Here is a 144,179-nt window from a genome sequence, read left to right as displayed (position 1 = left end):
GTTCCTCCCTCTGTCTTTTTCAAATGTCCCTGACATACATCAGTTTAATATCCGATTTTCTAACAGGACCCATCAAAACACAACTCATGGAGCAATTGGCTGGACAGTTTGTTTGAAACTAAGCAGTGATGATTGTTTCTGCCTTCTCCCTGTGACTGCTAGCATCAGAATACTGTAGATTCTGAGTTCACCAGAACCTCAAGCAACCAGAACTCTCAAACAACTGGCCAAAAAAAAAATTAAAATTCCATATTGCATTCAGAAAGCTGTTTTTATTCCCCCAAAAAACACTCAATAAAAATTATTTTAAAAAAAAGAAAGCTGTTTTTATAATACTGTGTTAAAGTTTGTCTTAAAGGTAAAGGTTTCTCCTGACATTAAGTCTAGTCGACTCTGAGGGGTGGTGCTCATCTCCATTTCTAAGCCAAAAGCCAATGTTGTCCATAGACACGTCCTAGGTCATGTGGTTGACATGACTGCATGAAGCACCATTACCTTTCTGCCAAAACAGTACCTATTGATCCACTCACATTTCCATGTTTTCAAGCTGCTAGGTTGGCAGAAGAAGCTGGGGCTAACAACAGGAGCTCACCCCATCCATAGTTTCGAACTGCCGACCTTCTGATCAGCAACTTCTGCAGCTTAGGAGTTTAACCCACTGCATCACCGCACATTAAGTTTGCCTTAATTTCCTTTAAATTAGTATTTGTTAGGTCATTTTAACAGTAATTCTCGATCAACCAGAAATGACATTTATCCCCAAAGATGCCAGTTAACTGAGATTCTACTGCCCCATGATTTCATAACCCAAATAATGTGTTTGCAATCATATGTGTATCTTGTTATTGCTGCGGTTGTGTGCCATTAAGTTGTTTCTGAATTAAGAAAAAGCTAAAATGAGATTTTCTTGCCAAGATTTGGGGTGGGGGGTCATTGCCTTTCTTTCAAGGCTGAGAGAGTGTGGCCCAGTGAGTTTCTGTGGCCAAGGGGGAATTCAAACTCTGTTCTCCCAGAATCCTTGTTCAACACACACTATAATGGCTCTTTCATATTCAAACATTTTATATGTCCTGACTTGATTTTGTTCACATGTGAAACTCTGGGCAGAGCACAGGGTGGGTTTTTATGTTTGTTTTGTTACTGTCTATTGACACAAATAAATGCAAGTACACATTGTCTAACACATAGAATAGCAACTGGATTTCTTGTGTCACAGTTTTATCAAAGCACGTAGGGGAAACAGAAAGAGCTTCCTTGAAGACTGAGTAAATACAAATTGGCGTCCCCAGGCAATGTTTCATGTAAACGGCTAATCTTTCCAATGCTTTACAACATTCTATGCAATGCTTTTGACACAAAATAAAAAAATCAAAGCACTTCTGTGGATACACACCAAAATGCATTGTTTAACGTATTATGTACAACACAATCCTGATGGCATCAGGAAGGTTCTTCAGCAGAAGCTGGTGGAAAAAAGTGAAAACAGAAAAAAAGTGGAAATGTTAAGAAATATAAAGCGGACGAGTATGGATGAATGTATTGATGACATTCTGGAAATTCAAGCAAATAAAAATCCATGGACAGAATTGAACTGAAAATATGTTGTAAGTATATTTATCAACCAGTCTCCCTTTCCTAAAATGAGAAGTATGGCAGGGTTCATTACCTTTTTCTAGAATTCTTACTTCAATCCCAACTTCCTCCTTCCCTTCTACTGTGTGGAGTCTCTTTGTTCATGCTCAGATACTCATTCATCGTTTTTTCTCATGTTCTAGGGCTGACCAATGGACACACACATTGGTTCCTGTCATCTTATGAGTCAAATTAATGCAATTTAAATACTTAATAAAGACTCCATGCTCCCACATTTTAAGCATGCTGTGTTATGACTAATCAATAACTTCCGGTAACTAATAAGGAAATTTCACACAAATGATATTGCTTTCAGTTAACTTCATGATAGTACTCAAGCTGTGTCAGGCAGGAACTCTATTAGCAGAATCACAGGCAGATTTGTCCACAGGGTTTCAGACAAATACTAATGTTTTATATTCATATTAAATATGTGTACGTGTGATCGCTATATTGATTTGGAAGAGTGCACAATGTCCATAAGAAGTGCTGAATACTCAGGATTAGTGGAGATTTCAAATCCTTGACACAGCTGTTTGTGCTTCACTTGCATTTCGTTTGAAAGGATGAAAAAGTCAGCTGTCCTGCTGTCCTTCTTGCCAATTATATTTGAAGAGGACACAGAACCAAATCCTGCTCTTGCTCGTCCAGGTGCATCTTGTCCAATGAAGGCAAAGAGAAAGGAACTTGGCCTTGCGCCTGTAGAAGCTTCTCCTTTTTAAAAATGACACAATTCAAACTTCCTGTATACTATTCACAGAATGGCCTGACCTAGCCTGACCTGAACCAAATATCCTATAAACTTGTGTGGGATTCAGATGGTAGAAACACCACATTCCCACTTGCTTGGGTCCTGGGTGTTATTGTTTAAGTGCTAACATTGCCTTCTTTGTGGCAGTGCATTGCCATGCTATGTGATGTGGGTCATCCACTGTGCCGCTAGCAGACTGTAAATTTCTCCCCATCCATTTGGAAAACCTCAGGGCATTTCCATTGTGTGGTATTTTCTAAGCCTTCCACATCTGATCAAACTCAAGGACAAGGCAACCTTCCACTGAGAGTGTGCCATCTAAACTACTAGTGGTGATCAATCTCAAGAGTGCCACAAGTCAAGTCCAAAATAAGAGAAACTATCTAAATGAAGAAATGATGCCATGACAGTATATTTGAGTACAAAAAGAAAGAAGGCATTTTGCATGCAACATCTCACAAGTGAAAACCAGAATACAGGTAGCCAAGGGCCCATCCAGATAGTACCTTTATCCCAGGAGCTCCTGCAGCAGTGAGAAGGTAACCAGATGCTGTTCTCAGTAAACCTGGAAGTAATTGGAACAAAAGGCAAAAAATGCAAGATTTCCAGGTTCTTAGCCGAATATCCGGATATTCACATGTCTATATGTCCCTGCAATCAGATATCACAGGATTTTTTTGATCTTGGTTTGTTCCTGGATTTTTGATGTTTGTTCCTGATTGGTCGGTTCCTAAAAAGAAGGTGACACTTGAGTAGAAGGCAAAAACTTTGTCCTGGGAAGAGGAACTTCATCCTTCACCTGTTTAATGAAGTTTGTGGCAGAAAAATGAAGTTCTGACTTTATTTAATTCCTGACTTTATTTAATGTAAGACTAAATCACATTAAGCAGGTTTACCCTGCATTGGGGGCGGGAAGGCACTGTGCATCCTGGGGATACCCAGGACTGGCCCAGGACTGACCTCCTACCCACTTTGGGTTACTTGGCCTGTGTAGACATGCTTTTAGTCTTCATGGCTCAGTTTCCAGTTCCATTTCCTATCTTTCTCCAAATAGGAGGAACTTCATCCTTCACCTGTTTAATGAAGTTTGTGGCAGAAAAATGAAGTTCCTCCTCCCTTCTTTTCACACTAAGAAGAAAGGAATCATAAGCGAGCTCATGAGGAACAGCACAATTCTTGGCATTTTCTCATATTCAGCCTTTATTTAGCATCTAGAGACAAAAGGAAGGCAATACAACAGCATCCAATAATCCTTAGGGGTCATCTACATAGTCCATTTAATGTTGGGATTGGTCCGGGTGTGCCCATCTTCATCCCACTGCAATGATGGGACAGAGTCTAGACTGGAACCCAGTTCAGCCCAGCTAGATAGCCATGTGTACCAGTGTCATATTTTTGTCATTGTAACAGCAGCCACAGAGCTCCAGAGAGCTCCATGGCTTCAACTACAGCATCAAAAATGACACAGATAAATACCATGCCCTTTTCTCTGCACCACAGAGTGGCAGCCCTGGTCTGTGTGAACAGTGGAGTCAGTTCCTCATGGTAAACAGCCCAAATATTCACACCACCCTGAAGTGTGGAACTACTTCAGAGTTTCAGGAATGCACTGGAACATTCCTGACTTTATTTAATGTAAGACAAAATCACATTAAGCAGTTTTACCCTGCATTGGGGGCAGGAAGGCACTGTGCATCATGGGGATACCCAGGGCTGACCTCCTTTGCACTTTGGGTTACTTGTCCTGTGTAGACACGCTTTTAGTCTTCATGGTTCAGTTTCCAGTTCCATTTCCTGACTTTCAGAAAATAGCATCTCCTTCCTTAAATCCTTCACAAAAACAAATACTGTGTTTTGTAGGACTAAAAATACATCTTCCTCACCTGGCAACATTTCCTTAATGTCATTCCTTGTAACAGAAGGATCCATGCCTTCATTGCTGTGCTTATTTTAACCAGGACTTTTTTTTTACATTTTAAAAGCCATAAAGCCATATTTGTATTGTCTGAAAATGCCAGCCACAGATGCAGGTGAAGCGTCAGGAGAAAATGCTGCTAGAATACAGCCCAGAAATCACACAACACCCCAAAAGTCATATGCTTCATTAGGCACTGGGGGAACCCTTGGTTTCAAATCTTTAATTCCAAGCACTTTAACTGGGTGAGAAGAGTGTTCTTGTTCTTCCAGTCTGTTTGCTTTCTTTCAAAAATGTATGTGATTCAAATCAATATTTCCAGAGAGAACAAGAAGAAATATTATTTTCCACAAGATGACAGCATGCTCAAACTTGCACACCCCACAAATCTTTCACATATCTCACTTTTGAAGAGTGTTTGTTTAAGCTGTACTAGAGGGGATATGAATTGTAGTGTTCAACTTACTAATAGTGGAGGAAAGTAATACAGAGCCATCAAGACCAGAGGCTGTTGAAATCCTTATCATCTATGGATTTGCCTGTTCCCCTTTAAAAGTATTCTAAGGTGGCAGCCAGCACTACGAATTGTGGAAGTACTTCCTTTTGCCTGCATCCAATCTCCGACTATTCCGTTCTAGTATGAAAGAAGGAGAAATGTTTCTTCTGACCCATTTTCTCTGACCATTGCATAATGTTATGTGGGTCAGCGAATCCTGGAGGGTATCGCTACCACTAGTCGTATGCAAAGACTAAAGAGGATGGAGGAAACAGGACACTAGAGACAGATAGGGATCATACAGATCTTGCCAATAACACTGGAAAAGAAGAATGAATTGAAAGAAGGGAAAAGATATGCATATGACAGAGAGAGAAAGAGAGAGAGAGAAGGGGGAGAAAGGAAGGAAGAGTTAAAATGTAGCTCAAAAAATACCCCCAACAGGATTCATTAAATTAGGTATTATTTTATATATAATAAATGCCATTTTAGCCAGCAGAGTTTTGGGTTAGAAACAGAAAACAGAATTTTAATTTGTATACTGGATACATTTTAAGTGCTGCTCAGAAACCTCCTTTAAATTGTTCCTTGCTACATGATAACTTACTGTTTCATACATTTTAATACTAATTTATTCAATTAAGTTAGTGTTACTGTGAGAATTAAGGTGGATTTCAGTGCAATTTTAATTATTACAAATTTCACCCACTGTGTCCAAACAGAGATTAAAAATAGTATAGATCCACTTAACAAAATAATATATAACTGCATGTACACTCTTAATTAGTAGTTTCAACATCAATAAGTACACAAGCATATAATAATAATAATAATAATAATAATAATAATAATAATACTTTATTTGTACCCCGCTCGGTGCCCCCGGTGGTGCAGTGGGTGAAAGCACTGAGCTGCTGAGCTTGTTAATCGAAAGGTCACAGGTTCGATTCCGGGGAGCAGCATGAGCTTCCGCTGTCAGCCCTAGCTTCTGCCAACCTAGCAGTTCGAAAACATGCAAATGTGAGTAGATCAATAGGTACCGCTCCGGCGGGAAGGTAACGGCGCTCCATGCAGTCATGCCGGCCACATGACCTTGGAGTTGTCTACGGACAACGCTGGCTCTTCGGCTTAGAAATGGAGATGAGCACCACACCCCAGAGTCAGACATGACTGGACTTAGTGTCAGGGGACTACCTTTACCTTTACCATCGCCCCAAGGGACTTGGTGCGGCTTACATGAGGCCAAGCCCAAGATATATGAATTTTTGTTCTATTTAAATACTTGATTAGATTATGATATTTTTATGATTCTTGAATATAAATTGATTTAAATGACAAATGACAGATCTGTCTTCTTCAAGGTATGATTGCTACAGAAGCTGCTGCTGCTTTAGAAATCTAATAAGAGCTCTAATCCTTCCAGTTAAGAAAGGTGTTGTTGCTGCATACTACAAGATAGGCCATAAACATCAAATAAACTCTTCATCCAATGTTGAGTAACATTTTGAGGTAAACTTTGCTCACACTGGCAGTTTTCCGAGGCTGCTGAACAGGTTTGGCATATAAAAAGACTGTGTTAAATGTTCTCAATCTGTTGGGAATCTGAATGGCCTTTCTCTAGGAGCGTTTCCTTTCATTTGTGCTCCATGTATCATGAAAAAAGAAAAGGAATGATCTTGGCCATTTAGCAAAAGGGAAAAGATACAAGAACCTAAATAGCAGTAAACCCCATAACTACAAAAAATCAGTTGATTTATTGAAATGTGTCTTTCTCCACAATATATCTGACAAAGTAAAGAGAAATGTTCATATCCATTAAGCGCATAGAGATGACTTTGTTGTTTCTATTGCCGAACATGGACCACCCACCCACCCACCATCACAATATATTAATTCTCCAGCTGGAGTTGCGACAGGGACAAGCCGCGGCTGGTGGGAACCCTTTTGATTTTAAAAATCCATTTTTGCGGATGATCAGAAGTCTGGAGGAGCCCAGCAGCGGTTACCAACACCCTGGAGACTTTTTAATGCTTTTTTTGCAACAATATTCCCCTTACTACTAGTTATATGGTTTCTAACCCCTAAATAAATCCTCAACTTTTGCTTCTTTGTATCTCTCTTTTTTTTTTTTTTTTTTTGTCTTTTCCTCTTGCTTCCACCCTCCTGGTGGCTGCCTGGGCCACTTCGCCCTCATGGCCCCCACGGCCCTCCTCAGCCCTAGAGTGAAGCTTATTCTCTCCCTCTCTCCCTCACTAACTACCCTTCAGTCTCCCTGAACCCCTTTGTCAACCTTCCACCCCCATGGGTGCCCCCAGTATTCACCTTTTGCCAGTACTCCATGCCCAGGGAAATTCATCTAGCTGTCTTCCTGGGCATCATCAACATAAGAAGGACTCAATCACCCATCACCTTTGGGCCAGTCCATCTCTACTTGCCCCATAAACCCTCAACTGTGCAGAGGACAACAGGATCCATTCACAGGGCCACCCGTCCTTTGTTTCAGTAACCTGGACAATAATACTATTCATCACCTGGTATGACTACCAGAATGCCAGGAGGTCATGTCCAATTCTCCAACAATGACATTTCCCCTTTTCCAGGAACTGACCACTTAATCCTATCAACATGGACAATATTTCTGTTCAAAGGATTGAACTGTATAAAAATGTCTGTTTCGCAATGCTACAGTATCGCAGCTTACTTTGGCAGATTGCTGCAGTCTGGCATCACTTCAGCTGATTTAATAAACAACCTTGGTGGTTTCTTCTTCAACTTGGTGAGATTTATTTGGCAATATTGGTCTTCTTCGTCCTCCCAGGCACTTTTTTTTTTTTGTCGTGTCAGAAGCGACTTGAGATATTGCAAGTTGCTTCTGGTGTGAGAGAATTGGCTGTCTGCAAGGGCGTTGCCCAGGGGATGCCTGAATGTTTTGATGTTTGTACCATCCTTGTGGAAGGCTTCTCTCGTGTACCCGCATGAGGAGCTGGAGCAGATAGAGAAAGCTCATCCGTACTCTCTCTGCATTCAAACCTGCAACCTGTCGATCTTCAGTCCTGCCAGCACAGGGGTTTAACTCACTGTGCCACCGCCAGTCCCATGGACCTATAGGACGCCTGTCGTCGGTATCGGTAACCCCGTATTGGGACTCAGTATCCGTACTTCAGGTTTTGCTCTCTGCAACTTGAATCTCACTATCTGCAGCCATTTTACATTGCTCAATTTCATTTCTTAATGCAATATATAAACTATGCATTTTTTTTTTTTACTTGGAGATGGGGGCTGGGATGATTCTGCCTTAGAGGTTTTAGATCAAAGTATGTGTTTCCTGTACCTTTGATTTATGTATAATAAAAACTAACTTTTCAATGTAGATACAATGGATGTAACATTTTAAGGTAAATGTAACAGGATTTTCCCATGTCTAAAAGAGATGCAACTACCTCAAATGCTACAACATACTTACTCCAATCTAGATTTTGGCTACCTTACAGAGAATTATGTCATGAACCCTCAAACTTTGCCATCTAACAAGGGTTGGATCTAGGAGAAAAATCCAATTTATATGTATGGAAAATCAACCTTTAGCATTTCCGTGAACAAGTTCCCAGCCTCATTGGGCAGACACTCCAAAAGAGCTCGAGGTTTTGTCAGCTTCCAGACACACACACACACCCTTGCCTAGTGTGAATGACCATTTTTATGAAGGAAGCCAAATTAGCTAAATAAGACTTCAAAAACTGGGAAAGCAGTAGTCTCTCGTTCTATCTTTGCAGATGTGGGTTTATTTTTGTTTCTTTGGCTGGCTTCATCAACTCACTAAAATCCCAATCGCTAGTCTGCATCAAGTCTGCACCAAGTCTATAGTTGCTAGCTGGGCTGCCAAGAAATTGCACTGCGCAAATAACTGTGTATTCTTGGCAGCCTTAAGAAAAGGACTTGAAAAATACCAGCAGTTAGGAATGGAGGTTTCAAAGGAGTCTAACTGAAGCAAGTGATGGAAGGCATTAACACTGCTGATCCCTTGCCAGCTGTGGTTTTGGAACTGCAGCTGTGTAACAATTCACAGTTGATTGCTTCCTGATGTATCCAAGTCTGCAAGTCAGCAGCAGGAAAACCTAAGCTGCTAAATTCCTCAGGGGTGTGATGTAGCATGAAAAGGGATTATTAGGCATAGCCACTGTCAATATGAACATGGATGGAACAGTACATAGGAAATGGCATTGTTTGGAGTTGGATCATTTTTAATTATGTGTACTTTATACACAAAAGTCACATTTCTTGCTCTAGCTTCCATAGTATGTTGGCTAGATGAGAGGGCTGGAACTGAAGAGTGAGTAGTCACCTAAAATGGGCAGGAGCAGCAGCTTGGACTATGTTTGCATACTGAGCAGAACCACAAGGGTAAAGTTGTAATCCAGTCGATCTCAACCTTTGGTCCTCCAGGTGTTCTGGACATCGGCTCCCACAATTCCTAACAACTCGTAAACTGAACGGTATTTCAGGGAGTTGGAGTTCAAAAAACCTGGAGAAACAAAGGTTGAGAATCACTTATAATAATTCCTTGGAGCAGATTTTACAAACCACCTCATCAGACTGAGTGATTTTACAAACCTACCAGGAATTTAAGATCGTCTGGGGAGGCCCTGCTCTCGATCCCGCCTGCCTCACAGGCGCATTTGGAGGGAAAAGAGACAGGGGCTTCTCAGTGGTGGCCCCTTGGCTGTAGAACTCCCTTCTCAGGGATATTAGATTGGCCCCCGCCCTCTTGACCTTTTGGAAAAGAGTGAAAACTTGGCTCTTCAAGCAAGCTTTTGGAACCTCAGTGTAACCAGATAAACACAATATTATGAAATAATACTGTGTTTATCTGAAATAACGAACACGGAATGGCCTAAACGATGCAAAAGGATAAGGAGTTGAACTGGAAGACACTAATTATTATAGTTTAATTGATTTTATATGGTTTTATTATGTGTTTTAACTGTTTTTAATTTATGTATGTGTGTTGTGAGATCTAATTGTTGCCAGTCTGTACACTGCCCTGAGTCGCCTTTGAGCTGAAAAGGGCAGGGTAGAAGTGCTCCAAATAAATAAATAAATAAATAGATTTTAGCATCCTAGGATGTGTCCACCTTGTCTGGAGGACAAATGGGCTCACTGCCCATCATACGATGCAAGGGAGCTTCCAATGGAAGCTCCTCCAACTGGAGGGAAAGTGTCACTGGATGCCTCCCTCTCAAAATGGGAAGCTTCCCCACAATGGCATTGCTATCCCTATGTGACAGGGAAAGCATTGCTGAGAGGGAGATGTGCACAGTGCAACAGATTTGCCCCACTGCTCCCTCTTTCCTACCCAGAAGCCCAGCAAAGCAGGACACTTTGCCAGGACTTTATCATGAGGTCCTGAGTGTTTTGGGATTTATTTCTGAGTAGACATTTTTGGGTTTTCATGAGAAAGAAATATTCCTTTCTCATTGAGATCAGGAATGTTTGAAACCTAAGGCCTAGACTTAGTTTAGGAAAGGAAGAGGTAGTAGGGATTATATGGCAAACATGTTAGATAATGGAACAGGCCAAAAAATGTTAAAATAAAATCAGCCTGTACTTTATAAATTATAGCAAACCCTCTGATTGTATCACTTATGAAAAGCCTACAGATCACTCCTAAAGAAATGGGTGTGCAATAACATTTTGTTGTTGCGATACATAAACTGCAGTCAATACAACAGGCTACAGTCAAGACAAAATGCAAAGAAATTGTTTTCAATTGGGAAGGGAGGTCAAGCAAGGTTGCATTCTCTCACTTTATCTGTTTAATTTTTCTGCTGAATATATCATACATATTTATTTATTTATTTATTTACTCTATTTGTATCCTGACTTTTTCTACCCCGAAAGTGATTCAAGGTGGCTTTACATATGGCAACTATTCAACGCCTTTGGACAACAAACAGAATAAACTTAAGTTAAAATTAAAATTAAATGCACATTAAAACATATAAAACATTGCATTCACTATTAAAATCACGCCATCCTCAATCATAATTGGGGCAGTTTCCAAGATCAATTGCACATATTTTGAGGCTATTATTGCACTATAGATTAACCTCCAAAGACATGACCCGAGACCCAGTTTTTCACTTTCCTTCTGAAGGACAAGAGGGAGGGAACTACTCTAATATCACTGGGGAGGGAGTTCCACAGCTGATATAAAGCAGATTTGGACTTGTAGGAAGAAGGTGTGGAAAATTGTGGAAGACATTTGTGCAGGCGCTCGTTTTTGGGGTTCCCCCGCCTCACCTGTTGCTTCTGACCACGTAGTCCATCAGCCCACTTTGGTTGGGATTGAATGTTTCCTTTTAAGCTTTTTTATTGTATTTATATTTGAGTTGTTCAGTCATTATGTCATGTTTATTAATGTATGTTTAAATTGATATTTTAATTGTTTAATTTGGTATGTTATGTTTATTACTATATGTGTAATGCAGCATTGCATGCCATGGATTGTAAGCCACCCTGAGTCCCCCACTGGGGTGAGAAGGGCAGGGTATAAATGTAGTATAATAATAATAATAATAATAATAATAATAATAATAATTTCTTGTGAGTTTTTTCGGGCTATAGGGCCTCTGAGGATGCTTGCCATAGATGCAGGCGAAACGTCAGGAGAAATGCCTCTAGAACATGGCCCTATAGCCCGAAAAAACCCACAAGAACCTAGTGATTCCAGCCTTCGACAATACAATAATAATAATAATAATAATAATAATTTAAGAATTTGTTTGCAGAAAACTGCAAAGCCCTTGCTCTACCTTGATATATCTTAACTATCACCTAATGATAAGGGAAACAGAGGGAAAGCATTCAACATGGGACTTCCCCAATGGGACAAAAATACATCACCTAGCTAGCCCATACTTTGGTAGGGTCTGGAACAAAACATCTTAATCATCATATGTTCCAGCCACAACAAATCTCTTATGCTTTCCTGCTTGCCATAGAATCATTCATTTTACTCAAGTCAGCTACAAGGCATGTTATGAAGAATTCATTTGCATAGAACCATGCAGAAAACAAAAGTGGAACAGAGCAACTGGGAATATTTGTTTCTGGTCTTTGTATGACAATTCATATACAGGTAGCTTTCATTAATTTCCATGGGCATGACCCTATGGATTTTCCAGGTGGTGTTCATGTTGACCCTCATAAGTGTAGCTGACGTAAACCCACCCACCCCATCCTCAAAAAATAAAGGAGTAACCATTTTAACAAAATATCATGTGTCACACTTATAATATGAGCTTTCATTGACTATAGCTAATGCCATCAGATGAATGATGTATTTGACAGACATTCACATATGAAATACACATGATGGTTGAATAGTAGAAAATGAGACCAGAGTGAAATTAAGTGCAGTGAAGTACTGACAGTAAGTACTGCTACATTATTAACTGTGGTCATTCAGACGACCATTACAGCTAATTCAAATACCCTGGCTCTAGGTAAGTGCTGCCACATAATCTCTCTGGTGAGAGACTCAAATCCCTTTAATGAATTGTAACTCAGCAGCTCTAATCCCTCTTTGAAGTTTCCTTCCTCTGCCACAACTGCTTTAAGGTCAATGAAAGAATGTCACTCTTGTCAGAGTGGAAGGTTGAAGTGTTCTGTCATGGGTTGTTAAGTACGGCCATCTCTGAGATATGTGTCCATTTATTCCCTTGGGCCAAAATATAGCACACAGAAAGACAGCATATATAACACTGGGGAGTAAGAAAGTAAATGAGCCCTAGATGCCACATAACACCAATCTTACTACAGCTGCATTGGTTACCAATTGAGCACCAGATCACTTTCAAAGTGATGGTACTCACCTTTAAGGCCTTGCATGGTCTGGGGCCGATGTATCTGAGGGACCGCCTCACCCCCTACCAACCCCAGAGATCCCTCCGTCTGAGGACCAAGATCTATTGGAAGTCCCCATTGTCAAGACCTTGCATCTAACAGCAACCAGATGCAGAGCCTTCACAGCAGTGGCACCATCACTCTGGAATACTCTGCCACCTGAAGTCCGTGCCTTGCGAGACTTACCAGCTTTCCACAGGGCATGTAAGGCATACCTGTTTCGACAATCTTTTAATGTTTGATAGTGTTGTTTTTAAATTGTTTTAAACTGTTTTTAAATTTTGTTAGATTTTAGCTAGTCTTGTAAGCCGCTCCGAGCCCCAGGGGAGTGGCGGCATATAAGTTTAAATAATAAATAAATAAATGTCCAAGGATGGTGTTAGCAGGTAAAGAGCTGCCAGAGTAGATGGGTGAACAGAATTAGCTTGTAGTTGTGCATGTTTTCGATAAGTGTGTTTTCATCTTTTGATCTTAGTTGTAATCTGTTTTTAGAAACCGAGAATAACAGTGTAAGCCTATGTGTATTGATGCAGAAGCAGTCCTGTTGTGTCCAAAGGGGTCTACATCAAGATGATATTGCATAAGCCCACAGTCTGCTTTATTAAGAAAGAAACATTCAATTATTAGGGTTGTAGGTTTTTTCAGGCTATATGGCCATGTTCTAGAAGCATCCTCTCCTGACGTTTTGCCTGCATCTATGGCAAGCATCCTCAGAGGTTGTGAGTACCTCACTACCTCTAAGGATGATTGCCATAGATGCAGGCAAAACGTCAGGAGAGAATGCCTCTAGAACATGGCCATATAGCCCGAAAAAACCTACAACAACCCAGTGATTCTGGCCATGAAAGCCTTTGACAATACATTCAATTATTATTTAACATTCTAACCAAAAAGAGATCCACCCCACCTTCATTTATCTGAAATTGATGTGTTGCAATCACTTGTTAAAATGATCCACGAAGCAACTATAGTTATTTCTCCATGTTTGCATATTTGACTTTTGCATATTTAATGAAAAAATGTTCTCTAGGAATCTCTAGGTTCTCCAGTGTGACTCTATGATCAACTTCCAACAGTAGCTGATCAAAGTTATGCTGGAGGATCTAGAGATCCTAGAGAGACCCTCAGATCCTGGGATATAGGGCCTGTCTGGAAGGGCCCATTATTATCTGGAGCAGATTTTACATACCACCTCATCAGACAGAGTGATTTTAGCATCCTAGAATGCTTCCACCCTGTCTGGAGGACGAATGGGTTGCTGCCCATCAGAAAATGCTTTCTATGGAAGCTCCTCCTTCAACTGGAGGGAAAGCATCACTGGATGCCTCCCTCCCAACACGGGAATCTTACCCACAATGGCAACACTTTTGTGATGGGGAAAGCGTTGTTGAGAGGGAGCTACATGTAGTGTGACAGATTTGCCCCACTGCTCCCTCTTTCCTACTCAGAAGCTTGGCAAAGTAGGGTGCTTTGGCAGGGCTTTATGATGAGGTCCTGAGTGTTACAGGATGTACTTCTGAGTAGATATTTTTAGGTTTTCACTATAAGTCACTGGGCTTTCTCATTGAGATCAGGATAATCTGAAATCTAAGGCCTAGGCTTGGTTTAGTAAAGGAAGAGGCAGTAGGGATTAAATTGCAAACATGTTAGATAATGGAACAGGCCAAAAAATGTCAAAAGAAAATCAGCCTAGAGAACTTTTCTCTATGAATCCCCAAATCTAGTGTATTTCTATGATCAAAACATAGCAAATTTTAATTCATGGTTTTTCAGTTGTGTGAGAGCCCAGTGCGTTGTGTGAGAGCCCAGTGCATAACAAACGTGGAGATTTGGCTGAACTCCCACTAAACATAGAAATAGCAGCAAACTATTTATATATTTATATTTTGGTCTGGGTTAATCAGTGTGGAAGTTGAAGATATTGAAAGGGAGGATTTGTAGTGTATATTGCTGATTTGAAACCGTAAGTTCATATCTGAAGCCACTTCAGGTTGTGCAACTTTGCTGTGAAAACATTATTTCAGGAACAGATCCAGCAAAAGGGACAACAGCACTTCTGCTTCAGCCTCTAATTCCTACCAGACACATTCAGTTCTTCCTCTTTCTAGCCAGACAATAATTGAAATCACAAATCTTAACACTGAAGCAACATAGAGAAGGATCTTCAGGGCAAACGGGGGCACTTAATTTTGGGAGGCACTCTGTTTTATGGTTAGTGTGGTCTTTTAATATTGTAATATTTAATATTTTAATATTATAAATTGTTTAATTGGTTTTAAAATCACATTTATGTTTATGTTTTTATTTTTTAAAATGCATTATTTTTTAATTTGTTTTGTTTTGTTGTTATCCACCTTGTGTCCCATTACTGAGAGAAATCTGAAATACTCCAAGATTTGAAATTGCCCACATGAGTGGCTTAAGATAGCGACACCTTTGCTTTTTGATGGTTCAATATGCATTTTATGTTCACGCATAAAATTATTTCAAATGTTGTATTCTAAAATCTGAAAAGAAAAATCCTAAATACTTCTGATCTCAAGTATTTTGGATAAGGGATACTCAATCTGTGAATGAAACAACAACAGTAACATTCATCAATATCAGAGGAGACAGCCCCTCTGCACCCCGTCCAAACTTTGAGGCAGTAATACTCAAAACCATTCAACATCCATATCTGCCATATGGAAAGCAACCACCAGTATTTACAATGACGTTTCTGAAATCATGTGTGTGAGATCAGTAACATACAAACCCAAATGTGGTAGACAGCTACAACCCCCATCCTTGACAAAGAAAGGTCTTCTCGGTGGATAAAACAGTCCAAGAACAATCCATATTAGTTGAGACAATCCTGATCTGGGGCATCTATGTGGAGAAATGGAGCCTGGGGCAGGAAAAGCCAATGAAAGGAGTTTTACATCGGCAAGATAGCAAGGACAGTGTTTGGGGTACATCAGATTACAAGCCCAGAGCTAGCATGATCTTAGTTGCTCCTTAAACACAAACTATTGAGACATAAAGAACTTAAGGTCAAAGGTAAAGAACCAGAGATCTGTCTTTGGGGAGCACCCAAAAACAGTTTTTAGTGAATACCAAAACTGCACGCAAAGAAACACCACAGAATATCTAACATTCACTTGAAAAGTCCCTTTTGAGATTAAGGTCTCTTGCTGGAATTCAATCGCCTTGTTCAGCCAACACTTTACAAGTATGTGACAAGTAGTATCTGTTTCACCAGTGAGGAAGCCACTTTGCACAGAGAATCCACAGCAAAGTGTGGCTGCTTTCTCTCTTCTCACCCTCTAAGGTCAAATAAGGTTAAATCTGATAAAGATTAGTAAACAGAAATCCATTTTATCATAATTGTTGTTTTATGACATTCTTTATTATTCTAATTTATTATTCTCATTGCTTACGATATTGTTATTTTAGTTATTATTACCTCACGTGATTAGCAAGTTATAGGAAACCAGAAGCCCATGTGAGGATGTCTAGACGGATTATAATAAAACAATTAAAATGATGCAGTTAAAGAATGGGGGGTGCTACTTTCCTGCCCTTTGGCCTCCCATCCTCTTGACACGTCTTTGGGAACAAATGCTGCCTGACCCATCCTTGCAGTATTTAGTCTGCAAAGAGTCTTGTGGAGGAGAGCCAGAAATGTGGATGTGATGTAGCTCAGGATGGAAGCTGGCATATTCACAAACTGTCCTGATTTGACAGGAACAGTTCCAATTACTCTTCTGCTGTTCCACTTTTTCGGTTGAGTTTAAAATGTTACATTTTCCTCCTCTCAATTTCCTCCTTTATCCTCAACTTCTTTCAATTGCTGCAAACTAGTTCAAAGTGCAGAATAGTTTTCCCTCAATTTAATCATTGGTGGGAGAAGGCAGGAGGGGATGGGGGGTTGCGGTCTTGCCTTTCTTGTAGGCTCAAGTGAAAGCAAATTCCTGATATCTCTCCTATGACTTCATCACATTTATGAGGTTGTACAGGGCAATTCTCCAGACTTTGTGGCAAATTGGCAGGGCAGCAGAGCAATCTCAGCTTCCCATGTCCCTCCCCACCCACAGTGATGCTTCCCCATCACACACAGGGAAGCATTGCTGTGCTGTTTCCCCCCACACTGGCCCTGTTGTTTCTTACGAACACGGGAAGCCTCCCATGTTCTGGGTGCAGTGTTGTAGGACAGTTGCATGCCAGTTGATCCATGGGGCTCCACCGGAATTCAGAATGCATCATGTGTGGGTTCTGTGGATCATCTGGTACGCAAGCATCCGACAATGCTTGCAGACCTCCCCCCCCCATGTGATGAAGTCCCCAGTTTGTCTCTTCTTCCTCATTAATAACTTTTACCATCATGACCACACTCTAATGTTGCCTGGCTCCCTGTACCCTGGTTTTCGTTGAGAGTGTATGGCCTAGTACTGGTCAGAGAAGCCAAAGGCATAATTAGCTCTGACCAAAGTCATGGTAAATTTTATTATTGTAAAATCACCTACAGACAACAGAGGTGAGCAACCTCTGTCTCCCCTCCTGGCAACATGTACCTGCTATCCTACTGCCTACAGCTGCACTGCATTTTTTTTATAAAGGAAAGGGGGAGGGTAGCCCTTCCTTGGCTTTTGGAGCAAATTTGTCAGGATGGTGACAAAGGCTGTCCAAACAAGCGTAGTCTGCTTTGAACCCAAGGGCTACATGTTGTCTACTCCGGGTGAGAACTGGATTCATTGGATGTATACCCCTTCTTTCTCTTCAAAGTCAAACTTAGGGCAGCTCTAGGAAAAGGTGGGTGGGATGTGCACAACAGATTGTTTGTGCTAAGGAACTAAGCCTGAAGCAGCCCTCCAGCCCCTTATTGGTTCTCCAGGTGATCCGTTAGCCTGGCCTGGAAGGTGAGCGGCACTCCTCTCTCTGTCTCTTGCCTCAAGCCTGCCTAAGGCAAAAGAGAAAACAATGCTACGTAGAAAAATTGCCTGGACTGACAGCTGAATATTTCAATACTGGCAAAAGCCAGGATTTTTCATTACAATGGAAGGAAGCAGACTATTTTAGGGGGTTCACCAGGGAACTCTGATATGTCACTTAATCAGGCTAAGGACCTTGGGCTGGATGCATCCCTCCAAGATCATTTAACTGGCCCTCACCCTAAACCTTGGATTTAGGATTGCCCTAAGTCTGAAACTACTAGAATGCGCATAACAACAACAATTCTAAGAATGCCTGCCATAGATGTGGATGAAATGTCAGGACAGAATGTTTTTTGGAATATGGCCACACAGCCCAGAAAACTCATAGCAACCCAGTGATTCTGGCCATGAAAGCCTTCAACAACACAATCCTAAGTAACTTGACTATCTCTCCAGCCAAAAACAGGTCCACACTTCCCACTGAAACACTGGTAAGTTTATGCTGGTTAAAACTGTTCTTCATTGGTGGTAGCCCCCCACCTGTGGAATACGCTTCCCAAGGCAATTAGATCATCGTCATCCCTCCTCATATTCAGAAAGAAGGTAAAATCATGGTTGTGGGACCAGGCCTTCGGGCAGTCAGGTTAAAGGACAATGGATAATATTTGACTATGGCTTGGAATGGATTTGGATAAGTGACGCAGAGTAATCATTAGTATATGGCTAGATAAATAGCCACCAGACTGGCAATAGCTAAATGGATCGTAAGTATACTGTTTAATGTTTATTTTAATGTTCATGGTTTTAATTGTTATTTTTGCTATTGTATTTTATGAAGCGACTTTGAATTGTTGCCAATTGTAAGTCGCCCTGAGTCCCCCTAGGGGTTGAGAAGGGCGGGGTAAAAATGTTCTAAATAAATAACTAAAATTTTGAATATTGTATTGTTCCTTCATGGGTTTTTTGCACTACAAATAAGGTACGTGCAGTGTGCATAGGAATTCGTACACTTTTTTTTCAAACTATAGTCCAGATCCCCAACAGTCTGAGGAACTGTGAATCAGCCCTCTGCTTAAAAAGTTTGAGGACCTCTGCTCTACGCTGTATAATTGACACCACTGTAGTTGGGTGAGGACCATCACTCTTTGGCAAAGAAGGCTACAGACCTTGCACAACTCACATGATTCCATAGCCCTGACCCATGGCTATTACAGTGGTGTCAAACTGTATTAATTCAACCATGTTGATGCACCCTAACAATGAGGAATGCCAGAACCCCTCCTCTTTCTTCCTTATATCAGATATCTATAGCCATGTCAACTATCCTGGTTTCTGATACTTTATCTGTCATGGCAAAACTCACCAGCTTCACTGTTGATGATGATGATGATGATTTCCCTCATCTACATTCCAATGAGTCATATTCCAGATTTCGGTGTTATCTTCAACTTGATCCCTTTTTCCTTTGCACCACAACTTTGCTGTTTCCTGATCCTGATTACCCCCACACATTGCTCATTTTCCGCTAATCTCTACCACAATGTTAACTAAAGCCATCGATGGCCAACAAGCCTGTGCTGCTAAATTATAATTTTTCGCAACCCATTGAGATCTTTTCCTGCTACATCAAAAAGGCTGATTGGTCAGAGAATAATGAGGATAGTAGGGCTGTAATTATGCTGCAGGGCATCACGGCTGGATAATCTCAATTATTCTGCTTAAATCAAAGCGTGCTCTCGGGGACCCCAATACATGGAGATGAGATTGGGTGTGACAGAACTGACAGTCTTATCCAGAGTACATCAATGCTATTTATTTGCTACCACAGAAAGGATCCATTACAAGCTGGTTATTAACCTTTTTTTCAATCATAAGTACTCCAGGCAGAACAAGTATACATTTTTAATTAGAGAAAGCAATACTAGTAATTCTGTTAGCCTTGCCAATGCATGTGAATATTCATCAAGGATATTGTGCTACCCAGAGTTAATTTCCAGATTCACAAATGTAATCATTATTTTCGTAGCTAATTAATTGGTAAGAATGACCGATGAAAGCAATATTCTGCAATCAAATCAGTGTGACTTTTGTTTGTAAAAGAAATGTGCTAAGAATAGCTAGATTTTCCATTGGAAATGGGGCATCGACCATTGGTCTACTTCTGCATCCAGGTACCCCAGGTACCCGAAACTATCTGCTTTTCTGAGAAGTGCAGCCTAATATGCAGACTTCTGTAACTTCCTCCCATTTCTTATTTTAGGATTTTTAATATTACTTCTCCCTCACGGTTTTATTTAATACCGTGTCAGATGGTATGTTCTGGAGATCTTGGAAGCTTGCCAAATGTTTTTTGACTTTTGAGTTGGCTTAATCACAGCTGATAAGAAATCTCATTCCTTGTGGGATTTTTCTTTTGAGTAGCATTGGCTACTTTGGTTTTTGCTTTCTGTTAGTCCACATTCTGTATAGAGTTTTGTGGGGGAGTTTGGTTAATTCATATTGCATTTTTAGGGCCTGGATGTGACATCATTTAAAAATAAGGTCAGAGTTCTAGAGGAAGGATTTAAGATCCTTGGGTTTAAGTATATAATATAATTTAGAACTTTTCTATTCCAAAATCTGGAATTGTGGTACCTTAGCAAAATGGAAATAAAAAAGATATTCTTGCATCTAAACATAAAAATATATCTCATTCTTGTTTTAAAGGTAAAGGTAAAGGTTTCCCCTGACATTAAGTCTAGCCATGTCTGATTCAGGGGGGGGGATGGTCATCTCCATTTCTAAGCCAAAGAGCCAGCACTGTCCGTAGACTCCTCCAAAGTCATGTGGCCAGCAGTTACCTTCCCACAGAAGCGGTACCTATTGATCTTCTCACATTTGCATGTTTTCAAACTGCTAGGTTGGCAGAAGCTGAGGCTAAAAGTGGCAGCTCACCCCTCTCCCTGGATTCGAACCACAACCTTTTGGTCAGCAAGTTCAGTGCTGTGCCACCAGGGGCCCTCATTCTTGTTTTACCATGAATGTAAAGCTTCATGGTGCATATGCATTACTTTATTTACATCTTTACAACTATCTTGTATTATTGCACTATCAGCTTATCCAGTGACATCACTATGGGAGTACTGGAGCACCAGGTGATAACCATCAAGGGATATGACACCAAAATGCCTGTCTTTAAACTGTTTGTGCAGCAGTGTTTCAGCAGAAATGTATTTTTGTAAAAAAATAAATATATCCCTGTAGGAGATATTTCTCATAGCCCAAGGTTACATGTACAGTATCAATATATCTATAAGCTAAATCTTTATGCTGATTTGCTTTTTGGACCTTTTGGTGCACCTGCTCTCTGGCCAAAGCTATCACTATCACCCATTAAAAGTGACACTTCAAAGACATATTTTTTCTTGCACATGCTGTTGTTTTAGCTGCTGCTTTATATATATACTAGCTGTACCTGCCACACGTTGCTGTGGCCAACCTTCCCTCCCTCTTTCTCTCCTTCTTTCCCTCCTTCCTTTGCTCCCCCTTTTCTTCCTTCCTTCTGTTTTTTCTTTCCTTCCTTCCTTCCTTCCTTCCTTCCTTCCTTCCTTCCCTCCTTCCTTCCTTCTCCACCTCTTTCCTTCCTCCCCGTTTTCTTTCCTTCCCTCTTTCTTTTCTTTCTTCCTTCTCTATCTCTTTCCTTCCTTCCTTCTCTCTTTCCTTCTTTCTTTCTTCCCCTCCCTTTCTCTCCTTCTTTCTTTATTCCTTTCTTTCTTGCTCTCCTTCCTTCCCTCCCTTCCTCTTTACTTCCTTCCCTTTTTTCTGTATCGTCATTTAGCTTTCCCTCATTTAGCTTTTGTGGGTTTTAAGTCCTTTCCGTTCTTTTGGGGGGGGGGGGGTTATGAGTGATGGTCACTTGTTGGTCTGTTAGGGGTGTAGTGGCCAAATTTCATATCAATTTCATCCAGTGGGAGGAGGATAGGAGCAGGAGGGGGAGGGAAGGATCAGGGCAGTCGCCATGTATCTTGCCTTCCTCCTGGCATAGGGATAGGGCAAGCAGCCATGTCCTTATACTGGGAGGACAACCTGAGGATGACCTGAGCCCTGCCCTGTTCGCTCTTGGCCCCGTTCTCTCCCGGACCGTACCCCTCCCAGGCCTGCCCCGCCCAGCATGTGCCTGGCCCCCCTTCCTCTTGGCTGGGCCCATAACGCAGCCCCAAGACCACATTGTTTGCCCATGCCTGATCTAGAGAGTTACAAGTGGCCCGCCTCTGAGCTAAACCTTTCCATTCCAGAATTCTAGGGACAAGCAGTATGACTGAGGTTTCTGTCACTAAACTTGAAATACCAAGATTATTCACATGCCCAGCCATTAGATACAAAGTCACCACCTCTGTAGCAACACCAAACCAATGTTGCTGAAGATGAGATCAGCTCTATGATGCAATCATTCTTTCATTTTGTCTCTGGACATGTTCTAGCCTTTGGGAAAACATACTTCTGACACGTTGGTTGCTCAATTTGGCTAGATTACTCATAATCAACATTTGACTTAAAGCAGAAGTTATCAGTCATCGAGGCGTGTTGCTTTGGAAACAGTCCACATTTGAAGAAAACAAAAAAAAACTTCCCTTGTTTCTCATTGAGGGCTTTTATTTGTATCCATCTAGTTAATTAGATCGCCATCTCCTTGGCAACCAAAAGACAAATAATAAATCTTACCTGACTTATCTATCTTTTTTAGATCTCATGTCTGTGATTCATTTTAGTCTCACAAAGCAAAACAGAAATAGCAACATTGCTTGCTGTACAGAGTTCATGTTATTTGTCAGCCTACAAGACATGTGTGTGCGTATACATACAATCTTTGATGTTTTGAGAACCTGTTAGAACCATATTGGTGAACATACAGTAAAGCTCACGGTCTGATCTATGGTATTTTATAGATGTCATTTATTATTATTTTTTCATCCCCTGAAGTTACATATAAACTCTGCCTTTCCTCCAAAGAGCACATATGGTTGTCTTGGGACTTCATCACACACAATAAAATTAGGGTTTCTACACATTTAAGAAATGGCTGCTGGCGGAGCCCTTCATACAATGCAACCTTGTACTGTAGGTTTCAGGTAGTTCGCCATTTCTAAAGTGTGTTTTTTTCCAGATGATTCCTAAGTCAATTGGCAATCGACCTCATTTTAAATTCCCCATTTAGAGACGGATAAAAATGTCAAATTTAACATTTAATGGGCCTCATGTAAGCCGCCCCGAGTTCCCATCAGGGAGATGGTGGTGGGGTATAAATAACATTTATTATTATTTATTATTATTATTAATTCTGCATTGCCCACATGTAAAAATAACGACGACATCATTCTTTAGGGAGGAGCTGAGATGAGCAGTATGGATTCCTTTATTCCGCCATAATATTTTTTGGGACTGAGGAGGAAGGACCAATAATTTATATCTTTTTGTTATCAATGTAAGTTCAATAGTTACCTTTTGAATTGAGACATCTGTACTTATAAAGATAAATTATAATATAGAATAGAAAAAATGCCATTTAATGATCTTGTGTTAAAAAGTACTTCCACAAGAACAAACACAGATGATTTTTTTTCAAGTAAAAGTAAATGGGGAGGAGACAATGGGAGGAGAAATATGTCGAATGAAGGAAAAGATGTGATGGGGGTAGGAAAATCAGTCATTTAATTTCCAAACTGGGTGTTGCTAAACCTAAGGGAAAAACAGTGATCCTGAATGTTTTACTTATTGCATAGGATGAAGTCCTTGCTCCTTTCCTATTCATCTTAACAAAGGTAAAATTTATTAGGGACGAGAGACAGGGCCTTCTCAGTGGTGGCCCCTTGGCTGTGGAACTCCCTGCCTAAGGATATTAGATGGGCCCCCTCTCTCCTGACCTTTCGGAAAAGATTGAAGACCTGGCTTTTGAGCAAGCGTTTGGAACTTCAGTGTGACCAGATAAACTCAAATAGGTATATGAACACGGAACGGCTAAGACAATGTAAAAGGATGAGGAATTGAACTGGAAGACATTGGTTTTACAGATTTATATAGTTTTTATTGCTTTTATGGTTTTATATGTATTTATGATGTAATTTAATTGCTTTTAACTGAGATACGTACATGTGTGTGTGTGTGTGTGTACACACACACACACACACGGCATCTAATTGTGCCATTTCTGTATGCCGCCCTGAGTCTCCTTCGAGTTGAAATGGGTGGGACAAAAATCACGTAAATAAATAAATAATAAAATGGGCGGGGGAGACATTGACTAGTCCAAGGACACCAAGTCAGTTTCATGACTCTGGGAAAATGGAATCTCTCAAGTGCCACTCCAAAACTCTGAGCAATGTTTCATTATATGATGGAAACTAAACACCTTCATCTTTTTTATCGACCCTGTACTATTGAGAGATATCTGATACATATATTTATCCTGGTTTTTTTTAAAAAATAAAACAATTTCTAACATAACATTTTATATCAGGAAAAGTGTCATATACATGTATTTGCGGCTGTCATTCAGAGAGAGTTAATGTGTAGTGGTTTGAGTGCTAGACTTGGACTCTGGGAGACCTGGCTGTCGTTTGAGAATTCGCACTCTCTCGGCATCAAAGGAAGTAAGTGGTATGAACACGCTCCATGAAAATCTTCCAAAACAATCCCATAACAGGGTTGCAGGCTATAATGCACACAACAACAACTGCAATCAGGAATATTACATGAATCCCCACCCCCACCCCAGGAATATAGTTTCCAGTTTTGCATTAAACAAAGCAGGATGCAAATTATATATCTCAAAGTGCTAGTAACTGCAATGTTTGTTAATATCCAATTGTGACTGCTTCTTGGAGATCCCTAGATGTTTCTTATAGGTCTTTTTCATATATACCTTCTACTACTCTCAATACTTATATACATGAAAATCCCATTCAGGCATTTCAGTGAATGTCTGTAGATTAGAATTGAAACATACATTCTGAAAAAAACACCCTAAATATGAATATATGAAATGCATAAGAGAGATTGCAGCAGATTTGAGGACACCATATGTCTTCAAAGTGAGATAGGATGGGTGACAGGACATGAACAGCTATTGACCAATCAACTTGAAGATGATGTTTGAAAAGGCTTCATAGTAAAACATTACACATTCAGTCTTAGAAATGTTACATTTATTTAAAACCATCATAGGCTTCTCAAAAATAAATCAATCTAGACTGATATATCTTTTTTAATGGAGCTGCAAACTTCATAGATCAGGAAGGTGCTGTGGATGTGGCATAGCTTTATTTCAGTTAGGCTTTTAACAACCTTCCTGTGATATTCTTGCAGACAAGCTGGCACAATGTGGGTCGGCCAATGCAATTGCAAAGCAGATTTGACAAACCAAATGCAAGTGTGCTCATCAATGAGCATCCTGGAGAGAAGTGTCTGGATCTGGTGGTGTTCAACATCTTTATAAATGACTTAGATGATGGAATAGAGAACATGCTTATCCAATTTTCAGATTACACCAAATTAGGAAGGCTAGCAAATACCCCAGAGGACAGGATCAGAATTCAAAAGAGATTGAAGGGACTGAGCCAACACTGATAAAATTAATGTCAAGAGGGATAAATGTAAAGTAGGAAAATGTTGACAGAAAAATGAAATATGTACATACAGGATTGGTGACACCTAGTTTAATAGCATTCATGTGAAGATGATCATGTGAAGAGTATCAGTAGACTGCTTGCCAAATATGAATCAACTGTGTGATGTGTTGACTAAAAAGCCAATGCAGTTCTAGGAGAATAATGTTTTTACTGAATGAAGAAATAGTCATGTGATGATTCCAAAAAGATAAGGTCAAGCTGAAAGATAGAGGAAGATGACCAAGAGTCAGAAATATGGCATGAGGACTTAGGAAACTGGATATGTTTAGCTTGGAGAAGATAAGACCGAGAGGTGATGCTATCTTTAAATATCTAAGGCAAGTCATGTAGAAGGTGGAACAACCTTGTGTTCTGCTGTTCTAGAAAATATTCAGATTATAAGACAAGAGATTTCATCTTAGTATGAGGAAGAATTTATGCTGTTCAACAGTAGCATAGATTCCCTCAGGTGGTGATATATTCTCCTTCTTTGGCGACTATTAAAAAACTATTGCATGGCCATCTTTTGGAAATGCTTTATGGATTCCTACAAAGCAAGAGGTTGGAATGTATAGTAGTTGTGGTCCCTTCCAGTTCTGTGATTCTGTAGAGGGAGTGATTTGGACACATATTTTCCTGGTAGGTATCTATTGCAAAGTAAAAAAAAAAGCCCCTCTTGTTATTATTAATACTTGAATTATACAAGGATAGAAATGAAGCAGCTTCAGCCTCTTTCCATCATTCCCAATGCTCAGCCATGAAAATCCACTGGAATCTTGGGCAAGACTCAAAGACCAGGGACCTTATCACATTGGCATATGGATTCACCACATACCATAGCTAACCCGTGAGGTCCCGGTGGGAGGCATGGAGAACCCATCGCCCCATGCTGCCTTCATCCCATAAGGGGAAGCAATAACAACACATAGTTTGGGCCTGTATTCACATTATTATACTTCAGAAAATATATAGCAGGTTTGGCATTTGGGGATTTGATTATTCACAGGTTTGATTAAAGAGTTATCTCTAAAAATCTCTAGCTTCTTTAGTGTGACTCCTTGAACAACTTCTGACAATAATTGACCATAGAGACATGATAGAAGACCTAAAGAGAGCATGATGGAAAACCTAAAGAGAACATCTTCCTAGGAATCTCTATGTCTTCTGTTGCATTTCTATAGTTGACTTCTGGTGAGCTGGTAAGGTCACCTTAATGTTCCCATAAGTCAGAAATGACTTGAAGGCACAATAACAACACATAGTTTGGGCCTGCATTGACATTATTATGCTTTGGAAAATATATAGCAGGTTTGACATTTGGGGATTTGATTGTTCACAGGTTTGATTAAAAAGTTATCTCTAAAAATCTCTAGCTTCTTTAATGTGACTCCATGCATAACTTCTGACAATAATTGACCATAGAGACATGATGGACAACCTGAAGGGAACATCTTCCTAGGGATCTCTATGTCTTCTGTTGCATTTCTATTGTTGACTTCAGATGAACTGAAGGACCAGAAGATTCCTAGAGAAATGCTGTCAGATTTTTTTTAAATTGATATTTTATTTGTGTGTTTTTTTTCTTGCTTTTATGAAGGCTTCTTTGCCCCTTATCCCAGCAGATGTGGAAGACCGACTATATATCTCTTGGGGTGACTGGATGTTTCATGTTGAAATGTGAATGAGCTTGCATTACTAAATATAACACTATCCAATATTTTGCCTAATCCATTAAAAAATAAGTCGTAGAAAGAAATTACCTGCAAGTCTTTAAAATACATTTGCAGTGTAATGTTCCTTGCATAGGACTGTAGCTGGACCGTAATGGCCATAAAGTTAGCCAGCTGAGCCAATTATGAGGGATGAAAAAATTGCAATCCTTTGATATCAGTGGAACCAGAAAATGCTCCATTCACACTTTGCATATCTTATTTTAACTGAGGCACTTTTAGACGTTCCTTGGACAAGCAGACCTTTTCCTTGGGTTTTACTTTCACCAAATACACAGATAAGGTTTTATCAGATTTTCTTTTGTTGTTGTTTCACAAATAGACCCAGGTTTGTCACAAGATTAAACTAGTTTCTCCCACTGAAACAGATTGTGCTGTAGAAGATAACTTTACAACAGCCCATTTAAAATAGCATATCATTTAAACCAGTGGTTTCCACCATTGTTCTCTCAGGAAACCCTTTCCAATGCAGATTGGCACAGAAAACCCGACACATCATCTCATTCACCTACAACTCACCTTTCAGCCATGCCATGATTTCCCACCATTCATTAGGCAGACTGCTCATAATAATGACAATAACAATAAGCCATCCATTGCACTTTCATCAAATTTCAAGATACTATATCACCATCTTAGAACACTTATAAAGCATGAAAGCATTGGGTCAAACATACTGGTGAGAACAGAAATATTGAGAAGTACTGTTTGTATGAATAGTTAGATCAGTGGTTCTCAACCTTCCTAATGCCGTGACCCCTTAATACAGTTCCTCATGTTGTGGTGACCCCCAACCGTAACATTATTTTCATTGCTACTTCACAACTGTAATTTTGCTTCTGTTATGAATCATCTTGTAAATATCTGATATGCAGGATGTATTCTCATCCACTAAATACTCGATACACCCAAATTTGAATACTGGTGGGGTTGTGAGGAGGATTGATTTTGTCCTTTGGGGGTTGTAGTTGCTGGGATTTATAGTTCACCTACAATATCAAAAAGCATTCTGAACTCCACCAATGATGGAATTGAACCAAACTTTGGGACATAGAGCTCCCATGACCAACAGAAAATACTAGAAGGGTTTGGTGGGCATTGACCTTGGGTTTTGGAGTTGTAGTTCACCTACATCCAGAGAGCATCGATACATCTGGATCAAACTTGGCACGAATACTCAATATGCACAAATGTGGACACTGGTGGGTTTGGAGAAGATAGACCTTGACATTTGGGAGTTGTAGTTGCTGGGATTTATAGTAAAGGTTGTCCCCTGACATTAAGTCCAGTCATGTCTGACTCTGGGGTGTGGTGCTCATCTCCATTTCTAAGCTGAAGAGCCAGCGTTGTCCAAAGACACCTCCACGGTCATGTGACCAGCATGACTGCATGGAGCGCCGTTACCTTCCCGCCAGAGCAGTACCTATTGATCTACTCACATTTGCATGTTTTTGAACTGCTAGGTTGGCAGAAGCTAGGGCTGACGGCGGAAGCTCATGCCACTCCCCGGAATCGAACCTGCGACCTTTCGGTCAACAAGCTCAGCAGCTCAGCACTTTAACCCACTGCGCCACCAGGGGCTCCGCTGGGATTTATAGTTCACCTATAATGTTCTTTGATTATAGGGGGGTGGGATTTATAGTTAACCTATAATCAAAGAACATTCTGAACTCCACCAATGATAGAACTGAGTCAAACTTCCCACACAGAACCCCACGACCAACAGAAAAAAACGTGTTTTCTAATTGTCTTTGGCGACCCCTCTGACACCCCTTCACGACCCCCCCCCAGGGGTCCCAACCCCTAGGTTGAGAAACAATGACTTAGGTGAACACAAAAAAAATCTGCATTTAGTGTCCTAGAGAGAAGAACTGTAAAAGCTTCAGCTTTAATCATGAATGTTTCCACAGTGCAAACTGTTTTAAGTCTCCAAGGATGTTTAGAAGGAAAGGAGATGGCTTTCCATTAATATTACTTTCTCCTTAATTGAAATCACCGTATGTCCTGATCATAACAGCTGACACAACCTGGACTAGTAACAAATAGAAGCTTTTAGCTATGGAACTATTTGTCTTCTCTGGGGATTTGTGCTGCTGCTGTCGTAATTCTTTCCTGCGACAAAGAAATGAAAAGACCAAATTTAGAAACGCAGGGTGGGACTTGAGCCAATATCCTTCCAAGAAGTGCAATGAAACCTTCAGCTTTATTCAAAAATCAGCCTTCACAAACATAATTTTATTTCTCCCTGGGTGTCTTCCCCGATTATAGTTTTAGCTTTTGGGGGGGGGGGGTGTAGAAATAATGAAACAATGAGGTGACGCAGAAGGGAAAGCAGAAAAGGCGGGGTTTAATCTGTTATTTACAATGAAATAATAACATCCTTGCTATTAATAAATGCAAAGGTCCATCTATTTATATATTTTTCCAGCTAAAGTGAGAAGGAGGAAAGAGAAACATTCTTGCAAATTCATGCAGGGTATTCTCTGTAGAGCTTCTGTGAGTATGGCAAAAAATCTGTGTCTCTTACATAAAAGGATTGTCCTAAAATGACACCTGGTAATTCAGACTGTATTCATATAATCTAGTTTTCTAGTATCGGAAGATGACATGCACTGCTTTTTGATTATATGGAGGCAGAGAAAGGCCACAGGATTGTACCTGATTATGTTAATAGGATATACACATAGAATTGCATTAATGGACCCAAGACTAATCAAGCAGCATTATGTAAACTTGGTATCTCTGTATTCAGATGCTTTTGATAATCACTCAGAGGCGGCCCTAGGTAATTTTCAACTGTAAGCAAACAGTATTTTGGTGCCCCACCCACCCCAACCAATCACTGATATATATACAGTATTTTCTGTTCGTCGTGGAAGTTCTGTGTACCATATTTGGTTCAATTCCATCATTGGTGGAGTTCAGAATGCTCTTTGATTGTAGGTGAACTATACATCCCAGTAACTACAACTTGCATATGTCAAGGTCTATTTTCCCCCAAGAACGCCTCAAGAGTGCCCCTGGGCAAATTCAACTATACTGCAAATGCTTACTTTGCGTAATGGGTTGAGCCGCCCCTGTAATCACTGCCTCCCAGTCCTCCCAGTTAGCAATGCCAGCATGCAACCATACCCCAGATAATGCAAAAAAAAAGAACCATTTGGAAACTAGAACTCAATTACTGGGGGCTTTTAGGTTTGCCAGGATGAAAACTGGAGAAGCTTGATGTAATGGCAGTGTAGAAGAAGGAATTTCAACAGGAGTTGCTTGTTACCTGATTGCACTACAAGCAACAACCTGCTGAAATTTCCTCCCCTACACAACCATTAAAAGTAGAGGAGCTCTCTCTAGTTTTCAAATTGAAAAGGCGATGTCTCGTTTTTATGGATCAGTCTTTTATTCATCATTCTGGCCAATATGGATCAAGAGGCTTATAAACTGTGGATTGGGAGAATCGAGTTGGGAGTCTCTATGCTGCTATTCAATAAAGATGGTTACATAATTAAGTAGTGCATGTAGCATTCCAGCCTCTATCTTTGCATACCTTGGGAGCACACTGAATGTGAAGAACCACATACCTTATCTTTGGGTGGCCCTGTTTTGCTCCCTAATGGGAAGTATTTAATAGGCACTCAACTACCCAAGTTATTTTTAGGGCTAATGCGTAAATCTTTTTTAACCTTTAACTCTTATTTTTAAAATATTAAATGTAATTATTAATTAAACATTTAGGAATATCAAATGGAAAATAGAAGTATTTAGGAAAGACCACTCTTTGACAGATATATAAAAATGTATTTAAACCGCAAAACTGCAGAACTTACTGACCAAAAGGTTGGCAGTTCAAATCCACAGAGTGGGGTGAGCTCCCGTTGTTAGGCCCAGCTTCTGCCAACCTAGCAGTTCCAAAACATGCAAATGTGAGTAGATCAATATGTACTACTCCGACAGGAAGGTAACAGCATTCCGTGCAGTCATATCAGCCACATGACCTTGGAGACGTCTACGGACAACGCTGGCTCTTTGTGTTAGAAATGGAGATAATAATAATTATTATTATTATTATTATTATTATTATTATTTATACACCACCACCATCTCCCCAAGGGGACTTGGGGCGGCTAACATGAGGGCAAGCCCAAAAATAATACAGCAAAATAGAAATAAAACAAAACAACAAAATACATAAAATAACAGAATAACATAAACAGTGCAAGATAACATAATAAAAATCAAACACAAAGGGCGGGCCAAATGCATGAACTAAAATGTTAAAAGCCTGGATGAGATGGGAATAAAAGAGTGTATAAAAAGTGTATTTATTTGGGAGGAGCCCAAGAAGGGGGGGCAGTGGGGATTGACCTTTATTAAGGACAGGGGAAAGAGCAACATGAGGACCACTATAAAAGCAAACAAAATGGGTTAAATGGTCACTCTCCGAAGGCACAGCGGAAAAGCAAAGTTTTTAGATTTTTCTTAAAGGCTGCTAGGGTGGGGGCTTGCCTAATCTCACCAGGTAATGAGTCCCAGAGCCGGGAGGCCACAGCGAAGAAGGCTCTTTCCCTCGTTCCCACAAGTTGTGCCTGTGATAGAGGAAGGGGCAGAAGGAGAGCCTCTCCAGAAGATCGAAGAGATCATGCACGTTTATGGTAGTATATACGGTCACAATGGTAGGCGGGTCCCAAACTGTTCAGGGCTTTATAGATGAGTATCACCCCCCCCCCCACCTGCCCCCCCAGAGTCAGACTCAACTAGGCTTAATGTCAAGGGGAAACCCTTACCTTTTATTTACAGAAGAAAACAACGTGATTGTATTGATTCAATCTAAAAAAAATCAATACGGTTTTTCATTGTGCCACATTGTTAAATGCTACATTTCATGTCTGCATATGGGATTTAATATATGCATAGAAGTATGAAAGCAAGTCAAGATACAAAGGGGTACTTCAAGTATTGAGTATCCAGAATTCAATTCATATTGATTTTCTGTAAGTTTTAACAATAGTCATGCATACTCTGAATATGCTGCATGGGCATACTATAAATTGAGCATGGTGGAGCAAAGTTAAACCTGATGGTCCTTCATAATAATAATAATAATTATTATTATTATTATTATTATTATTATTATTATTATTTCAAACCCTAGAACCTTAGAGTTGGGAGGAACTACAAGGGCCCAGTTCATAGAGATACACAAGTCAGTCTACATCTCTGAATAAATCATCACTTGTGAAAAGCTTCCATAGCTTGGAAATAAGGTACCCGGATGTCTATCATAGCACCATTTCAAATGAAACTGAATTGCTATATCTATTTACTAAGGCGTCAACCCTAAGGAATTCTGAGATCTGCTTGTAAATAAACCTGTTTAGAGTTGGAGTGCCTGAGAAGTTCTTTGGATTGTGACAGCTCTTGAGTAAGAGTGACCATAAATGGTCAATTCAAGCCAGGGTGTTCGCTCTTGTGACTTTTATATACAGAGGCAGAAAAAGAGCCAAGAAATAAGCTTATTGTCTGGAGGTCCTTAGGCCAGACTGCTGCTACTATTTTTGAAACTGGCCTCGCTAATCCACTTAGCCAAGAAAAACCTTCACCCTCTTTTGTTCAGACGGATTAAAAGCTCTCTTGTTTATATCTGTATATCCTCCCATTGCTTTCAGGAATAAAAAGGAGGGGGAAAACATTGTAAAGTGAAATATTAAATGGAAATAGTTCCTTCAAAGCTGAACATGCTCAGGTTCTTAAAGCAAGCTGGACCTCTGTATCTTCCAGCTTGAATGAAGCAGGTTCCTCTCCTGGCTTTCTGTCTGTAATATAACCAAGTAGATTCACAATGTTTGTAGAAAACAACAAAATGGTAATCGGTTTCCAAGAAAGTCATATCATTGCCTTAATGTGAAAAAAAAATCCTAGCAAAGTGTTGTGTAAAACCAAATTAACCAAAATAACAATCCATGAGTCAACAAGTTCCCTTGAACTTCTTTTTGAAAGCATGCATCCACTTATTTATGTATTGCATTATAAAGTGCCCACCCTGTCACCAAACCCAGATTTACATGCAAAATCAAGACAATTGCATTTTTTTTGGTCGTGTCAGGAGTGACTTGAGAAACTGCAAGTCGCTTCTGGTGTGAGAGAATTGGCCGTCTACAAGGACGTTGCCCAGGGGATGCCTGGATGTTTTGATGTTTTATCATCCTTGTGAGAGGCTTCTCTCATGTCCCTGCATGAGGAGCTGGAGCTGATAGAGGGAGCTCATCCGCACTCTCCCTGGATTCAAACTTGCGACCTGTCAGTCTTCAGTCCTGCCTGCACAGGGGTTTAACCCACTGCGCCACCAGGGTCTCCTGGCAATTACATGAACCAATTCAACTCAAAGAAGTAGGTTCTGGACTGGTGCCAGGCCCTGAGCCTTTGACTGTTGGTATCTGATGACTTTCTAAAATAGAAAAAAATGTAATTAATTGACACATATATATCATCACAGTACATTGGACAAAAATTGCTGGTTCACACATCAACTTGTCTAAGAAGCAATGCACTACACCAAAGATACCTCTGTCATTGAAAGCCCCTAGTGATATGTGAGTTCAGCTCCAAAAAATGCAGATTCAGGGTCCTGGTGAGCCTAAGCTCCAAAGTACCGAAACAGATGCAAATAGGATGAAGGCAAGGCTCAGAGGCTTATTCACTTCAGCCAAAAGTGAATATCAGAGAGAAAGCACTCTCCAATCAGACATAAAACAATGGATGCATACAGAGGCATTTAGAGAGATTTGACATCAATTCAAAGAATGGACATTTTCTGCTCCAGGCACTTATTGATGCAAGCTACAATCCGTGCACTAATTGTTGTAGGTGCGCCATCCACTGCTGCTTTTGATTGGTTCCCTGGAAATGTAATAAACTGTCATTGCCTGGTTTAAAGCTTGTGTTTTCCTGAGTCTGCCTTCTTTGGATGTGTGCAGGAAGGAACGTGGGTAGGGTTTGGGGCTGATGGGTTTTGATGGCTTTAATCCTGCCAGCCAGGATTTGACAATGGGTCTGGCCAGGCATGTAGCCGGGGGGGGGGGGGGGTGGTCCACAAGAAGGCCTTACTGGTGCATTATTTAAACTGTTATGTTTATTCATATCATGATCTGATCACCATACTCAATATATCCTATATGTATGGGGGTATTGGAGTAACGATGCAAAAGCTTCGCTAGGGTAGACCCTCTTTCACTCAGACTCAGTCCCCCCCAAATCAAACTCAGCCCCCCCCCCCCCCCCCCCCCCCCCGAATCAAAATCCTGGCTATGGGCCTGGGTCTGGCTGAGGAAACAATGGGTACCAAAACACCTTGATGGGTAACCAAGGAGAGACAAAGGATTGGGTGACTCTGTAACATTGGGATTAATCCATTATTGGGCAGAAGAGTTCCTTATTGGCCAAGAAGGATGGGCACCAGATGATTATGTCAACTGCCCAGAGGAGTAATGTGATTAGCCCTGTGTTCCCTTCGGGGTGTTTGAGCAACTGTGTATATGGGGGGAAGGTGCTCAGTTGATGGGGCCCACCATGGCCATCCAATCAGACCCCTCAGGATTGTGGATTTTGGAGTCCCAGTTTTCATAACTTTATTGACTCAGTTGTGTGAGCTTAACGATATGTTTGGGAGACATTCTGTTATTCCCAGCTTTGACTGTTATCTCAGCCTTATTGTTTTAAGATGCTGTCTTATGATTGTGTTATGTTCTTATTTAATTGATTTTTAATGCTGTTTTTATTTGTAACGTCGGCTTGTCCCCTTGTAAGCCACCCCGAGTCCCTTCAGGGAGATGGTGGTGGGGGTATTAAAATAAAGTTGTTGTTGTTGTTGTTGTTGTTGTTGTTGTGTTGTTGTTGTTGTTGTTGTTTGAAACACAACAAGAGGAGTCCACAGCAAACAAGATCACTCTGCTGGCTGTTGTATTGGATCACATGTTGGGCACTTCCCAAGTGTCTAGGACTGTGTGGTGTAAAGATATATTAGCATTCATTGAATCTATACCTCAGCTATGTTTTTTCAGCCATATTGTTTGTATATTGCTTTCAATTGTGCTATCATTTGTTTTTATCTGATGTTTTAATTGGTTAAGTGTTTTACATGTGTGTTTTCATTGTAATTTTGGGCGTGTCCCTTGTAAGCCGGCCGAGTCCCCTAGGGGAGATGGTTGGCGGGGTATAAAAATAAAGTTATTATTATTATGTAGCTGCAAATGCGTGCAGATCCCAGTAAGGTGGCCTTTTGCAGCTGGCAGATGGTAATCTTGTCAGCGCCGATTGTGTTTAAGTGCAGGCCAAGGTCTTTAGGCACTGCACCCAGTGTACCGATCACCACTGGGACCACCTTGACTGGCTTGTGCCAGAGTCTTTGCAGTTCGATCTTTAAATCCTCATATCATGTCAGCTTTATTATTATTATTATTATTATTATTATTATTCAGGTTGCAGAAACACCATTTGCCAAACGAATGTATATATTGACTGATATATAAAAATACAAATGTAGATATTATCTCAGATAACCCAGTGTCTATAACAAAGAAATTGGTTTATCACACATTATGGTAGTTCTAATTTTAAATCAGATAAAGGCGTAATAATATTTTGCAGACATACCGTAGTAGTTATGCTCAGCTGAGATAACAGACAGAGGTGGTACTAAATGCTATTGCTTTGGGGAATACCTATCAGGGGCCCAAAGCAAAGATTATGGGGTGGAGATGGATAATAAATATAATGGCTACCTATCTGCATGCAGTGGATGAAATTGAAAGCAAGTCCTATCTATCATGGTCCCACTGAAATTAATAGAATTCATTTCAATGGGCCTACCACTAGTAGAATTTAATCCTAAAGAAGCTAGGTGTAGAATAATTTCTGAACCAATTATGTTTCACTAATCTGTTTTTCTAAGTTATGAAATGTATCTGTAATCAAAAATATAATTAGGCTAGCGATATAAAAATCTGTCAGTCCTGTTCTTGTCAAAGTATCTTAACATTTCCATAGGTATTCTTTTCTCGTTCTCATTTCTGTGCCAGGTCTCAAAGCCCTTTGCAATAAAATAGAGATTTGTCCATGTAATTTCTTATTTTGGACTACAAACCCCAGAATCCCCAAGTTGGTTTTCAATACAAAACAAGTTGTTTGCTAATTTTTATATTTTTTCTGCACTTTTAAAATTACACACATATAAACATATCCATGAAAGTGAGTGCTTTTTCCTAAATGTATGAATATTTAGTTGCCCACCCCCCACCCCCGCCCAAAAAGCACATATGGTCTTGCACATGTTTCTTCCCTGTAAAATGTGTCACACTTGGCAAACGTGCAAATTTCCACTACAAGGTGTGTTCCTTTCTGATTGGCAGGAGTGAAAGGTGCAACGTGAGTATTCATATGAAAATGCCAATCTGGTTAATTTCTTACTACCCAAGCTTCTATTTTCTAATATCATATTACATATTTAATAAATTTAGTGTTATTTAAGAACATTGCTTCTAGAGACACTTGAAACTATCATATACAAGAAAAACAATAAAAAGCTAGCTAAGAAAATAGTTCTTAAAGGACAGTAGAGATGCCATAGATAGAGGAAGAAGGGGAAAAAAACAAAAGTTCTTTCCAGCATAAAATCCACCAGAAAAGGATTTCAACTCAAACTGAAGCTTAAATTACTGCCTATCCCATAGTGAATTATTGAGGGAGTTAATTCCTTTTATCCCTTCATCATACTGGAAAACTCCTTCACCTAAATTATAATTATAATGACAGCCACTTTGAAGATTACATCAACAGTACAAATGTATTGCAAACAAATACCAATATCATTAGAGATGAATTTCTTCCAGCAAAAAAGTGACTCATCATTCAATAGAAGAAATGCCTTGGGTGGTTTATATAGGGAGATATGCCCTTGAGGGAGCTGTTTTCCAATGAGGAGAATCTCATAGATGCTGGACACAAGAGAGAGAGCATGTGTTGAAATTTCTGCAGCTTTCACTCTCTGTGTTTGCATGGCTTCAAATGAAGGCAAATCCCATCATATTTGTGTGCTTCTCAGTTACCAGTCCCACAATGAATCTCAGTCAAATTAGTTGGGCATGAGCTACAGTTCCTGCTATTTCCTCTTCAAAATATAGTTGAGAATTTTAAATACCTTTAGGAATGGACATGTAGACATAATACCACCAAAAGCAGAAAACAACAAAGAATCTTCAGTTACCTTAAGGCAGGGGTGTCAAAGCCATTTTCATGGAGGACCACATCAGCTTCATGGTTGTCATCAAAGGACCATTGAATTCATGGATGGAGAATCTGTGGGTTGTTGGTTGTTTATTCGTTCAGTCGCTTCGGGATCTCATGGATCAGTCCATGTCAGATCTCCCTGTCGATAGTCACTATCCCTAGATCCTTCAAGGTCAAGCCAGTCACTTGAAAGATGACATCCATCCATCTTACCCTTAGACAGCCCCTCTTCCTTTTTCCTTCCTTTTTCCCCAGCATCATTGTCTTCTCTAAGCTTTCCTTTCTTCTCATGATGTGGCCAAAGTACTTCATCTTTGCCTCTAATATCCTTCCCTCCAGTGAGCAGTTGCACTTTATTTCCTGGAGTATGGACTAGTTTGATTTTCTTGCGGTCCAAGGCACTCTCAGAATTTTCCTCCAACATCAAAATTCAAAAGCATCTATCTTCTTTCGCTCAGCCTTCCTTATGGTCCAGCTCTCACATCCATAGGTTACTACAGGGAATACCATTGCTTTGACTATGCAGATCTTTGTTGCCAGTGTGATGTCTCTACTCTTCACTATTTTATCGAGATTGGTCATTGCTCTCCTCCCAAGAAGTAAACATCTTCTGATTTCCTGGCTGCAGTCTGCGTCTGCAGTAATCTTTGTGCCTAGAAATACAAAGTCTGCCACTGCCTCCACGTTTTCTCCCTCTATTTGCCAGTTATCAATCAGTTTGGTTGCCATCGTCTTGGCTTTTTTTAATGTTTAACTGCAACCCAGCTTTTGGACTTTCTTCTTTCACCTTGGTTATAATCTGTGGGTACACAGAGTCAACTATAATTTTTTCACATAGTGCCGGTGCTCTTTAGTTTTTACCCAGTTTGGAATCCCAAATGTTATTGAACAACATTTTTAATTATCTACCATGCGGACTGGGGAGAATGGGTATTGCAACTCAATTGCATTTGTGGCTCTGAAGTTGGGGAAAGGTTAAAGTACATTTTAAAGTCAGACATCATATTCTTGTATCTAAATCCAAACCCCCTCCTGACTAAACAGAACAAACTGCAGCCCTCCAAGTGTTACTTTATCACAACTCTCATCAGGTCTCATCATAATATTTAATGAGGAGTACAGGTGTTGTAGTCCGCACTCGGAGGGCCACATAAAAGGACATGGTGGCCCTTATTCAGCCTGTGGGCCTTGAATCATATAATCATAGAGTTGGAAGAGACCTCATGGGCCATCCAGTCCCACCCCCTGCCAAGAAGCAGGAAAATTGCATTCAAAACACTCCCGACAGATGGGTTTGATGCATGCACCTTAAGGAATAACCATTTTATTATGGTAGACCCTTCTGTATCTCTACAGATACTTGCCAACTCTGCATCTTAGGAAATGCTACCAGAGAGGAAATGTAGTTATGTTTCAAGTTGTTTCTGACTTATGGTAACCCTGACACACCTGACGGGGTTTTTTTGGTAATATCTGTTCAGAGTTCTTTTTGCCTTCCTCTGAATTGAGACTGTGCCTCCTCAATGGTAACTCAGTGGGCTTCCATGACTGAGTGGGGATTCGAGGTTAGAGGACCACAGTTTGATTGAGTCTGAGTTAATGTTTTTATAAGTGCATGTGTTTTCTTTTATTGTATTTTATATTGTGTTCACTCTTATGTTTTATTTTTAGGCACTTTGTGCCATCTGTAAGCTGGCCCAAGTCCCTTCGGGGAGATAGTGGTGGGATATAATAATAAAGTAGTAGTAGTAGTAGGGATGACCAAATGGGCTTAATCTCCAACCAAAACCAGTCTTTGAGACTGAGCAGATCCTCGCATATACTATTTCAGCTACCATAAAAATGTAGGTAAAGAACAGTAGGGGCATAGCATAAAGAAACAAGAAACCCAACAGGCTATTTTTACACTCTGGTGAAATTTGTTTACATGAAGTTATACCTTTATATATGTATGTGTGTGTGTGTACACACACACACATATGAAAAAAAAGATTTACGATATTATAGTTATATATTTTATGTTTTCACGAGACGTAGTTTGATGACTATGTTTATTTTTTGATGGTTTTAATGTTTTGTTTACATGTTTGAGTCCCAATCTGGGAGAAAAGTGGATTAGAAATAAATAAAATAAAATAAAATGAATGCATTGTTTGGGTTTTTGTTGTTGTTGCTGTTTGTTATGGCTTTATATAAAACAATTATATCACCTTAGTATTTTAATGATGCTGTTTTGAATTATATACTTTATGCCAATTGCAAACATTTGTACCAATGAGACTTGAGGCCAAACCATGAAAATGAGGAAAACATTATTATGTGTTTGGGGGAAGTTTTCAGAAAACTTCTTCCAGAGACACCCAGATCTTCAGAGGCCCACGAGAGCCATGGGATATTGAATGCCAATGGAAAATTCAGGGACAATGTGGCTCATTTGTACCCCGTGATGGTTTACTGGAAGGCATGTTTGGCTTACTGTAACCTGAACAGTAGGCGCATGTTCTTATGGAGTAAAAATACACTGCAGGCCACACAAGTCCACAGGAATGTTTTATTTTCTAACTAGTGTCAGAGCCATAGATTAGCTATAGAATCATCTTACGGTGATGCCCAGTACATTTCTGATAAGGAAAGAAAGAACACCTGAGCAGTACTGATGTGCCTCTGGAGTTGTATTCCATTTTTTTAATACAGGAAACAGATTAAATTGTTGAAACACAATTATGCACAGCATGATGTGTAATTAGCTATGCATATGGATATGTAATCATCACACGTAGTGGAAACATTTTGAAAAGCAATTTTAAAACATGCTTTAGTACTTGCACTGTGGACTGCCTCCTATTTATAGGGTCCCAGGGAAGCCGCCAAGTCGTCTTGCATGATACTATATTCCATTCCCCTTTCCAACCATCTTTTCATTTTCCCAGATGGTAAGCTGCTGTTTTGTGGCTCACTCCATCTTCACTGACATGTTTCCTTCCTCCCACCTCACCTTTGTTCAGACTCTTTTGTCTCCGCTGAATTTTCAGCAGAGCCAATATTATATTATACTGTAAAAACTACTATTAAATCGCCTGCTTGTTCTCCGTGTCTCTTTTTTAAGTATGTCAGTGCTTCAACTGTGGATGTTATTTGTGCTGAATCAGCTGAAAATTCAGCCAGGACAAAAAGGCCTGAAAGGAGATGTGGGGCTGGCAGGAAGGGGGGATTTCAATGAAGATGAAGTGTGCCCACTGGAAGAGAAAACGAATTGGGGAGAGTAGTACTATTTGTAGAGCCAGTGTGGTGTAGTGGTTTGTCCATTGGGCTATGATACTGGAATCAGAGTTTGAATCCCTGCTCAATCATAGAAAACCCCTGAGTAACTTATACTCTCTCAGCCTCAAAGGAAGGCAAAGGAAAAAAAACCTTTAAACAAATCTTGCAAAGATAATCCCAGAACAGATTTGTGTTAAGGTTGCCCTACGTCAGAAATTACTCAGAAGGCAGACAAGTTTATTTGATCCCTGTATCTTCTTAAGAGTTTCTTTCATTTATTATTAAGATAAGGATGTGGAAATTCTATCAATGTAGACATAGGTAAAGGTTTCCCCTTGACATTAATTCTAGTCATGTCTGACTCTGCGGGGTGGTGCTCATCTCAATTTCTAAGCCAAAGAGCTGCCGTTGTCTGTAGATGCTTCCGAAGTCATGTGGCCGGCATGATTGCTTCGGCGTTACCTTGTCGCCGAAGCAGTTCGCAGCTTGGGAGTGATCCTGGATTCATCGCTGAGTCAGGAACCCCAGGTCTCGGCGGTGGCCGGGAGAACTTTTGCACAATTAAAACTTGTGCACCAGCTGCGCCCGTACTTTGAGAAGTCTGACTTGGCAACGCACTCTACGTGGGGCTGCCTTTGAAGACCGCTAAGAAGCTTCAACTAGTCTAACGGTCGGCAGCCAGGTTACTCACCGGAGCGGCGTATAGGAAGTACACAATCCCTCTGTTATGTCAGCTCCACTGGCTGCCAATCAGCTTCCGAGCACAATTCAAAGTGCTGGTTTTAACCTTTAAAACTCTAAACGGTTCTGGCCCAAATTACCTGTCAAAACGTGTCTCCAGTTACGAACCATCACGAAGTTCAGGATCATCTGGAGAGGCCCTGCTCTCGATCCCACCCCCATCGCAAACGCGATTGGTGGGGACGAGGGACAGGGTCTTCTCAGCAGTGCTCCCCATCTGTGAAACTCCCTCCCCAGGGACATCATACTGGCCTCCCTCCTGTCTTTCAGAAGGAATCTTAAGAAATGGTTATGTGACCAGGCGTTCGACTAGTGACTGGCAGCAAGTGGAAAGAAGACTCAGGTAACCTGGGATAATAAATTGACCCAGACTTGGATTTGGTTTTTAACTGGCATGTTTAATCAATTGTTTTTAATTAACTGTTTTAATATTCTAATGTATTTATTGAAATGTTTTATGATGGTGATTACACTGTATAGTGGTTGTTGTGAGGCCACCCTAAGTCTGCCCTTGGGGGTGAGAAGGGCAGGGTATAAATATAGGAAATAAATAAATAAATAAATAAATAAATAAATACCTATTGATCTACTCATATTTGCATGTTTTTGAACTGCTAGGTTGGCAGAAGCTGGGGCTAACAATGGGAGCAAACCCCATGCCACAGATGCAAACCACTGACCTTCTGGTCAGCAAGTTCTGCAGCTTAGAAATGTAACCCACCGCACCACCGCGGCCCCCTAACAATGTAGACATAGAGAGGTATAATTGTTTTTAAAAGGGATATGTAGATTAAAAATAACTCCTTAAAACGTTTTTCTTTCTTTTCAAGAACATCTGAACTGCTTTGTTAGATCACAAACAGCAAATCTAAATATATAATTTGATCAGATGGTTCAAGATCTAACTGTGCTAAAGAGAATAAGTGAATTTGGGGGTGATGAATCAGATTATAATTAGGTGTAGATTCAGAACAAATATGAACACACATATTTGTGAAGGGACAGCTGCTTCCTTTAAAGCCTTTTAGAAAATAATTATACACGTTATTTGTGTATAATTACACAAAGGAGAGTTTATTAGTGATGATATCTAAATGGAGTTTCTTTCCTGTGGGGCACGAACAAGACCGAGGAAAGATAAAGACAGGCAGACCACTGAACTCTGCTTGCCAACTCCAAGGATTCTATGTGATGGGATATTGGAAGGAGAACACTTGGCATTTGGATGTTTTCTAACTAGCAGCAGGGGCTGTTCTCCCAATGGAGAAACTCAGCTACTTTCCCAATGAGAGTTGGAAAAAACACAGCCTTGGAAGAGATTGTGGATGCTGTTGCGGCCAGCTTGTCTCTCTTGCCAATCGTACAACTAACTGTTGGACTGGACAGTCCTTTCCAAAAGACTGCTATAGTTTGCAAGAATTCTTCTCCATTTGCATATGGTAATACTATTAACGGTTGCGCTACTGAGCTCTCTATGCCAACATAAATATCCTTCTCTGAAGAGGGCACACCATCTGCCACAGGAGATTTTATTTCAGGACTGGAGAATACTTGCAATCAATTCTCTGTTGCCCTCCATTTGCTTTGCACGTTGGTACCCTTAACATTTTCACCCATGACTATCAAAAACACTTGAAATGTTGACTGCTCTTGAATTGGCAATGCAATTTAAGACAGTGGGTTGTTGTAGGTTTTTCGGGTTATATGGCCATGTTCTAGAAGCATTCTCTCCTGATGTTTCGCCTGCATCTGTGGCAAGCATCCTCAGAGGTTGTGAGGATGCTTGCCATAGATGCAGGCGAAACGTCAGGAGAGAATGCTTCTAGAACATGGCCGTATAGCCCAAAAAACTTACAACAACCCAGTGATTCCAGCCATGAAAGCCTTCGACAACACATCAATTTGAGACAGTTCAGTTCCATTGCTTCTTAGCATCCTTTTCTAGATTTCTTCTCTTTGTTGTTCATTCGTTCAGTCGTCTCCGACTCTTCGTGACCTCATGGACCAGCCCACGCCAGAGCTCCCTGTCGGCCGTCACCACCCCCAGCTCCTTCAAGGTCAGTCCAGTCACTTCAAGGATACCATCCATCCATCTTGCCCTTGGTCGGCCCCTTTTCCTTTTACCTTCCACTTTCCCCAGCATCATTGTCTTCTCTTAGGAAATGGCAATTATTACATCTACTGGATATTTTTCCTCCTAGGACTGAGAAATGCCCATCGCCATTTCTGTAAGCGAATGGTTTGCTGCAGCCTGTTCCACGAAAGGCTGGCAGGGCGAATCAGAGAAAGAGGGCATTAATTTTTATGCTTATATTGTTTTGTTAATCTTATGCTTATGTTGCTTTACTTTGTATGTTTTGTGATGTTATCTGGGAACCGCTCTGAGTCCCCTCTGGGAGATAGGGTGGTATATAAATAAAGTTATTATTATTATTATTATTATTATTATTATTATTATTATTATTGAGCACTCCAGCTGGAGGTCAGCTGTGACCAGCAGTGCTACAGAATTTGAAGAGGCACAAATGGAGGGCAAAAGAGAGAAACATGCCAAGAGGAAGGCGCGTCAAGCCAACCCCGACCGGGACCACCTTCCACCTGGAAACCGATGCCCTCACTGTGGAAGAAGATGGAGATCAAGAATAGGGCTCCACAGCCACCTATGGACTCACAAGAATTCTGATCCTGGAAGACTATCCTACTCGGCCAACGAGGGATCGCCTAAATAAGTAAGTAAGTAAGTATAGTGATGAAATAAATAAAATCCTTCAATGCGGCTCAGTTACGTCTTTGAGAACTTGTTCCTAGCGGTAGATCAGTGAACGCCTCCCATTTGACTGCAACATACTCCTTAGGTGGTCTTTGGCAAACCGCTCCACTTAGCCTCATCTCCTGTTCTGTAATATGGAGATAATAATAAGCCACCTCATATTCCTAATGTAAGGCTTCCAAGGAATAATATGCACTTCAAATACTTCAAAGCCCAGTTGAAATTGCAGTGTATGTTAAAATTTATCTAATCCAACCCATCTGAATGACCCATTCAGAAGGCTGCATCAGAAGGCATCTTTTTCCATGAACAAGGGCTTCAGGCGCAAACGTGCCTTCCGTCACATGAGGAAGCACAAATTAGTTTGTTGCCAAGGTACAGGTGCAGCAGCCACTTCAGAGCCACCGAATGGCCTGTTGATCATTCACCACCAACCCCAGGCTCCTGTGCTTATAGGAAACAGCAGAGGGCAGCTAATTTCCTCAGAAAATTATGTGGTCTTTGATGTGACTGTGTCCAAAGACATAATATATTGTATGTACATATAATATTGATCATAATATTATAATACAATTTAATACTAATACAATATGATAATTATATATTATATATTACATTTAATATTACCAATAATATTGCAGTATAGTGGTATAATACAATATAATAATATATAATACTAATATTGTGCTAACCTAATTATTTTTATTAATTTATATATACATAATATATATATATATATTCATATAAATACTAGCCATCCCCTGCCACGCGTTGCTGTGGCCCAGTCTATGTATATGTGTTTTGTGTGTGTATATTTTTGTGTGCTTGCGTATATATATGTGGTTTTGCACATGTGTTGTAATGTATTTTTGGTTTTTGGTTTTTAAGTCCCTTCTGCTGAGTTTTTCAGTGTTTTTATGAGCAATGGTCATTTGATAGCCCGATATGTGTATTGTGTCCAAATTTCGCGTTAATTCGTCCAGTGCTTTTTGAGTTACGTTAATCCCACAAACTAACATTACATTTTTATTTATATAGATTATACACACACACAATGATGCTGGGGGAAATGGAAGGAAAAAGGATGAGGGGCCAACCAAGAGCAAGACAGATGGATGGTATCCTTGAAGTGACTGGCTTGACTCTGAAGGAGCTGGGGGTGGTGATGGCTGACAGGGAGCTCTGGCATGAGCCAGTCTATGAGATCATGAAGAGTTGGAAGCAACTGAACTAATAAACAACATACATACATACATACATACATATATATTCATGTCAGGAGTGACTTGAAAAACTGCAAGTTGCTTCTGGTGTGAGAGAATTGGCCATCTGCAAGGACGTTGACCAGGGGATGCCTGGATGTTTTGATGTTTTACCATCCTTGTGAGAGGCTTCCCTCATGTCCCCATATAGGGAGCTAGAGCTGACAGAGGGAGCTCATCCACTCTTCCCAGATTCGAACCTCCGACCTGTCAGTCTTCAGTCCTGCTAGCACAATGGTTTAACCCACTGTGCTATCGGGGGCTCCAATATATTGTATATATATATAACTTTTAAGGCACTTTGAGTCCCCTTTGGGGTGAGAAGGACAGGATATAGATGTCGTAAATAAATAAATAAGAAACATTATTCACAACATCCTGACTTCCACTGAAATGCTTGTTTTTTAGTCTGGCTGCATCCTTTTTATTCAAACACTAGCCGTACCCTGCCATGCATTGCTGTGGCCCGGTCTGTGTATATGTGTTTTGTGTGGGTATATATGCATATATATGTGTGTGTGTATATTTGTGTATATGTGTATATATGCAGTTTTGCACATGCATTTTAATGTATTTTTTTTTTGGCTTTTTAAGTCTCTTCTGCTGTGTTTTTCAGTGTTTTTATGAGTGATGGTCCCTTGTTGGGTTAGTAGGCGACTTGCGTCCAAATTTGGTGTCAATTCTTCCAGTGGTTTTTGAGTTATGTTAATCCCACAAACTAACATAACATTTTTATTTATATAGATTTTTCTTATAAAAAGGCAACTTCTTAAACCGCTCATTGTTGAAAAACACCACTGCTACCCTTTGCAAAACTTTTGCAAAACTCCAAGTCTTCATCATGTTAAATTTTGGTGGGCGGCAGATGTGGAAAGGAATAACGCTCTTCAAACTGCAACTTCTAAATCAAGGTTTTATGCTTTATTGGAAGTTGAGAAGTGCAATAGTTAAATAGGCTGACATTTTACAGTTTTCCTCCCCGCCTCCCAAGAACATGCACAGGAACATATGCATACTACTATACAGGTCATATGCAAAAGAGAGAAAGTGAGAAGTTGTTTTGTCAACTTCGCTCTCACGGATTGATCACAGCTGCATGAAACTGAATGACAAGTGAACAGCATTTGACTTCAAGGTATTCAGCTCCAAGGCAATATTTAGAGCTTACATAAACAGCCTCAATCAGCCAGTTTCTGAAGAGCTGTGTAGGTGCAAATCTTACTTATGTAGCATCAAAAATAAAATAAAAAAAACCTATCCAAACTTGAGTTCAGTTCATCCTTTAAATTCACTCTGTACAACTTAATGAGTAGTTACAGTTCCTATTTTACAAAGTAATTACACTAAATACATAAATATACAATAAGCAAATAAACCTTCATTGTTATGAACCTATGTCACAGCAATATGTCACCTACCTGCTCTCTTCCTAGAAACACATTTTTGCACCCGTCCTTGGCAACAAAAAGCAACAAGTGCACTGTAAGATTGCAGCAGGTCTCGAAGGCCAATGGGTCCCGCCATCTTTGCCCAAGGTCCCTTTCCCCTCAAGTCCCTTCACTTTGGCTTCTTGGTGGAATGCTGGAGGGAAGGGGTCTTCATCCCCGCTGCCCCAGACAATTTCTTCATACTTCCATGCTCAACAGCACTTGCATTCGTCATGGCACTCTATGGGAGGAAGACCTTAAGGGGGGGAAGCTTCAGGCACACCAGTCCATTGCGTCTTCGCAGCCAGCCACCTGCCCAAGCTGCTCATGTCCTCAGAGCATTTAGACCTGTGAGACAACCCCCGCCCCGCAACTTAAAGAATATCAAACAGAAATCGCAACTCCCCCATTCCCAAGGAGTAGTGGAATGCTGGGAAATGAAACGGCTTGGGGGCCATTGTGGATGCAGGGCGCGTAAAAGTCTTCGCGGCCGGGTGGCAGCATGCAGTGTGGCGTGGGCGATGGTGGGTTCCTGGGCAAGTCCTGCCTCTCTGCAGAGTCCAGGGCTCCTCTTGCCTCGGCGCCAGAGGGCCCTACGCGGAAGGTCCCGAGCCCTGTGGCGCCGGCTGGGAGGGGGCCGGCTGTGGCTGGGAGGGGGCCGTCGTCCCTTGCGGCTGCGAAGAGGGAGGCGGCGGACTCGTCTGCAGCTGCGCCTGGAACTGGGCCATCTGCTCGGGACTGGCCAGCGTCTTCAGAAGGCTGTTCTCCTGCTCTAGTTGGTTGTTCTTCTCAATTAACTCTTTGATCTGCTCCTTGAGAACCTCCACTTCCTCCCTTACAGCATACATTAAATGGCTCTTTACAAGATCCTGCAGGTGGAGGAAGAAGGAAAAGAAAAATACATCAGGGCATCTGGAAGGAACAGAAGAACCCACAGCCAATTTATTTGTTTATTTTGTGTTAGGAGCGACTTGAGAAATTGCAAGTCACTTCTGGTATGAGAAAATTGGCCGTCTGCAAGGACATCGCCCAGGGAAATGTTTTGATGTTTTATCATCCTTGTGGGAGGCTTTTCTCATGTCCCTGCATGGGGAACTGGAGCTGACAGAGGGAGCTCAACCCACTCTCCCCAGATTCGAACTGCTGACCTATTGGTCAGCAGTCCTCCTGGCACAAGGGTTTAACCCACTGTGCCACCAGGAGCTCCAGAGCCAAAACGGCAGAAGCAGACAAATCCAAACTAATGGCCCTTGTGATTTCTTCTTGGCTCCTACCAAGGATCAATTGCTTCTATATGGCTTTCAGCTTCCTATTCTTCAGCTCAGGAGAGAAGAATCATGCAGTCATCTGGCTGCAGCTGGACTGAGGTCCCTGGCACTCCTCACCACTGATTATGCTGCCTAAGGCTGCTGGGATATGTAGTCCAACAACATCTGGAGGGCCTCATAGTTTCCACTCTACTGTCATGATTGTCTGAATAATAGTGCATAAGTAATAACCAGAATCATAGAGTTGGAAGCGACTGCATGGGCCAACCCCCGGGCAGGCAGGAATAGCACAATCAAAACACCCCTGATAGATGGCCACCCAACCTCTTTTTAAAAGCCTCCAAAGAAGGAGCCTCCACCACACATCGTAACAATATCAGTATTGTTCACCAGAATACACAAACACACCTCTATTTTATTTTTTCACTTTCATTTGCTCTTCTGCTAAATAATCAAAACATACACACAGAGTTTGCATTACTCATTCTATAAACTATTTTTAACTAATACTTGAAAGTATTCGGTGTGCTTTAAAGAAGACAGGCAAGTGAGGCAAGGAAGCAGCTATTGCCAAACCAACCTAGGATGCATACACACTGCAGAATTAACACAGACTGGCAACATGTCATCTGCCATGACTATGCTATGGAATCATGGGAGCTATAGTTTGGTAAGGCAGCAGCACTCTTTGGCAGAGAAGGCTGAGGCCTTGCTACCCTCAGGATCCCTTAGCATTAAGCTAGGGCAGTTCAAATGGTGCCAAACTGCATTAACAAGTAAACATCACAATAAATTCTGCAGTGTAAATGCTCCCTCAGCGCCTTCCACACATCTTAATAAAATCCCAGATTATCTCCTTTGAACTGGGATATATGGCAGTGTGGACTCAGATAATCCAGTTCAAAGAAGATATTGTGGGACTTTCAGTCTTGATATTCTGGGTTATATGGCTGTGTGGAAGGGCCCTTAGACAAGTGGGTTAACCAGGAGGAAAGGCCAGGATCTAGCCAGAATCTGTCAAAGGCATGGGGCTCCCCACTATGAGAAGGGGCTCCTAACTGGGGCTGGCCAGTAATGAGTGCAGACACAATAATGAAATGTAGACTCTATAATGAAGTCCAGTATGGCTGAACTACAATATATGGGTCTACACCAGTGGTTCCCAACCAGTGGTTCCCAACCAGTTGTTTTGGACTTCAACTCCCAGAATTCCCAGACACTTTATGAGCCATTAGAAATTGTGGGGCCTGAAGTCCAAAACACCTGGAGGACTAAAGGCTGGGAACCATTGCTCTTCACGGACCATATAATGTGGTTCAAGCTGCAGTGTATGCCAGTGTAGATCCAGTCTTAACTGCCTGCCAACTGATTTCACTTTTATTGAGTCTGTGTGAATGTTTTTATCTGCATATGTGTTTTATTTTATTATATTTTATATTGTGCTTCATTTTATGTTTGTTTTAGGCACCTTGTGCTGTCTATAAGTTGCCCCTGAGTCCCTTCAGGGAGATGGTGGCAGGATATAATAGTTATTATTATGATTATTATGATTATTATTATTATTATTTCTCCAGTTCCAAAGAAAGACAAAGCAAGGAGACAGCAGCACAGGGAAGGCCTTGGCTGTTTCTCTCTGGCTCTACTGAAGTGTGACAGACACAGAGCCAGAACTATATTTTCCTAATTTACTGATAATGTCATATTCAACACTTCACTCCCAGCCAGGCCCTATAGTTTGCTTTTTGCACAAGCCTATGCCCTGCCCTCTCTAATCTGATTATGAGGGTATATTCCTGGTTGCTGGTTGTTGAGGCTCATTTGATACACTTTTACAATGTTTTTATATTTTGCCATTCTCAATTGTTTTTTAATTAGATTGTATATGTTATATTACATGTTATTATGTTTTAAAGTGTATTTTAGCTAGTAAATTTTGCCGTACGTTGGGCTTGGTCCCCATGTAAGCCACCCCGAGTTCCTTTGGGGAGATGGTGGCGGGGTATAAAACTAAAGTTATGATTATTATATTTCTTCCAATCTAAGACATGCTTTTTTCATATACATCGCTAAATATGGGGTGCGTCTTAGACTCAGAGGATCAGATGCATTTGTTTGCAGTAGCAGTATTGAAATCAGGGTGCGTTTTAGCATGTTACAATTCAACAACCAGCAACTAGGAATATGGTGGGCATAATCAGAATAAAGAGGGCAAACTATAGGGCCGGGCTGGGGGTGAAGCGTTGAATGCAACCTTATCAGTAAATTAGGAAAATATAGTTCTGGTTCTGTGTCTGTCACTCTTCTGTGGAGCCAGAGAGAAACAGCCCAAGGCCTTCCCTATGCTGCTGTCTCCTTGCTTTGTCTTTCTTTGGAGAAGTATTATTATTATTATTATTATTATTATTATTATTATATCCCACCACCAACTTCCTGAAGGGATTCGGGGTGGCTGACAGATGGCACAAAGTGCCTAAACAACAAACATAAAATAAACAACAAACATAAAATGAATTGTTATTTAAAACGTAACAAGATGAGTCCACAGCAAACAAGTTCACTCTGCTGGCTATTGTATTGGATCACATATCGGACACTTCCCAAGTGTCTAGGACCGTGTGATTTATCGGCGAATAATGCGAACAGATCCCAGTAGGGTGGCATTGTTATTATTATTATTAGCTGTACTTATAACTCATCCTTCTCAACCCCCGATGGAGGACTCGGGGTGGCTTCCAAACTATGGCAATAATTCACTGCCAGGTTCAGACAATAACAATAGTAGTAAACTCGGTATTATAAAACTGTAAAAACATTTATTTATTTATTTACAACATTTATATGCCGCCCTTCTCACCCCAAAGGGGACTCAAAGCGGCTTACAAGATATATATATATATACATACAATATATTATATTACTAGCAGTCCCTTGCCACGCGTTGCTGTGGCCCAGTCTGTGTATATGTGCTGGGTGTGTATATGTTTGTGTATATGCGTATTTGCATGTGTATGTGTCTATACGTAACACAAACACACATATATGGTTTTGGGCATGCATTGTAATGTTTTTTTTTCTTTTCAAGTCTCTTCTGCTGTGTTTTTCAGTGCTTTTATGCATGATGGTCACTTGTGGGTCTGCTACGTGTATTGTGTCCAAATTTGGTGTCAATTTGTCCAGTGGTTTTTGAGTTCTGTTAATCCCACAAACAAACATTACATTTTTATTTATATAAATTAGCACAGTACAATATCAGTATTAAATATTACTATATTGTATTATACCATTACATTGTAATATTATTAGTAATATTGCATGTAATATAAATATATAACTATATTATCATATTATTATTATCATATTGCATTACATATTATAAATATTACTAGCTGCACCCCTCTGGCCAACCTTCCTTCCCTCTTTGACTCCTTCTTTCTTTCTTTCTCTCCTTCCTTCCCTCCCTCTTTCCTTCCTTCTCTCTTTTTCTTTCCCTTCTTCTTTCTTCCTTCTCTATCTGTTTCTTTTCTCACTTGCTTTGCTCTTTGGCTCCTTCCTTGTCTCTTTCCTTCCTTCCCTCTTTCACTTTTTTATTTCGTTCTCTCCTTCCTTCCTTCTCTACCTTTCTTTCGTTCCTTCTCTCCCTCCTTTCCCTGTGTATGTGTTTTGTGTGTGCATATACGTGTGTACATATTTCTGTATATATGTGTTTGTGTATATATGGGGTTTTGTGCATGAGTCGTAATGTAGTTTTTTTTGGTTTTTTGCTTTTTAAGTCTCTTGTATTTTTCTGTGTTTTTATGAGTGATAAGTCACTTGTTGGCTTGATCAGTGTCTTGTGTCCAAATTTCATGTCAATTCACCCAGTAGTTTTTGAGTTATGTTAATCCCACAAACGACCATTACATTTTTATTTATATAGACTAGCCGTCCCCTGCCACGCGTTACTATGGTCCAGTCTCTGTAAATGTGTTCTGTATCTGTATATATGTGTATATTTGTGAATATCCATGTTTGTGTGTATATATGTGGTTTTGCATATCCGTTGTTATGTAATTTTTTGTTTTTTTGCTTTTTAAGACCCTTCCGCTGTGTTTTTCAGTGGTTTTTTGAGTGGTGGTCACTCGTTGGCCTGATAGGTGTATTGTGTCCGAATTTGGTGTCAATTCGTCCAGTGGTTTTTGAGTTCAGTTAATCCCACAAAACGAACATTACATTTTGATTTATATAGACTAGCTCTCCCCTGTCATGCATTGCTGTGGCCCAGTCTGTGTATATGTGTTTTGTGTGTGTAAAAAGTTAAGGTAGTCCCCTGACATTAAGTCCAGTCATGTCTGACTCTGGGGTGTGGTGCTCATCTCCATTTCTAAGCCGAAGAACCAGCGTTGTCCGTAGACACCTCCAAGGTCATGTGGCCGGCATATGTGTATATATGTGTGTATTTTGTATATATGTGTGTTTGCGTGTATGTGTGTGTGTGTGCGTGGTTTGGTGCATGCATTGTAATGTAATTTTAATTTTTTGGCTTTTAAAGCCCCTTCTGCTGTGTTTTTCATTGTTTTTATGAGTGATGGTCACTTGTTGGCCTGATAAGTGTCTTGTGTCCAAGTTTGGTGTCAATTCGTCCAGTGGTTTTTGAGTTATGTTAATCCTACAAGCGGACATTGCATTTTTATTTATATATATATTTATTTATTTTGTCAGGAGCAACAAGACACGATATATATAGAGAGATAGAGATATACATATACAGATATGTAGATACAATATATTATTTTACATTGCATTATATTATAAACATAGCACAGGCGATAAGGTGTATATACAATTGGTGGGTACCACACAATGAAAGACACACAGTCCCTCTTCTGTTGGGGAAATGACAGGCTAAGCTTTAGCATCCTGTGCACCTTCCACTGCTCTGTCTCTACCTCTCTGCCTGCAAAATATGGTCTCTCTATGGGAGAGGGAGGGCTCTGATGAAGGCCAGCCTTGAGGGCATCCTCTCCTCCATCCTCCCTCTTCCCTGCAGGAGAAACAGCAGCGAGCCCCCTTTCCCAACCAGCCCCCCCTTCCCCCCTCCCTCTCCTCCCCGGAGCACCGGCTGCGGCTGGTTCGCTCTTAAAGGGCAAGGCCGCCTGCCGCATTCCCCTCCCACCGGGCCCCGCGGTGACGTCAGCGCCGCCCTAAGGCCCGCCCCCGACTCCACTCCTCAACCAATCCGCGGGGCGCGCTATTTATAGCCGGGAGTTATAGTTCCGAGTTTGCCTAGCAACAGCGATTGATGGGGAAGGGGGGGGGAGAGAGGAGAGGGGAAAAGATGCGGATCCGGTGAGCAACAAAAGAGGAGGGGGGTGTTGATCAAAAAGGGAGGGGGGCAAGGATGGGATCCAACCTGACCCTCGACAGAAACAATAACAGGAAATGTGGGGAGAAGGTTGGTGTTTTTCGCGGGAGGAGAGGCATGCCCCCCTCCCTCGCGCCCTCCTTCCCTCCCTCGCTCGCGCCCTCCCTCCCTGCCAATCCCCGGGGTGGGGGGCGCGCGCCCACTTACCATGGCTTGCTCGATCTTGTTGTCTATGGCGACGACGCTGGCGCCGGAGGAGCTGCAAGGCACAAACGGGGAAAGAGAGAAGAAAGAGAGCAGGTTAGCATCATCCGGGCGGCCCCGAAAGGAGGAGGGAGGGAGGGAGGGAAGGAGGGGAAAAGAGGGAGGGGTCGCGAGGCATCGCGCAGCCCCCTCCCCTTCCTCCCCCTCCCCTCCCCTCCCCAACCCAGCAGGAAGATGGCAGCAGTTACATAATGCGGGAAACCGCCGCAACAAGGGCACCTGCAGAGGAGGAGGAGGAGGAGGTGTCCTGGCCCCGATCCCCGCACAGCCCCCTCTCTCTTCCCCCCCTCCTGCCCGTCTCCTCTCTCTCGTTTACCTACTGTCGAGCCTCAGGGCAGAGCTGTCGGTGCCCAGCAGCGACGACAAGAAGGAGATGGAGAAGTGCCTGAGCTGGTAGACGCCGAGATCCATTGCCACCCGCCTGCTACGCCCGCATTGGGCACTCATGCACGGGCAAGCGAGCGAAGAGGGGATCCTCAGTGCTGCCGCTGCCGCTGCGCCAAGGCAAGCTCGCCCGCTCTGCCGAGCCCAAGCCTCCTTGCATAATAGCATGCACGGACCCGCGGCGCCCATTGGCTGCCCAAGGCGCCCGGCCACGCCCCCTCCCCCGCTTGCGTCACCACCGGAGCCAGCTTGGCCCGCAGCCAGCACGCTCCCCCCCTCCCCTTTCGCCCTCCTGCATGGGAGCCGCGCGTGAGGCGAGGAGGAGGAAGAGGGTCCCGAGAGCCGGCCTCCTTCCTGTTTCCCTTCCTTCTTTCCTTCCCACAGACATGTTTGGCTCAAGGAGCGCAGCAGAGAACCGAAAGAGGGCGGGAGGAGGCAAGGAGGGAGGGCCACTCGCGCCAACAGCGCCCCCTCGTGGCGCAAAGGAGCCAGGGCAGCTGAGGCCCGCGAGGCAGGCCGGACTACATTTCCCAGCGGTCAGCGGGAGCCCATCCGGAAACAACACCACCAGGTAATAGTATGATAGCTGGGTCCGGAAGCTCCGAGCTTCGAGAGAGCTGTTTGCGCAAGAGAGACTTAGCTAATGTAAGCCAGGCCGGAGACAGATAATATAGAAGGAATGCAAGAGTTGGGTTGTTGCAGGTTTTTTCGGGCTACATGGCCATGTTCTAGAGGCATTTTCCCCTGACGTTTCGCCTGCATCTATGGCAAGCATCCTCAGAGGTGCAGAGCCAACGTTAAGAAATGGGGCCACAAAGTGGAATCCACGACATGCGAGTGCGGAGAAGAGCAAACCACAGACCACCTGCTGCAATGCTACCTGAGCCCCGCCAGATGCACAATGGAGGACCTTCTTGCGGCAACACCAGAGGCACCCCAAGTGGCCAGATACTGGTCAAAGGACATTTAATCAACTGCCAAGTTTGCAAACTTTGTTTTGTCTGTTTGTTTAAAATTTGTTTAAAATGTAATACAATTGTCTAGTTGATACTGACACGATAAATAAATAAAATAAATACTCAGAGGTAGTGAGGTGTGTTGGAACTAGGAAAGTGGGTTTATATATCTGTGGAATGACCAGGGTGGGACAAAGGACCCTTGTCTGTTGGAGCTAGGTGTGAAATGTTTCAACTGACCACCTTAATTAGCATTTGATGGCCTGGCAGTGCCTGGGGCAATCTTTTGTTGAGAGGTGATTAGAGTTCTTTATGTAAGGGGTTCTTTAATGGTGAAACCCTAACCCTGAACCAACCGTATGCCTAAGCCTAATCCCAAACCCTAAACCTTTGTAAAGGTAAAGGTTTTCCCTTAACATTAAGTCCAGTCATGTCTGACTTTGAGGGATGGTGCTCATCTCCATTTCTAAGCCAAAGAGGCAGCATTGTCCGTAGACACCTCCAAGGTCATGTGGCCGGCATGACTGCAAGCAGCGCCATTACCTTCCCACCAGAATGGTACCTATTGATCTACTCATCAATGTTTTCGAACTGCTAGGTTGGCAGAAGCTAGAGCTGACAGCGGAAGCTCACGCCACTTGCCGGATTCAAACCTGCGGCCTTTCAGTCAACAAGCGCAACAGCTCAGTGGTTTAACCCACTGCACCAGGGGCTCCCTAAACCGTACCCGGTAATAGTATGATTGCTGGGTCCGGAAGCTACAAGCGTTACACTGTTTCTGCTTCACTCCTTCAGGAGCGCTGTTTGCGCAACGCAGAACGGAGCAGACTGAGGTACTGTACGCCAGGCCGGACACAGATATTAGAGAAGCAATGTAAGATTTCTGTAATGGTAAAACCCTTACCCGAACCCAAGCCCTAAACCTTACCCTAACCCAAACCATAATCCTAACCCTAACCCTCCCCTCCTTTCTATCCTTCCACCAAATGCAACAACAAAGTATATTCACGCCCTCTGTGTGCCACTCTTATTCCCTTGTTCACAACCATCATTACGGAATGTGCGTAACGCTCAACTATTATACTATCACCCCGCACCCTAACCCTTACCCTAACAGTAACCCAAACCCTAAATCTTAACCTAATCCTTACCCTAAGCATCCCCTCCTTTCTGTCCTTCCTTCAATCTTCCTGCTCCCACTCCGTCCCTTCTCTTCCTTTATTCACAACCGCCTTTCCAGCATCTCCATAACACTAGGAGCTTCTGGACCCAGCTATCATACTATCACCCACCACCAGATCCAGGGCACATCACTGTAAAGGGCAACCGATCTCTTTCCTGGAATGAGCACTAATCCCTTCTCCAGAGAGAGAGATACCTTTCTCCTGCTTCTTGCTGCAGACTCCACCCCAGGCCCATCTTCCCACAAACCCCTTGGCCGCCTCCTGCCTCCACAAGTTCAGGCCCAATACACCTCAGAGACTCACCTCGCAGCCCAACCTCTCCCCTTCAGCCTATACTTTCAATCTGGCTGTCAAACTCCTTTTCATTCAGGGCTGCATCTGCCTCAAGGTTGCCTTCAAAGGGCCTTGGATCCATGGATACAGAGGGCTAACTCTCTCTATAACTGAATAACACTGACCACTATATTAATATTGATATAGTGATGTATTATATTATATTAATATTTATATATTATACAATATAGTAATGTATAATACTGATTGTGCTATGCTGATAATATAATATATTGTATTTATTTATTTGCAACATTTATATGCCGCCCTTCTCACCCCGAAGGGGACTCAGAACGGCTTACAAGAGATATATACATACAACATATTATATTATTAGCATAGTACATTATCAGTATTAAATATTACTATATTGTACTATACCATTATATTGTAATATTATTAGTATTACATGTAATGTGAAATATATAATTATAATATTGTATTATTAATATATTTATAATATTATAATGTAATACAATATATGTATATACAATATATTATGTTATGTTATTAGTAAAGCACAGGAGACGAGATGGAACTGTCTTCTGCCCTCCTCTCTCTTATCTTGTAAGCCACTCTGAGTCCCCTTTGGGGTGAGAAGGGTGGCATATAAATGTCGCAAATAAATAAATATAGAAGGCCATATCTCTCTCTCTCTCTCTCTCTCAAGAACTCTGTCCATAATTGGGTTGTAATCAGATGCCTGCCACAGATGCAGGCGAAATGTCAGGAGAGAATGCTTCTAGAACATGGCCTTAAATCCCGAAAAACCTGCAACAACCCAGTGATTTCGGCCATGAAAGCCTTTGACAATACACAGACCATAATATGTATGTATGTGTGTGTGTGGTGGTGGTGGTGGTCAGTGTTCTTTGGGTTTTTTTTACCCAGCTTGGGTCCCCAGATGATAAAGTGCAACAACCCCCTGCATTTCCCGTTATGCCATGCGGATAATGGGAAATGCAAATCAACAGCCCCTGTGGCTCTGAGGTTGGGGAAAGGTGAAAAGGGAATTTTAAAATCGGGCAAAATGTAGTCCTGACTAAACGGGACAAATGGCAGCCTTCCAGATATGACTTTATCACAACTCCCCTACCCCCTTGGGGTAGAGAAAGGTGAGGTATAAATAGCTCTAGCTATGTCTTATTTATTTACTTACCCTATTTATACCCCACCTTTCTCTTCCCCAAAGGGGGCTGAAGGCAGTTTACATATGGCAATTATTCAGTGCCTTGAACACATACAAACATTAAGCTTAAAATCAATTGAATGTGGAATACAGAAGTCCACCTGGAAGGCCACATCAAATGGCATGATGGGTCACTTTTGGCCTGTGGGCCTTGAATTTGACACATGTGCCCTTAGAGTGGAAAACTAAATCAAAAGGGAAGGCAAATGTGGCAATTCCACACTTAATTATGTTAATTATTTGGGTCTTCATTTCAGACATCTATGATGACAGCTTGGGGGGGGGGGGTTCTTAACATACATACATAAAGTTCTGTAGGTTAAGAGATGCCCCTGCCTTTTAAAATATTCACTTAGAATTGCTAGCATAACTGCAAAGAGAAAAAAAGCATTTGAATAATATTTATGGGGAAAGAAATTCCTGATTTTTGAAAATGTTTCCCTAGCTTTCGGGGGTTTGGGGGGAAAGCGTCCCTCCTAGAACTTCTACGTGGTGAACACGGCCCTCTGGCCTCTTCCACAATTATTGCCCATTCCAGTGCAGTCCATTTGAACCCTCAGTTAGTCAAACTACCATTGAAATCCTTTTATCATTTAACCTATGGGCAGCAAGGACAGGAAAGTCTGTATCTATCTAGTTCCTAGTTTGAGCCAACTATGATGACACAACCAACAAATAAACATCACATTGTCAATATATCTTTTCTACTTAGAATAAAGATTCAATCCTTTTTTTCTTAAATAATAATTAGGTTGAAATAAATAATCAGCATATAAATACAATCTCTCTAAAATAATGCCTTTCGAATAATGCCTTTCAAAGGTACCTTAAAGATTTTTTTAGTGCTCATATATTGCAATAAGCTAATAAGAGACATTTCATTATCATTTGTCAGAGATTGAAAAGGCTACGATTTCCAGAATATACCAGACCGGCTGGGATTTGTGGAGTTACAGTCCCATAGCCTCCAACTGGCCTTGATTTAGCAGGGACAGTCCCAGTGGAATGAATCCTATTCTACCCCACTTTTTCAGTAGCTTCGAAAATATCCTGGTGTCACTCTTCTCCTCAAACTTTCCTCCTTCACCCTCAGTTTTCAACAGGCTACCAACTCTTAGAAATTGTGGGAGATGAAGTCCCAAATACCTGGGGGCCCAAAGTTTGCCCATGCCTAGTTTACAAGGTACAGAGGTTTGAATGTTGGACACTGGGGAGAGGGGCACTACATGGGATCAGGGGGCACCTGGGGACATCTCACAGCTTTGGAAACAACCAGGGCTGTATTCATCCACCTTCCAGATCACAGCTATTTTAGACCACTACTATTACTACTACTACTATTGTGGTTGTTATTATTAAATTGATAAAATACTACTGAAATTAAACATGAAACTTCAAAGCAACAGACAGGGATGTCCTGGTTGAAAATAAAATGGATCCAGAAACATGCCAAGAACCAATGAAGAAGAATTAGCAAGTGCACTAACAGTTTGGGAGCAGCATTCAGAATCAGATGCAATTTCTAAACAGCCAAAGCAGAGTCTGCTGTCAAAGCTTAACCTGTATGTACCTATGCATGCAGGGAAGTGGCAAGATGTGCTTTGCCTAGAACTGTTCACAGTATATATATTCCAACTTATAAAACAGAAAACCCCTTTCAAGTGTCATTTTCTGAAGTACTATTTTGTTAACCATTCCTCGCTTAATGTACAATGCACATACACAGCCACACACGGGTTTATTGGCTTTTGTGATCAAATAGCTCTAAACCACAGTACTTTCCTGTTTTGTCTGTAAACTACAATAGCTTTTTTAAAAATCCTTTAAGTTTCATAATATATAACATACAGAAATGTTTCCCTATTGCTGAAAATGGAACCAGGAACAAAACTATTTACGATGCATACATGGAAATCAAGTACAATTTAAGAATTCTGGATTTAGAACACTCTGAATTCTTTAGAGCTTCAGAGTTCATTTACGTTTAAAAAAACAGATGTATTTGCAAGCTTATGTACAGTAAGTGTGAAAGGAAAGCATAGGGGTTCATCTCTTGCTTTTTTTCATGTCAGGAGCAACTTGAGAAACTGCAAGTCGCTTTTGGTGTGAGAGAATTGGCCATCTGCAAGGATGTTGCCTAGAGGATGCCTGGATGTTTTGATGTTTTACCATCCTTATGGAAGGCTTCTCTCATGTCCCCGCATCAGGAGCAGGAACTGACAGAACCTCCGACTTGTTGGTCTTCAGACAAATTGTGTCTGCAGTAGTGCAGCTAGGTGAACTAACCTTGGCATGTGGTAGTACTTTCACAGTAAAAAGCATGACATTCTGAAAATACAATAATTGCATACCATCCTTTGCCACATAGAAAGCAAGTGTGGAAAACACTTAAAATGATTTAAATGCAGCATGTTCACAGCCACCTCTCTATGTACATAAGTTGGCACAGTATCAGATCTATGGTATCTCATTTGCATTCACTGATGGCAAAAGATAAATTGCATACCAACTGCTGGTACAAGAACAAGAACAAATGATCATTTAGCCGGGTGGTAGGGTTAATTGGTAAACCATTAATAAACATAGGTAGCCTGTCTCTGGGCATGTTTCTCTTGCCCATGACATGCAGGTGACAGCATGAAACTACTCACTTTCCTTTGCTGACAATAATAAAAGGAGGAACAAGAAAAAAGAAGCAGTCCCAGAAGCGCCCCCGCCACTTGCTGCCAAGCATAAGAGTATTATTCAGCATCGGCATTTGGTGACTTGCCACAAGTGGTCTGATCCTATTCTAAAAAGGAGTGTGTAAGGTGAAACTGGCTTGTACAGCAACATTTTTAAACTTAAAGGAACAGAAGAAAAAGCAGTCAGAAAACAACAACCTAACAAAATAAACTACAAATGTAAAAATACATGGGGGGAGGAGCCTGATTTCCCACTCGGGGAAAGGCATTCAAAGATAGGGCAGCACATCACAAAGGGCCCTTTTCTCAGCAGTGCTCTTGCTTTACTTACAATAGAAAGTGCAGCTAGTGGTCAACAAATCTTTTCCAGGAGATTCAGGTGATAGATGCCACCCCTTTAGGTATCTTGTGTCCCAAGCAGTAAGGGCATGGCACACTGGAAATGGTCCAATGGACAATGGAGCAGTTCCTAAAAAATCAAGAGCTATTCTCCAAAGATGGTCCTTGCAAATGATCTGGCATCAGAGATTACCTTCACTTCCCAAGTACAGGCAGTACAAACATCCAATTTACATACGACACGTAGTTAAGAATGACAATAGGAAGTGAGAGAAATCAACCCCTAGAAAGAGAAACTCACTCCTGAAAAAGGTATTTATGGGGAAAAGGTGTCTCCACTAAAGCTTCCTCGCCAATCCTTGTTTCCACAACAATCCAATTGTTTCAACATCCAATTATCACGGGGACAGAAAGTGAGGTGGAATCTTCTGAACAGATGCACAGGCAGCAAAACAAACACCAGAGGGATGTTAACCCTTCCCTATGCTGTCTAAAGCTTGAGATAGATAGATAGATGGATGGATGGATGGATAGATAGGACTGGAGTTACACTTAAAATGTATCTGTTCTGACTTACATACAAATTCAACTTAAGAACAAACCTACAGAACCTATCTTGTTCGCAACTTGGGGACTACCTGTATTCTCCAAAAGACACTCCCACAATACAAAATATTGCAGCTGGGTTCATTAGATAATAGATATCCCCATCTCTGTTGAACCTTCGCTGGAACACGAGCCTACTGGTGAAAAATCCTCATCTATAGTCATCTCCAAACTGTGAAGTTATTGGGTTGTTGTAGGTTTTTCTGGGCTATATCACCATGTTCTACAACCTACAACAACCCAGTGATTCCTGCCTTGAAAGCCTTCGACAATACTGTGAACTTATTATTTGGAAAAGAGAAATTCCATGAAGAATTTCCTGACCATCAGATTTCTTGAGCAGAGAAACCATTAATGGTACCCAGCAGCCTTGAACAAATATTCAGGATCTACTCCTACCCAGCCAAAACCAGTTTACATTTTTATGCACTGGTGTTATGTTATGCAGCTTTGCAAAAATGCCTGCAAGCGGAATTCTATGAATTATTAAACATGTTCATGCTCCTGTGGGTTGGAAGAACCCATTATATAACAAGCAAAAGTTTAAAAAAATGCTCTACCATCTTCATATGCAATGCAGTATTTAAATAATAACACTTTGCCAGATTGTACTTAGTCATTTAAATTACTACACAAAATGAGAACCAAAATTAGAAAAAAGCATACTAATTCTGTTTTACTGGCAAAGAGAGAGACACAGCTGTTTCAGAAATTGAGTGAAGAACAGAGAGGAATCTAAATTTTCTCCCTTCTCACTCACTCTCCCTTGTTATGCCTGAATTCACTCAGCCAATTTCCAGGCAATACAACTTGGGGCAGTTTGCCCCAACCTAGTACCCTATGGATATGATGGGGGTGACGCGAGTTGTAGCTCAACACACTGGAGGGCACTTCTACCTGACCCAAATATGCTACAGGGAAGGGAATCAAATTACATGCCTTCTGACTCAAAAACGTTTCTACTACTTGGAGTACTGAATGTGAAGAAAACGTTCTTAACTATTAGGAAGGAGGAATTTCCTGAAGGAAGCTTTGATCAAATCAAAATTACAGTACCCCTACTGCATATGGAACAACATGTCCAGGATAAAGATAAATTTTGTTGTTGTTGTTATTATTATTATTTATATAAAATATTTTGTGGCTATATTTCATAAAAATATTACATAAGAAAATTTGCTTTTATTTGAGTGTGACCAAATAGTTATACTAAATCCTGAACAGGTTGCATATATAAAAACTAAAATAAATGTATTACAACCAAGATATGCATCTGCTTTTGGTTCCTAAAGATTGCTACATCAGTAATCTGCCTCCCCTCTTACTTCTATAACATCTGCTCAGCTCATTCCCATCTCTAGGTACGACTTTCCTCTGATAATAATACCAAGCTCTTCTCTGAAATGTCTCAAAATCACTCCTGATCAACTTTTTCAATATAATCACCTTTCAGACAAAGTCTCCTCTTCCTCGTTCTTTCTGATCCTTTAAGTTCTATCATTCTCTATGTACAGCACTGAAGCGCACAGCTGGCACTAGATGCACCAACAAGTAGCAGCCATGAGTGTTTCCTGATTTCAAAGCATTTATTAATGCATCCTGTAAAAATCTAATCTATGTTGCTAAGCTCTGATTCTGCTCCCAAATTCTACCTCTGTCCGAAATTTAATTCAAGAAAGAGATTCAAATCACCTGAATAAAACAATACAAAAAAGATTAAATATTTTTTCAAATTAAAGAATAGCTTAAAGTCACACCAATAAAAGATAACCCAGAATCCACACTTTAAAATGCCCTTTCTGCAGGAAATGTGATCAGTTGCAAACACCCATATAAATAAGAAGTTCTTCACCTGCTCACAGAAAGACAACAGGGAAGAAGCCTGCCAGCCGCAGGAAATTCCAAACCCTGTATCAAAGCCGAACTATTGTTTTTGACTTGCCTGATCAGCTGGGGAAATAAGCAGTAATCGTCTCCATGAAAGATCCAAGCCATGGTCAGCTGCACTCACAGCAAAATGGTAAGCTGAAACTGGATGACTCCACCTATCAGGCGGTACTTCCTGACTTTCCTTTACCTTTGCCAGGAGCCCTGAAAGGAGTATAAAGCCAGAACTGTATATACAGCCTGACAAAAAGGCGTCAAACAGGGAAGCAGACACTACAGCTTTAAGTTTTTCCCAAACTGGTCCCTGAACTGTTCTTCCCATAGCAACTGCCGGAAAATCATGATGGGAAGCCAGTCAGCTTCTTTCTTGTGACTTATCTTTCCGGTAGCTTCAAGCGAACTAATCTCTGTTGTGACTCACCTGAGCTTCTAACATGAACTGCAGGATTAGCCACAGAAAAGTGCAAAAATACACAGAGCAGCACTAATTGACTGAATGTGCACTTTCTTTCTTTGGGCCAGAGAAGAAGAGCAGGAGCACAGAATGGGTTGAGAGAGAAGGACTCATTCAACAGATTTATGTGGGGTGATGGCTCACCTTGATTTTTATGAGTGGATGTGCTAGACGACTAGGACATTAGCCAACTACGTTGAAGACTTAGAGGATTACATTTCCTTAGGTTTAATTCTCACAACAGCACTGGAAAGTTACTGATGCTTATGTCTACTGTGTAGGCAGCATCACCCCGATCAACTTATCTATTTCTAAGGAACTGGTTTAAAACTGAATCCTATAGCTATGATCCAGAATAATTTAACTAAGATAAGACAGTCATCTTTCTATTTGGATTTCAAAAGTAAAAAATTTAAAAAGATAAAAAAATTTAATATAAAACTTTTTTTAAAAAATCCAAGAATCTAAAATTCAACACATTGTTTTACAATTACCTCTTAAGATGCTCCTCCAAATCCACAACCACTTTCATGACTATTCCGTGGAATGACTGCCCCTGGAGAAGTGGTTATAGCAAATCTCAATGCTGTGTTTCTAAACTAGTTACTGCACAACTACATATCAAAAGAAAGATCCAGACCCTACCAAGAATATGTTTAGCCCTAGCAGTAGCGATGCAGATTGCCCGCCGAGAATAAGGCTGTGCTTTAAAGAGGAAGGAAGAGATCAAGCAGATGCTTCTATTCCAAGTCTGCTGTGCATAATGCTGGGCTGCTTATGGCCAACAGAAACAAGGGCAAGTGATGACATCACAGAGCCTGGGATCACGTGCTGTCCTGTTACATAAAGCTTCAAGAGAGATTACACTCCTCCTGATCACCTCTTTGCAGTTACATCCCGTTTCTTTCTGAATTATGTATTTGCTCCTCTCTATGTGATGAGTCTCCTCAGCTCTAAAATACTCTGAATGTTGCTAATTAATTAATTTCAGGTATGGAAGCAGATGACTGGATTACCTATTTCACATTATAGCTGGTAGCGCTGAATCTCCTTGCTGTAAAAGACAGAAAAATAGAACTGACACAAAGTTCTAATTAACGCAATGACAACCACAAAGACAAGATTAATTCTAATACTGGATGGAAACCCCCACAAGCATCTTATGTTTATGATAATTAACCACCACCATCACCTTAAAGCTGTTTCAAGAGCTTTGGCTATGAACTTCAGTAGAAATGTAAGAAGCTCAAAAAGTAATAACAATAATGATTTCCGACACACTTTCCCATATTCTGGAAACCTAGTATCAGCTTGATCAAAATGATATAAGAACTGAGGTGTTTTGTTTTTGTTTTTTTAGTTTTCTGTTGTCCTGAGGTTTTTATAATTACTTTTGCCTAAGCAGTTAATTGTCCATTAAAATATTGCCAAGATCTATAAAGATGCAATGTCAGCTAACGCTCTCTCATCTGGAGATTACTGAATTACAAGATCAGCAAGCATTCCACATCTCCTCCTCCTATTTTGCTCTCACTCCCCACCCAGTAACATTTCATAATGCAAAGACATGTGACTTCAGGTCATTGCACAGTAATGGTTCTTCAAGCAGCAATGAATCGGAGCAAAAACATCACAATACAATGCCTGATCCATGTGTATTCTGGCTTACTAAATATTCTGAAGGAAAAGATGCAGACCTGTTACTTTACTACCAATCACAGCACCTACTGAGTAGATACAATTTCAGCAGCAAAGCACTCTCTCCCTCTTCTAGTTAAAATGAATTCAAACGCCTATAGATTTCTGTGTGATATACCTTAGGAGGCATGAATCTCATCTACTAGCAATCAGCTTTTACTTGCAATTAAGTACTCTCTTTTGCAAACAAAACCAATACTGACAGCTACAATTTCAGTCAAACAGAATGCAACAATTGTATAGTAACATTATGAAGAGTTTCTCAAATCAAAGGCTACATCCAATTGCAATTTCCATCTAGAGCAGTGGTTCTCAGCCTATGGGTTCCAGATGTTTTGGCCTTCAACTCCCAGAAATGCTAACAGCTGGTAAACTGGCTGGGATTTCTGGGAGTTTGTAGACCAAACCACCCAAGGACCCACAGGTTGAGAACCACTGACCTAGAGTATATTCACTTGACTCACTATTTGGCAACGGATTTAACAGGCCCACATGAACTGGGCTATAACTATATCTGGGCCATAACTGTTATCTTCCAATGCACTGCACCAACCAGTTTCTGAATGTTTCAAAATAATATTGATTTGCAGAATAACAGACAGATCTAGATATACGGAACGACTGGACAATGCGATTGGATAATGATTTCACTAATGAGACACTGAGGATTTAAGGTTTTATTGGTTTTGTATAGTTTTATATTTATGCTAAATGTTTTAACTGTATTTTGTGTTGTTGGGGGCATCGAATTGTGCTGACTGTAAACTGCCTTGAATTCCCTTCAGGCTGAGAAAGGCGGTATATAAATACGGTAAATAAATAAATAATTTGATGCCTGACATTATGTGCTTACATAATATCTTTTAAAAGCAATGAGATTCAAGTGTGTCTGTAACAACGCAGTTCATGAACAAATTGGTGTCATCTAATTCAGCACTGTGCTTTCAGCAGGAGTTAAACCAATGTTTCCAGGAAGCTCACAGAGGGAGGCATAACGGCAACGGTTCATGTCTCCCTCCCCCCCCCCCCCACTATTTGGTCCCTGAGCAGAAAACACAGGGTGTAACTTGACCACAAAACCTTGAATTTCACTGTTGTGTCAGCTGGCAAATAACCCATGGTAGTCCATGCTGAAACTTCCTAAACCAGCAGAGGCCATTGCCATGATTTCTAAAAGCCAATTACTTGACTTAATGGATAGCATGAAAATAATGTTCTTCAGCATCCTAGCAGACCTGCTTTGGAGGTGCCACTGTTCTCTTTTCATCTTATATGGATAATCAGTGAAAGATTCCAAAAAATCTTGATTCCAAGAGAACTCCCTTCCACTCATGATTCAATGGGAAAACATTTAAATTGAGCCAGGATTTTTGAATAATCTGCTAACATAAAACAATCCCCCCATCTTAATGATCATGTTTACCAATATAAAAATGTTTTTTCTCTGTTACTGTATTTCTTCCTATTGCTAAATCAGGGATGGGCAGCTTCCAGAAGCCTGTGACTCAGATACTACCATCCTGAAAAGAAAATCTGCTTTCAAATGGTTACTGGCATCCTATCCCTAACCCTAACCCTGGTCATATTGCATCATTTCAACACACCCACATCTGTTTTAGGTTCACAAGGGTCTTTCTCCAAACCTGAAGTGACCAGATAGGGCTGCATCATTTCCAAACCCAAGAAAGATAATTTCAGCACAATAGAAGATTTACTGAAGCCTCAACTGTGGCTTTTGTGATTTCCAAAAACTTGAATTACCTTTTACATTTAATCGTTCATGTTGTTCAAATGCATGCCTATTGAAGTAGGGAAAGATCTGTCCACTCAAGACTCATCTGGATTGTTGTGCCTTAAATTAACTAATCTGAGAACACAGCTCTTTCTAAATCACACTGAAATTGGCACTGGCAGAATGTGAAGCAGGCTTTGGGAAAATGCTACCACTGAGGGAGTGGCCTTCCTTTCATTGTATGTCCAGGGACAAGGTTGTCTGCTGTTACGAAACACATTGCCTTTGTTAAGTAGTGGTGTATGAGTGGAACAGTAGTCGTTGCTGTGAAGACAGCAGCATCTGCAAATATCCCCAGTATTCAAAGAGAAAGCAGCCGTTGTCCATATGGCTTCCTGATTTTGTTCACTGAGATAAATACATTGGGGGGGGGGGGATACTCAATTTAAGTGTAACCTATTCCCCTCCATCAACATTGTGCTCCTATGAAGAGCATCAGTTTGAGGCAAAACACATGGACCTGAACCATGTTTTTCCAACATTCAGAATCTCAATGTGAGCATACAAGACTTTGAACTTCAGACTAAGACCTTTCACACAAAGAGTAACATCAGAAAGGGCTGACCAAGATTACTCCTCCCTCTCCAGCACATTTACTCCGTTACTTCAAAATGTCCAAGTAGGGCATCTTTTTTAGTGTCCTTGATGGAGATTATGAGCAGTGCCGTGTCTGCCTGATTATGAGCAATGCTGTGTCTGTCTGAACCACTCCAAGGGCACATGTTATGAAAGAACACCAGCACATGCAGATAGAAGAAATGTTAAAAATGTAAGAGACTTAGAAATGAGTGGCACAAAGTACTCAGAAAGGTGTTTGAATTAATATACGGATGTAGCTAAAATGGTCAAAGCTGATACATAAAGTAGATAAAGTAGACACAACGCAGGAGTTCCACAATCTCTTTCTTTAGTTGAAAGTAGTCATAGGCAAAAGATGAGAGATTTGAACTGTGACCATAGTAATCAGGATTTAGGCACCCTTATTAATACCCTCATAGAGCTGTTATTTCACCAGGGCATAAATATGGGGAGGAACAACAACATCCCACATATATAATTGTACAAGTCATTTCTGCCCTCCACAGTTTTAGTGGTGCAGGGAAACTAAACAAGGAAAAAGAACAGGAGGAAAGAAGCAACACTTTTTCTCCAGCATCATAATTCTGATTCAAATAATCCCTTTTCCACTGAGCAGAAAGTTGCTCTCTTGTGCATCTACTTTGGTGCTATGTCTGGGTCTGGTAGACCTAATTCTTCATTTTGACCAATTCAGATCTTCCAAGTGTAAAGCCTATTTTTAAAAATAAAGAATTGTTAATTAGTGTCTCTGCAAATCTGATGTAGTGCCCTTTAATACATTTAGCACTGGTGCCATCATGTCATCAATAACTTCTTGCCATAGTACATTTTTGGAGGGGCCTGGTCATTACTTGGGTATGTGGCAATATGAATCAATGATTACTTGGTTATGTTTTGTATGAAACCACTTTGGAATACACATGGTCAGAGACCTGCACTGAAATTATGAAGAGGCTGAAACTGACCTTCTCTTACAAAGGACTAACGACAAACTTAGTTTAGATTTCCAAGAACTCAATTTGTATTGGTTTGGGACTCTCATGGAGCCAAAACACAATATATTGTGATTAATTCCATTTATTTAGCTACAATAGGATAGGAACATGTACACAGTATTTATGTGTAGCAAAGGGTTGTCCTCTTTAGTTTATAATTTTTTTTACAACTAAAAGTACAAGCAAAAACAAAAACAAAAAAGAAGGAAAGCTGAATCTTCCCCTCTTTTAACTGCAGCCTGTTTTCTATGGGGCGTTGCAGCCCTAGTCAGATTCTTTGACACAAGTAGGAGGAAGAGGAAAGTGTGCTTTCAAGCTGCTTTCGCAGCAACTCTTTTTTTGTTTTGCTTTTAAGCAGGCCCTTATCAAAAATTTTTTACATTTTATGCATTAATGCTGAAAATGCACTGAAGAACAAATCTGTCCATCATTCTGAGTTTGTCTAAAAATAATGGTGTTTTTTTAAAGAAATACTGTTCCAAAAGTAGTACTGGCATATGAAATGGAAATATAGTTTGTACTGTGCAGGCCTGTAGCCAGGATTTTGATTCCGGGGGGGGGGGGGGGGGGGCTGAGTCTGAGTGAAAGAGGGTCTACCCTAGCAAACCTTTTGTATCGTTACCCCAATACCCCCATGCATATGAGATATATTAAGCATGGTGATCAAATCATTATATGAATAAACATAACAGCTTAAATAATGTACAGTAAGGCCTTCTTGCGGACCACCATGATAATTTGGGGGGGGGGTGAAGCCCCCAACCCCCACCCCACCCACCCCCAGCTACATGCCTGGTACTGTGGCTTATGTGAGAGTGCTAGATTCATTGACAAAAATACTGTATCTTAATATTTAAGCTGTTTTAATGTATTTTAAGAAGTTAATTTTTAAAAAACCTTGCACAAATTATTGGTTTCAAAACTAGTTTTGTTCAGTCATATATTACAACATAGAAAGATCAAAACAAGTTGTGAAAAAATGTATATGATGTATTATTTTTAGATAGAAAACACCAAATTCTTATAAAACCAGCATACATTTATTTTAAAGACCTTCAGTTTTACAGACCTGTGTTATTATTTGTGATAAACATGGCCATACATTTGCTGGTGTCAACGAAGCTATGCATTCTGGAGTTTTGATCCTTCTGGCACAGATCAACAAATCAGTACAAGCATATACACACACTTTAACTGATGAAATGTTTTCACTGCTTTGAAAAGAGCCTCCAGCTAAAACTGAAAATGTTTGAAGTATCCCTGTTTCTTTTCTTTTCCTGTCAACTTCCTAAGCTCAGCACTCTCTTTTTTTGTTCTGAAATATTCTGATGGATATAAATAGTGACAAGTTGCATGCAGATGAATTGCCACTGCGGGCACATAATGATGCCTAATACAGACAAGTTTTAGCTCCAATGGCACAAAAACAACAAGACTTCAGTCACAGTGGAATTTAGAAAATACTCTGTTTTTAATGTATTTGCTTCAACAACACAAGTTTTATTTCTACTATTTCTTTTACTATGGTGTTTTCTGAAGACATATAGTCTGTCAAAGTCCCAAATATATAGCAAGGTAAAGATTTACCTGGAAATGTAGTGGCAGATACTATAGGTTCTGCTCTTTGCAGAATGAAATTATGTAGGATACTGAAGTTCAGACCCTTGGAGTACTAATGAACACAATATTTTAAGTCACACAAAACTCTTTAGAAAAGAATAAGCAGAGAAGAACTAAAGCAGAACTAATTCCATACTAAGACTTCACTTCACAGAAAACATTAGGTGGTCTCCACTCTTCAAAGCAGAATTATTTTTATTAGCAGAGTAATTGCAAGAGTTCATTAGTATATTGCCAGACCCTATGAAAAGGGAACCAGTTGTCTAGAGATAGTAAAGTTTTTCTTCTCCCTCCCCCTTTCCTTCTTCTTCCCTGGACCACCGTGCCACTTCCCTGGTTAACATACCTGTATCTCTCTCAAAATATGTGTGGTGGCCAGACTGAGAGCACAGGTCAAGTGTCAGTATCATATATCCTAACTGGCATGACTTTGAGGCATTATTACAAGTCTCTTAGAGATCTACCCCATGTCTTTTGGCCTGAAACAAATATGTTTTTAAAAATACTATCTATTTACAACAGGGGTCCTCAAACTAAGGCCCGAGGGCCAAATACGGCCCTCCATGGTCATTTACCCGGCCCTTGCTCAGGGTCAATCTAACTCTGAAACGACTTGAAAGCACACAACAACAACAATCCTATCTCTTCATCCAAAAGCAGGCCTACACTTCCCATTGAAATACTAATAAGCTTATATTTGTTAAAATTGTTCTTTATTTATTGTATTGTTTTTAAGTGTTTTTTTGCACTATAAATAAGGTATGTGCAGTGTGCATAGGAATTCATTCTTTTTTCTTTTTCAAATTATAATCCAGCCCTCCAACAGTTTGGGGGACTGTGACCTGGCCTTCTGTTTAAAAAGTTTGAGGACCCCTGATTTACAATATAATGCCTTTTAAAATATAATTGCCTAGTCAGAGACGCTGCTTTTGCCAGCCTTGTAAATCCCCAGCAACTGTCCCAAGTGGAGCAGCTGCTACCATTAGACAAAGGAAGCCAGTAATCCTGTGCAGTTAAATCCAGTCTCCACGTCGCATAACTGAAGCTCAAACCATGGTATCACTTTGGCTTCTGGCGTAGAGTGTGCAGGCATTCCCCAATGTACAAACAAGATAGGCTCTGTAGGTTTGTTCTTAAGTTGAATCTGTATGTAAGTCAGAACAGTTACATTTTTAAAGCGTAGCTCCAGTCAAATGCATGCACACACACACACACGTATAATATAAAGCTTTTGTGGTTTTTGTTTTGCTCTCTGTGCTCCTATTCAACTCACTTTCTGTCCCTGTGAAAAAATTGGATTGCTGTGAAAACAAGTGATAAAGCTTCAGTGGAGACACCATTTTACCCATTATAACTCTTTAAGGAGTGAATTTCCCTTCCTGGGATAGATTCCTCACACTTACTATGGTTTCGTCCCTGTTCTTAACTATGTTTGTAACTCAGGGACTGCCTGTACTCAGCAACCTCCAAGTCCATATTGTGACAATATCTCAAATTAGCTCAACCGAAAAGGCACAAAATTCCCTGTGCAAGCTTTCAAAATCTAAGTCATGACATTTGAGTTTCAAAAGCATACTCAGAGATTTTGGAGGCAGTTTAGTTTGTCTAATGAAGGTACTGCTACAGGTAAAATATTGTACTTTGTCTAAGATACAATATGTCTACTCCTGCATTTGTTTTATTCACATCCAGATACCCAGTATAGTCATTATTAATATTAAAAACTATGATTTTATATGGGAAAAAAGGTGTGCTGTGTTAGAACATATGAGAGAAAGTGAATAACATGCAGGTTTTAGAAGCAATCTACATCAACATGCTCTCCCAAAATATGCAAGCAGAATATCACACACAGGTTGTGTAATCCGCTGCACAATCAGGAAACTGCTGATCATATTTGCTAGGGTGAATGCTTCCATTTCCAAATGATGAACCTTCCCACCAAAGAAAAGAAAGAGACCAGAGAAGGAAACCAACTGGTGGTGACCATAATTGCATATGACAGATTATTATTTTTCTTCAAGTGCACTCTACCAACTTTTAATCAAATTGTTCTCAAACACATATATCCAGAAAGACAAGAAATGTCTAGTGCACAGGCTTACATTATTACCACTTCAATGGCTACAACAGGCTACATACAAGGTGGGGAAGACCGTCTTCCTGTCTGCTCACCATTATGGTTTTCATAAGGTCCTTCCACACAGCAATATAACTCAGAATATCAAGGCAGATAATCCACAATATCTGCTTTGAATTGGATTATCTGAGTCCACACTGCCATATAACCCAGTTCCATATGGGTTTTATGCAGCTGTGTGGAAGGGGCCAAAATTCAGTTCCAAAGGGTTTCCCAGACATCCAGAACCACTTCAGAATGGCAACCTCACTCTGGATTCAGCTAAGCTCCACAGCTGCATCAATGGAAGTCCACCAGTACAGTCTGCTAAGTCACTACAAGTTATAAAATTCTCACCATCTAACTTAATTACCAATAATTAAGTTTTTGAACATTTACATTATTTTTTTAAAAAAAAATGTGCTCCCGGGAATAAGAATTCAATATAGGAAGGTCTAAAGTGCATGTTTACTGATAGGGCACATTTTAGATAAACAGATTCTCTGTCATTCTGTCACAGAATGTGTGAGCTATTTAAAAAACATAATTACTTTCTTGAAATAAATGTATACTGTTAATTAGTGATTTACTAGTTACACAAATCTAGAACTTGGAATTGCTATGCTATCAACAAAGGAAAACTGCAATGGATTCCCTTTCCCAGGCTGGCCCCACAGTCCCAACCCTTGGAATTCTGTCACTCATCCTGCTGTTGTTGACCCCTTTATGGATTGGGTTCCTGGATCTCAGAATGACCCCTTAAATCAGTGGTGTCAAATGTGTGGCCTTCCAGGTGTATTGGATTTCAACTCCCAGAATTCCTGGTCACTGGATAAGCTGGCTAGGGCTTCTGGGAACTGGAGGCCCAAATATGTATAGCTGTGTTGTTATGCGGCTACTTCATAGTAGGGTGGCCTGATTCCATACATAAGACTTAAAAGGAACAGCCAGAGACAGATTTCAAAAAGGTAACCAATATAGGTTTATTAAAACTCAATGGCTTCCAGGCACCTATTAGCATAATTCACAAAGAGTCCCTTTTTCCTGCTATAGATTAAGGGCCCACAATATCAATACACACTTGTTTAAAGGGTTATTCAATCACACACAGGATAGAGTTCTGCTTTAGTTTTATCCCTATGTGTTGTCATGTATCGCATTTTCCATAAAAGTTACCAACTTATTAGCTCATCTTTGGCCAATACAAGTTTTGAGCCAAATGGTTGCAGTTCAAGTTATTCCCAAATGTCCACCAAAAGAGATTTGCATCATTTCCATAATTCGCTATTAGTATTTTGCAAATGCAATGGGTGTTTCCCCACACATTGTCTATCTACATTTCAGGTATACTTGCTATAATGTGCCTTGCACATACATATATTAGGATATATGGATATATTAGAGAGCTCAAAGGGGGAGGGTTGAATTTGCTGGTTGTCTTAGTGAGCTTACACTTTCATCCAGGATGAAAAAAATCCACAGGACTCTTACTCTCAATTCTTGACTATCTATATTCCTTAATTTCTGCCCCCGAGCTTGTCAGCTGAATTTAAAAAAATTGTTCCAGACCCATATTTTCAAATTTGGGTTGCAAAAGTTGTACTTGTTGAGCCTGGTGGTGGGGAGTTGTGCTATATGTTTTGACTAAATAATTTACAATTAGACATTATGTCATGTATCATGTTCTGGATTTGATGGTGGTTGGTGGTGGCAGACCTAGAAGTTGGTGATGGAAGGGATAATGTAACTTAGTTCTAAAGGGTTGAGTAATCTGTAAGTAAGTGTTAATGGGTGAAAGCAATTATGGGTGGAGGCATGCAAGAGATAGGTTGCAGCTGGGTGTTTCTGGATATGTTTTATTTTGGTGGTAGATGCTGCTGGTTTTCCCCCAGATTTGTGGATTTTTGGTATCCTGACCAGTCTTCTGTACTCTTGGAAACCTGGAACCTTGAATCTTTGGACTGACTTTTGGCTCTTGATCCCTGGACTTTGCTCATTGAACTCTTGGCATTTGACCACTGGACTGGACCCTTTGACTACGGTGTAGCATTTGTTTTCAGTTTTTGTTTTATGTTCTGTGGCTGAGTGCTATCTTTATGTTTTATATTTTGGACTATTAAAACAGCCAGAAAGTAAGTGCTGTTTAAATTAAAATGTTAAGCACACACTGGGTGTTTGTTTGATTCACCTCTGTCTGTGACACACAGGAATGTCTGAACAAACAGTTAGATTCCAGGATTCATGCTAATCTTGCCACTGGCACAGGGAAACCTGGTCCACCACAGCCACTGAGCATAACGTGTTGTCTTTCCATTCTATCATTCTAGCTTATGAGATGAAGTTTAATTATACAAAGTTGAGCTTTAGTATCTCTTAAAGCTATCACTTCTTTGCCCATTTATCCGTACTTATTCAACATCCCCATTAACATCCAGTGGCACAATCATAGACTATCTGGCTTGCTTTGAAGGAAACTTGTTTGATGCTTCACTCATTGCTTCTGTCTCCGTTAGCAGTTAATGGCCTATCTGGCCCCTCAGACTGAAACTGTCTCACATTTACTTGCTTATGACTCAAGGGTACATTTGTCTTGCTTGTGTATAGGCAGTTATACTGCCTGTGTCTCAAACTTCCACAGTCATAACACTTTGGGAAATTTGGAAACAGGAGACCAGTTCAACTAGCTTTACTACATCTTCTTTAACTTCAGCCTTGGACCAAGTGATCCACCTTTTCCAAGAGCTTGTCCAGTCTACAGCTCAGTTGATTGTACGTTTTCTCAGTTTTCCCCCCAATCATTGACATTCTTTTTATGATGTTCTGAGGCTAAACCAAACCTCAGTTCAAACCTTTCCTCAAATAATTCCTGTCTTTGAGAAATATTATCTCCTTATCTTTCACTCTCAAGTTAACACAAGCTTTCTCAACAATAGTTCAAAAAAAGGAATCAACTTTATCCCAGTTATAATATACTGAAAAGGCTGAGGGGAACCATTAGTGCTAGCAACCCTACAACTTAAATGGTCTGGGTACTCCAGTATAAGTTTAATCTTAGACCTCTCTACCTCATTAGTCCTCTAGCTATCTTTTTTCTTAACTCTTGTTTTTTCTTCATTTTCAAATGTTCTAGTTCTTCCTCACATTACATAATTTGTTCCAGTATTTTTTATGTTGCTTTTCTCATATTTCTCTGCTCCATATCTTAGCAATTCAATCCTTTTTTATTTTCTGTCTTTCCACACCAATTGTGGATTCAGCTGTGTTGGCGTCTAAATTCTCCCTTCACTTACTCCTTTCCACATTGAGCACAGGGCTTTACCCTATAGCGGTCTTTACTCTCTTGGGAGCCATAATCGCAGTGTTTTCTTATGTTTGCTCACAGTTTTACCTCACGAAATATCTTATTGTGATCCAGATTGCTTCTTTTCACTTTACTATGTTTGTCTTCTTATTGCTTTGGAGATTTCCTACTATGCCTCAAATGCTCACCGCAGAAATCACTTTGTTGAGGTTGGGGGATTTTGTCAGTTGTGCATTTTCATTCTTTTCTTCCGACAATTCTCTACTTTACCTCAGGGTTCACTTTGCTTTAAATCTTTATAGCACTTTTCCTTGGGCCCTTCACTTTGCCACAGTGCACCACTATGGGGAGAACCTCTGCCAGCTGTTTACACAAGATTTCCTTTTTGAATTTCTCTTCACCAAATAGGTCTGCACACAATATTCCACCTCTTTCCCACAATAGGGGCTCCAGTTAGTACAGTGGGTTAAATTACCAGCTACAGAAAATCTTGTCAATTGCAAGGTCGGCAGCAGTTCAAGCTGCGGGCCAGGGTAAGCTCCCACTGTCAGTCCTAGTTTCTGATAACCTAGCAGTTTGAAAACAGCAATGTGAGTAGATAAATAGGTACCGCTTTGGCAGCGAGGTAAAAGTCGCCCTGAAAAACATGCTGGCAATGCGATCAGGAAAGGGTTCAGGGACAACAGACTCCGATCTATTCTCCCAAAGCCAACCTCTGTGGTTATTTTCCTTTCTTTCTGAATGCAGAAAATAATAGTCAAATATAGTAACTGTGAAAATTCAATGGATGACTGCATACTTTTTAAAATGTCAAAACACTTATAGAAAGCTAAATTCAACATCATTTGTTTTCTCTTTGCTGTACTAAATCCTATCCACCATATTGTTTTCTCATATATAGCATAACACAGTGCAGGTTTTTCTAGAAAAGGAAACCAGGATTTCTTCCATTATTTTATGAGCATTAAGGTACACCAGTAGAAGAAATAACAATAATAATCCTTCAAATACAGGGTGACGCAGCATAACTTCCTTTTTTAAAATGCACGCCATTCAGTCGGTTGAAGACATAGCGGAGCGCTAGTGGTCTCATTTGAGAGGCAGGAGTATACAGTTTTGTCCTGACACAGTTCAGTCGCCATCATGCGTTGGGACAGTGAGGAGCGTGCTTTTGCCGTTGAGGCCTACTTTTGAGCGGATTTGAAGTGGCCGGCCCACTCTCCAGATTTGGCCCCTTGTGATTTTTTTCTATGGGGTTTTTTGAAATCCCGTGTGTTTATGTAAATTGTCCAAGGACCCTACAGGATTTGAAGAACATCATCCAGGAAGAAAATGCCAACATGACACCTGCTATGCTGGCAAGAGTCATGACAAACGCCAGAAATCGGTTTACTCAGTGTATGGAGAATGGAAAATGGTGGATGTTACCTACCTAATTTGATCTTCAAAACTATGTAAAACAAAACTTTAGGTATGCACCTACATTATAAAAAAAATTCTGATTCATACAATGGGTTTTATTAAGTTTTGAAAAAAGGAAGTTATGCTGCTGCGCCCTGTACTTGCAATTACTTCCAATGTAAATTGGGACAAAACAATGCTGCCTCCTTGTGGAACAAATGAAAATTAACCAAGCCTCTGGTATTTTTTTCCCTTCCTAACTAGGGATGGATAAAGATTGAATCCACAATGCCTTACATCATGGCATTGTATATATTGTAGCCAAACTACATCCCATAAACCATTTTAATTCAAACCCTGGATTCAACACATATTTTGACGAAAATGGAACTCTCTTTTTATTACTGACATTAAAAATGCCTTGAGATACAAATAAAAATGAGATACAAATTGAAATACTACTTTGAAAAAACTGCTTCAGTATAATCATTTACTCTAACTACAACAGTCTAGGAGAGTTTTAAAAACAATAATCGCAGAAAGAAAAATTGTGTTTTAAAAAACACACCTTTAAAACTCATGGCACGAGGAAATATATACATTCAGAAAGGGAATCTCGGAGGAGCCTTTCAATTCTTAGATCTTCCTTGCAAATTAGCTCACTATATTTTTCGCAAACACAGAAGAAACTTACCTAAGGCTTCTTGTGTTTCAATACTTGGGGGAAAATGGCTTTAAACACAATTGTGCAATAAACCTCTAGGTGGCACCAGTTGATAAAGTAAAAGAGATGTTTCAATAGAAAATCAAAGAAAATAAATGTCGATTTATGTCCCTTCAATTAAAACAAACAAACAAACAAACAAACAGAAATGTTTTACTTCCTACTTATTTCTGTGCTCCTTTAATTCTCTACACACAGAGGAAAAATAGCAGTAAAGAATTAGTGGAAAGACCGATGCATGTTCAACCCAGTTCTTATTTTTCTCAGTAACAATTTCATAACGAAAGGTATTGTTGAACTACCGCATCAAATAAGGACAACAAGAACATGAAAGGTGGCAGATCTTTTCTAAGTCTGATCCTGCACAGTCATATAAAACCACAGAAAAGACAAAAAAATCAGACATTTGACTTTTATAGTCTCCAAACTGATCGTGTTGGCGAAATATACCACTACATAGACAATTTACACAGAAAGTCAAGGCTGCAAGCTTTAAGTAAACTAAAATCCCAAAGCCTATGGCCTCCCTTGCAATCTAGATTTAAAGACCTTCAAGAGCTGGAAACAGAATCCCACACACACTCCAAGCAGAGCAGAAGAGGTTACCACTTGATATAAGACACCGTCCAGCGTAACAAACCTGCCAAAGGAAACTTCAGTATCTGCTCTTCAACAACAGACAAGCCTCAGAAAACTAAAACTGCATTTGCCCACTGCAGTTGGGGAGTTCTGTTGTTTTTAAAGCAACCTATGGTCCGTTCCTCATGAAAAAGCAGAATTTGAATCTGCTCCAAGCAGATTCAAGAAACAGACGCCAATAATAATCTGATTTAATTTGCAGACTTTGGGAGAGGCAGGGATGTCAGGAAGCAATGATGCATGTCGGATTCAGCTTTGCCTCTTAAATATGCAATGACTTGTTCCCTGGAGAACTCAACTCCATGTTATTTTGCAAATAAAGTCTCAAAACTTTGCCAGACAACAGGGTAATTCTCTGTATTTAGTACCTGATACTCTCCTTCTCTGCTGCCACATAAAATCCAGATTGCCTGCCTTGAATTGGATTATTTGGCAGTGTAGACTCATATAATTCGGTTCAAAACTGATGTGAATTATGATATTTGATAATCTGGATTATATGGCAGTGTAGAAGGGGCCTGAGTTAGCACTAGCCTGATGTCCCCATTCCAGAATTTATATTTCCCCGGCAGCTACTATTGTTCTGTACCACTTTCCCCATCAATCAACCATTTCCTCTCTTCATCTCCTCTTTTAACTCAATGTAGATTTCATTTGGTACCACTAAAGGTCCTTTTGAAACCATCATCTGTCAGCACTTTCTTTCAAGTCACAGGACTGCTCGGTTCATATACTGTTGGCGCCATCAGAAGTAGAGGCCCTTAAGACAGCACTCTAGAATCTGTTTGCTATCTCAAGCATCCTCCATCTGTCCTACCCATGCTATTAGGAAGAATATCCTGGCAGTAAGAGCTGTTCAGAATATGTTGCTGCATTGGAGTGTGGTGGAGTTTCCTTCTCTGGAGGTTTTCAAGCAGAAACTGGGCGGCCATCTGTCAGGGGTGCGTTGATCATGTGTTCACAGTGGGGACTATACTTAATTTTTTGACAATTCATGGTAGATAAGAAACATATCTAATTAGACTAAGAAGAACAACCATACCAAGCCGGAAAAAATTAGCAATGGCACTGATCAAATTAGCTGAGGATCGAATCAGACCTTAAAAGGTGCCATGATAACTGCAAACATAACATTGAAGAATTAGTATTAGATGTAAATACTGATGCCAACATTATAGTATTGGTCACTACATTAAATACATGAGAATGGAGTAATTTCTTATGACAAAAATATATAAGGATAGCTAGTGTTTGGGGACTTTTAGGGATATAATGGAATTTCACATGGGATGCATGGTACCAAGAATATGTGCCTCCCAATAATAACATGGCCATTTAGTGAAGCTGGGAGATTTGGTATATAAAAAGGAAGTCGTTCTGCACATAACAGCATACACTATTTAACTCAGTAGTACAAGATGACCAAGCACAAGATAGATGGATGTTATCCTTGACCTTGAAGGAGTGAGCTGGTCCATGAGGTCACAAAGAGTCAAAAGCAACTGAATGAATGAATAACAAAACTACAAGATGTAGCAACTGGTTCAACTTAAGAGTTTTAACATCTACTTCAAAGGCAATTCATCAAATAAGGCTATTAATAGATTTATGTCACGATGGTTATATGTTACCTCCACAGTTGGAGACAGTGTACCCCTAGTACCAGTGTCTCAGGCGCATGAACACTCATGTCCTGCTTAAAGTCAATGGTGAAGAAGAAAAAAGCCAGGATAGGAAGGAAATGAATTCTGGTTTCATATATCCTATTAAAAGCAGCTAGCTATTTGATATACACTGGGAGTACTTATATACACATAATAATCAGTCTACAGAAGGTTTAAAAACAGATTGGGTCTAGAGATAAAGATTAGAAATATATTTGCCAATTTTTGTATTTTTTCAGTAATGGGTCCAGAGAGAAAAGGCACAGTCCTGACATTACAAGGCATTAACTCTAAAAAAGAGAAATTAATTCTAAAGATTATGGTATGGAACTACAGTGTTCCCTTGCTATTTTGCGGTTTGCTTTTAGCGGACTCGCTGTTTTGTGGGTTTCTGAAAATATTGATAAATATATATATATATATAATATATTTATGTCCAGTGGAGGCCAGGGACCTCGGAAGTGTGGCAGCCTGAGGTGTGGCAGGGAAGGCCTGCCTCCCTGGCCTCCACAGACCCCGGAAATGCAGCAGCTTGAGGTGCAGTGGGAAAGGCCTGCCTCCCTGGCCTGCTGATGCCTGCATGGCTCTGAAGGCTCTGTGGAGGCCAGCGAGGCAGGCAGGCATCCTTGGGATGGGCCGGGAGGCGGGTAAGGAAGCACAGGTAAGAAAATAATATATAATATATATAAAATAATGTATAAGTATTAAAATTAATATGGTGTCCCTACTTCATGGATTTTCAATTATCACGGGTGGTCCTGGAACAGAACCCCTGCGATAAGTGAGGGAACACTGTATATTGTTCTATAATTAGCAGGTCCATCTTTAAGGAAAGAAGATGTGCTGCTGATAGAGCTGCTGGTGGTAGGACCTCTGAAGTCAAGCAGCCTTTTGCTGAGAAGACAGACTAAATTTGCCAGACAGCTACTGGGAAGCAGGAGTAGTGGTGGGTAGCACTGATGAAGGACCTCTCAGAAACAACACTAGTGGTGCTTCAGACAATCCAAAATGAACAAGGGATGATGTCCTCGGGTCAGAAAGCACTCAACCAAATGAAGAAGAAATCTAAAACTTCTAAACAGCGTTCTAGGAGGAAATTGATCACTCACAGAAACATAATAATAGGCAATTGGAACACAAAAGTAGGAAACAGGAAAGAACAGTGGAAGAGTTTGAATGTAGAAATAAAGCAGAAGAGCTACTTATTGAATTTTGCAAACAAAAGCCAAGAGATGACTGTAGATGTGGATGTATTCAAATAGCCAATATAGAAAGCAAGAGGCTACAATCTAAACCTCCATTTTATCTGCAAAAACAAGACCATGAGCAAAATGCTGCATACACCATAAACTGCTAATATCAAAAATAAAGTTACAGAAGAACACTAAGTTCATCTTTGTGCAAATAAAGAATCTAAAGAACATTTCCGTAGAACTGAAAGACCATATAAAATACAGATATGCACTACTAAACCTAACTGACATAGAACCAGAAGAACTCTGGAGTAAAACTAGGAATATTTTCAAGGCCAAATGCCAAAAAAGAAATACAAGCCTCCTTCAAGTAGGTAAGGACAGATTAGAAGCAAAAGTAAAAGGAGACACAAGTAGGCCAGAATCCTGAATACAACTGTTCAGTGACTTATGAAAGGAGACAGTGAGAACTAATATAATAATAATAAAAGATAACAAAAAGGAAGCATAAGATGTCTCTTTTACAGGACCTAACAAAATTAAAGGGACATTTAAATCAGGGAGATGGTATGTGAACTACAGGAACATTCTTTGTTAAATAGAAAACATCAAAAGAAGCAGTACACTGAGGAACTATGTAAAAGAGAGGAAATGATGACAGATTTCATCAAGTAAGAACTATTAAAAGATGAACACATAATTTTAAAACCAAACTGGAAAAGGATATCAAAGCACTTGGGAGAAAGAAATCATCAGGAACAGATGGCATACCAATAGAGTAGATTCAAGCTGTGGAGAGGAAATAAAGTGTCCAGAAATATGGATAATAAAACAATGTAACCCACAGACTCAAAAACTTCAAAATACATCCTAATCCCCAAGAAAGAGGACTCCAGGGATTGTAGTCACCAGAAGATTATTACACCAATTTCTCATAAAAGGTAAGTGATGCTCAAGATTTCACAGGAAAGGTTTTTACCTTCGATTGAGCTAGAAATGCCAGGTATCCAAGTTGGATTTAGAAAAGGAAAAGGCACTAGGGATCATACTGTAAGCATGCATTTGACAATAAATTTCAAAAAAATCACAGGAAAATCAGCCCATACATATGGATTATGACACTGTATCTGACTTGCATATCATAAGAAATATAATTCATGCTAAAAACAACGGGAGTCACAACTTCTGGTTGTCCTGAGGCATAATTTCTACTATGGACAAGAGTAGGACACAAGACAGGACACAAGACAGAGAAAAACAAGATGGTTTTCAATTGGCAAGTCAGTCAGATAAGGCTGTATTTTACCAGTCAATATGTTTAATTTATATAGAAAATATATCATATGGACTGCTGGACTACACTCACAGGATTTTAAAGGAATTACAATACAATAGAATTACAACAGAAATGTTAACTCACAGAAAGAGAACAGTGATAAACAATTTGAAAATAAGGATTACTAATTACTTAAATTGAACTTGGTTTTGGTAGGGTAATAGAGGTCATTTTCTGAATTTTGTTTAACACAAGTTGCAAGCACTGTCAATTACAAGTATTAGAGCTGCTGCAGCCATAAATAACGATAAGGCTTTGCCTAGACAACAATTTGTAAGATTAAAAGCAAAGAGATGTTTTGTGTTATACTCAGCTGCATCAGACTGACAAGCATACTAGTCCTCAGCACTGTAAGAGAATGTTAATATCTGACACACAGTAACACAACAAAACATTGTTCTGCCAACATATGCTATAATGTTTTAATGTGTATAGTGCTGATATTTTAATCGTGTTATGAAGTGGCATTGAGTTGTTATTGTATATTCTTTGTATGTTAACACATGTTGTGAACCAGTCCGAATCCCTCTTTAAAGGTGAGAGGGTCGGTATATAAAACCTCGAAATAAATAAATAAATATGATTTCCCAAAACATCAACAAAGAAGCATTGCTGACATGTAATGCAATGTAATCATTGCATTACATCCATTTAAAATATACATGTAGATCTTTTTGAAAAAGAAAAAGTCTTCATCTAAAGCAAATTCCCTTCCTCCTCAGTTGTTAGGGCTGCAACCAAAATGGCCCAAAACTACCGTATGCGTGCCAACAGCATCATTAACAAACTCAAAAAATGATGTAAGCAAATTTGTGTTCCATCTGCAGAGACGGAACAAACAACTTGCTAGGTCAACCATTAATGAGGCAATATTTGGCTTTTTTTTCCTCTGCTAGAGTAAAACTTCCCACAGCTCTCAAAGTAGAGCATCCTCCATAAATTCCCTGACCAAAGCTCATCTCAGCAAAGCAACAAATATGTTTTGCTCAGCATTCCTAGGAGATTTGGGGAAGAGTGACCATAACACAGGCAAACAAAAAGGCAGGCAATCTGCATTAAGGGGAAAGTTCAAGGTTTCCCCCTCCTCCCCCACACACACACTTTTAGCAAAAATAAAAACAGATGAGTAGCAGCATCGAGAAATAAAATGGACACTTTCTGACTGTGAAATATTTCAAGAAAAATAGATACCAAATCTCTACACACTACACTTGTTACATCTAGACTAGAGAAGACAAACAGAAAAACTGTGGTTAGAAGTTAGTGCAGAAGTCCAGTAAGTTTCAGAAAAAGGCCACAGAAATTCCTCAGTGATTAGCCTTCCCAGTGACCAGCAGGTACAATCCTGTTCACGTGAAATGGACCCTATATTTTGCTATTGCAAGTATACCCTAGAATTGTTACATCAAATCATCCATATATTAAAGTAGGGAAGCAATGGTGATCAGAAGCTTTCCATAACTTGAACATAACAAAATATAAGTAAGCACACTTACCACATGTGATAAATCCCATCTGGTTTTACAAAATGAAAACATTTTTGAGAGCCAGCAGATTTGGTTTGCACATTAGACTATGACTCGGAAAACCAGATTCAAACACATGCTCAAAGGCCTCAAGGAAATCCTATTCTCTCGCAGAGGAAGGCAAAGAAAAAAAATCATAGAAAAGTTGAAGCAGGTTCAGAGAAGGGCAATGAGGATGATTAAAGGTATGGAAAACAAAACATATGAGGAAAGGTTGAAGGAGCCAGATATATTAATTTTGATAAAGAGAAGACTGAAAGGAGACATGATGACGCTCTTTAAATACCTCAACGGCTGAGACAGAAACGAAGAAGAAACAGGCCTGTTCTGTGCTGTTCAAGAGGGTAGGGCCTGGCCTAATGATTTGAAATTACAGGACAGCAGATTGTGATTGAACATTAGAAGGAAGTTCTTGGCAGTACAAGCAGTTTGGCACTGAAAGCAATTGCCTAGAGAAGCAATGGGGTCTCCTCTGGATGTTTTCAAAAGGAGGCTGGATACTTGCTGGAGATACTTCGGCTGAAGAACTTGCACTGAGCTAGGAGTCAGATGCGATGGCCCAGGAAGTCCAACTCTACAATTCTATGATCCATCTAGCCATCCATTTGTTGGCAATATGCAGCACGCACTGCACTGAAATGCACAATTAAGGCACATATTAAGGAAGTGCAACCCATATCACTCAAGGAGCATCAACATTTTATTGATCCATTGTTTACTCATGGAAAACATACTTCGTATCTTAACCTAGTATGGGCCTTTGAAGGAGGCTGTCACATGCCCCATAGTTTATGCTCTGTCCCTCAATCTTCTCTACCACTTCATACTTCTCTGACTCCTTGCACTATTATACTTCTCTGCTCCACCCTATGTATACAATGTCATAATGTTTTCTGCACTGCATTCCCTAGTTCTCCCAGCTTCATTCGCCTCTGCTCTCTTCTTTTGCTCTCCACTTCACTGGTCAGAAAAAACAGTAAAGGTTATTGCTCCACTAGCAATGTACTGGAACCAGGGTGGTAGAATACGCTAAAGCTACACTAGATTCAAAACAATGAAAAGAATCAGGACCTGTGTAGACGTAAAACAGCAGGTGTGAAGGGATATGCAAGCAGTCCGTGGTTGTAAAGGCTTGATGTACACAATTTTACCTTACCAGACTAATTTGCCATTGAAGTTAAAACTTTAATTCTAGGTATCTAAAACCTGAAAATATTTAGAAACAATGAATGCAGTATTAAAAGGTGTAAATGTAAACATGAAATGTCAACAAAGGAAATTATATCATAAGAACTCTGCGTGAAAGGTTTCAAACATAGATTGTGAGAGTGTCCCTAAAATAAGGCAGAGCAGACCCCAATGGCTATTGGCTCATCACAAACAGGATCGTCTTTAATTGTGATAGTGATAACATTAGTTTACAGCAAATATGGGGTAGCATTCTAAACATCTTTTGTTCTTACAAATAAGGAGCAAGTAGGAGCTGCCTACTCGATGTTTAGGATATTAACAGCTTATCAGCTGGGAAACTCTTCAATAGCATATAATTTGTACTATTCCATTGGCATCATCTTTGAATGAAACTGGATTGTCCGATACATGTTGTGTTTGGTTTCAAGACTGGTGCAGGACAAAAACTGTCATGTGTACACATGGCAAGGGAAAAATATCAGTGAAAATGGGTCTGGCTTGTTTTCTTGGACCTCCTGTTGATTTTCAATATTAATCATCCAAATAGGCATTCTAGGTTGCACTAGTCTAGCTCCTTGGATGAACAAATCTAGAAACTATCCACAAAACCATCAATCACTAAATTGGGGAGACTTCAACAGTCATGTATCTTAAGCCATCACAAGAAATCCGCTGCTAAAACATCCCTGACAAGTAAACCATCTAGCCCAATGGTGTCCAACCTTTGGTCCTCTGGGTGCTTTGGTCAGGGTTTCTTATGAGTTGTGAGTCCCGAACAGTTGGGCACCGCTGTTCTAACCTCTGTTTAAAGGCTTTTAAGAAAGGAGCTGACATCACTTTTGAGATTGGAGATGTTGCAAATGTGGCTACCTTTGCAGACTTCTCCAGAAAACAACTGGGGAAAGAGACTAGTTGGCTGTTGTTTGCAATTGGCAATAGAAAACAATAGGAAGCAGTGGTGATGGTCCCTTCCCTAGAATAATACAAAATGCAGGTCATAATCTATGAAGACCTAATAAGGTTTTTCCCTTCCTATTTAGAGGACTACTTTGTTGTATATGGATGTACCCCAATCTTTTTATTCATTCTTTCTCAAACACTATGCTGTCTGGATTTAGGTAGGTAGTGACCAAAAAGAAAATTCTTTAATGACTTACTGTTGTGTCAGCTTTCATGATGTTCAAACATTCAAACCAACAGCAGAGCTAAAAGGCATCTTTTTTTAAAAAAAAAATGGAACATGAGGTCTGATGAAATCTGCAGACTGTGAGAATATGAGATTGGCTCAGTGAGATTTGCTAGAGTTGTTAGCATCCATCAAAAGTAAACAGAACTGCCTAAACCTGTCAATTAGGGACGAGCCAACTTGTTCTACTGATGGTCAGCTTTGCTTTCAGTTTTTTCCTATTCATGTTGACAATTCACCCGGAGTTTAATGCGGTGACCCAATCAAAGCTCAAAGTGGGGACTGCAGAACAAAACTGGCTGATTTAACTACTGAAGGGGAGACAGTTTTACTCTTCTATGCTTCTAAACACTGCTAGATAGAATAAAATATTTAACTAAAAACTGAAAGGAGCAGAATGGGAGAGCAAAGTGCTCCCCTGTTTAGGCTGTTTAATATCACACAAATATCCCTGGAAATCAATGAGATCAAGAAACATGTGTGATCCTAACTTTCATTCCTACTTTCATTTCAGATTATAAGTCATTAATACCAACAAAAAAATTCCCTGGTCAGAAATTTCTTAGGAGTTGCAAAGGAAGATGTATATCACAAAATGGAGAGCTTGTTACACAGGCTCCTGCATAAAAACAAAAACCCAACCTATAAATTTCACATGAAATCTTTTACAATATAATGGAAAGTTTTTGCTCCCTGCAAGCAGCTTGTTGCAAAATATCTTTGGAATACCTGTCATTGCTACAGGTTAAAATCAAACAAGAAGGTCCTTTATAGGTATACCCTACCAGTTCTCTATGTCACCTAAACGAACCCACTGACCTCCTCAGGAAACTACAGTTCTCTCCCAGTGAAAACCATCGCAGCTAGCATAAGTCAAAACATACTCATCCGACATGACAACAACTTGTCCAGGTAGGGCTGTAGCACATCCATCTAACCTTATTGTTTTCACTGGTTAAACAATCCCTGATTTTCTCCTTCATCTCTCTCATTTGAAAATGGAGATTCTGAAAGACTGAACCAGAGATGTCCTGCACCAAACCATATCCTTTCTCACTGATCTGTGGCCCCCATGCTTGAATCCAACAGGGCTACAGAGCTGCACAATGAACACCAATGCTGTGCTCATAAACATAACCACCCTTTGTCCCCCCTGCCCCATGAACACTGACATGATTGTTCAGCACAATTGCCAGTGTGCATTATACATGGGTCTACTTTTGTCTTGGACATACCCCTTCATGGGAATAACTTCTCAGTTAATTACTCTAAATTCAACATGACTTTAAATTATGCCAGCTTTCATTACTCCCGCTTGGGTCTCTCATCCCACCAACAGACTCCCAGTGAGCAGGAGGAAAATGTTCATCAGCATAAAAAGGGAGTGTAAAACTGCTTGTCTGAAAAGCTTTCAAAAGTATCAGTCATGTCTGATATGTAATATTTTTCCAGATCTACCGAATTGCATTAATGTGAAACAAGTACGAATCTACTTGCTAAGACTGGATGAGTAACCCAGTTGACTTATAAGATACTCCAGTTAAAAATTAAAGTTTAGAAACAGATTAAAACAACACATCTCTCTAAACCAGAGGAAAATGCACATTAGGGGGATTGGAGTGGAGAAAGAAACGAAGGTCAAAGTATGTAAATATATGTGCTTCAAATCCAATTTGTATAATGTTTATCTCAAAGTTCGCATTTAAGCATTATGCTATTCTTCCTCTTTCTCTCTTCCAATATTTCCCTTGATATTATAGCATTTCTAATAACACGGTCCAAAGCCTGGAACTGTGCCAAGAGACCTATACTGGGTGCGGGAAATATACAACCCTCAAAATGTTGCAGGGCTTCAAATTTTAACGTTCCTGGTAAATATATTCAAGGTGTGGAATGTTGGTAGTTACACTGAAACATCTGGATGGCTTCAAGACTCCCACACATGCCTTTCTATACACTTTGCTCCTGTTTCAAATTCCACCTTGAGCCTATTAGGTGGGAAAATTCCCTAGCAAAACATCTAAGAACTCTTCTCCAACTGAAACAAAGGCAGAATTGTTTTTGTTTCTCTCACCTTTCTCTGCTGCGCCAAATTTTAAACTGGAAGCTGCTTGTTGTTAGCTTGTTGTTTGCATGTCTTGTTGTTAGCACTAAAGCACTACGTTTGTGCAGTATGAACACCAACAGCCAGACATGAAAGTTGCTCTAGCAGTGCACCAGCAAAATACATGAAAGTCAAGCACTTACACAAAAGTCATATTGAGTAGGACACCTTAATATTAGCTCAATGCTTCTATATTAAGGTAAACAAAGGCAATTGTTTTCTAAGCCAAACCTCATTTTTGTCTGCACTTATCTTTATAAGAAAAATACACCAGGAGTGTTGGTGTGGGCATCAAATGTGCAAGCCAGGAAATGCAAACATAGCGTGTCTGGAATGAAAGGGGGTCCACATACATTTTCCATTATGGTGCTACACAGGAATAGAAAACATCAGAGCTAAAGAGGATGGGGTTAATATTTTGTGATTAGCATAGAGTTGGCATGCCAGTCAACAGGATGACTGGATATTACTTTTTCCCCCTATGAAATTGGGATGCTAGCAAGTTTTAACTGACCACTGCCTTCTTAAGCAGAGGCACCCTCAAAACTGTGTCTTACTTTGTAATCGTTATTTGCTTTAATTTATTCCTTTCCATGCTGAAACATTCACATTTAAACAAATCTATCTCAAAACTGTTAGAGGTTACACTAATTGACAGCAGTTAAAAAGTAATTTCATTATTTCACAAGTCAACCAATTTGTTTTTCTGGTTTATGCAATCATCAAGCTTATCAATGACTGTGTTCTTTTGAATTCTTTAATAAAGCAAATTCTTTAAAAACGGAATAATTCATTTAAAATAAAAATGCAGTCAAATGCCTGACTCCAGATAAGCCCCAGATTACAGCATGTTTTCACAGTGTGCATCCAATGAAAAGCTATGAGACTAATTCAAAATTGACACAGCAATTTTGCCACTTAATTCATTTTGCTAAAATACGTCAATTAGCCCTCAGACCAACCTGCTCCCTATGACTAACGTGGACGCCAACAATTTGTATATGCTTAAATGTTATATAGGAGATATTGGGAACCTTGCTGTTTAAAGAAACTGAATAAATAAGCTTTGCTCGTTTTACTTGGCAACACACCAGGACAACTTCCTTTTGTAGAAAAGCCAAACTTTGCCTGCAATTCAAAGATTCCTATATATTTAGATTATTCTCAAAACAACCTCAAAAAGGCATTTTAAAGTATATGCACAAAAAACGTAAACCAATGTGTACTAGAGTTTATTTTTAAAATTTTTGTCTCTTGAATCAGATTTTTGGCGAATACAACAAACCGCAGAATGAGCCCTGGAAACTGAGTTTTGTAGTTTAAATTGTTTCCTTGGCATACGCATGGGTATATTTCTCTTAAATGCTCTGGAATTTTAACCATAACTTTAAAAAGCACATCCAAGAAATGATGGGATTATAGCAATAGTATACATAGTAAATACTTCAAGGCAAAATATGCACATAGTCAGGATCCCTCCCCACAAATCCATAGGCTTGGCATCCATGGATTCAACCAACCATGGCTCAAAATATTGGGGGGGGGGGGGCTGAAAATGCAAAGTTTTATTTCTCTGCATGCTAAGGACAATACTGATGTGTAAGCAAACCCTGCTGTAGTTTCCTGCCATTTCACAGATCCTCTCCAGCATTCATTTGAGTTGTTCACCATTTTATGTAATGGGATTTGAACATCTATAGATTTTAGTATCCACTTGGAGCCCTGGAACCAAATTTAGCAAATATTGAGTCCACTCTATTATATTCTATTATTTATTTATTTATTTATTTACTGCATTTGTTGACCGCCATTCTCAGCCCTAGGGCGACTCACGGCAGTGTACAACATATAAAAACAGTTTACAATAGGCACTATCACAACAAAATCAACATAACTATCAATAATGCAATTACACTAAATCATCCGCGCCGTCTCATCGTAGAATCATAAACCAAACTCGTTATCCAAGTATTAAGTATTCTCAATAGGCTGATGTAGTATTTACATTCCAAAGCAGTTGTTCTGAATGCAATATGGGCAAGTTGTGCTAAGTAGTTAGGGGCAAAATTAAATCCAGAGTGATCTGAGGACATGCAGGTATCAATCAGCCAGGATCCAATCAGAATAATCCTGCTAGTGAATGAAAGGGTTACTGTGACTTGATGGACTAGATGAATGCCTGGAATGATTTGAACCTAACCTTGTTTTGAAGGAAGTCGAGATGTTGCTTTGAATGCCATTTCAACCATAAAGACACCTTCCTCGAACCCCTTTTAACAAAGATGCTATGCTGCCCGACTCCTGAATCTTCCAGGGCACTGAAGACCCACTCCTCAGCTGCAATATTCAACTCAAATTACCAAAACCCCAAATCAATCCAGGACTTTCTTGATAATGGCCATAAAACTGTGGAAGAACTCACTAATCAGATTAATAAGCACCCTGCTTCTAACTTTAGATATGCCATAAAGACTTTGCTTATTTGAAAAGTTTTTTTTTATTGTTTTGGTTTCAGTTACTTATCCTATCACTTGTTTTTAAGGTAGTCTTTAAAACTGTATAGGGAAATGTCTTGAACTGAAAAGTTAGATATTAAAGTGAAATGATTAAAGAAAACTAGAAATTACCATCCCCCCCCCCCCCCTTTGCCATGTGGCATTTGAAGGAACTATTAAAACATACAATTTCATCACTCAGTAAGCTTAAAGGATTCAAGTCACAGGTACAACATCCTGGAAAACAGGAACCATGTTTTATGTCTTTGTTATAATGCACACTACGTACTCTCAATTATAACTTTTATCTGGAGAAACCAATCAGCGCAGAATCATATTCAGTCTGTTTGTTTTTTATGTACTCATTTCAAGACCTATTTACTTATTTCAAAGACTGTCATTCTTAAGATATATTGGTTTCCTGATCAATGTGCCCAATTTTTTGTTGATGTGTTCAGAGAGAACCTTTGCTCGGTATCTTCTCTGTCAGGATAGTAAAAATATAAGTGGGGATAAAAGTTTTTCTCTGAAAAGAGCTTGCACAGCAAATTATCTTTACTGTGCAAGACTTCACATACTACCCTTGTTCTTCCTCCAAGGAACTATCATTCTCCAAGGCAATCTATTCCATTCTTACAGTTCTTCTGTAAATAAATCCTTCTTGAAATAGAGATGGAGTCTCTTTTCTTGTAGTTTGAATTCACTAGCAGAGCTTGGCTTCCATTAAATATCAGGATGATTAAAGTCTGTTATTACTTTTTTTTTAAATCGCCATTTCAACAATACTAATGATATTGTTCTTTACCAGTTCATCAAACAATCCACGGAAGAAACTTTACATATACTCAATGTGTAGTGAAGCTACAAGTTACAAATCTGTCTCTCAAATCTCAGAATATTTTAGAATAAACATCTCAGAAAAAAATCTGAAGAACTCTTTATTTAAAAATACATAACTGGATCATTCAAATCTTCAGTCTTGCTTAGGGACTCAAGACCCCATACTGAATGTCGCTTTAGCTTTAGTCTCCTTTATTTTTTATCCATATTATCTCAACTTATTTTTCCTTGCTTTAAGTCAAAGATTTCCTCACAAGGATACACATTTTTTTTCCTATTCAGTCTATTTCTTCGGAATAGTATCTCTCCCTTGTTACATTCTAACCATGAGACTCAATCCATTAAGTTTCAGTGAAAGCTATCAAATCACATTTGTCTTTCTGTGTTAAGACTGTGTCAATCTGTGCATTATTCTTTCCAGCCGATTTCTAGATATATATTTTTCTGCCTACAAATGGATCCTTGCTCCAATTCCCCACTCCAACTTGAGGATGTTGTCCTCAGTGATCAGTATCTCCTTGCCCTTTGGAATACTGCTGTCATCTCTCACGTAAGTTAATGCAACACCCTCCTGATCAGATTTGTATGACTCTTAGCAAACATATTCTTACCAACTACAGTGAGGAGCAATCCATCTCTTACCATAAGCCCTTTTCCTGAAAATGCAGAAAGTGCATTGCCTATGCAGCCAGTTGCTCACTTCTGGTATTTTTCTCCCTTTGTGAACCATGTCCTTCATCAAGAAGAAGTGAACCAACCTGTGCCCCAAATTACTTAAAGCTTTCCTTCCTTCATACTCCCTTGTAATATTCTGAAGACTATTTGCAGTATATGTTCCAACACCAATCCTAAGAAAAGATGCCTATGGTGGACTTCTCAGCCTCTTGTTATAACATTGATCATTGTTTTTAAAAGACAGCAAGCCTGTATGCTGTTCTTTATTTGTGTTGCTCTAAACTTACAACACAGTTCTTTCAAGTTTTGCTTCTCTTTGTACCATATTCAAGTGTCTGATTCCTGGGTTTGGAAACTGGAACTCTCCCTAAAGTCATCCCATGTCTTACACGTAGAAGAGTCTGATCTACATCTAAAAAGCTTCATTCTCCCTGATAAAGTGAAGTGTAGATACATGAGCCTCAAACAACTCCGCCTTCTCTTCTAGAGGGGGAATTAGCTTGCTGTCACTGGAAATATAAACCGCCTTTTCTTTGGCAAGAAAGGAAACATGGCACAGATGATGTAGTTCAATGAATTAATGACAGCTTTTTTCAATGGAATGAACATCCCCATAAAAAAGGCCAGCTGAGATGCCCACCAGAATGCAGGCATGTCCTAGTACTAATGCATACCAGCAGCTAAGCATTACTCTCCAGGCAATTACAACACAAACATATTATCAATAAAAACCAACCTGCAATTCATATTGTCCGTTATACTTTATGGTCCAAACATGTAAAACTTGATCTTGATAAATGCATCAGAATAACTTGCCTCCAATAGGATAACTTGACTTCCAGACAGAAGTATCAACACTACGCATGGAACAGAATCACCAAAAATATCTTCGACTAGAAATCCTGTGTTAAATTTGGAGTAACGTAGTGATAAAAAAAAAAAGAGTTCAAACTGGATAAAAAATACCATGCAGGCATTTGGGATAAGTAAAGGCCAGCAAAATTAGAATGCATGCTATGCATTTTTGAATTTTTTAATCAAAGCAAGTTATTTAGGGAATGAAATACAAGCTAATAGTAAGCACTTTCATATTTCAGGAAATAAATCATTTATTTCAGACCAGTCTTTAAATTTCCAAATGTAACACTAGAAATACTTTGTGAGTAAATGATGCAAGAGGTCCAAAAACTCATTTGGATGAATAAGTATCTAAAACATTTAGATTTTCATTCAGGAACAACTCCTGTACACTTTTTTTTTAATGGAGGCTGTCACAAAACTGATTAAATCTTTTCTCTAATTGGTAACCAGAAAAAAGGAAGTAAGGGAGATCATATAAGACTGGCATATGAAGTTGTTCCTTATTCAAGGACTTTCTTTTAAAGCGACTCCTTCAGGTCCTCTTTTCATTAGGAACTCTATTTCAATATTGTTTTAAAATTACATCAAGCTCTTGAATAATGGACCACTATTTTTGTCATATTTATTTACTGTCTTTAAACACAATGTATATATGGATGCAAATTAGCATGATACATTGCTTTGGGCTAGGTGGGGTATAACCCTAAAGGTAAGTAAAACTGCTTACCAGTAATGTTTTGGCCTCTTTGATTACCACCCCTTTGAAAAAAAACAGACAGCAAATGTCCTTCAATTGTCTGATAAAATCTTTTAGTTATGTACTAAGGTCTTATGTTTATAACTTTGGTGAATTCCCAACATCATCGGAGTGAAGAGCCAATTAACATAATATTAGAGAAACTGCTACATCCTTCTTTGTTTGCCACTGTCTAACTGATAATGAGCTTACAACTACCTCTACTTTTGAAACCACCTGACAAACAAGCCTGATTTACAATTGATCACATGCAAACAGTTAATTACATGCCTACTGGAAGATTTTAAATAGCATTCAAAAGTCTCCTTTTTAAAGAATGGTGTGTAGAGAATTACCCTCCAGATCTTGTCCACTTTTTTCTTCCTGAATTTATTCTTTTCATAAAGAAGTACAGTTTGCATTGACTTATGCAAATTCTTAAAAAGAAGACAGCAACACTAGCAAAAAATGATGTGTCCATGTGTGTATATAAATAAATAAAATGGTCTTACAGACAAGTCATCAGTACATATGAAGTGAAGTATTACCTGCGCTGACAGCAGCTTTTCAAATTGTCAGGCAGAAATATCCTTCCTGTAAAATCCTTTAGATGAGGCTGATGGAAGCTTAAATTTGAGGATCAATCTTTAAAGAGAATCAAAATCATTTTTTGCGTCAACCATCAGTAACCACAGTCAATAATCACCCATAAAATATTAAAATGGACTCATGGAACATGATCAGGTATGCCTGAGATTCCTCAACAATTTTCTTTAATATTAGAGGAATTAATCATGTAATGGAGAAGCCAATATACCTTTGTATACTGATGATATTGTTCTTTACCTGTTCATAAAACAATTCACAGAAAAAACTTTACATATACTCAATGTGTAGTGAAGCTACAAGTTACAAAATCAATATCTCAAATCTCAGAACATTTTGGAATAAACATCTCAGAAAAAAATCTGAAGAACAGAGAGAATCGAATACCAACAATTTATTTGCCAATAAAGGCAAATCCAGATTTAAGAAGAATAAAAGAATATACTGCAATCTGTTATTACAAATGGAGAAAAAAATTAACAACCGAGAAAAAGATTTATTATCTTGGTGGGGGGAAATAACAGCCGTAAGTATGGTGATTTTATGCTCATGACTCTTGCAATTGAGAACTAGTTGAAAATTTGACAACATAAATTATGAAATGTGTATGGGATAAGCTGCCTTGGGTTCCATAATGGCAGAATAAAAATTTAATTAATTAATTAGCTCCATACAACAGTTGATGAAAAGCTTTATCAGAAAACAACAAAAGAAGTGAACTTTGCATTCCAGACATACATTGTCAAGCAACAAAAACAGCTCAAATTAAAGAATGGTACAACTTTTCACCCTTCGGGGTGAGAAGTGCAGCATATAAATGTCATAAATAAATAAATATGTAGAACAACATGTCTTTGGGAAACATTTATGGGAGCTATTAGTATAAACCAAACATAGATTTCCAATCCAAGGATATTTACCTCCCCAAAATCCATTCCCAATTTGGAATAAATCTGCTGCCATCTAACCCAGGATTTTCTCTTTTACTTCTTCTACTACTACTACTTATAAATGGAGAATTAATCAGTTTGTAAATGACAAGATGGTCATTCTGGGGAAAGATGCTACAAGTAGGTATTTGGATTAAAGAAATCTACATACATTTATAACAGAAGCATCATTCACACTAGAATACCCACATCTCCCTCCATTTCACTTATTCCATACTAGAAATGTGATGGAATAATTACCAAAAAAGAAATGTTTCATACATTTTGAAACAAAGTTAATGAAGTCAAATTCAGATACATTAACCACTACAATTTATTTCATACCATATGAGATAAATATACTCACTTACATTCCACATATAGGAGCAAATGCAGAAAATGGTATATTTTACCAACTAAAGTTCTAAATAAACCTTCTTTTAAAAGGTGAAGGAATAGTCCCTTACCCCAGATAAATAATTCTATCTATACCCTGCTAAGTATGTGATCATTTCAAGGAAGAGTGTTTTCACACGGTTAGATTTTGCTTTAAAAATGGGAGAAGAAAATGTTAGCTAATTAAATGTTACTGAAAACATTTAAATGTAAAATAACTTCCCCAAATCTTTAGAAATCTACATTCAAGCTACAGATTTAGAAGCCTATAGAATTCTCTGACTACAGCAAAATCTGCATTAATTACAGAGAAAGAAATGAAGTATTTTTGTTCAAAGATTAGTTGAAGACTAAGGTAAATTAAAATATTAGAGAACAGCAAATCTAGTGGGAGAACCAATTCAAAGAATGATGGGTTTGAGTTTTAAAAATAGTAGAATTAAAATATTAGTGATAGTTTATTGAAAGAGTTTAATGGCTTAACTATAATAGAATAGGGTCTTCCTTTGTCTCCCCATATCCTTTTATTGCTTGTTTTCCCCCCCTTCTTAATTTCTTTTTTTATCTTTAACTCATCTTTGTTTTTATGTTACATAAACATTTTAATGTTTATGTAACATAAAAAGGTGCGTGTGGTGGGGACGCGAGACAGGGCCTTTTCTGTGGTAGCCCCCCGACTCTGGAACACCCTCCCCAAAGATATCAGACAGGCCCCTATGTTGGCAGTCTTTAGGAAGAACTTGAAGACTTGGCTGTTCCGATGTGCCTTTCCAGAATAGGAAAACTCCAGCAACATGTCCCAGAAGCACTTTGTTAGAGCTGAGATTGCCCGCACACTGCACTTACCCTAAAATCCGAGATACCACCTGTCACATCAGCACTTTTAACCTGTACCCATTACATTTGGCCCGGCCCTAGTTTTATTGTGTTTTGGTATATTGTTTTTATTGTTTTGTTGTTGATATTGCTTTAATTGTTTTTGATTTGCTTTAAATTGTGTATTTGTTATGCTATGTTTTATTGAGTCCTTTGCCTTTGTAAGCCGCATCGAGTCCTTTGGGAGATGCTAGCGGGGTACAAATAATGTTAATAATAAATAATAATAATATTACATAATTAATACCATTAGATCATTAATCTTTGAATCATGTAAATAGTAAAGATTTATTCCTTAATGTTCATTTGATTTCTTCGGATTTTTTTCTCACTTAGATAAATAATGGGATGTTGACATAAAAAATAAAATGAAAGCAATGAAGACATCAACGATCCCATTATAATAAAATATATAAGGGAATCTTCCCTAAGCTATTTGAAAAATTCTGGGTCGATGTAAGTGAGCCCCCATTAAACTATCCCTGCCTCTGGCATAGAATAAACACCTTGGAATAGCATGTTTCCCTTTTTATAAAAGATTATAGTTACCAGCCAGAATAATTACACTGAATGAAGATAAAATAAGATTGTTTGTTGAATAACTGCAAAAATTCCTTTAAAGTTAAGAAAAAATGAAAAACATTTTTATTAAACTTGCTTAGAAGAAAACCAATTCTCACTTCCAACTTTCATTTGCTAAATACACATGTTCTATACATTTACAGGCTTTTTAAAAAAAACTGGTTTTAAATTGTTAGAAAGTTCATTAGCAATGAAACAATTATTTTGCTAACAATAGCCTACTGTGACTTTACAAAAATGAGAGCTTACTGAGGCATTTTCAACAAGTGATTAACTCAGTGCCATCGTGCACTTATTTGTTTCAAATGTCCTATTCAAAAGAGTAACACGGCCTTTTTTTCCAAGCAAGTGTCCTCCACACCTGTGGCACTATAAGTCCCATTGCTCCGAACTAAGTGACAATCCGTGGGATGATGCTAGCTGTAATACAACAGATCTGCAAGATGCCAGGAAAATGAGTGCACTAATAAGCTTTTGCTTGATACTAAAATTATTCTGCAGACTATTAAAACCATGGTGCCATTCACTTTGGATCCTTTCTTTAAAAAAGAGCTTTCAGAACAGGCTGAATTCTTTGATCCATCAGTTACTCTTGTGGTCTTTGTTTTTCTTCCATCCAATGATCCAAGTCCTCCAGGACCCAAGTTTGCCTCCTTTCTTATTTATGGTGATGTCGTTTTCCCCCTAGTTCCAAGGAGGGCAGAACTCTAAGGGGAATCCTGTCAGCAGAGCTGGGTGGTAATTTTCAGTGATTCTATGTGCATTCTTCACATTGGTTTGGCAGATTCACTATTGACTCCTTTTATCCCTGGTTCGCCGTGACTTCGTCTGAGGTTTACATTCTACGAAGAACTCAAATAAAGTAAGTGACGACATGTTGCCTTTGTTACAAACAATTACAAAGTGTATTTTAAAAGTTACTGAAGACTTCACTAATTTTAGCTAATGTAAAGATGTTTTTTCTTGACGAGAGGCTTTAGGCGAAATGGGACAGTGATACTTCATTATATAATTTGTTTCAAACATGTCTAGAGTTCCAACAGCATTTTGATTTTGAAACCCGTTTAATTTGGTTGACAGAATCTCATCATAATGTTTTTAACAGAACCTTAAACTGAACATATTTGAAACAATTTAAAACATGCACATTTCCCGTGGATGGATGTGATACTACACCTAACACACTAGATCAGTGCTTTCCAACTTTTGGTTTTCCAATTGTTTTGGACTTCAACTTCCAGAAATCCCAGCCAGCTTACAGGAATTGTGGGAGCTGAAGTCCAAAACATCTGGAGGACCAAAGGTTGGGAATCAATGCAATCAATAGGAAGATTGGGAGATAAATTGTTTTTTTCCAGACAGCGGTTATCCCTGCAAGGATTCAAACTATCATACACTCATCTTTCAAAATACAACCACAATTTTGTATTACTGAAGTTTTATCCAACTTGGTGGCTCATGTGTTACCCAACATGGACACTGCTTTGCCTAGTCATATGCATGGAATACCTGGCCTGTTGCTTAACTTAATTAATTTAGTAATGCAGATACACCATATTTCCTACATGCTTCCACTTTTTTGATAAAATGACTGGACTTTTTCTCTCTCTTTTAGGCATACATGCATATGCATAGAAGTGTTTCTGTAACTGCTGATTTTCCATGCCTGTAATAAAATTAGCCATTGCTACTAGAACACATACTCTTGCATAAACACACGAGTTAACAAATTTCAATTGTGTTCTAATTGCTGGTTTAACAGGCCTTTGTCCTAAAGACCTGTTAAACCAGTAAAGCTATATAACATTCCTAGAGAACACGGGGGTCAACTACAAAGGCAGTATTAACAAATGAATACTACCTACAGGAATACTGAATTATATTCTACCCTACAGAAAATATCCCCAAAATGATAGCTTTGCAGTACTGCAAATCATGTATGTGTTGGCTTGTAATATTCTCCTTCCACATGTCAAGCATATTTACCTACCTGCTTGGCTCAGTCACATTTCCCAGCTTTTGCACTAGACATTATTAACTTTGGCAGTGCCTCTTCATGGGCATACTACTGTGCAATGTTAGACTCAGTCATTCTGTATCTGTTGAAATATTAGCATTAATTTTAGATCACTTATAAGTTAAAGGGAGGGGGGAACAAAAGGGTGGAAAAATATCAGAAAAGTAGGGAGGACTAAATGACAAGTCCTGATCAAACAAACACAAACATTCCCACCGACCTGAGAACTACTGTAGTGTAAGAGATAGGATGATGGGTATGTTTCAACCATGAAAACCATTTGTGACTTTGGAAAAGTATTATTTCTAAGCTTAAGATTCCTTTGAAAAGGGGGATAATGCTATTTACGCTATCCCTAAAGTCCTTGCGGGAAAGCCAGGTCCTGTGCTAACAACCAAGTGCTAATGTATTGTTTCTGGGTTTTTTTTGTTTTTGTTTGTTTTTTATTCAGAGTCTGGATCCCTTGTTTCAGAAGCAAGCATTTTGTAACTGGAAATACATGTGACAATAAAACACTAGAATCTAGTGACATATTAAAATCTAACTGTATTTACTTATGTCTAAGTCAAACTCATGTGTAAGCCAAGGGCAGTTTTGGGGAGCAAAATTATAGATTTAAACATGAACCCTGGATAAATCAAATCATTCCATGGAGATAGGAAAGCACCAATGCAACCTTAGGGGGCAGCTATCCCTGGCTGCTACCACTGCCATTTCCCCCTCATGTATGTAAAAAGGTCTTTTACCAATCTACTAAGAGAAAGATAAAAGTTTTAATAAAAGTTAAGATATAGCATTAACTCCTTTCTCTCAGTACACTGACTAAAGGCAAAAATGTAGCCTGCCCAGAGAGAACCTAAAAGAAACACAAAGCTCTTCTACTCCTCCTACGTTCCACTTTGAAAGAAAGCATAAAAGAGCCACTGCCACTGACACCATTTTTTGGACCACAAATTTAAAAAGGCTAGAAGCTGCACAGTGGAGGAGAGGGTAGATGGTGCCAGTGTTTCTGGCATGAACTAAGCTTTTGCTTTTTGTCATTCTACTCAGAGAAGGAGATGGTTCCTTTTTAATATGAGATAAGATATAGTACTTACACTTACCCATAAATTGGCCCATTTTGGAGGGGGGTGGTGTCATTTTTTAACTAAATGTTCTAGACATATACATGAGTATAAACAGTAGGACAGCACCAAAGTCCACCACATTGGTCTCTGTCATAGTAATTATCCAAAGATTTCGTAGTGTCAAAACAGTTGTTTGTCCTTAGGGCTACTTCAAATCCCCAAAAGCTAAGTACAGGTTCACACTTCTCAAAAGGGTCTCAATGCCCTTGTGACACATTGAATTGGTATTCCTGGCACCATATCAAATGGCTTTCAGAGACCAAAAAACTAGATCAACCTGAGGACACAAGAAAACAGAGTCCAGGCTAAAATAGCTCCCTACAACTTTCAAGTTACAGAGAAGTAGGGTCATTGCAAGCCTTCAAATAGGCCATTCCATTTAAGATCACTGTGATGGCAAAGGAACACTAAATAGGAACAAATACATTCATAGATTCTTGGGGTTAAATAGATGGAAAGGGAGACTGCTTGAAACTTAGATCAGCAAGCAAATTGTCCCCAAAGATAATCAGTTCAATTTGGTTTCATGCTCCTTTAGAGTTTTTCCTTACAAGAACCATCTTTAAAATGCCCCTCCACATGCAGATGTCAATGGTCAATGTAATAACTTAAGAATTCAGTTTTAAAATAAAAGAGAAATGTAAACATCTCTGATGAAGTTTATGAAATTTAATGGGATGCAAGTCTGTGCAAAATAAATAGGTAGAATTGGTAGTCCTCGCCACATCCAGACCTTTAGCTAAAAATCATGAAATAAAATTGGTGATGGAAAATTGCAAGACAATGATATGTGCTCAGGGCTTGAAAGGTTCAAAAATAAAAAAAGACCTTGTGTTCACTATTATCTTCTTCACAATGAGGAAAACTAATTGTCCAAGACCACCTGAGAAATCCAGTACTAGGGTAAATTTAAGGGACTGTAGTGTTAGAAATAATGCCTGAAAGAAACTCAAGCTAATTTCATGGTTTTAAAAACTATCTTTTTTATGAAAAGGTCTTAGAAATAAAGACCCACCACCAACATACATAATTCTGTCAAAACTTTGGTGAAACAGAGATAATCATCCAATTTGAAAAAGATGTGGCTGCTCCTGCTCATCCCAGGCCAAAATACTCCACAGATTTAGTTGGCTTAGAATACAAAAAATACTTTGTTATTAAGCACTGATCATTACTAATCTGCGTAATTTCTACTTTTTTCCTTTTCAGTTTCCCAATCACTCTTGAATTGTGAAATTATGTTAGAAAAAAACTTTTCCTTTCAAAAAATACATTGATGTGTTTAAAAATCTTCATTGTGAAATTGTCAATGATTTCCATAGCGGCGAAGCTCTGCTATATGAGAAGCAAATTGAGAGAGATGTCTTATGTCTCAGAAGCCTCCAGTATGATCTCTTCCTATGCATTTACCCTGTCTGGTTTGCAAGAATTACTCTGAATAAAAAAATATATTCAAAGATTCAATGCATGTAGGCTGTGTTTCACAGAAAAGAACTGAAAAACCCACCTTTGAGTACTTTTTGCCTAAGAAAGCCCTATTTGTGTGTGTGTGTGTGTGTGTGTGTGTGGAGCAACTTGAGAAAGTGCAAGTTGCTTCTGGTATGAGAGAATTGGCAGTCTGCAAGGATGTTGCCCAGGGGGCACCCAAATGTTTGATGTTTTATCATCCTTGTGGGAGGCTTCTCTCATGTCCCCACATGGGGAGCTGGAGCTGATAGGGGGAGCTCATCCACGCTCTCCCCGGATTCGAACCTACGACCTTTTGGTCTTCAGTTCTGCCGGCACAAGGGTTTAACCCATTGCACCACCGGGGGCTCCAGAAAGCCCGATGAAATTTATGCAAATGCCGTAAATTGACAAATGACTTGACAGCATGCGCGCACACACACACTGGTTGGTTATGGGGTAGGGTTCCCAGACCACTCCAAAGGAATTGCCAGCAATATTTTTCTTCAGTCTTTCTATAAATTGAAAAAGTTGATCAATGCACATAAGATCAGTGTTACAAATTAAAAGTCACTCAAGGGGCAGCTGCCACCTCGGGTTATTCCTACATGACCAAATAATGACAATCTTTGTATTACTTAATTGAGTACATGGGGGTACTGGCAAGGAAAGAAAGGAGATAACTGAGTGCACTACATGTACACCCAAAGTCAAGAACTACCAATAACCATCTACTGCTTGCCATGCTGGAGTTGCCAGGTGACTGAACGCATAAGTGTGGAACACTTTGATTAATTGGTTTCCACTTCTTCATCAACAGATCATCACAATTTAGGAATAGGGTTCTGGCGGTTCATTTAGAATAATAGAATCCTTGAGATGGAAGAGACCTCGTGGGCCATCCAATCCAACTCCCTGCCAAGAAGTCTAGTATGTTCCCATATAGAAGAGCAACTGTTTCTCCTTATGAACTAAGTGTAATCTGCAAATTTGTGCTCAGATCACAATGGTACTTTGATCATAGGAAACATCTCTCTTTATCATCAACTGAATCAACAACTATAGAAAAATAAAGAGAACGCACTATTATTGCACCTCTAAGCCAAGACACCATAAACATGCCTTATGCTGCTGCAAGGAGACACAGATATAACACATGCTATCATGTATTGTTCTGTGAATATAACTCCAAATCTTTCTACTATACTGTTAGGCCCTACCCCCAATATTAATTTGCTCCTACTGTAGTTTTCTAGATCTCAGCTGCCACTGAGTTCCAGGATAAAGAATCAACACTGTTCTTCTGTCTTAGAACACCAAGCTAGTGTTTGTTCTCAAACTTAAACACAGTTTGATACACACACACCTGTAAGGATGGAGGGTTGTGCTCCGCTTTGCATTCAAGTTACGGAATGCATCCTTCATGCAGTCTCTAAAGGCAGGGTAAAGTGTTGTCTGTTGCCTCTGAAGAAGTCATTTCTCCATTCATTCTCCAGTCAGAAGTTAAGAGAGTTTAGCAAATTAGCAGAAAGAACTACAAAAGAAAAATGCAGTAGAAAACATAAATCCATTTTAAAGTGTATGTTGTGTTTTCTACTTGTAGTATGCCAGAAACAAGAGATAAATACAGGTATCATAAAATTAATAAGTGATGTATGCAGTTTGCATTAAGATGTATGTAAACTTAGCAGCACATCCTATGGTTCAAACCAAGATTAAACTGAGAACTGCAGACTTTATTAGCCTCTGTGTAATAAAAAGGCAGGTAAACATAATTAAAGCCTATTTGACATCAAGATGTTTTAACTAACTCATTTTAAACAAGGCAAATTAATGTTTTCAGTAGCACATCCAGTTTTTGCTGATTCTCCTATACTACAAGTAGGAATACTGAGCACACCTGAACACACAAAGCTTTCTGCACTGACCACAGTACAACTGGCATGCAACAAAATGTTGAGAATGAAACAACTGCCTGGCACAGCTTATTTCATAAATGAAAAATAATATCATATTCAGACTGTTTTTCCTTTGTGATAATTTTTTTTCTGTATCACTTGAATTTCAATGAGCACCGAAAGTCAGAAAAATGAACTTTTGAGGATTATTATTATTATTATTATTATTATTATTATTATCCTGTTTTCTTTCTCTACAAAAGAGCAATCTCTTAAGTCATTAGCACATCCAGTGAGCTGGGAAAAATATGACTTTTTTTAAAAAGCCACAAATGGGCCTGAGATGTCAGTCATAGCTTGAAAATGAGGTTGCATGACTTGAGCAGGAGACTCAAACTTAGTCTAAGTTCAGACATAGCAGCCATTTATCTCCCTTATTATCAGGACATGAAAAAAAAGAAGACACCATCCAGCCTCCGTAGATTCTGGTAGTGCTCCCTCAAACATCAGACTGGCATCAAGAAGCAAATTTTCTACCAGTACAGATACAACAGGACCAAAAACAGACTTAGTAGGAATAATGTGCTTTTTCTGTGTTTTCTTGTAAGAGCACAATTTCGCAAAATTTACTGAGGAAACATTCTACAGAAGACAGATAAAATTCATATTTGTATGGTCACAGCCCAAAAATTGGGTATTTATTTAGTCCTCCTATGAATGCAGCAAACTGCTGCCCTTCAGAAGAAATAACAGCAAACTGAAAGGATCAAAAATGTAAGAGGCAGCTTAATATGTTCTTACCCACAATACAAATGTAAATGCAGGAACATGAAACATAATTTTTCCAACACAATTTTTTTAAGAAATGCAAAGTTCATGGTACATTCCCACTTCTGAACACAATAATGAATGTCTTGACCACTACATAACAGATATTTTCTATTTACATATTATTTGCAGCAGGATTCAAGGCCTCAAAGAAAACAACAGGACAAAGATTATGGGACACACAATATGGCAGTAATGGATCACAAAGGTTACAGTTATGATAGTTAGCATCAAATCCTCACTTGGCGACGAAATTCACCAGTGACCTTGCAATTTTTACTCTCAACCAGCCTCTCTTAGAGAATCACCGTGACAACTAAGAACTGAATACAATGCAAATTAGCTACAGGAAGGGAAAATCAGTAATAGGAGAAGTAAAGTAACATAGTACTCAGAATGTGCTTAGCTCTACAATATTGTGATGCATATTGAGAGTATTATTAGGGCTTGATGATGGCCATTTTGCTCTCCATCTTTTCTGTCATCTCTGAATATGCAGCTGCCAATCAAAGAAGAATTAGGATGAGTGGATCTCTTGTATGTCATCTATATAAGTCATTTTGGAAAGTCTCTGATTGTGGGTAGTTATCATATGGTAAACAAAGCATATGCATTCTCAACTATATCGGACTGTTTTCTAGCTCCCCAAAGTAATTCTTTATCACTTTTTAAAAAGTTTTTCATTACTGAAATATCTGTGACAACACAGATAGAAAAATGAAAATACAAAACAACATAGCAGTTTTGAGTTCTACCATTAACACTCAGTATACATAAACACAACAGAGCAAAAAACTTGGTTGTTTAGAATAACCAAATGTAAAACAAGATCGTTTTTCCAACTTTTTTCCTTTAACTCTTTATTACCTCAGACCTGAAAAGAATCCATGTTCTAATTTTTCTTTTGCATAAAGACATATTTGCAATTTAAAAATTAATACTATGATTGCAAACAAAAAGTGTGCCATCAGGCGATCAAACTCCTTTTTCACTTTCAATTTCATACCAGCTTGCTGACACATTAATGACATATTTTACCACTATAGCTAGAAGAATTCTGACATGTTGACCTTTAAGATCAGTTCAGTGTTATAACTCATTCTAAACAAAGGTTTTGTCAGCAGCTGTGAGCGTTTAATGAGAATGTCTTCAATCCTAAATATGTTTTCATTCACTCTTCTAAATAAAGGAACTAAGGCATCAACAATGAAATATTACCAAGTTTCATTATACAGAGTTAGCCTCAAATAGAGTTTGAGTCTCAATGGAAGTTACTTTGCTGCTACTTCTGATGATGAATTTGATTTTTAATTTCTGTGGTTTTCTGCCCTTTCTACAAAATCCCTGCCTGACCAAGCCTTTGCCTGAATTGACCTCCTTCTAAACTATGTTAACAGACAACCAAAGTAACACCTGAGGAGAAATGTAAGAATGTTTTAAAATCTTTGCCTTATAAAGAGGCCAGTGAAGCTTTGAAAGCTTGCATGATGTATTTTGTGCATTTTAGCTGGCTGAATAAAAATGTCACTGTCTTGTGGATTTTATTGTATTTGGCTGCATGGTCTACAGTTATCTCAGAATAGAGTGTTTTGTCTAAATGTAATCCTTCCATCATCATTTGTTATATGCCACAAACATTTGGAAGTAGCTCCAATACTAAGTATACAAAAAGAAAGAAGCTAATTAAACATTTTTTTTGTTACTGATAGTATGCAACAATCTGCACAAACTAGATAGAGGCAGTCCATGGGCTATGAACAGTATAAGTTCTGTAGCTTTGATCTTAAGTTGAATTTGTATGTAAGTTGGAATAGATACATTTTTGAAGTGTAACTGTAACATTTATTCTGTTGTCTGTGCCACTGTTCATAAGATTTCACCTCACTTTCTGTCCCTATGACAAATGTATCTTGAAAATTTGGGTTTCTTGTGAAAACAAGGATTGGTGAAAGCTACATGGTTTGGGTTTAGGTTACCTACAGGATTGCCTTTTCCAGTACAATCCGCCCCAGACACTTATGTCCTTGGGGGGCGGCTACTCCATCCAGCCAGAACCCAACTGGTGACTGTCACCCAGAGGTCCTTTTCATCGGCTGCACCAAAACTATGGAATGAAGACATTCAACAGTTAAATTAGCTGTCAAAAGACCTATCCTCTCTGGCAGGCCAATCCAGTCAGCTTAAACTTGTGAATTTTAAACGCATGTGTTTACTGTATTTTAATCTATTATACTGTGTACATAGAGAGTCCTTTTCAGTGGCTGACTCCCAACTTTGAATGTATCATCCTATTCCCCCAAAGAAAAAAACAAGTTGATCAACTATTAAAAAACCATTTATTATTGTTTTGCTTTTGGAGTGGCTACACATTCCTTGCTTGCACCAGAAAACCCTCCTCTTTGATAAACCGTAGAAGGATCCAAGGAGGAATCCAACTATCATTATGCCAAATGAAAACTGACTTGTATACTGCTGGCCATTATGGAGAAACAATGAGAACTTAGTTCAATTTTCAGGAATACTGAATGTTCCATACATTCTAAATTTACATTCTATATTTTGGAAATATCCAAATGTTGATAATCTGGTTTGTCTGAATATTAATTATATTAACTAAAAGACTTTTGTACTGGGAATCCTACCATTCTTTTATAATAACTGCAATGCTCATGTATTAGATTGGTTATCTAAAATTATCATCATGAATTACACGACACAAAACAAGTGTTCTGTATCACCATTACTGGTCATCTATAAAATATTAAATAGCCCAACAACAAAGATGTCACTGCCTTGGTCCTTTCATTATTGATTGCTACTTCCCCACGGATGTCAGGTGATGAAATACTGGCTAAACAGTAAAATTTCTCCAGTGGTGTATCATTAAGAGCCCCATCCACTATTTCAGTGTGGTGAGATGTATTCCACACTGCGCATACATACTCAGTAGAAGTAGCAAAGTGCAACAGCAGATGTCTTCACTGTATCTGGTTGTGATCCCAAAGTTGTGGAATTGTGATTTATAGTAAAAGGAAAAGGTTGTCCCTTGACATTAAGTCTAGTCATGTCCAACTCTGGGATGGTGGTGATCATCTCCATTTGAAAGCCGAAGAGTCGGCGTTGTCTGTAGATGCCTCCAAGGTCATGTGGCTGGCATGATTGCACAAAGCGCCATTACCTTCCTGCCAAAGTGGTACTTTCCACTTTCATTCCTGCCTATTAGGTTTTAAATGATCACTTCCTCTTGCTTTACTTCTTTTTTAATTTTTGTTATATTGTTGGTTTGAGCACGAAGATCTCCACAGGACCTTTCAACTTATTTATTCAAATTTATGGCAATTAGTTTTAATGATAAAAATTTTAGCAAACTTAAGGAATATTTGAGCAATTTGTGGTTCACTGAAGTGGGAGTAACTTTTAAGACTGGGTAACCCAGTTTTAAAGTTTTTCCTGTAGAATTAGATCCTTAATACGACAATAGCTTCCTTATCCTTTTAACTCCCCACATTTTTTTTCTCAGCTAAAAATAAGAGATTTTCGCCAAAATAGGCAACTGTGAAAACAATGGAAGCAAAACCATTTCTTCTTTATCAAACCTTTTCCAAAAAAAAACCAAACTTTGCCATGAATATAAGGTTGCTGTTTTTGTTTGTTTGTTTGTAATTACCCGAAGTATTATGCTTAAAGTAGATGAACAATTAAATGTCACAATAAAAGCTTTGGAAAATAGTATTTAACAATATTTTATATCACTTGTTTTGATGGATCAAGTTAACTATATATGGCACAGCTGATATATTGGACACACTACTCTCAAAGCTTGAAAATCGCTAGCTATTGGTTTCTCAAAATAGAACGACTAGGATCCACTCACCTGGAAAGTCCACCAACTGTAGGAAGTAGTATTAGAAGAGAGGGGCTGGTGAACAAGAGCCATTAACTCTTCCGCTAAGATAATAATATGGGTTTTCATGTCCCAAATCCTTCCTACATTGGTGTAAGAAATGTAGGTCTAAAGACCACTCCAAAAGAAAGGCCAGATTGGAATCTCTGTTTTCCACCCCTAAATACGTGTTTACAAGGCACTCCATCTTGGTAGAATGTCTCAACAGGATTGTCTAAAATTTTGTAATGATTTAAACACCCAGTTCTGTTTGGCAACATCTATACCACAAAACCACAAGAGAAATCATTTCATGTAATGCTGAAGAAATTTCATAAAAGTACCTTTGAAAAAAATGAAAGATGATGTAGAACATAGTAACCACATATCCATTCACAGTTAACTGAAGCAGCACACCTCCTAACTCTAATCACGTTACATTAGTACTAGGATGCTATCAATGCATGACAATTAGCAACACAAAAAGACAGTAGTCTTGCAAAAGCTGCCTTTCTATGTGTTCAAACATTCAGGCACTATGGGTTTTGCAACTGAAGTTCATTATCCATATTAAGACCACTTGCACTCTTCCTTTCACCCAACATTCTAGAAAAATCACTGAAATAACTTCTACAATTTGCAGCTGAAAAGGGCAAATTTAGTATTAAAAATTTAAGAAGAAAATGGAGGAAAATTGGACAAGTCCTAATATATTAGAAAAAATCCATGGTGAAGACATAGAAAGAGATATGACCTGTAAAACCATGAACAGTCTGCAGAACATATCAAGAAAGTTGTAAAAAAATATTTTAGTGCAGTGGTTGGGCATGCGCATGTGTCAAAGACCTTTTAAAATTAATATAGAAATAGCTAACAAACATAACAGTTAAACTGAACTTTGGATTTTCCAAAATGTTGTATTTCCAAATACAGTCAGTGTCATGTAATGGTTTCAATGTTGGATTTAATTTGTTGAATTCCAGGGCCAGAGAAGCAGATGGTGAAAACAGAGGAACAGCCTGCCTCAGGAAGTGTACAACATTTACACAAATGATCAGCCACTGCCAGAAGCAACAGAATTTCATCTATGCTGATGATCGTGCCATCACTGCTCAAGCAGGGCGCTTTGAGATGGTTGAACAGAAGCTCTCCAAAGCTTTAGGTGCCCTTACTGTCTATTACAGGGAAAACCAGCTGATTCCAAATCCATCTAAAATGCAGACATGTGCTTTCATTTTAAGAACAGACAAGCACCTCGAGCGCGGAGGATTATCTGGGAAGGAATCCCACTGGAGCATTGCAGCACACCAAAATACCTGGGAGTTACCCTGGACCATTCTCTGGCCTACAAGAAGCACTGCCTGAATACCAAGCAAAAGGTGGGCACTAGAAACAATATCATATGAAAACTGACTGGCACAACCTGGGAATCACAACCAGATACAGTGAAGACGTTTGCCCTCGAGCGTTGCTACTCTGCTGCTGAGTATGCATGCCCAGTGTGGAACATATCTCATCATGCTAAAACAGTGGATGTGGCTCTTAATGAGACATGCCACATTATCACAGGCTATCTGCGCCAAACACTGCTGGAGAAATTACACTGTCTAGCCAATATTGCACCACCTGACATCCGCCAAGAAGTAGCAGCCAATAATGAAGGGACCAAGACAGTGACATCTCTGAACCATCCCGTCTGGATATCAGCCAGAACGGCAACGCCTTAAAACAAGAAATAGTTTTCTAAGATCTACAGAGATACTCGCAGGAACATCTCAGCAAACAAGACCACCTATTACAATGCAGCCTGAGCCCTGCTACATGCACAATGGAGGAGGATCTTCTTATAGCAACACCAGAGGCACTCCAAGTGGCCAGCTACTGGTCAAAGGACATTCAATAGAATGCCAAGTTTTTAAAGTCTGTGTTTTTTCAAATACACTGGTTCGCTCCTGATACGAGAAATAAATAGTGTTGGACTATGGCTCTGGAGACCAGGATTCAAATCTCGTCAGCCATGGAAACCCACTGAGTGATCTTGGGCAAGTCACACTCTCTCACCCATAGAAAGAGGCATAAGCAAACCCTCTGAGTAAATTTAGTCTAGGAAACTGTGATAGGTTTACCTTAGGGTTTGTCGTAAGTTGGAAATGACTGAAAGGAACCTAACAATAACAATAGCATTCCAAGTATCTCTGCTAAGATCAAGCAACCACAAATAGGACTTTATTCCACAGGCACCTATTAAAGAGATAAGACCAAACAATGAACTTTTCCATTTAATCTTGAATACAGTAGGTTTGGTTCTAGCATCCCTTGTGGGTGTTCGATTCTCATTATATGTAATGGTGAGTAAAAGAGTGTCTCTTCTATACACCTGTAAAATCAATATTTGCTTTTTGGACTTTTTTTTTCAAGCAGTAGATAGTCGAATTCATAGATATTGATTCCGTGCACTCAAAGGTCCGGCTGTATAATCTCTCACTTTAACCCCGTATTACTATTCCCAAAAGCAGCTTGGTAGATTTCATAAAATAAACAGTTGGCCAAAACCTGTCTTCTTCCAACTTTGTAAAACTGAGCTTTTTTTTAGAAGAACAAATATTTTTGAGCTTCAGAATATCTCTTAATAGCCTTCCATTGAAACACAATAATTCTACACTCTCCAGCAGTAGTACCCAAATAACCACAGCACAAGAGTAACAATTCTTGGGGGATCATCAGTAAATCTCCAAGTGGCATAAAAATTGCAACAGTATTTGCAACCATCAAGATACAGTAAATGTTCTCTCCTGAAGTGATTAGTAGTCACTTTGAAGTCTTTCAGTCACTTGAGTTCTGCATTCCCATCCTTGATATAGAATAAAATCTGCAAAAGTAACTTTCAAGTTACACACACAAAGGAATATTGTTTAGAATTTTGTAGAATGTGTCTTAGGATTTTTAGAACTCAGTTTGCAAAAGTTTCAAGCATTAAAATGTACTACCAAACTTCCAGGACACGAGCTGAGAAGAGATGCTTACTTTCTAAGTATAATCTCACTCAACCAAATGTTCACAGTATGCTCGGAAGGTCAGTATCTTTTAGTTTCCCAAAACTGTCAAGTTGGCTGCTACTCCACTGTGCTCTTTATAAGAAGTCTGAAGTGTCACATAGTCATCTCTGAATAATTAAAACTGAGTGGAATAAAGGCCTCCCCCTGCTTTAATCTCTCCCTTTACCAATGACTGAGCTCTGAGGTTAGCAAAGTACTACATATCTAAGAAGGACTTCTCCTTACATTCAGAAGGGTGCCACTACAAAATTAGAAGAAGCCTATATGTGAGGTTATTCTAGAAATGTCATAAGCAGTAAATGTAAAGGGTAATTTTCCCATTTTAAAGGAGTGTCAGATTTGATGTATGCAAATGCTATGAATTGCTGAAACTCGCTACTCATGAACAGGTATTTTTGAGCCACAAGTAAAGTATGGATTGTTTGCTAAGGATTGAAAGATTTAAGTTTGCTAACATAATGCACACGTTTTGTTATATGCTAGCACTTATGTATTATTTCTTTATTTACGTTATTTCTATCGCACCATTCTCCAACAAATTATAATTAATTTGTCTTCACCAATATTTTACCCATATTTACCAAAGAGTACTTACCATTTATCCATACTTCTATTACTGCTTATACATGTCAACTTTATGTATAAGACAAGGGCAGGTTTTGGGGCCAAAATCTGGGTTCTTTGTATGACCTGTGCCAGGTTGAGGACTATTCTACAGACAGGCAAACACAACAGCATTGCCCCAGAAGGCCAGTTGGCACTGCCATGAGTATATGTGAAAGCAAAATCCTCTTGTACAATATCAATACACTGGAACAATATCATTTCCTTCCAAAATTTAAATGAATTTTCAAGTTGAAAATTCATGAGTATTTTAAAATCCCTCATGATAAATAACTGTATTGCTGCAGATATCTTCTTTATAACTGTTCCATTATGTAAACACCACTGTATCACCAAGTGCAAAATCCAACATAGTGCTGATAGTCACAATGGAGTCCTATCATCCCCCAACACCACTCCACACTGCACAAAAAACAGTTTGGGAAGGTTTCCCATTCTGAATATGCCCCAAAGGACTGCAATGAAGAGAGTTCTGAGTGCAGCCCTCCACAAGCAGAGGTCCAGTGTTGGATCCTTCCCTTTCCATATTCCCCATCATAACTATATTACATAACTTTTAAGGTACCTATAATGTGTGACAATGGAGTTGTCAGGTTTACAAGGTTTCTTCTGAAATCTATGCATATGTGAAATACAAAAGCTCTTATATTATCCAGTCAATACAATTAGCAAAATGGTAACACCTAATGTTTGATCTTCAATAACTTATTTTCTTCAGATTCCACGTTTTTTTTTCTTTTCTACATGAAAGGCATTGCCAAATTTTGCTTCAAATTAGCAATTTTTTGTATTTTTGATTTCTACAAAAGAGAGCTATGTGCGGATTTCACCTTTTGCTTTTAAAGCTGCTTTTGTAGACATAAAACAAGATAACAATAAAGGTCAAAAATACCACTAAAATCTGAGGGCATGCACAGACGATTTAATGATAATGATTCAAAATCCATTTGACTCAACAGAGGCTCGGGGGGGGGGGGGGGGGAGTTCCTTTGGGAATGCCCTGGATTGAAAATAAATTGTAATAAAGCAAAACTCTTAACCAAAAAAAATGATTCTAGAAAAATAAAATGAACTAATTGCTATTTCCAACTTTAAGGTGGTAAATAAATATTTAGAAATTATAATTATTACAAAAATAATTACAAAAAAGCAAAATAATTACAAAAAAGCAAAATTAAAAGGGGGTTAGAAAAATGAGAAAAGTTAAACCTATCCGCTATGGGAAGGAATTACAGTAATAAATGCAAATGTTTGATCAAGGCTTCTATACTATTGTCAAATGACACCCATCATTAGAAATTATTCCCTTTGTTCAATGGCAGAAATAAATTTGTATATTTCCATGGCAAGCAATAAAACCCAGATAAAATTCAAAATTTTAGATGATGCTAAAACAAGAACACCCAGTTATGTACTAATACTGTATTTGAATGATTGTTTTGATTATTGAAGTAATTGGTTTTACTTAAAGATGGGAGGCTTTTGGAACTTGAAGGTCACAACTTAAGATTTGGGAGGCATAGTAATCTTTGGTACATTGAAGTTAAGGCTCATTCTGAATTTAAGAAGGCTTATTCAAGTATGGAGCAAACCCAAAACATTTTCCCAAAAACCTTTTTCAGAAAACCTTTCTTCAGAAAAGAAGTTTGCTTTATGATGATCTTTTGTAGTTGAACCAACATCACTTCTGCTGCAATCAAGAAAGATGCTTCATAAGGAAGGCAAAGATCTAAATTAGTATGCTTATTTACAATTGAAGGAGAGATTCAATCAAGCTAAAAGAATCTGGAGAAAATAAATTTAAAGCTCTGTGAAGATGATAAACATGTAATTTTAAAAAGTGTATGGATATCTGAAATTAGAGAGAGAAGACAAATCTACAAAGGTTATATAAGGTGGACCCAAAACTTTGGTCACAATATTCAAATGGATGGGAGAAAGTTACTCTGGGTAGTATTCTAAAATAAAATGTGTATGATATTTACAGTAGATGACATCCAACTCAAACATGTTTTCCAAGAAGTCTTAAAATTAGTCTTAGGGTAGTCCTAAGGTAAGAATGGCTCTTTTTTCAAATATGGTGGACATGTCAGAAAAAGTAGAAATCTAATGGTGTCAAGATTCCTATGTTAATTTTAAAAGCGATACCAAAAATGTTTTTGTTGTGCACTACAGATAAAGAATTCCCCAGCAAATATGGACTTCTTCAATATATAATAACAGAATCATGAATACCTGAAAACAGAATGAAGCACCAAGAATGAAAGAATAGATTCTTAAAGCAGCCGTGTTAGTCTACCAAATTAATATGGATTTTAAAGGATAAACCAATTAATGGTTTTTTGAATGGCGGGAAACCATTTTTGGACTTAAGCAGTAAGAAATATAACAGTAATAATTTGTGGATATGGTTAATACTACTATGTTTCTCACTTGTATCTATAACAGAAGATCAATATATTCTTTCTTTCAATTTGTTTCCATTAGACTTTGTGATTAGTTTTTTTAGTGTGTTAAGTATTCATTGCTATTGAGAATATTCAGTTAGGCATTTGTTCTAATTTAGTTTAGTTATATGTATTCTTACATATTTTCCCTTTAGTTTTTTATTTGCCTTTTGGTTTTCTTTTATTTACAAAGCTTCTGTCAAAATCAATATAAAACTCACTGTCAAAACTAACAAATTTTATCAGTCTTATTGGAACTGGGTGAAATTACAAATCTTGAAATAATAATTCAAAAAACTGTGATATCTTACAACATGTACAAGTTTCATTTGGCCCAATCAATTTAAGCCAATGATGTTTCCAAGGTTTTCTTGTGTATCATTTTAGACCAAAGAGTTATCGTAGACAAAATACACAAAGTGCTAGACTTGATCATATATCTCCCCAGTCCTGGGTAAGGAGCTCCTGGTGGCATAGTGGGTTAAACCCCTGTGCCAGCAGGACTGAAGAATGACAAGTCGCAGGTTTGAATACGGGGAGAGTGCAGATGAGCTCCCTCTATCAGCTCCAGCTCCTCATGCGGGGACATGAGAGAAGCCTCTCACAAGGATGGTAAAACATCAAAAACATCTGGGTGTCCCCGGGCAACGTCCTTGCAGACCTGCAGTTTCTCAAGTCGCTCCTGACACGACAAAAAAAAAAAGTCCTGGATAACATTAAACATAATGTCTTAACTAGCAAATAGCAATTGTAAGGTAGTGAGGTTTTAAAGCACAATTTTCAATAGGTGTCCTTAGATGAAAAACAAGAGAATGGTCTCTTGCAATGGGATTTGGCACTGCTTTGAGTAGAACTTGATCACCCATCACAGAAAAAAGATGCCTTGTTTTCATAACTCATTTCATACAAGAGGATCAGTCTAAAAAAGAAACTGAACTTCACTGGTCTCTTCAACCAAAAGAACCTCCTGAAGAAACCAATGACAGAAGAAACATCTAGAAAAATTTAACACTGGACAGATATTGCTTGCTGTAGACTTTCATCAGTGATTCCTGAAGCTCTTCCAAATACACATTACAATTATGAAAAGACTATTAATGAAATGTTTCCTGTACTCACCAAGTACAGAAATCTAGCAGAAGAGGTTTGCCCTACCAGGTACAACTGAAAGACAAAGATGGGAACTGAAAACACTCTCTAGAGCAGGGGTCCTCAAACTATGGCCCGAGGGCCGCATACAGCCCTCCAAGGTTATCTAACCGGCCCTTGCTCAGGGTCAACCTAAGTCTGAAATGACTTGAAAGCACACAACAATAACAATCCTATCTCATCAGCCAAAAGCAGGTCCACACTTCCCATTGAAATATTAATAAGTTTATATTTATTAAAATTGTTCTTCATTTTAATTATTGTATTGTTTTAAGTGGGGGGGGTTGTACTACAAATCAGATAGGTGCAGTGTGCATAGGAATTCATTCATGTTTTTTTCGAATTATAATCCGGCCCTCCAACAGTTTGAGGGACTTTGATCTGGCCCTCTGCTTAAAAAGTTTGAGGACCCCTGCTCTAGAGATTTCTCTTAATAGAAATCAAATGAGGAACAACAGGCTAACCTCTACAATTTACCAACATTTCCTTATCCCACTCTCTCAGATAGGTCATTACTATGCTAGTACCAGCAACAACAGTTGGCGCCATTCCATCTTTGATAACCCTACTTCCTCAAGGGGTAGACAATAAGAAGTGGGTAGGCATTCTAATTTGTCTCAACTCACAAAAACTATCTCAATGGAGGCCCTTTTGTTTGCAAATGCAGGAAGATAACAATACAAGGCCATAATACTGTATTGGACAGCACTGGATTAGGCAGATGTGGTACCATTGACACATTCATGACTCCTTGGGGTAACCATTCTTATGCTCCCTTCTAACCTTACTCTTCTCACAATCATTAAGAGCAGAAAAGTGGACAATTCAGTGCCTGTTACCACAACCTCCTTGGAAAGATGGGAAGGATTTAGATCCAAATACATGTTCAGTAAAGAACTCTAATTCATTTCTCCAACACAGAATTCCCACAATATCTCATTCAGTTCCCTTGATTTTAATCGGTCACTAAACTAATCAATAATATGGAACCATTTCCTTATTTATTCATTCAGTTATAATTTTATAAAATACAAATAGACTAGGCAGCCATCTTAATTTAGAAGCAATGCTATAATTTCTAGGTAGTGAAAACAACAATAAAATATGATACTATTATGACTGTTATGATAATGACTGTATTACCCTCAAAATATTCCTATAGATCACCAAGTTAAATTAAATAGAAAGCCCAATTCAGTCCAATATCTATAACCCGAGTATTAGTTTTGAGAACAAGGTAGGGTATAAAGAAAGTTAGTAACAACAACCAGCAGACCCAAATTACATGTTAAGCAAAACAGATGTGGTGTCAGAAGACCAGTTTCCCTACAAGAAATAGATACTGGGATTTTTAAAGGATGACAGGGACGAGGATTTCCTGCTTTATGCTTATTCCCAATTGATTGCTTCCCTTCTCAGGATTTTTGAAATAAAATGAACAGGAAAGTAGAATTTCTGGGAGTGGAAGCCTGATGTGCTTCAAACTGTTCCCATTCTTCTGCTTTTTAAGATACTGGCTGTGACCCAGTTCTAGAGAGTTCCAACCTCAGGTCATACGTTGGTCATGGAAGGTGAATGGCCCAAGGCTCCCATGGTCATAGGTTTTTGTTATGTTTCATATGAAAGGCAGTAGAATTTGCTGGCAACTTTTAAAGAAAGAAATCAACACTTAGATACTTGCTTGCAAAGATAACTCACTAGGTGGGCTTGGAATCTGGTCTAAAATGCCCATAGAACGAAATATGTTTTTATCCAAAACTGCTCAGGAAGAGGACTGGATATGTTTTTAAAAGTCTCAGACACAGCAAGATTTGAGCAAGATGCAATGTTTGGTGGTGGATTCCATCAAAAGTTAAAATACTTATTTTGTTCTGAGTGAATAAAAAATGTTCTCTGATTATGGCTGTTCCAAGTTGAAAAGGAATTTTGTATTCCTCATCATCAGAAAAACCTCCCCATGAGCCTGATTATACTGCCTGCTTTTCACAATTGACAGATTCTCCTATTTTCAAAAGTAGGTTACCATGAGAAAACTAAAGAGAAACAAAGCCTTAAATAATATCAAACCAAAGAACTTTATATATAAATAAACTGGGATAGATCCATACTTAATAATGGACATAGATGGGACATTAAAACCTATGGGTCAAATTATTCATGGCCTATTGATTTCACTATGTCTAACCTAAACTATGGATCCAATCCATTATCTGTTGAAACAAACCAACAAGCAAAATATGAGGCATTCGGATCAAAAGGCTCCAAAACAGGAAAGAATATGCAAAGGTAAAAATTGAGTTATCCCTACCCATTTAAAAACCATTTTAAATAGGATTTATATTTGGTCTGTATACATCAAGTCCAACATATTTTTCAAAAGATTCCATAAATCCAAAACTACCAGGCTTCCCTTCTATAAAAGAAAGTCAGTGAGCCTGATTGTTACAAGTTACATTATAATAACAGCTGGGAAAGAAGGAAGAAAAATAAGGTAAGATCATGAAAAGCAATGTTAAAATGGTCTGCATAGGTGAGGGAGAATGAAAGAAGTCCTTCCACCATTCACCCTCCTTCCTCCATTCAGAGAAAAAGGAGAAAGTCAGATTAATCACATTATGGCAGTCAAGGAACTGAAAGAAGTCCTTCCATCAAACTTACCCAATTAAGATGTGCATTTCCATACCTTAATCAGTGAACACTTCACAAAATGTTTCACACACTGAGAAAAATACATTAACCCTTCAGAGTGATAATTAACTATTCTTTAGGGTTCCGTTACTTTTTCGCTCGCAAGCTTTCCAACAAAATCCTACAGGCACTGAACATTGTGGCATAAAATCCCTTGTCTATTATTAGCTAAAGAAGTTCTTGTTAACACAAGTTACTGATTCTGTAATGATAAAACTATATTTGTTTGACAATGAATCAATAAGAGCAGTTTACAACATATCACTTTTTCCCCTTTGGCCTGATCTTACCTCTCATCCTCACCATCAACCAGCTGCGATGTCAATGGAAGTACCTTCAAGGGGAAAAGAGAGGATGCCATGCTGCTGCCTCCATCTGAAATGGACGAGGATGTACTTCCTCCGCCTTCACCGCTGATAAGTTGGGGTAAGCCAATCAAGGTGGGTTCTGTAGAGCGCCTGGCCTCTTCAGCACGGGACGCAACTGCATGGGCAAGAGACTGTGCAGAAAACTGGGCAGAGTTCAGTGGTATCTGTGCAGACAAATTTGGAGCTATAGGCAAATTGATGCTAGTTGACATTAACGAAGGCTGGGACACATTTTGAACCAAGTTCCCATTCTGCACACCAGAAGACTGTGCTATGTTCTTTGAAGCAGCCAAACTCATCGGAGCAGGGGACACATTGGCAGCAGGGTGGCCTGGGGCAGGGACAGCACTAACAGAAGGTATCGGGCTCACAGGGGGCAGCTGACCAGCAAGTCCTTGAGCAAGAGATTCTGATGCTTGGAGTAGGGTACTCTGTGGTGCAATCACCAATGGCTGAGCAAGGCTTGATGTGCTGCCTTGCTGCCCTGGATGAATCATCCCTGCTGCAACAGGGGGCACGGCTTGAGAAGGTGGAGGAGCAGTACTTTGTGCCATCACTGGAGGGGTAATTTGGTTTGTAACAGGAGGCGGTGGCTGCTGCACCACAGGAGGTACACTTGCTTGTGGACCAACATTCATCATCTGAGCACTAGCTCCAATGGTCTGCATTGTTGTCTGGGCATGGGCAACAGGCTGAGAGGATGCCACTGCCAAGTGTGCTTGTACTGAAGGCTGCACACTTGGGGCCTGAGCAACAGGGACAGGCGTACCTGTTCCCACCACTGGAGGACCAGTCTGCATAGAAGAAGCTGGGGTTTGCACCATCTGTTGTTGTTGTTGCTGCTGCTGCATGTAATCTGGCACAGATCCTGTAACAGAGTTTTGATTCACTGGCTGAATGTGCCCTGGGGCCATCTGCATGGGCATCTGCTGAGGTGGTGGAGGGTGCTGTGCCTGTCCTTGCCCGTACGGCAACTGGTGTGATTGCGGCACAACTGGAACAGCCTGCACAGGTTGGGATGATTGTTGGGTGTATGGCAGCTGCTGTGCCGGTGCCATAGCAGGCTGCGGATGGCCACCAACGATATTCACAGGAGGAGGAACAGCTGAGGGAGTGGGCTGGACCCCTTGCTGTAGCTGAGAATAATTCACATCCTGAGGATGAAGCTGTGCTTGTGCAAGCTGTGACTGGGAAATGCTCTGGGGCATACTGGGAGCTGGCACAGCTTGAGGGCCAGTGGCGCCAAAATCCACTTGCTGAGAAACAGCCCCTTGAAATGCCTGCTGCTGCTGCACCATCACAGTAGGTGCTCCCATCTCTCCGCTTCCCACGCTTTCCGTATAGTGACTCAACGTGCTTACGTTGCTGCTCACTGAGCTCCCACTGGTACTCTCCCTTTCAGAAGTCCCTTCGAGAGGGTTTTGTTTCAGAGTGTCTACGGCTTTGTTGACTGCAGCTACTCCTTCCGCGAGGGAGACAGGGTTCTCTTTGTCATAGAACTCTGTGCATGTCCACCTGCCTTTCTTGAAAGGCTCTGAACTAGAATCCAGTTTCACCACTCTAAACCTCGAGGTGCTGGCTGCGGGCTGCAGGTGACTAGGTGCTGCTCCGGCAACTGGATTGCTAGAGTTACCGGAGGAAGCACTCGTGCCATTGCTGACCCCACTCAGGACAGCCACGTTCACGCTGCTGCTTGCTCCAGGCAGAGGGGTTCCCCCACCTGTACTTGGGATGTTACTGAGATTCTTATGCATATGACCAGGCACGCCGCTCACCATGCTAGGCCCGCCACTGGCCACACCACCAAATGTGCTGGTAGCAGCAGAAGGAACTCCAGCAGCACGGAAATGAGAGACGGTGGTGGCTGCAGGTGTCCCAGTGGATGATGCAGCAGAAATAGGCACAGACGCCACTGTGGCAGAGGCCCCATCAGTGCTCCCAGCTGCAGAGAGCTTCCGAAAGGATGGGCTGGATGGGGCGACTGGGCCAGCTGCCCCAGAATGCGAGGAGTGGTGATGCCCATGATGGTGGTGGTGATGGTGGTGGTGGAAATGGTGTCCGTGAGGCGGGTGAACGCTCCCGTTCATCGCCATGCCCTGCTGCTGGGGTGCATGAGGCAAGGCCGGAGGGGGGTGCTGCTGCTGCTGGGGGAGGCCCGGCTGGTTGGGGGAGACGGCCCCGGGGCTTTCGGCCTCTTGGAAGTTGTTCAGCGTCTCTTCAGAGGAGCTGCGCTCAGGCTCGCCCAGGTCTGTGGCCCGGGACAGGGAGACGTCGAGGATCTCAGAGGAGGAGAGGTCCTCGGTGTGGGACTCATCCAGGTCGTCGTAGCTCTCGGTGTCCTCGGCGATGCTGTTGTTGGAGCTGAGGCTGGCGGAGATCTGGGCCGGGGTCACGCTGGTGATCTGGAAGCCGCTCTTCTTCTTCATCTGGGCCCCGGCCTGCCCCGCCGGAGGGAGAGGCATCGGCACCGGAGGGGCCCCGGGCTGGGAGGGCAGCGACAGGCTCTGCGGTGGCGGAGGGGGCGGGGGCCCCTGCGGCCCAGCAGGGGAGGCAGAGGAGGATGCGGCGGCGGCAGGCGGTGGCTGGAGGAGCAGCGGGGGCGGGAGGTCTTCTAGGGCCGGCCCCACCACGGCGACGCCGCTGCTGCTACTGCTGCCGCTCCCCCTCCGAGGGAGCATCGCCGGGTGCGCCATCTTCCTCCCCCCACTAGGACTGTCTGCCGCTGAGTCAGGCTGGTGGTGGTGCATTGGACGACAAGGGCTATTTTAAGGAGCTCGCTTCCCCAGAATGGCGGGCGGAGGGAGGGAGGGAGGCGCGCGACACGCCACGCACTACTCCCTCTCCCTCGCGCTCTCTCTCTCTCAGGCGCGCGCGCCCAGGCCCCTGCCGCCTCTCAGGCCCCGGCCATGCACTCCCCTCCCCTCCTCCTCTCCCCGCCTAAGGTTCCCGGTTCAGAGCAGCTGGCTCGCCAAGGGGGGGAGGGAAGGAGAGAAGGAGGGAAAGGGGCGAGGAGCCGCCCCGAAGCAGGGAAAGCCCCCGAGCGGAGCCTCCCGGGAAGGGGAGAGGGGGGAGGAGGAGGGGCCCTGGGCGGAAGGTACCTACGGCAGTCCCGCTGGCGCCTCCCCATCAAGAGCAACTCCTCAGCAGCAGCAAGAGGAGCGCGCGGCGCGGGGCATGACTCCCACCGAGGGCGGGGAGGCACGAGGGGAAGAGAGCCTGGCGCAGCCCCACAGCCGCTCCTGCCTCCTCCCTCTCTCTCTCTCTCTCTCTGCGCCGCCGCCTCCTCCTCTTCCTCTCAGCGAGCCTTCTCTCTCTCTCTCTCTCCCTCCTCTCAGCCCCTTCCTCCCTTCGCTCGCGGTTTCCCTGCTCCAGAGTCAGTCAGAAACGGGGGGAGGGAGGCGGAGGCGGCAAAAAAAAATGGCGCTGGCGGCGCAGGCGCAGCGCGGACGCAGACATAAAGGACTCGTCTGGCGCGAGGCAGGCGGCGGGCGAAGAGCTTCGGCTCCAGCGGCGGAAATGCCCGAGGCGGGTGAGGGTGAGGGAGGGGGCGGGGCCTGGCTCGGGTGCTCGTTCGCCAGCGAGGGGCGGGGGAAGAGGGAGCCTGAGGGCGTTGCCCTTTCCTGAAATGGCGGCGGGGCCACACTCCTCGCCGCTTCTGCCAGGGTCACGCGCCTCCAACGAAGCACCGGGCTGAAGCGTTATGTGTGTCCCCCCCTTCCCCTCCGTATCGCGGAAGGGGCGGGCTTTCTTCCTGCTTTGCCGGACACCGGTTGCCATGTGCGCGACGGAACCGGGAGCTGATTGGAGGAGCGCCTGTCAGTCACAGCGGGGGAGGGGGCCGTGAACAACTCCCATATAAGAGGGCCAGAAGGGGCGGGGCTTAGCGGGTCCTGAACGTCACTCACAGACAGCCGTGAGGCGGCGACGGGGGGAGGGGGAGGGGGAGGGAGGGAGCCCCCCTTCTTCCCCCTGAGGACGGGAAGTGCTGCCGCTTTAGCCTCGCCGGGGAGTGCGTAAGGGCGCCTTTCCCCATCCTGGCCCCTCAGAGATGGCACTGAGGACAGAGCAAGGCTTGTTTGGCGACCAGGGAGACAGCCAGGCCTGCGCGCCTCTTCACTTTCGCCGCCTCCTCCTCCTCTTCGGCCCGCAGGCTGGCGCGTGCGATACATGGCAGGCAGGCAGGCAGGCCATCTTGCTTCTCCCTTCCCTCCTGCTAGTGGCTGGTTCTGAAAATACACCGAAAACTTTCAGAATATTCCAGACACCTTCTCGGCCTTGCTTTGCACAAAAGAGTCTAATGGCCCCTTAAACACACATAGATTAATCCCCAGCTCCTTCAAGGTCAATCCAGTCACTTCAAAGATACCGTCCATCCATCTTGCCCTTGTTCGGCCCCTCTTCCTTTTTCCTTCCATTTTCCCCAGCATCATTGTCTTCTTTAAGCTTTCCTTTCTTCTCATGATGTGGCCAAAGGACTTCATCTTCGCCTCTAATATCCTTCCCTCCAGTTGTAATCAGAGGTGATGCCCTCCCCCCCAAGACTCTGTAAAAGATAGTTCAAAACCAGGGAATTCATAGTTTTGCCAAGGACACAAGGCTGGAATGATCCCATAATCCCCTATCGCTCCTCCTGTTTTTATGAATGGACTTTGGCTACTCAGTGCTTTTCTGAATTTTTATGAACTCTCATGAACTTTTTAGGAACTTTTATGGACTTTTTGCCAACTTTCATGAACTTTAATAGACTTCGGGATGACTGAAATTAATTCCCCTTGGACCCTGCATGCCTTCCCCTTCCCCTATGAATTCTGGGTATGCCCCATTCATTGTATGTATGGCTATGTAAGAAATTATGAAGCAAAGTGACCTTTACATGAACTATGCCAGCAACTCATTGCTCTAGGAATCCAAGGGGAATTCATTACAGTCTATTAAAGTTCATGAAAGTTGGCAAAAAGTCCATAAAAGTTCCTAAAAAGTTCATGAGAGTTCATAAAAATTCAGAAAAGCACTGAGTAGCCATTGCTCTAGGTTTTGGTCAAGTCCTTTCTTTGGGGATTATTGGCTCAGGAAGTTTGGAGATTCCTATTATTATTATTATTATTATTATAACTTTATTTGTACCCCGCTAGCATCCCCCGCAGGACTCGATGCGGCTTACATAGGCCTAGGCCTCAAAACACAATACAACAGTACAATACCTAGTGCAAATTAAAACAGTTAAGCAGAAATAAACAACAGCAATAACAATACATCAAAACATCAAGACAATATAAAACTGGGCCAGGCCAGAAAATGGGTACAAGATTAAAAGTGCTGATGTGGCAGGAGGTATGTAGGATTATAAAGTGTGTGCGGTGTGCAGTAATCTTAGTTCTATAAAGTCCTAGAAGCACTTTGCTTTAGAATTTGCTTTAGGTTGTGTATTGTTATGTTGTGTTTTGAGGCCTAGGCCTATGTAAGCCGCATCGAGTCCTGCGGGAGATGCTAGCGGGGTACAAATAAAGTTATAATAATAATAGGAATCTCCAAACTTCCTGAGCCAATAATCCCCAAAGAAAGGACTTGACCAAAACCCATTTGCATGGACAATACAATACGTAAATGGTTCCCTTTTCTGGAACTCAGAGGGCCCGATGGCCAGGCCATCCAGAACAATGGAGTCTATGGATATACTGAATCACTCAACACAAAGGACATCTCCCCATCTGCAAAGAACCAGGGATTGTCGCTGCCTCCCCTGCTGTGTCAAATCCCAATCTCTGAAACCAATCTCAACTTCATCAGTGAAACCAATATTGCAGGACAATAAGACAGTGGACCTGGCCTCTCGGGTCCAGACAGAAATGTTAATTCAAAGATCGGGACAATAACCCTGGCCAGGCTGGACAGCCTAAAGCTATCGCTTGGCAAACACCAGTCATTTGTTATCCAGTCACCTAGTCATTTCTTCATTTTTCCCTGTTGCCCACCTCCCTTCCACCTCATTGGCTGAGCGGCCAAAGCAGGACCAAGGCCCTCATTGGATCTCCTCCTGGCTCGCTGACGTCACAGCCAATCACAACGAAGCTGGCTTGGGATGGGTGCGGTGAAAATTGAATGGAAAACTATATATTCTGTATTTACCTGCCTAGCAAACATGTCAGCTTGTTTGGCAGATTACTGCAGTCATCATCATTTCCAGCTGGAATAGAAAATAAACTTCGGTGGCTTCTCTTCAATTTAGTGAGATTTATTCTAGAATACTGGCTTCTCTTTCTCACCAGGCTAAACCCGCAATGGCTTGGATCTCACTATCCACAACCATTCTAAATTGCTCGACAACACAGTGAGCAGTCGGGCTTTATTTCTGGGTGTATGGAATGGTTTGATCTTCTACAAAGTCACAATTCTGCACTAGTTCAAGAAAGAGAGGTTACTCTAGTTTTAAGTCACCCATTGGTTCAGGTTGGGAATGTATGGGAAGGGACACCTAGAAGAAGCACCCACATTTGCCTTGTATGACTTTCTTTTTGAATACTACCTCATAGTGTGGTGGAAGCTTCTTCCTTGGAGGCTTTTAAACAGGCTGGGTGGTCATCTCTCAGGAGTGCTTTGATTGTGATTTTCCTGCATGGCAGAAGGTTGAACTATATGGCTGATGTGGTCTCTTTCAACGCTATGATTCTATTTATATTTTCAGAAGCAGTACGATTATAATGTATTTAAAAGACACAAAGTTAAAAACTTCGCATTATGATAGATTTCCTTTAACCAATAGCTGGCCACTTGGTGTTTCTATAAGAAGGTCCTCAATTGTGCATGTGGCAGGACTCAGATTGCATGGTAGTAGGTGGTCTGCTCTTCTCCACACTTGCATATCATGGACTCCACTTTGTAGCCCTATTTCTTAGGCTTGGCTCTGTATCTCATGGTGCCAAGGCGCAGTCTGTCCAGAACCTTCCAAGTCACCCAGTCTTCTGTCTGCCCAGGAGGAAATTTCTCATCCTGTATCACCCACTGGTTGAAGTTCTGAGTTTTATGTCGATCTCAGAAAGCTATTCCTTGATTTAAGGCGTTGGCTTGCTGGCTGATATCTGAACAGGGGATGGTCCAGAGATGTCCATGCTTGGTCCTTTCATTGCTGGCTGCTACTTCCCAGCAGATGTCAAGTGGTGCAATACTGGCTAAACAATATAACTTCTCCAGTGATGTAGGGCGTAGACATCCTGTGATAATGTGGCATGTCTCATTAAGAGCCATATCCACTGTTTTAACGTGATGAGATGTGTTCCACACTGGGCATGCATACTCAGCAGCAGAGTAGGAAAGTGCAACGGCAGATGTCTTCACTGTATCTGGTTGTGATCCCCAGGTTGTGCCAGTCAGCTTTCATATTATATTATTTCTAGCACCCACTTTTTGCTTGATATTCAAGCAGTGCTTCTCATAAGTCAGAGTATGGTCCAGAGCAACTCCCAGGTATTTGGGTGTGCTGCAGTGCTCTAATGGGATTCCTTCCCAGGTTATCCTCAGATCTCGAGGTGCTTGTCTGTTCTTAAGATGAAAGCACACATCTGCATTTTAGATGGATTAGGAATCAGCTGTTTTTTCCCGTAATAGGCAGTAAGAGCACATAGAGCTTTGGAGAGCTTCCGTTCAACCATTTCAAAGCTCCCTGCTTGAGCGGTGGTGGCACGATTGTCAGCATAGATTAAACTCTGTGTCCCTTGTAGCAATGGCTGGTCATTTGTGTAAATGCTGAGCATTGATGGAACAAGCACACTCCCCTGAGGCAGGCCGTTCTTCTGTTTTCACCATCTGCTTCTATGATTCTACAACATCCCCAAATCACAACATGGATTCACCCATTATTGTGGCCACAGTGCTAGCACTTTATTGCATCAGTGTCAACCCAGGTCTGAAGCAGTTTTAGGATCCTATTCACCAGTTTGCCATGAATTACAACATATGGCCAAACATTGGAGGTAAACCTGAAATGCCATGTTTCTTTCTGAGGCAGCCAGAATTAGACAATTCCTTATTTTAGACACAGGCTGAAACATACCAGCACTTTTTATAGTCTTTTACCTGTGTTTTTAGCCAACATGTATTTTAAGCAGTTTTTATTGTTTGCATCCAACTGGATGTTCTTAATCCCATTAACTGTATAACTTGTATGCTACCGTATAATAAGGGTCTTTGGACCATAATAAAAATGTATGTATGGTATTACATGATCAGTAGCACAATCAAAGCATAGTAGTATGCTTTGATTGTGCTTTGCTTGCATGGCCCATGCACTAGATGGCCCACGTGGTCTCTTCCAACTCTATTATTCAATGTCAACCCAAAAGACACCTTTTATTTCATTAGTCAACCCATTTGCCAAATTATCATTTATTTTACAAAACAAGAGTTTAGCTCAGGCCTGCACAAGATGCTCTCTCCAACCCCAAGAGGCTTAGCCTATCTAATGTTGGCCTTTTCCTACTTACAAGTTGTCCCCCTTGAAATAAAGAGGATGCCCTTCCCCAGCCCTTGGGAAAAATGCATAATACAAAGATAAAAGAGACCAGGTGACTTTCTTTTCCACTGTGATATGGTCAACTGCCAAAGTTTGTCTACTTAACCTGGGGTGAATTGCAAAATAGATGAAGAGCATGTTTAAATTATCATGCAGCTTTTACTGCTTGGCCCATGCATGCTTAAGGTCAGCTGCCTTGTTCGTCATGGAGGGAACTGTCAATGGTGTATCTTTTTTTTTTGTCTCTGTTTAGTAATTAAAACCACAGCAATTAGGCCTCACAGTGTGCCACAACCTTGTGTGTATTGATCGATTTGCTTTCAACCAAATGTGTATGAAACTAGGATGCCCAAGACCAGGATTGAGAGAAGTACAGAAGAGTTGGCAAAGATCCTTTTGATCATTCATAAGCAGCTCAAATGCTCTGCCATTTAAAAAGCCAACAATCTTTGTTACGTTTGCTACATTTTCTTTGTTACTTTACTTTGCTAGGGCATAAGAATAGTCAACAGTAGCAAAGGTCACTGTATAAGAGCAATGCAAATACTGCATGCTGTTAGTGAAAGGTTTCCTGGAGACAAAGTGCTAGGCTACTAACCGTTTTTTAACTCATGGTTAGTCATACATATACATTAGTGACAGAAGCAGCCCCTTTACATGGGTTTGAAGCCCCTTGGCCTTGGCCCGGTGCTCTCTTTCTTTCCTCAGAGTTTTGTGTTCTCCCCTCTCCCCATCTTTCTCTCCTTGGACCCCAGTACACAAGAAGATGCCTAGAGGCATTGGACAGAAAGGCCTTCCTCTTAGTCTGGCTTTCCAGAGGTTAGAGAAGGTCAGGCATCTAGTAGTTCCAGATGGTACTGTGGGCTATACACATAAGTAAAATTAAACAGTATTTTTTTTAAAAAAAACAACCATATAAATCCTTGGATGCACTCCCACAGGGCCACCTTAATGATGATAATAATAATAATAATAATAATAATAATAATAATAATAATAATCTTTATTTAATACCCCACCACCATCTCCCCAATGGGGACTCGGGGTGGCTTACATGAGGTCAAGTCCAACAGCATATTACAATAAAATAAAACCAAAACACAATAAAATACATACAACATATGAGTACAAAAAACAATAAAACAAAATCATAAAAAATAAAATAATGAGTGGGCCGCATGTGCAAGATAAAATACTAAAAATCGGGATGAGATAGGGATGGAGCAGATCCTTAACATCCACGTCAAGTTTCACAGTTCAGGAGCTGTGTCGGACAGCCCATTCATCCTTTTGCTGACACGGCACAGCAATATTTGTGTCAACAATATGTATGCAACATGGCTTAATTGCTCCTTTGTTTAACGTGGGTACTTAAAACGGAATTCAACTTGAATAGACAATTGCTATGGCTCTCCTGTTTCTATGAAATATAAATTGCTTGACAACAGAGTACTGCATTTTTTAAATGGAAAAATTTAGAATATTATGTTGAAACCACATTAGATATAAATACACGTATTTTCTGTAGAATGTCAAGAATTGCGTTAATTTTCTGTCCCTAAAATGCTTTCCAACTCTGATTGCTAAAAGGAAATCAGAGTTGGAAAATATTTTGGGGAAAGAAAATAAAGGATTGATTAACAGGTTATGAAAATATATTCTAGAGTATGGCCTGGAAGACAATCAAGTAAAATGGTAATGATTTCCTGATCCAGAGACTTAGGGGAAAATCTAGGTTTAAATAATTGGGAATACTTATGGAAATCCCAAAGAGGGAGATGCTAGAGATTCAAAACACAAAAAGTCACCTTCTTCCATGTTTGGTGGACCTGTATGGTGGTAAAAAGGTTTTGGAAAAAGTTGACTAAAGGAACCAACAAAATTATTACAAAGAAGACGATGAAAAACCCAGAAATGTGCTTCTTGGGTTTGTTTTAGGAGAGAGTTGGCAAAGATGATGTAGAAATTTGCCAATATAGTTATGTGGCAGCAACAATCATTATAGCAAAATCTTGGAACGGGGGGAAAGAAGAATTGGAGAATAAAATTAGTCAAGTATATGCAAATGTGTTGTCGAAACCTTTCATGGCCGGAATCACTGGGTTGCTGTGAGTTTTCCAGGCTGTATGGCCATATTCCAGAAGCATTCTCTCCTATTGTTTCACCAATATCTATGGTAGGCATCCTCAACAATTGTGAAGTATGTTGGAAACTAATCAAGGGAAGTTTATATATCTGTTTATCCAAATGGCTAAAATCGCCAATGGCATAAGGGAAGGAAACAAATAAGAATTCACTAGAAAATGGAGACTAGCCTTTGGGTACCATATTTCCTGGCATATAAGACTACTTTTTAACCCAAGAAAATCTTCACAAAAGTCAGGGGTCATCTTAAACGCAGGAGTCATCTTATACGCCGGGAGTCGTCTTATAGAGCGGGTGCTGAAACTTCCAGTCCAGATTGGAGAATCTGTGGTTGATCTGTGGTTGCTGAATATTGCAGGGGGAGCTCAAAAATGGCTGCGTCCCTGCCGTATGCAGCGACTGCATGAAAGCATTAAGGGCAACGCTGTACAAGTATGGTAGAAGAAAATACTTATGGATTTGTGGACTTAATGTGGTCCCAAAGGTGAGGTGAAGAGGCGTCTCACCAGGAAGGTGTAAGTGAAGAACAGAGCAAGCTGCAGGTGTCCGAGGCGCCCGAGGTATGGAAAAAAGAGATAGAGTGGCTCTGGGCCCAGAAAAACACATCTCTTTTACCTGCCTAGCCCTCCCTTGTATCCTATTACCGTACCTCCTCCTCTGCCTCTCAGATCTCACTCCTGAAGACTGCAGTGAAGCAGTGCAGGTACGCATGTGCGAAATCTGAGAAGCAGAGAAGGAGGTACAGTAATAGGAAAATTACCATATTGAAATCAAATCTGATGCTTTTTAAATTTTTATTTGGTGTGCATTGGAAGAGGGGTAGTCTTATATGGTGAGTATATCCCAAACTCTATATTTTAAATGAAAACGTTGGGGTCGTCTTATATGCCAGGAAATACGGTATTTAAAAAATAAGACAAAAATAGCCAAATGGATTTATTTGTGTAATGGTAAGAACATATTTTTGTTAGATAGTAGTTCCATATGGCATGGTGTTGAAAGTCATGGGTGGTGGTTCACAGGTAGGAATGGGGAGGTAGTGGGATAGGGGAAATAATATTTGTATTTTGATTGTTCAGTCTCAAAGATTATATGGTGCTTTCCCCCCTCATATATCACAATAAAATGTATATAAAAAGAATTGCATTAATTTGTTTTATTGCAATACATGGAAATGATATCCTTTCCCTGAGAAAGGGATGACACAGACAGGCAAATAAAAAATGAGTTTTTAGGAAGAAATGCTTCCCAAGTTATGGGTATAAAGATGGGCATTTGTTCCTTTTGTATGGATGGATGAATTCCAGAGAAAATGGAATGAGTGTAAAAGTCTAAGGGTAAATCTAAACTGTGGAATTAATGCAGTTTGGACCCACTTTAACTGGCATGGCTCAATGCTATGGACTCGTGGTGGTGGTCATTTTGCAAGGGCTTTAGCCTCCTCAGCCAAAGAGTGCTGGTGCTTCACCAAACTACAAATCTCAGGATTCCAAAGCATTGAGCCTCAACAGTTAAAGTAGTGTCAGACTGCACGAATTTGACAGTGTAGACTCAGACTTTTACACCCAATTCAGCATTCTTCACTCATATCAGGAAATGAGCATACTGTACTGTGACAAAAAAAGGCTTAGGTTTGATCTCTAATGCTGTAGCTACACCTGAATTCTTAAAAGTAAGCCCCATTCCATGCAACTCCCTTGGACTATATAGTACATTTCCAATTAAACCTGCTTAGCACTACAATATACTGCAGAAGAACATTGTTGCCACCATTGATTTTACTCATCGCTTCCTTTTCTCAGCTAAAATGGCACAGAGATTCATTCATGTTATGACTCAGCCTATTTCCAAAGCTCTCTGTTAACATTCAGGTATATGCATAGGTCCACATAAATGCATATGTCAGTTATTTGCATTTATGCTTTAAAAATACCTTTATAATAAACAGGAAAATGTGTAATTTTTAAGTTTGGGTCTGTAAGCACACCCCACGATCCCACTTGATTTGTGTATTTTGACAGTGAGCAGAGAACACTATCTGCTGATATTGCCTTGTAGCTGCCCATTCCTATATTTTGCAAAAACATATAGGGAAACTCTATTTTGTAAGCTGTCAAGCGCTCCTCAAAGCAGGATAGGCTTTTGCTTCCTGTAGAGAAGTCTCGTAATCCCAGCCTACTTTCCAAAACCAGAGCATGATGAAATTTAGGATTTAGTAGCTGTGGCTCATATATAGTTTTGTTTCCACAGAGACTGATTTGATGAGAATTACTCTTGAAATGTTTGGAAGTGATCATGGACCCAAGGGCTTAGCAATCACAATTAGACCAAGGGACCACCCTGTAGTTGCCTGGCACCAAAACCAAAGCACATATTAACACTCAGGTGGACCGGCCAAGTGAAGAGTGACTCTCTCAGCTGTTTATCTGCACTGTCAAACACTCACTTGTGAAATGTTCCCAACAAAGCTGTTGGATGGCACACTGTTGAGTGTCCCTCCATAAAAAAAGCAGGTTAAAGCAATACACAGTTTCCCATGTGCATAGGAAAATAAGAGCACTAGCCAACACACATTTTGGAATCAGCAGGTCAAATATATCCGGAAACAGATCTAACATTTAAGGCACCAAAATGTGTGTATCACTAGCCAACACACATTTTGGTGCCTTAAATGTTAGATCTGTTTCCGGATATATTTGACTTGCTGATTCCAGAAACAGCACCAGTTTTCCACTATCATCTCTAATTTTTGGAACACAAAACATATGCCATATACCAGCTGCCATCTCTTCACCCATATAAAACCGTGATAACCATATCTAAGAAAGTAGAGTTGTTATGGTTTATCTAATGCAATTTTCTGAATCAGTGGCCCAAATAACTGCAGCAACAGACCTAAAACTGGGACACTAAGATTATTTTTGATGTTGTTGGGCTGTGTAATCAGAGTGTCACCAAGCCAAGTCTGTTCAAAAAGGAGCATTTCTTTCTCAAGTCAAGTGTGCCCTTGCTTCCATTGAATCCATCTCCAGAAGGGCATGTTAATCTATACATAACTGAATATAGTCTTCACAAGGAGCCCCCGATGGTGCAGTGGGTAAACCCTTGTACCAGCAAGACTGAAGATCAACAGATCACAGGTTCAAATCCGGGGAGAGTGTGGATGAGCTCCCTCTGTCAGCTCCAGCTCCCCATGCAGGGACATGAGAGAAGCCTCCTACAAGGATCCTCCTACAAGGATGGTAAAATATCTGGTGTCCCCTCACAACATCCTTGGAGATGGCCAATTCTCTCACACCAGAAGCGACTTGCAGTTTCTTAAGTCGCTTCTGACACACCCAAAAAATAGTCTTCACATAATATAGATTAGACAAGGATATTCAAAACTCTGAAAATATGTGACCCTCCTCAGCTTCATGCTAGACACAATTTTCTTGGGTTGTTCAAGACTGGGATTTTAACCAGACTTTAGCATAGACCTGTCCTAGTAAGTCACCCAGGATGATCTGTTTCCTGCAAAACTAAATAATTGTTCAACATCACATGAGTAGGCCAACAACAAACCATGATCTTGCCTATTTTTCTCACCCTTTCTTCATGTGCTAAGACTTACTCCAGACGTTGAGGAATTCTGGATGTTCTTAGGGGACCACAGTGCTTGCTCCCACATGGACTCTGGAAATGTTACAGATGTCAACCCGTCTTTCCCTTGTGCATTTCACACACATGGCAGTGTTGTCAAAAGCCATAAATCTGTTAATTCCTTGGGCACAGCCTCTCCTGCCACCAGACAAACTTGGTTGTGGCTTGAAGAAATCAGTCATCAGCCTCTTCTCCAGAAAATGGAAAGGCAGAGAGTGGTAGGAAAATTGCTGGTCCCGCTGTCAGGAAGCAAGCAAACTCTACAGAGCTTCTTAGGACATGCAGGAGCCCCTGGTGGCGCAGTGGGTTAAACCCTTGTGCTGGCAGGACTGAAGACCGACAGGTCGCAGGTTCGAATCCGGGGAGAGCGCGGATGAGCTCCCTTTATCAGCTCCAGCTCCTCATGTGGGGGCATGAGAGAAGCCTCCCACAAGGATGACATCAAAACATCCAGGCATCCCCCGGGCAACATCCTTGCAGACAGCCAATTCTCTCACACCACAAGCAACTTGCAGTTTCTCAAGTCACTCCTGACATAACAAAAAAAAGGACATGCATTTGCTTAAAATATAAACATAAGTAACCTTATGAAAGGTGACAAATAACAAAAACAAATGGTACAGTATCCTAGATAGTATGTCTGGTATGGTCACAGGAAGAGGACTGGAAATCTGTGCTTGCTTGTTCGAACTAACCAGTTTGGCTGTTGCTGTTGTCTGCTTTCAAGTTGTTTCAAACGCCTGATGACCTTGTCACATAGTTTTGTTGGCAAGAATTGTTCAGAAGGCCTTTGTTTTCCTCTGAGGCTGAATATGACTTGCAAAAGTCACCCAGTGGATTCCCAAGGCTATGTGGGAATTTGAATCCTGTTTTCCACATTCGAAGTCCAACATTCAAATTGCTACATCACACTGGCTCTCAAAACTAGCTTCATGTTGCATCTGAAATAGTACTTCAATTGATTTAAACTCTATTTTATGAAACAAGCCAGGATCACAAAGCACAATTTTATCCTGACTTAGTTAAATGATGTGCCTTCTCTGTCTACCCTAGTCTGATATGATTGGAAACAAGAGATTGTTTTTCATTGTCTGCATACTATTTGCTGTGCACTGTTAGAAATTATTTTGTAGTATGTGATCTCTAATTTTTGCTAGAATACAGAAATTCTGGAATTAAGTTATAAAGTGAGAGTCACTGCTATACAACCGACATTTTTTCATTTTCAGGTTGGTTCAACTCACAAGGCCAAGTTCTATTGGAATTTCACAAAACTATTTCTTCCTTTTTGTCCTTCAAGACTGAGCAGTTACAGTGTTTACATTACAAGAACCAGGTAGCTTACTCAAGAGTATCTCCATTATCAGTCAATTAAGTCGTTGGCTTACCTGAAAAAAGGTACATATAACACAGTAATAGAATAATAGCTTTGCAAAAGTGAAAAACTTAGTTAAAGAACAACACTCAAAAACAGGAGAATTCCAGACAAGAAACAATCAGGGCCAGCTAATCACCTCCAAACAAAGGATTTCACCAAGCAGTAAGAAGCCAGACCTTGAAAACTCATAGACCATTAAATGCTAATCAAGGTGGTTAATTGCTACATTCACACCTACCTCCAACAGGCAACCTGGATATTCCACAGGTTCAAATCTGGGGAGCTGTGTGAGCTCCCTCTGTCAGCCCCAGCTTCTGCCAACCTAGCAGTTCAAAAACATGTAGATCAATAGGTACCGCTCTGGTGGGAACGTAATGGTGCTCCATGCAGTCATGCTGGCCACATGATCTTGGAGGTGTCTAAGGACAATGCCAGCTCTTCGGTTTAGAAATGGAGATGAGCACCAACCCCCAGAGTCGGACACGACTGAACTTAATGTCAGGGGAAAACCTTTACCTTTACCTTTTATATAAACCTCACTTCCCTAGTTTCCAACAGACCTCACAACCTCTGAGGATGCCTGCCATAGATGCAGATGAAATGTCAGGAGAAAATGCTTCTGGAACATGGCCAGACAGCCCGGAAAACACACAGCAGCCCAAAGACTTAGTTCATTATTTATCACATTACCCCATTATACAGTGACCCTAGACTAATTTCCCGAGAGATCTTATGAGTTAAAGAGGTGGCAGATCACATTAAATCTCTTGCGATCAAGTTTGCCACCTTTCCAGCCCAAGAGCTGCTGAACATTGCTGAAGACATCAATACTCGACTGCAATGTAGTCTTAGTTGTTATTGGCAATGCTGGCATGTAGTGATGTATTTTTTAATTCTTTTATATTGTTCTTTTACTTCCTGTCTTTCAAGTGATCCCTTTGTCATACACAAGTGTGTTCTGCTGCCATCCATTTGTTTCAACTAGCATATTGTATTAGCAGAGTGTTTTGTAATGGAAATTCTGTCACCGAAAAATAAAAATTATTATCACCCACTCCAGTGGGATGGATTGTATTATGTGCTTTTGAGGTTAGCTGTCTCAGCAGCTGATGCTGCCAGACACCCAACGCATATCTGGAAACAAGAAAAGATCCATACTGCTAAATCTGGACATTTCTTCCTATCCATAAAATCGGGAGACCTTCAGAAAGATGTGGAAAGTAATGTAAGTGAAGCCCAAAGAAGAAAAGAAATATACCTTTAAAAAATTGCAAAACAATCTTCTTATCTAGTTTATGATTGCTTTGGCCTAAAATGAATGGCTACTCCTTCTTCAGCAGACACACGTAATCATTGAATGGAAGAATCAAGTTCATCTTGGAAAGTCTTCAAAGAGAGGCTGAACAGCCATTTTCTGGGAGTACTTTAGTTGTGCATTGTAGCCTATCGGGGCTTTGGATTAGATCAGTATTTTCTAAAATTTGGTCTTCTGGGTGTTTTGGACTTCAGCTCCCAGAATTCTTGACCACTGGCCAAGTTGGCTAGGGCCTCTGGGGGTTGAAATCCAAAATAGCTGGAGGACCAAACATTTGGAAAGGATTGAGAAGATCATCTGATGATGTCAAGGATGCCATAGGTTTTGACAGTATTGCAGTTATTCTTCAACGTAGTGCACCTATTAATTTTAGTTACCCGGCAAAACTGCAGAGGTAATGGAAATATCACCTCAAACATAAAATAATTGTTCTAAATTTGATTTTGAAATGCATTTATTTGAAATAAAATATGGAATTAGACTTTTGGATCAGGATCTGGACGATCCAGATTCAAGCTCCCTTAAAGCCACTGAAGTCATGAGCAATCTTTGGCCGTTCACCATTCTTCAGCTTGCACTATCTCTCAGGGTAGTGCAAGCTGAAGTGTCAGAAAGACAGCACACTATCTTGAGTCCACTGCAGGATAGCTGGAGCATACAATTTTAAAAAAATGTAAATCGTTTTATCCAAAATATTTTTATCCCACAATGCAACATAAAGTGGATTTAAGTGCGTTAATAATCACAAATACAGCCCAGTCTTAAGGCCTTCCCCTGGTGGCGCAGCAAGTTAAACTGCTGAGCTGCTGAACTTGCTGACTGAAAGGTTGATGGTTTGAATCCAGGGAGTGGGGTGAACTCCTGTTGTTAGGCCCAGCTTCTGCCAACCTAGTAGTTTGAAAATATGCAAGTGTGAGTAGATCAACGGCACTCCGTGCAGTCATGCCAGTCACATGATCTTGGAGGTGTCTATGGACAATGCCAGTTCTTCAGCTTAGAAATGGAGATGAACACCAACCCACAGAGTTAGACATGACTGGACTTAATGTCAGGGAAAAATCTTTACCTTTACCTTTTTACAGCCCAGTCTGTCTAAATGGGAATGAAAATACTCCAGTGTTAGAAATCATACACATATGTGCTTAATTAATTCCACATTTGGTATAAAATACAAATGACTGTTGGAATCCATTTTATTCCATAATTAGAGCATAATTGCTTGGTTAAGTCAGTAAGTTATGAGGGAAACTTGGAAGGAGGCAATAATCTTTGCAAAATTGTACACACTGGACTCAGCACACAGACTCCTTATCTGTCCAACTAAACTATTGTACTATAACCATGAAAGCAGAGTAAGAGAACAGTAGGATGAATGAGAAATAGGATTTTAAAAAACTCACGGAGCTGACAACAAAGGGAACAAGGGCTCGGCGAATAAAATAATGGCCAGCAATTTCCAGCTTCACTTGTACATACGTCTTCATGGGAATTTAACATAAGCATAATGGGCAGTTGGCCTTCAAATAAAAACTCAATAGGATACAATTTTTTAGCTTCCCAACAACTAAATTCATACTAGCTTGGCAAAAAAACAACACCCATGCTGTATGAAGGACGTTTTGGGGTATTTTGAGACACAGCTTTTTCATTCCTGTGAGAGCTATTCAGCAGTGGAACTCTCTGCTCCAGTGTGTGGTGGAGGCTCCTTCTTTGGAGGCTTTTAAACAGAGGCTGGGTGGGCATTTGTCGGGGGTGCTTTGGATGTGATTTTCCTGCTTCTTGGCATGGAGTTGGACTGGATGGCCCATGAGGCCTCTTCCAACTCTGGGATTCTATGATTCAGGAGGGGCCACGCATTTTGCATCATTTGTAAAGTATGTTTCCCTTTTACAATAGAAGATGGGACATAAATAAAACTATGCACATAGGGTATATGATGTGCAGAATTTGAAAAACGTATTCTTACTTTTTGGATTTGATTATGCAATGCGTTGAAGGTTGGTTCTATTTGATTTTCAGAGGGCCTCTGCTCTTCAGTATGTTTAAAAAACCCGACTGCATACTCACTTCACAGATGTGACCAGCAGCATAACAGCTATGTAAAAAAACTATGCGGCCATGCCCCCCTGAGTGGCAAAAGTACCATTCACATACGCAATTGCCCATTCCATTCCAGCAAGTTCCTTTGTCCTTTCCAGTGTATTGCGAAAGCTGGCGGTGGAGCTGGGGGCCTGCCATGGGGAGCAAGCAGCCTCTTCAAGGGGCTACGAGATGTCATGGTCTGCCTTAACTGAAATGAAAATCAGATGTCAAGGTCAAGCCAGGTCAAATAGACAATGAGTCATGGCAATTACAGGCCGCTTCCATGTATTATTAAAAATCCAATTTGAAGCCCCTGTCTTTTAAAAGCCAAAGTGACAATTTATGAAGAAAATACTTTACCAGGTGCCAAACTATTACAAGTGTTGGATATAAACCAAAGAACAAGGCAGGCAGGGGATATCTGCGATACCAAAACGTACAATCCGAGCAGTTAAACAATACGGCTTGTCTCCGACACAAAAATTCTCCCTTAACTTTCTTAACATGAGCACATCTACACTGTAGAAGGAACGTAGTTTGACACCATTTTAACTGCCATGACTCAATGCAATGGAACCACGGGAGCTGTAGTTTTACAAGGTCTTCAGCCTTCTCTGCCAAAGAGTTCTGGTGCCTCACCAAACTACAACTTCCATTGCATGATTCCAGAGCAAGGAACTATGGCAATCAAAGTGGTCTCAAACTGCATTATTCAACATGTAAATGCGGCAATGCTTTGGACCAAACAGACATTGGAATAGATCAACTGAACCCAGTCTCTGGTTGCTTCTGGATCAAGAGAATCAGCCGTCTACGAAGACGTTGCCCAGGGGACGCACGTATGTCTTGCAATCCTGCAAGGAGATGCAGAGCCAATCTTAAGAAATGGGGCTACAAAGTTGAATCCACGACATGCGAGTGTGGAGAAGAGCAAACCACTGACCACCTGCTGCAATGCAACCTGAGCCCTGCCACATGCACGATGGAGGACTTTCTTGCGGCTACACAAGAGGCACTCCAAGTGGCCAGATACTGGTAAAAGGACATTTAATCAGCTACCAAGTTTGCAAAATTTGTGGGGTTTTTAAAATCTGTTTGCTTATTTTGTTCTGTTAGAAATGTAATACAATGTTCTGGTTGCGGATGACACGATAAATAAATAAATAACTGAACCCAGTGGTGTAACTGGGAAAAAGGTTTTCTCCATTCTAAACCATGTTCCTAAACTACCAACATAGTTTAGTGGCTTGGGAGTTGGATTTTGGGCACATCACACTCTATTTGGGAAACTTCCAATGAAGAAATCTTGCCAAGAAAACTCAATGAGAGTCACCATAAACCAGTCACCTTGAAAGGATAAAACAACCAACATCTCACACTATTGTCTTATATTGTCTTGGGCTGATGGGAGTTGCTGCTTGGCAGCATTTGTACGACTATTTTGTCAGAAATATTAAAAATTAACTAGGTATTTTTAAGTACAAAAATGTGAATTATTTATTTATTTATTTATTTGGTACACTTGTATACCGCTAATATCTCAGCCTATACGGCGACTCATTGCGGTTTACAGCATATTTAAAACTACAATATTCCAATTTAAAATATAAAATTAAAATATAAAATACATACATATACATACATAGTATTGGGCCACCAATACAGACCAGAACATCTCATAATTAAAGTCACAATCCAATTCGTTGTCCGAGATTGCTAATCCATGATCAAAACATCATCACGTCGGGTTAGCCGAAAACTTGCTGGAACATCCAAGTTTTCAGTTTTTTCCGAAATGCCATTAGCGAGGTGGCTGATCTTATTTCAGTAGGGAGGGCATTCCAAAGCCGCGGGGCCACCACAGAAAAGGCCCTATCTCTCGTACCCGCGAGCCGCACCTGTGAAGCAGGCGGGATGGAGAGAAGGGCCTCTCCCGAAGATCTTAGGGTCCTGGTGGGCTGATAGGCCGAGATGCGTTCGGATAGGTATGTAGGGCCAGAACCGTTTAGGGCTTTAAAGGTCAAAGCCAGCACTTTGAATTGGGCTCGGTAGCTAGTCGGTAGCCAGTGGAGCTGGTACAGCAGGGGAGTTGTATGCTCCCTGCGCCCTGCTCCTGTTAATACCATGGCTGCCGCCCGTTGGACTAGTTGGAGCTTCCGGGCCGTCTTCAAAGGCAACCCCACGTAGAGAGCGTTGCAGTAGTCAAGGCGGGATGTAACCAGAGCGTGGACTACCGTGGCCAAGTCAGACTTCCCAAGGTACGGTCGCAGTTGGCGCACGAGTCTTAACTGTGCGAATGCTCCCCTGGTCACCGCCGAAACCTGGGGATCCAGGCTCAGCGATGAGTCCAGGATCACACCCAAACTGCGAACCTGTGTCTTCAGGGGGAGTGCGACCCCGTCTAACACAGGCTGTAACCCTATACCCTGTTCGGCCCTGCGACTGACCAGGAGTACCTCTGTCTTGTCTGGATTCAATTTCAATTTGTTCGCCCCCATCCAGACCGTCACAGCAGCCAAGCACCGGTTCAGGACTTCGACAGCCTCCTTAGTAGCGGGTGGAAAGGAGTGACAGAGCTGGACATCATCTGCGTACAGATGACACCGCACCCCGAAACTCCGGATGATCTTGCCCAGCGGCTTCATGTAGATGTTGAACAACATGGGGGACAGTATTGAACCCTGAGGAACCCCACAAAACAAAGGTTGTGAGGTAGAACAGGAGTCCCCCAGTAACACCTTCTGAGACCGACCCTCGAGGAATGACCGGAGCCATTGCAGAGCAGTACCTCCGAGACCCATTCCTGCGAGGCGTACCAGAAGGATACCGTGGTCGACGGTATCGAAGGCCGCTGAGAGGTCGAGTAGCACCAACAGGGACACACTCCCCCTGTCGAGCTCCCGACGGAGATCATCCACTAAGGCGACCAAGGCTGTCTCGGTACCATGTCCCGGCCTAAAGCCAGACTGTGCCGGATCTAGATAATCCGTGTCTACCAAGAATGCCTGGAGTTGTGAGGCCACCACACGTTCCATGACTTTGCCCAAAAAGGGAAGATTGGAAACAGGCCGATAGTTTACCAATTGAGTGGGGTCCAGTGATGGTTTCTTCAACAGCGGTTTTATCACAGCTTGCTTTAAGCTGGCTGGAAAAATGCCTTCCCGAAGGGAGGCATTAACCACCACCTTAACCCACTCGGCCAATCCCCCTCTGGCCTCCTTTAGAAGCCAGGATGGGCAGGGGTCTAGGATGCATGTGGTAGCTCTCATTCCTCCAAGCACCTTGTCCACATCCTCGGTTTGAACCAATTGAAAAGAATCCATCAAAGTTGGACAAGCAGATGCTCGTGTTACATCCTCAGAGACTGCCGTTAATGTGGTGTCCAGTCCAGAGCGGATCAAAGCGACTTTGTCTGCAAAGAACTGAGCAAAAGCTTCACAGCGAGCTGCCGAGTCATCAGGGCACCCATCCTGAATGGTGGGTTTTAATAGGCCTCTGACAACTCGGAACAGTTCAGCCGGACGGTTCTTTGCAGACGCAATAGTGGCCGCAAAGAAAGTTTTCTTTGCGGCTCTTATTGCCACGGCATATGACCTTAAAAAGGACACAAACCGTGTTCGATTTGGCTCGCTCGGATCCGAACGCCACATGCTCTCTAGTTCCCTCTTCTTTCGCTTCAACACCGCCAGCTCCTCAGTAAACCAAGGGGCTGGTTTAGTTCGGCTACTTGAGAGGGGACGTTCTGGAGCGATCGTGTCTATTGCCCTAGTCATCTCCTCATTCCAGAGAGCGACCAGGGCATCAACAGGATCACCAACCGAGGTGGCGGGGAAATCCCCAAGAGCCATCAGGAATCCTTCCGGATCCATAAGCCTCCTGGGGCGGACCAATTTAACGGGTCCTCCACCTCTGCGGAGGTTAGGGGGTGCAGTAAGTCTAAAGCTGACCAGGTGGTGGTCGGTCCATGGCAACGGAGAGATGGATAACTCCTCAACACCGCCACCTTCCTCCCATCCCTGACAGAAAACCAAGTCCAATGTATGTCCAGCACTGTGGGTGGGGCCAGATACTTGTTGGGACAGCCCCATGGTCGCCATGGTAGACATGAAGTCCTGAGCCGCTCCCGTTAGGGCAGCCTCGGCGTGGACGTTGAAGTCCCCCAGCACAAGCAGCCGTTGGGACTCCAATGCCAGGTCCGAGACTACCCCCGCTAGCTCAGGTAGGGAGACTGTAGTGCAGCGAGGTGGACGGTACACTAACAGAATCCCTAATCTGTCCCGGTCACCCACCCTCAGGTGGACGCATTCAAAATTTGTTGACTGCGGGATGGGGGTCCTGGTCAGAGAAATGGAATCTCTGTAGACTACTGCAACTCCGCCTCCCCGCCCTCCGGATCTCGGTTGGTGCTGCACAGAGAACCCGGGTGGACAAAGCTGGGTCAAATTTACACCTCCCGCTTCGTCCAGCCAGGTCTCTGTGATGCACGCCAGATCTGCCCGTTCGTCCAGAATTAAGTCCTGGATGAAAGTTGTTTTACCGTTGACAGATCTGGCGTTCAACAGCACCACTTTCAATCCAGAGGGACCGCCATCCTGGTTACACCTACTTACCGTATCAGGAGACCGAATCAAGCACTGAAAGGATCAAATGGATGCAATGACTTAGCAAAAGCTGTATTTCTATATAAGCAGGTGTGCCTGTAGCTTAGTAGGTGTTAGTGTTAGTTCGCCTCAGTGTGAGAGAGGCGTCAGTCTGTGTGAGCCCTCAGTGTTAGCAGCCCTCAGTCTGTGAGAGGTCTTTGTGGGAGAAGGGCCTCAGTGTGTTAGCAAGCCTCAGTATGGGAAGGCCTTGGTATTAGTTCGCCTTAGTATGCAAGAGGTGTCAATCTGAGAGAGCCCTCAGTGTGAGAGGGCCTCAGTGGGAGAAAGGCCCCAATGTGTTAGTAGGCCTCAGTTGAGAAGGCTTGGTGTGAGAAGCTTCGGCGAGAGAAGCTCCAGGTTGAAGGCCTTGCATTTCTGTGTACAAACCCACACGATCTCTTCGATCATCTGGCGAGGCCCTGCTCGCGCTCCCACCTCCTTCACAGGTGCGATTGGTGGGGACGAGAGGACCTTCTCGGTGGTGGCACCCCGACTCTGGAACTCACTTCCCAAGGGTATCAGACATGACCCAACTCTGGCAGTCTTTATGAGCCTGAAAAGGTAGTTGTTCCAGTGTGCCTTCCCAGAATAAGGAAAACTCTAAGCAACATGCCCTCAAAATACACTTTATCATTGATTTAGGACTGACTGCGTTCCCTCATTTCTCTTTCAAAAACCCTATCCCAGTTATATTCTACCTTGTTCATGCCCAGCATTATTTTTTAAATTTTAAATTATTAAATTTGGTCCAGCCATAGGTTTTTTTTAAAATGCTTGTGTGTTACTGTTATTGTTTATTTTTGCTTATGTGATTTATACTGTTTTGTATTGATTTTTTGTTATTGCTTTTGTTTATTGATGTACTGTGAGCTTGGCCTCATGTAAGCTGCACCAAATCCCTTGGGGAGATGGTAGCAGGGTATAAATACAGTATTATTATTATTGTTATTATTATTATGCGAGAGCAAATCTGTTTATCTACAAGAGAAAGAAGCCCAGTGTGGAAGCAAAGAAGGAAGTATAAAGAACTTTATTTGTGTTATGGAAACCTTGTTCTTGTAAATAGTACAACTATATTATTTTACTACAAAGAAAAGCCTCCTATGGAAGATATAACATTAGTCTGTGTGTTTTTGTTCTTTTTATCACTTTTGGCTACTGGTGTTGGGTCATGCTGCTGCTGCTAAGTTACTCTGCTGTGCATTTATGCAGAGGGGCTTTCATTAATAAGATCACTCGCTCAACATATTTTCCTCTCTGAAC

At 40.5% G+C, this 144,179-nt stretch overlaps 1 protein-coding gene across 8 annotated transcripts; it reads right to left on the bottom strand.

The window, feature by feature from the left end:
* Nucleotides 1–46,196: 46,196 nt before the first annotated feature.
* Nucleotides 46,197–122,887, bottom strand: TSC22D1 (TSC22 domain family member 1). Of its 8 annotated transcripts, none has more exons than XR_009631063.2 (4): nt 119,131–122,887; nt 103,634–103,801; nt 99,668–99,776; nt 97,718–98,529 (listed from the first exon to the last, which is right to left on the bottom strand). XR_009631063.2 is itself a non-coding variant. In XM_060769250.2 (3 exons), exons 1-3 carry the CDS (start codon nt 121,953–121,955, stop codon nt 47,318–47,320), a joined length of 3,153 nt encoding a protein of 1,050 aa, XP_060625233.2. In that variant the 5' UTR covers nt 121,956–122,873; the 3' UTR covers nt 46,197–47,317. The 8 variants fall into 8 exon arrangements, 5 of the variants coding, with proteins under 5 accessions (XP_060625233.2, XP_060625237.1, XP_060625236.1 ...); XR_009631062.2 differs by having other exon boundaries at nt 97,718–98,519; XM_060769250.2 differs by lacking the exons at nt 97,718–98,529; nt 99,668–99,776; nt 103,634–103,801 and adding exons at nt 46,197–47,593; nt 53,541–53,592 and having other exon boundaries at nt 119,131–122,873.
* Between the last annotated feature and the right edge of the window lie 21,292 nt (nt 122,888–144,179).

The sequence above is a fragment of the Anolis sagrei genome, chromosome 3, assembly GCF_037176765.1.
Source record: "Anolis sagrei isolate rAnoSag1 chromosome 3, rAnoSag1.mat, whole genome shotgun sequence".
NCBI classification, from domain to species: Eukaryota; Metazoa; Chordata; class Lepidosauria; order Squamata; family Dactyloidae; genus Anolis; species Anolis sagrei.
This window is presented reverse-complemented; position numbering and strand designations above follow the sequence as displayed.

What these genes read in the sequence shown, in the direction of transcription:
- TSC22D1 (XM_060769250.2), bottom strand. Translation starts at nt 121,955, where the DNA reads ATGCACCACCACCAGCCTGACTCAGCGGCAGACAGTCCTAGTGGGGGG. An exon ending in GTTGATGGTGAGGATGAGAG is followed by an intron (nt 53,593 to 119,130) that starts GTAAGATCAGGC and finishes TGTGCCTTGCAG; the next exon opens with CTCCTCCGGCGCCAGCGTCG. An exon ending in ACAAGATCGAGCAAGCCATG is followed by an intron (nt 47,594 to 53,540) that starts GTAAGTGGGCGC and finishes CTCCACCTGCAG; the next exon opens with GATCTTGTAAAGAGCCATTT.